Source organism: Ranitomeya imitator, chromosome 4 (assembly GCF_032444005.1).
Source record: "Ranitomeya imitator isolate aRanImi1 chromosome 4, aRanImi1.pri, whole genome shotgun sequence".
Classification (NCBI taxonomy): Eukaryota; Metazoa; Chordata; class Amphibia; order Anura; family Dendrobatidae; genus Ranitomeya; species Ranitomeya imitator.
This window is the reverse complement of record NC_091285.1, coordinates 37265433-37409611: the sequence shown is the minus strand read 5'-3', so window position 1 is coordinate 37409611 and position 144179 is coordinate 37265433. Positions and strand designations below refer to the sequence as shown.

Here is a 144179-nt window from a genome sequence, read left to right as displayed (position 1 = left end):
ATAATCAGCATTTGTGCAGCACTATATGGGGCAAATATTTCTATGGAGCATCTTATGGGGCCATGTGCAGCATTATACGAGGCAAATATTTCTATGGAGCATCCTATGGGGCCATAATCAGGATTTGTGCAGCATTATATGGGGCAAATGTCTGTATGGAGCATCTTATGGGGCCATAATCAGAATTTGTGCAGCATTATATGGGGCAAATGTCTGTATGGAGCATCTTATGGGGCCCATCCTAAACTGTATGGAGCATTATATGGGGCTCCTGATTCATTAAGGATATTCAAAAACACTTAACCTACTGACGTCTCAATTAATTTTACTTTTATTGGTTTCTGTTTTTATTTTTGACATTTACCGGTAGCTGCTGGATTTTCCACCCTAGGCTTATACTCGAGTCATTAAGTTTTCCCAGTTTTTTGTGGCAAAATTAGGGGGGTCGGCTTATACTCGGGTCGGCTTATACTCGAGTATATACGGCACCTTGAAATTGACAAAAATTGCAATTACACAATTGTTTTTTTGGGGGTGGGTTTACTTACCATGTTCACTGGCAATACGATTTTCCAGGTCAGTTTGAGTACCAAGATACCAAACATTTTTTTTTATTTAGGTGGTGAAATTTTTTTTGAAAATTTGTAAAAAAGTTTCTATGCTTTTGTTGCCACAAGTAATAACAGGTATAGGGGTCTTCAGCAGACCCCTAGAAGTTATAGCAACCCATCGGCGCCTAACGATCACGTCACAGATGTGCTGATGGTAGCACAGAGTGACACACTCCTTGCCGATGCATATTAAATACCACTGTCAGTGATTGACAGTGGCATTTAACAGATTAACAGCTGCAGACTCCACGTCGCTCGGTCTGCAGCTGTTAGATGATGGCTGAATAATTCAGCCATCATCGGCCAGGAAAGATGCGTGCCCGCATCAAAGTCAGGGAGACGGCATATGACGTACCAGGGCGTCATATGCTGGTGAGGAGTTAACTTCACCATAGCTGCAATACAAAACAGAATCTATAGACAATTGTTGCACCATTTCTCAAAGGAAGCAGCCATAAGGTCTTTTACCCCTTAAAGGAGTTGTCTACTTCTAGGACAACCCCCTTCTTAAACAAAATGTTATGCCCTGATAAAATAATAAAGCATATATTCACTTCCCATGCCGGCACCGATCCAGCGATGTCTGCCCTTGCGGTCCAGAGGCTGTGATGCGGTTTTGTGACACGTGATGCCTGGCACCCAATCAGCACTGATGTCACTGTCTCTGCCTTCGTATGATTTGAACATGAAGAGGAAGTGCAGGATCAGCTGCAGGCCGGACTTCCTCTTCATGTTCAGTTTGTCCAAAGGCGGAGACAGTGACGCCAGTGCTGACTGGGCGCCGGAATTCCGCCCCCTCCTCCCCGGGACTTTAGAATAGGCAGCGGATGCGGTGAAAAACTGCATCCGCTGCCCACGTTGTGGCTAATTTTCACAACGTACGTCGGTACATAGCGCCGACGCATTGTGACGGCCCCGTACCGACGCAAGTGTGAAAGTAGCCTTATTCAGACTAAAAAAATGCTAAGATATCTTTTTTTATATAAACTTTCTAGAGATTAAACTTTTTAAAAGTTTTGAGCAACAGTCAAATGACTTATTTCTGCCGGTCATCTTGTTTTAATTGATATCCAGAAACTTGTGAAACCCACCAGCAAAAATGCTTAAATTAAGGCATCAATATTATCCCATCAATGATTGGGATTCTCATTGGCCTCTATCCAACATAACACAATGCCCCTGTGATGTAGAAATCTTAGCCAAATCCTATCTTGGTTCAAAACTTTGTACAGGCATTAAGAAAACGTTATTATTATAGTAGTTAGTTATCATGATGAGGTTATTATAATAGTAGCTACAGCAGTTATAATGAGGTTATTATGGGGAAAGTCATGTAAGAAGAGGAGGATTTTGGTGTGGTATAATAACCATCTCATTACGATGTGTTGTGGGACTTATTTTAAGGGCAGTTAGCATCATCTGTAGAGCCGGGCTCTTAATTCCCGGCAGTGTGCACCATCCAATAACCACATATGCTCTCACTCATAGATCTTTACCAAAAGAAATTATATTTCATGTGATTAAAAGTTATTCCTTTCAGGAACATAATGCCTCTGAAAAGTATCTACTGGGAATGAGACGGCTCTCCATCGTGTTAAGAGATTTATAAAATTAATAGAAGCTACTTAACCTTAATGAGATGTTGGAGAAGTTCATGTGTTCTCCTCAGCAGGATGCAAGGAACAACGAGAGAGGAATTCTGCAGAAGTATTGTAGCATGTCAGGAAATAGTGAAAGTGCTTAAAAAGTCCAACTATACTTTCAGAAAACGTTTACCATTCCATTGAGACATGTGAGAAATTTTAATTCATGGGGATCTGGGATCTAAGACTAGCACAATTTGCTGACGCAACAGAGCAGAAGTACTCAATCAAGCATTGCTCTTCTCCGAAACTAAAGGCTGTCTCGGCCAAAAGTCTACGAGCCCATCTTCAGCCTTGGATGAGAGAACTTCTGCCCCTTCCTCTTCATGAGCAACCAGGCCCCCATTTTTCTCAATGACATGTCAAAATCTTTTTTTTTTCTTTTAAAGTACAGTTATACTTCTATCATGCTGAACAACTTTAGAAGACTCACCCCTTTTTGAAGAGGACCTGTCAATTGCCAAACATACACATTTTTTCCAGTGTAAATGCCGCTCCTTTTGTTCCACTAAGTTAGCCCACTTTTTCCTTGTTTGTAAATCTTGTGTTGTTAACCAAGAAAGCGTGGTCCTCAATTATTTCCTGTGGATACTTTGAGGACTGTGCGTGGAGCGCCCGCTAGGACCGTGGGGTACTCGGGTTGGGTCTGAAGGTTCATAAGGGGGTTGCACTGCAGCAGTGACTCGGTCCGTGGCCATGGGCGTCCAATAAAAGTCAATTAAAGGGGAGTAAAGTTTATAGGGAATTTGTTCATGACACCACCCATGGTGCTTGGCAATAGGAATATGACCGACGCTGCAGTTCAGGTCCACTGGGGCAGTTGGTGATGCAGCAAAGGTGTTACAGCTCTTCACGGGTAGAGCTAGGCCCTAAGGCAGTTAATGAGGAAAGGTCAATGATGGTGGATGTTGTGGTGCAGGGCAGGTGACGCAATAAATAATTCTGAGGACACAGCAGGGTACAGTTTCCACACTTTACTCACAGTTCTTATATGCAGTCCCCAGCCGGGGTGCCATGTCCTCTGGGTCAGTGGTCAACCAGCTCTCAGGTACTTTGGAGTATACTTTGCCAGAACCCCCTTCTTATGTTCCTTCTCTGGCCATCTCACTGTGCTCGCTCCCGCCTTTCATGCCCTGCACCTCACACACAGTGTCCCATGCCAGCAGCCTTGGATCCTGTCGGGCGACCTCCTGATGGTCCCCTTGATCCTACATGGCTGCCTTTGCAGCGAATATGTGCGTTTGTGTCTATGGCACATACAATTACCACAGCCTCCGGTTTGCTAGCTATGCCTTGTAGTTCTCCACTAGTCTGGGGCCGGTCCCTTAATGCCACCTGGTCCGTCTACCTGACTACAGTCAGCATGGATTCGGGCGCCACAGGTGGATTCTTCACTTCCCGTGCCCCTAGGATCCCTTCTTTTTTTCTCACTTCTCTCTGGTCTTGGGATGAGCTCCTCGCAGCTCCAGTTCCCTACACCAACTCCCTACTTACTCACGCCTCCCTGTAGTTTCCGTGACAACTCCTATAACTGTCACTCTCTCCACCCACACCTTCTACCTAGTCCCTCCCTGGCCTGGAGAGGTCTAGTGTTGGGTGCTAGTGTGTGAGTACTGGGTAGTGTTCCCTCCTTACCCGAGAGCGGAGTACCGTACCTCTGACTGAGGTGTAGTACCTCTGTGGCGCTCTATCAACAAAACCAGGTTTACGGGTAAGACAGGGACAAACATCAGGAACAGAGAGGAGCAGGGACAAAAGAAAAACAATGCCGGATTCAGGAGAACAGCTTAATTTACACCAGGTAAAGAAATTACATATTTATGGCAAGTGACAGGTCCTCCTTATGATCTAGTAGAAGACTCAATTTCATAATGGTACTACTATGTCTTACCTGGTGACATGGATTTAGATGAATGTTTTTTGTGCAATAAGGACAGATGATGTTAGCAAGATGGACAGGCTGAAGCAATGGAGGCTGTAATGGCTAGATGCAAACTGGAGTATTGGATCATGGAAGTCGGAAACTCAGTGAAGCGAGATCAGAGAAGAAGATTCGAGATAATAGTATGGTACAGTAAGTTTGTCATTGTAGCAGATCTGAGTAGATCAGGATACTCAGTTGAGTATTATAGTAGAGCCAAGTGACAAAGCAGTGCTAATCATGTTAGGAGACTCAGTTATAGTGGTGTAGTAGAACCCAGTGGGAAAGAAGAGCTGCGTCTATCAGAAATTCACTAGTAGTGATATAGAGGAGACCAGTGACATGATAGGGATGGGTATGTCAGGTGACTCAGTTGTAGACATGTAGCAGAGTCCAGTGGCATAGCAGAGCTGGGAGTCACTATAGGAAGATTAAGAGCTTGCAATCTCTTGAGCTGGCCTCAGGTCTAGGAAAATGACCACAGAGGTTACCATTGTAATCTAATGTTCAGAAGAACAGAAGAAGCTGGTCAGAGCAGGATACGGGTGGTGACGGCCAGCAATAGAGCATAGCCAATGAGTAACAGGTACATTTTAGAAGATCCACGCATGCTCTGTTATGTACTGTAGATGTGTCACAAGCTTCCCTGATTTTTTATAATGATGTAGTATCTACTGTGTTATATACATCAGGCATGGGTCGGGTCCATAGTATTATTGGCCGTGGCCATGCTTGGTGCCTAGTGGACTCATGCAGTGGTGGGCACATGGTGATGAATGTGTGAAGATGAATTAGGCTTTACTGTTCATTTGTTGCTGGATAGTTAGTAGCGCATCCCATGGTAGGAACGTGGAGAGGAGCAGGAGAATCAGCAGTGGTGTAAAACAGACGTACAGTTGTGCTCAAATGTTTACATACCCTGGCAGAATTTTTCTTTCTTGGTCTTTTTTCAGAGAATATGAATGATAACACCAAAACTTTTTCTCCACTCATGGTTAGTGGTTGGGAGAAGCCACTTATTGTCAAACTACTGTGTTTTCTCTTTCTAAATCATAATGACAACCCAAACATCCAAATGACCCTGATAAAATGTTCACATACCCTTGTGAGTTTGGCCTGATTACATGCACATAAGTTGACACAAATGGGTTTGAATGGCTACTAAAGGTAACATCCTCACCTGTGACCTGTTTGCTTGTAGTCAGTGTGTGTGCATAAAAGCTGAGTGAGTTTCCGGGATCCAGACAGACTCTTGCATCTTTCATCCAGCCACTGATGTTTCTGGATTGTGAGTCATGGGGAAAGCAAAAGAATTATCAACGGATCTATGGAAAAAGGTAGCTGAACTGTATAAAACAGGAAAGGGATGCAAAAATATATCCAAGGAATTGATAATGCCAGTCAGCAGTGTTCAAACTGTGATTAACAAATGGAAAATCAGGGGCTCTGTCAGGTAGACCAACAAAAATGTCGTCCACAATTGCCAGGAAAATTGTTCGGGATGCAAAGAAAAACCCACAAATAACATCAGCTGAAATACAGGACTCTCTGAAAACAAGCGGTGTGGCTGTTTCAAGATACCCTTCTAAGGGGGCTTAGAAGAAAACGGCCGAGTCGCCAGAAGAAAGCCATTATTGCACAAAGTATCTCACCTACAATATGCAAAACAGCATAGAGACAAGCCTCAAAACTTCTGGAACAAGGTACCGTAATTTGGAGTGATGACACCAAAATTTAACTTTTTGTCCACAACCATAAATGTTACATTTGGAGAGAGGTCAACAAGTCCTATGATGAAAGGAACACCATTCTTACTGTAAAGCACGGAGATGGATCACTGATGTTTTGGGGATGTGTGAGCTAAAAAGGCACAGGAAACCTGGTCGAAGTTGAAGGAAAGATGAATGCAGCAAGTTTTCAGCAAATACTGGAGGTAAATTTGCACTCCTCAGCCAGAAAGCTGTGCATGTTACGTCCTTCGATGTTCCAACATGACAACAATCCAAAACACAAAGCCAAGTTGGCCTGTCACTGGCTACAGCAGAACAAAGTGAAGGTTCTGAGGTGGCCATCTCAGTCTCCTGACCTCAATTTCATTGAGCCACTCTGGGGAGATCTCAAGCACGTAGTTCATGCTAGACAGCTCAGGAATTTACAGGAATTGGAGGCTTTTTGCCAAGAAGAGTGGGCAGCTTTACCATCTGAGAAAATAAAGAACCTCATCCACAACTACCGCAATAGACTTCAAGCTGTCATTGATATTAGAGGGGGCAATACACGGTATAAAGAAATGGGGTATGATCAGGGTCATTTGGATGTTTTGGGTTCTCATTATGATTTAAAAAGAGAAAACACAGTAGTTTGACAATAAATCGCTTCACCCAACCACTAACAAAAAGTGGAGAAAAAGTTTTGGTGTTATCATTCATATTCTCTGAAAAAAGGCCAAGAAAGCAAAAATTCTGCTGGGGTGTGTAAACTTTTGAGCACGATCGTATCTGATGTGACAGGTTCCCTTTAAAGTATCATAAATCATAGCACAATGCAGATTTTTGTGTAAAACAGTTCAACATCTTAAAGAATAAGGGGGAATGTATCAGCATTGAACATACTCAAAACATTAAAGGATTTGTCCAGGCTTGAGGTTCAAATCTGCAGTTATTCTGTTTGAATCATAGAATCATAGAATGGTAGAGTTGGAAGGGTCCTCCAGGGTCATCGTGTCCAACTTTTGAAGGTAGAGATGCCCGAGTCTCTAACCTCACTATACTCTTGTTAAACTCCTTGTCACCTACATCACCCCATGAGGCAAGGGACAGAAATGTAAGGTACACAAGAAACAAAAGACAAAACAGAAAATCTCTATCATATATTGACAAAATCCTCTGTCTTGTCATAACCACTTAGCTTTAGCACACAGCACAGGAAGACAAATCTTTCACTAGCAAGGACAAGAATGTCTGGACAGTTTTTATAATTTTTTATAGGAAGAGGTAATGACCAGATCAGAAGTGGTTGAAATGGAGTTGCATGTTTCTGGCCATCATAGAAAAGGTTGATAAGCTCTTCAACACCAGATGAAAGTAAATCTATTTAATGTGGGACACAAATCACACCATCTCTAAAGAAGAACTGTGATTCATTACCCGACATGACCGTCTAACTCAAGGTCTTCCAAGGGGACATGACTGCCTTGTGACAGTAGAGATGTTTTTCAAGTTCAGCTATCTCTTTATGATGACAACTTAAAGGGAATTAAAACTATAATTTTTAGGAAGCAACAGAGCTTAACAAAACTTTCCAGTATTTGACATACACACTGTTAGCATTTTGCTCTGCGGGCCAGTTCCAACAGTTGTCACATGACCGAGAGATTGCGATTTGCATACTTGTGGTCATGTGCTAACCGAGATTCTCATCTGTTTCTCCCACTATTCTTTTGAGAAATATTTCTTATACTTCTACAGGTAATAGAACAGCTAAAAGGGGGCAAAAACTTATTAGCTGAATTTAAAAAGTCATTCTACTTTTCCTAACCTCACCTGTATTACTCCCCATTATATTCACCTCTCATTTCCTATCAAGCAACATCCAATATAAAAATAACACAATAACCTGTTTTTCGCCCTTATGGTACTGAACTCGACAACCAATGTAAAAATAGAGGGGCATTTAAATATGTGTGTAGATCGTGTACAGAAAAATCTGAGTCAGGATGTTCCATTTTAGCTCCGTCTATTCCAGTGGGACAGAATTCCCTGCAGCCCTGTTCCTCCTTAATTACTTTCCTGCCATGTCTAGACCTCAGTTTTTTCACTTTTCATAATAAGGAGACTCTTGGGAGCGGCATGTCGAAAGACTGTGAGGCACAGAAGCGAGATTACATTTCTGCCAGTCACTCACTTTATGCTCTGGCAATGATTTTTTTTGATGCCTTATGGACATACAGTATGGACGCTCAATAATCAGTATGCAAAGTCTGTAGGTCTAGAACATAAAATACGAACCAAAATCAAAAATTACTGCAAAATCGTAAAATTAGTAGTAACCTTCATTACTGTTCCAGTGCTTCCTGGGTTCTCCTCCTGACTCTGTACTTCTTGCTTGCTCTGGATAGACATGTGACCACTACAGCCAATTACTGGCTCTATATTTCCTGCTTGCTCTGAATAGACATGTGACCACTACAGCCAATTACTGGCTCTGTACTTCCTGCTTGTTCTGGATAGACATGTGACCACTACAGCCAATTACTGGCTCTGTACTTCCTGCTTGCTCTGGATAGACATGTGACCACTACAGCCAATTACTGGCTCTGTACTTCCTGCTTGCTCTGGATAGACATGTGACCACTACAGCCAATTACTGGCTCTGTACTTCCTGCTTGTTCTGGATAGACATGTGACCACTACAGCCAATTACTGGCTCTGTACTTCCTGCTTGCTCTGAATAGACATGTGACCACTACAGCCAATTACTGGCTCTGTACTTCCTGCTTGCTCTGGATAGACATGTGACCACTACAGCCAATTACTGGCTCTGTACTTCCTGCTTGTTCTGGATAGACATGTGACCACTACAGCCAATTACTGGCTCTGTACTTCCTGCTTGTTCTGAATAGACATGTGACCACTACAGCCAATTACTGGCTCTGTACTTCCTGCTTGTTCTGGATAGACATGTGACCACTACAGCCAATTACTGGCTCTGTACTTCCTGCTTGCTCTGGATAGACATGTGACCACTACAGCCAATTACTGGCTCTGTACTTCCTGCTTGCTCTGGATAGACATGTGACCACTACAGCCAATTACTGGCTCTGTACTTCCTGCTTGATCTAGATAGACATGTGACCACTGCAGCCAATTAATGGCTCTGTACTTCCTGCTTGGTCTAGATAGACATGTGACTACTACAACCAATTAATGGCTCTGTGCTTCCTGCTTGCTCTGGATAGACATGTGACCACTACAGCCAATTACTGGCTCTATACTTCCTGCTTGCTCTGGATGGACATGTGACCACTACAGCCAATTAATGGCTCTGTACTTCCTGCTTGATCTAGATAGACATGTGACCACTACAACCAATTAATGGCTCTGTGCTTCCTGCTTGCTCTGGATAGACATGTGACCACTGCAGGCAATTACTGGCTCTATATTTCCTGCTTGCTCTGAATAGACATGTGACCACTACAGCCAATTACTGGCTCTGTACTTTCTGCTTGCTCTGGATAGACATGTGACCACTGCAGCCAATTACTGGCTCTATATTTCCTGCTTGCTCTGAATAGACAAGTGACCACTACAGCCAAATAATGGCTCTGTACTTCCTGCTTGATCTAGATAGACATGTGACCACTACAGCCAATTAATGGCTCTGTGCTTCCTGCTTGGTCCAGACAGATTTATGATTGCTGAAGTCACCGGCTGCCATGGCTAAAAATCTATCTAGGATGGAACAGGACTATCAGAGGACCTGAGAAGTATTGGAATAAAAATGGCAGAGAATGAGTAAAGTGATTACTATGCATTTTACAGTTTTACAAAATTCAAAAAGTTTTTCTGTCAGTAATTTAATAAGACTGGACCATCCATTTAAAGAGAACCTGTGAGTTGATTCAGCACAACTGCAGTCAGGTATATTTTTAGTTGAAACACTCTGATGTTTCAGATAAAATATAGTTTGAAGATCTGGCCCAGGACCATAGCCAGAGATGAAACAAGACTACCCCCAACCTGCTTCTCCATTGATCACCCCAGGTGATTGATTTGTCTCTCCTTATTTTCAGACCTATCAATCACCTCTAGGAGAAGGTTGGGAGAAGCCAAATCTTCTATATTTTCTTCTAAATGTTGGAGCGTTTCAGGGAAAAATATGCCTGGCTACAATTATGCAGCCAGACTTTAATTCATGGAGCCTATAGTTTGGGGAGCAGGAATCAGCTGAAAAGTTCCCTTTAAGTGTTGGGGCATCGGATTGTATTTTTAAGCTTTCTTTTCACCTGTCATAAGACAGTAATATTTTCATAGAAAAGGCTGGAGCTTTAGATCAGTTTATGGTAAGGCATCGAGTTGTGTGATTTCAATACTTTCCTGTGGGTGGAGTGAGGAACGGGGGATCAAGTTGACTTTGACTTTTTTCCCCATAAGGAAACATTACAGTTGTAACCTGTGATCTGTGATCTTACCACCTCAAGTCGACATGAATTTCGAGCCGACGTCATAGAATTATTTTGCTTTCACAACATAAGCAAGTTATCTGTACCATTTTAAAGAAGATCACATTTTCATGAGTAATTGATTAGCTCGAGGGCAGAGCATCAGAGCAGTTGTCCACTTTGGATGCTTCCTTTTGGTTAGAACTTAAAACGACCTCCTGACAATAAGGCTCCTTTCACACTAGCGTTGGAATCTCCCCGTCGCAATGCGTCGGGGAGAGATTCCGACGCTAGCGTTTGCTGCATTGCACAATGGAGGCAGCGGATGCATTTTTCCGGCGCATCTGCTGCCCCATTGTAAGGTGCGGGGAGGTGGGGGCGGAGTTCCGGCCGCGCATGCGCGGTTGGAAAAAGCGGTCCGTCGGGAGAAAAAAACGTTACATGAAGGGTTTTTTCCTCCCGACGGTCCGCCAAAGCACGACGCATCCGTTGCAAGATGGATGCGAAGTGTGCCAATCCGTCGCAAATGCGTCGTCAATAGAAGTCTATGGGGAAAAAACACATCCTGCTAGCACTTTTGCAGGATGCGTTTTTTCTGCAAAACGACGCATTGTGACGGATTTAAAAAAACGCTAGTGTGAAAGTAGCCTAAGATGTTCAAAAATTGTCTCCGTGCTGTTGGTCCTAGGGATCAAATGTAATCTGTAAAGATAAACAAATCATGATTAAAAATTGTGTCACACATTTTGGAATTCACTGAAACAAGTGAAGTCAAATATTTTGCAATTCACTTTGCATGGGTCATCTATGTTACGCTCGTGAGTCGCCCGCCAGGGCCGTGGGGTACTCGGTACCTGGTCTGGTACTTAAAGAGGATGTCACGGTGGCTACGACCCGGTCTGTGGTCCTGGGCGCCCAATTAAAAGGGGAAAGGTCTTTTAAGGGAGGTTGGTAATAAAGTGTGTGCTCGTGACGCCACCTGTGGTATTCGGTCAGTAGGGACCGACGCTGCTTAAAGGGGTCCTCTGGGGTGATGGTATGGCAGCTAGATGGTGTAACTTCCCACAGGTGAAGTATATCATCAGGGCTCCCAGTGTGTAGATGGAGGAATGGTGGATGCAGGCAAATAAACGGAGGACACAAGGTTGTAACGTCTTTACCTGGTTTACTGGTGGTAGCAGGCCACAGTCCAGGGTAAAAGGAACAAGTGATGATACAGTCCGGCCGGCCTGGAGGCAAAGGTGACTCCCTCTCCCAGGTGAGGTCTGTAAGCCTTTCTACTCGTGCTACTATGCGAGGTCCCTGCTACCTGTAGCTTGCTGGCAAAGTCCTCTCTCTCTTGTCCTGGGACAGTTACCCATATGATGGGCAGCGTGAGCCTTTTTATAGGGTCACTATCAGGACCCGGGCTCTTTAGGTACCACTTCACCTTCAGGTGTGGTGTGGGCAAATCACATACAGTTCTATGCCCTCCGATTCTGCCGTGTGTCCTGGAGTACAACAAGACCTTGGGCTCCCGGTGCCCGGTTTCTGCGCTCTGGCTCTGAGGGTGCCTGGTCACAGTTCCCCTCTGAGTCCCTTTCCTTCCTCTGTGCTCCTTCCCTCCAATGCTTCACTGCATTCAACCCCTTGGGTTTAATTCCTTTCCTGGAGCTGCAGCTCAGTCCTGGCTGCATGGCTCTGCTCTCTGCTCTCCCTCCTCACTGTCTGCTCCAGACTAAACTAACTCCTCCTCCAGACCAGAACACTTAAAGCCGGGGAAGCTCCCCTGAATCCGGGTCCTGAGCTCCCCCTTCGGGCCTGGATTTGGAATGTGTTGAATGTAGGTACTTAGCTGGTAAAGAGAATCCTCCTTGCCTCCAAGCATAATATTACCCTCCCTGAAGGGAAGGCAACATCCCTTTAACAACCGGTTACCTGGGGTGTTACAGTCTGTTAGTGCTAGCGTGGATCATGGACCCACTGTGTCACGACCACACTTACCCCTGAGTAATCTTCCCTGCAGTGCCACAACTGGGTACCTAATTATTGAGCAGTTTCCATTGATGGGGACAAGCAGGAAACCGCAGATGTGGACAAGCAGGGAACCGCAGCAGCGGGCAGGCAGGGAACCACAGATGAGAACAAGCAGGAAACCGCAGGTGGGGACAAGAAGTGAACCGTAGATGCGGAGAAGCAGGAAACCAACGGTATGAACAGGAGAGAAAGTGTTTGGTTCACGTGAAACACACCAGGTAAGGTTAGCACAGACAGGACCAAGTTCACACAAGACCAACACAAGGACAGGTACACACAGGACAGACAAGGCCAAGATTACGCAGGGTACAATAGAATAGAGTCTGGTTCAGACACTGCAAATGTTGAGATAGATATTGGTTCAAACACAGGAGGTTTAGTGCTAGGTATTGGTTCAAACGCTGCGGGTTTTAAAGATAGATACTGGTTCAGACATTGCAAGTCTAGTGATAGGTACTGGTTCAGTCACTACAGGTTAAGGGATAGGTACTGGCTCAGACACAGGAGGTTTAAAGATAGGTACTAGTATAGACACATCAGGTTTAGGGAAAGATCAAAATTTACATACAGACAGGTTCGGGGATAGGTACTAATTCAGACTAGCTGAGACACAGTTGCAGGTTCAGGACACAGTCCTGGGAACACGGACACAGGAACAGGCAAGATCAAATACTGATATTGGTTTCAGAGTACAGGCCTGGGCATACAGACCACGGTAAACAGTTTCAGGCAAAATCGAAACAGGACAGGACCTGGCAACTCAGTAGTTACACTCAAAGTGAAAGAGAATGTTGCTCAGGTACCTCCCAACATGCGAAGGTGCTTTAAGTACCAAGTGCTTCTCAGCAATAGGCTGGGGCACATTAGGAATGTGTGCACTGTCTCTTTAAAAATTAGTAAGTGCACGATCAGGTGCCTTAAGAAAACACAACAAGCAGAGGACCAGGAGCTCACTGCACACAGCAAGCAGAGGACAAGGAGCTCACTGCATGGCGTAGGGTGGTAAGCACGTTGGAGTCACTGCACGGAGGGGGATGGGAAGCCATGAAGGGACGCAGGCAGTGGTCTGTCCACGATCCGGACGTAGCAGCGGTTTGGACGCAGGTAAATCCGGTTTACCCCATTTTATACATTCTTTTGATTAAAGAAATTGACTTGCTGCAGTCCTGATCCGCAGGCGCACATGCACGCATAGAGGAAATAATTTTTCTAGAAATCTCAACCACTATGCTATCACAGCTGGCCACTGCGGTTTTGAGGCTACATAAATACGCAGCATCAAAACCACATAAATTCCTAATCGTGGGCCCATATCCTTACAATCTAAAGCGGCTGCTATCATTTTACACATTGTGAAAGATTGCATCATTTAGAAAAGTATCACATGCCATTGTGTGGGCTTCCCATAATGCTTTTCACCCTTCACAACACATGATGCATCACAGCCAATGAGAAGGGATCATCATTGCCTGTATGAAAGCAAAGGCAGGGAATGCAGTAGCCAGGTTGTGGTGAATCTGGAAAGTGAGAAGATGTCACAGCTTAGCCATAGAGATAGAAACCCATTAATCACTAAACAAATTCACAGTTTCCTATACAGTTTCAATTAAAATCTATTTGCCATAATTAAAATATCCTGGGAAAATTCAGCAAATCTGGTGCACTTGAATTTCAAAAGCTTTGCTCATCTCTAGTTATCTGTCAAGAGGGAAGGAACGGCATTCATAGTGTAAGCTTTTACGGAGCAGTGTTATAAAATGGCATGCTCACTTTTTAGCTGCTGCTGCCAAGCCTGCTGGGGAGGGGGCACAGCCTCATTTGCACATCTACAGTTAGGTCCATATATATTTGGACAGAGACAACATTTTTCTAATTTTGGTTATAGACATCACCACAATGAGTCTTAAACAAAACAATTCAGATGCAGTTGAAGTTCAGACTTTCAGCTTTCATTTGAGGGTATCTACATTAAAATTCGATGAAGGGTTTAGGAGTTTCAGCTCCTTAACATGTGCCACCCTGTTTTTAAAGGGACCAAAAGTTATTGGACAGATTCAATAATTTTAAATAAAATGCTCATTTTTAGTACTTGGATGAAAACCCTTTGTTGGCAATGACTGCCTGAAGTCTTGACCTCATGGACATCACCAGACGCTGTGTTTCCACCTTTTTGATGCTCAGCCAGGCCTTCACTGCGGTGGTTTTCAGTTGCTGTTTGTTCGTGGACCTTTCTGTCTGAAGTTTAGTCTTTAACAAGTGAAATGCTGCTCAATTGGGTTGTGATCAGGTGACTGACTTGGCCATTCAAGAATATTCCACTTCTTTGCTTTAATAAACTCCTGGGTTGCTTTGGCTTTATGTTTTGGGTCATTGTCCATCTGTAGTATGAAATGACGACCAATCAGTTTGGCTGCATTTGGCTGGATCTGAGCACACAGTATGGCGTCTCTGAATACCTCAGAATTCATTCGGCTGCTTCTGTCCTGTGTCACATCATCAATGAACACTAGTGACCCAGTGCCACTGGCAGCCATGCATGCCCAAGCCATCACACTGCCTCCGCCGTGTTTTACAGATGATGTGGTATGCTTTGGATCATGAGCTGTACCACGCCTTCGCCATACTTTTCTCTTTCCATCATTCTGGTAGAGGTTGATGTTGGTTTCATCTGTCCAAAGAATGTTCTTCCAGAACTGTGCTGGCTTTTTAGATGTTTTTTTAGCAAAGTCCAGTCTAGCCTTCATATTGTTGATGCTTATGAGTGGCTTGCACCGTGCAGTGAACCCTCTGTATTTACTTTCATGCAGTCTTCTCTTTATGGTAGATTTGGATATTGATACGCCGACCTCCTGGAGAGTGTTGTTCACTTGGTCGGCTGTTGTGAAGGGGTTTCTCTTGACCATGGAGATTATTCTGCGATCATCCACCACTGTTGTCTTCCGTGGGAGCCCAGGTCTTTTTGCATTGATGAGTTCACCAGTGCTTTCTTTCTTTCTCAGGATGTACCAAACTGTAGATTTTGCCACTCCTAATATTGTAGCAATTTCTCGGATGGGTTTTTTCTGTTTTCGCAGCTTAATGATGGCTTGTTTCACCTGCATGGAGAGCTCCTTTGACCACATGTTTACTTCACAGCAAAACCTTCCAAATGCAGCACCACACCTCAAATCAACTCCAGGCCTTTTATCTGTTTATTTGAGAATGACATAACGAAGGGATTGCCCACATCTGTCCATGAAATAGCCTTGGAGTCAATTGTCCAATTACTTTTGGCCCCTTTAAAAACAGGGTGGCACATGTTAAGGAGCTGAAACTCCTAAACCCTTCACCCAATTTTAATGTGGATACCCTCAAATCAAAGCTGAAAGTCTGAACTTCAACTGCATCTGAATTGTTTTGTTTAAAATTCATTGTGGTAATGTCTATAACCAAAATTAGAAAAATATTGTCTCTGTCCAAATATATATGGACCTAACTGTATATATATAATTGTCTAAGGGTTTTTCCATCTGTCTGTCCTGGAAATCCCGAGTCTCTGATTGGTCGAGGCCGCCAGGCCTCGACCAATCAGCGACGGGCACAGCGACGATGATGTCATAAAGGACGTAGAAATCCCACGTTTCTGATTCAGCGACGGGCACAGTCTGTCTGTCTGTCTGTCTGTCCTGGAAATCCCGCGTCTCTGATTGGTCGAGGCCGCCAGGCCTCGACCAATCAGCGACGGGCACAGCATGGCGACGATGATGTCATAAAGGTTGCCTCGACCAATCAGCGATGGGCAAAGTCTGCTGCGAATTCGCCTCGACCAATCAGCGACAGGCACTGTATCGACGTAGATGTCATAATGGTTGCCATGGCGACGATGATGGCATAAAGGTTGCCTCGACCAATCAGCGACGGGCACAGACTGCCGCGAATTCTGGAATCATCATTGTCCATATACTACAGGGACATGCATATTCTAGAATACCCGATGCGTTAGAATCGGGCCACAATCTAGTATATATATATATATATATATATATATATATATATATATAATGTCGAGGAGATAGCAGCGGATGGTGCGGCTGCGCTAGTGATGAAGAGTCTCGTAGACTGGTAGTAATTTAACACTACGAATTTCAGGGTCGAACTGACCCCTTATTCAGGTCTATTAAATTCTGGACACAAGCACCAAATGTGTAATTTTCCCTGCGGTGCCACCACTGGGAACTTAATTATTGAGCAATTTCCATTGAAAGTGTCTATGTAGTGTATGGACATGTTGAGTCCCCAGAAGAGAGATTTTTTTAGTAGCTGATCTCTGTTCTTCCTAGTAGATTTAATGGATGGATCTCCTCTATTAAAGAAGTTGTCCACTACTTGGACAACTTCTTGTCATACCACTCGCTTGGCCCTGATAAAACAATAAAGCCTATACTCACCTCCTGTGGCGGCGTCGTTCTTGTGGCGTCGGCACGTGTTCTCCCCAGAGCTCTCGTTCTGTGTTGCGACACTTGATGCCAGCATCCAATCAGCGCTGGCGTCATTGTCCCCGCCTTGACATGAAGAGGAAGTCCGGGATTGTGGAGGCCAGCCGCACGGCACAAGAGCCCTGGGGAGAGCGAACGCCGACACCGTTGGAATGGTGCCGACACGGGAGGTGAGTAGAGGTTTTATCATTTTATCAGGGCCAAACATTTTGATCAAGAAGTGGTTGTCCTAGTGGTGGACAACCCCGTTAAGTCTGAATTCTTTAATAAGTTATTTGTAAATGAGTTTTCTGAATAAGACAGCCCCTTATAACTTGACTGCAGTGCGTCGAATTTAGATTTCAGCAATTATCATATGTGAAATTTATTGGCAACATTGACTTTCTGCTCTAAGTACAACCAAAAATCAATGACTTATTTTAACGGACAATTGAATTTTTACATTTTTTAAATTTTTCCCATTTGGAAATACAGAGAAAAGGAATCAGGTTTGTAGAGATGTCACATGAGCCACAAAATGGGCACTACACGGGCTTGATGATACTACAATGAGGACTTTTGTTTGCCATCAGTGGTTACTAATGATGATTGGATTCTCAGGGGTCTCGGCTGTATTCCTTCCTCTCCGCACAGGTCGTTGAATGGTGATTTGTCCTCTAAATTCAATTTTCACTTCTTTGCACACTGACAAAGGTGACAAGGAAAACGTAATCACAAGGAGGCACTGAGCTGGGAATGAGATGAAATTATGCGGGGGGGTCAGATGGCATTGTGCCTGGCTTATATCAAGGATAATGATTATGATATTAAGTACCTTTTTGTTAACATCTTCCGGTCAGGATTCCATTTTAGTTGGCATGCACATGTCTGAGTGTACAATTATCATGTGTCTACTAGAGAAAGACAGCCAGATTTTTGCAAATAGTTGAATAATAAATATTTTTTTTATATTATTTATTTCACTAAATTTGTAAGCGATCCTTCAATTTTTACTTTTCAATTTCTAACTCAATTTTTAGTTTGAATTTTTTTCAAATTTTTATTTAGTTTCTGTGTATAAACACCTTAAGGGCACATATGGCATAAAGGCACAAAGGCTCCACGATTAACATTTGAAGATCCTACCCAACCTAGAAGAGGTGACAATTACTGTATGAGCGAATCTGTCAAAATTTGACGTTCACTAATATTTGGCCCTGATATTCAATTCTAATGTACATTCATATCATATGTACAATATTGTATTTTGAGGTCTCTCCATGCCTTTGATATCAAACATATGTAAAATAATAGAAATCGAAAGCAATGAACTGGAATATAAGTCGGTGCACTTGCAGCGTGTAGGCGCATGTTCACACAGGCCACTAAACAGTCAAAACCCCAGATAGAAACAAAATGAGCAAATGCCCTGCAGTAAATATTATAAATAGCAATGGGGCATGAAAATAATGTAGGGTACTTGGTTAACATAATTTTGATCAAAAAAAGTAAAAGCCATCCCATCAGGTCAAGGTGACCCTACTCGGGGCGGTCCTAACTTCTAGTATTTAAACCTTACCAAGTATCTAATGATGTAAGTGTGAATAAGGGTTGAAAACCAAGTATACTATATTGTTTTCATGCACTATGGCTATTAATTTACTTACTGTTTAGATGTAAAAAAATATATACTCAATCCAGTCACCATTATCACTTCGATCACTGATGCGGTCTTCATGGGCTATCTTTAAGGTCCTCACAACCTGACATATTTGGCATCTTCTATGCCCATGTCTTGCTCAGATTAGACAGCAAAGCTATGATGTTGCGGCTTTCTGGATTTGTGTGAATTGCAATGTGCAAAAAAATTTAGATTCTGGCAACTACATAATTTTCCGTAAAATTTGAGGCAAATTCTATTCACCTCAAAGAGATTTCCTCATCCCTATTGACCATACATGTAGCTTCCTTTACTTCCATATCTAATAGAGTTGCTTAACCGGGAACGTTTTTCCTTGTGAAGAGTGTCGAACTGGCGTCAGGAGACTTATAGGCCATGCAATGCTCCTCTGGGAATGTAAATATACAAATAGCCTCTTCAGAGCAGAAGAGGGCCGGAACCCTAGCACCACGTCTTGGATGTAACAATCCTAGAATTCAATATCAATCCCTTACCGGACCTTGCCACATGACTTATGATAAAATGCCAAACCAGAAACTCCATTTGCAGACACGTGTTGCTGGGTGATTGCCCCTTATCAATGCAAAGCAGGAGATCTGATTTGGGTATATGAGACGCCACTGGCTGAGACTCCAAGGATTGTTTCTCTTTGAATTGAAAGGAAACTTGTAGGACATGCAATGCTCCCCTGCACTTCCCACAAGGAGAAATATTCCCTTTTAAACCTGCAGCCAGAGGCCTCTCACGTAACCAAATCAGACGTTATGCTTTGCACTAATGAATGGCAAACACCGCGAAACACGTGTCTGCAAATGGAGTTTCTGGTTTGGTTTTTATCATAAGCCATATGGCAAGGCTCGATATGGGGTCGATATTGACTTTTAGGATTGCTACTTTTAATAGGGGGTACACGAGTACAAGTTCTCTTCCTCTCTGAAGGGGCTGTTTGTATAATAAAGTTGCTGGCTTGGCTTTCTCCAGCCATTGTCTGCAGCCAATTGCTTTATAGATTTTCATGATTCTGAAATATTTGAGGCAATTAATCCCATCATAGTCCTCAATGGATATTGCCAGATATCATATTGGAACTGAAATTATTAATTAATTTGCATCATCGTTTGATTTGTGATCAAACATGATAGTGTAAAGTGGTGGGGCGGTAGCTGTGGGGTGAGGTACTTGTCTGTTACGCCCCGGCATGCGACATAAAAGTGGGGGTCCATGCAGGCCTCATGTAACCGATGTTACTGGTTTGCCAAGACCAGATGTTTCACAATTCAATGAGGAAGACCACCATTCAAAAATTAACTTTTTATTGAAGGAGAACTTGGTAGGGAATATAGATATAAGAGATCGCGGGTGAACGTTCTCATTACAACGCTAAGCATTTTCCACTGTTTCCTTCCTTCGTTTCGCTATCTTCACTTTTCCTCTTTTACTCTACCTGTGCTCTGTTTCCACTGTTTCTAACTGCTTCACCAAAACCTGCTTAACAAGAGTCCTTTACTCGCCCGGTGGTTCCGCATCTTCTTTCCCCTTAGGGTGGCAGTATGACCAAACTTAGCTTCAAGCTTTGACGCTCTAGAACTCCTGCCCTGGACTTTCTACTCATTTCTTGAACTCAGTCCTTTCTAGGCCCATTAATTTCAAAAGTTATAAACTCTGAGCCTTTGTGCTAGGTTTCCTCTCCCAGGACCCATTTCCAAAAGGTCACTCTGTCTCTTATTCAATTCTGCTCCGGATCTCGCTATCTCTTTGCTTCAGTCTCCTCTCACTTAAGGATACCCAAAAATGCGGCACTGCTCACATGGTACCTTAGGTCCTCTTTCTTTGCACTCGAGGCCCTATCTGACTCTCTGACAGAAAATTGTCACTTTCCCAGCAACTCATCCCCTCCCACTCTGGGCTAGTCCAAAATATTAAAAAATACAGCTGAAAAAGGGGCAGCACCGCTTACCTGCTCAGGTCTCTGAACAAATACACTACAGGATGCAGCCAGCTCATGTAGCAAAGATGTTGGCAACACAGGTGCAAAATACTAAATAGGCAGCCAGCACTCTCTCAATGCATCCCAATGTGAACACCCCTGTATACAAGACCCAATGAGCTGGGCTTGGCTGCACCCTGAAAAATAAAGTGCACAAAATACATATAAATATGTGAGGTATTGGTTGATATTTTGGCCAAGATATGCAAGCTCGTAACCCAACGTCAAGGGTCCTCACGCTTGCGAGTCCTATCACTAATCTAGTAGCAAAGCCACAAAAGAGGACTGAAAATCCTCCAAAAATTAAAAAATACAGCTGAAAAAGGGACAGCACCGCTTACCTGCCCAGATGTTTGAACAAATGCGCTACAGGATGCAGCCAACCCATATAGCAAAGATGGTGGCAAGAAAGGTGCAAAATACTAAATAGACAGCCACTCACAGCCTACCAATTAATGGAGGGGGTGACTGCTTAGTATATGTTTGCACAATAAAGGCCTGTATAGGGCTCTGTTCACATGCAGGTAATGCATAGTGTCTGCTTCACAGCCCATTAGTCATGCCCTGGGCAGGTAAGCAGTGTTGCCCCTTTTGCAGCTGTATTTTTGAATTTTTGGAGGATCTTCTGTCCTCTTTTGTGGCTTTGCTACCAGTTTAGTCCCAAATATTAACTCACTCAGTCCCACTGGTCAAATTACACAAACTATACATCACAGCTCACATTGCATCACATAACATTTTACAACAATAAACATGTTTCTTTAAGTTGGAAATATGGGCAGCATGCTCATATCCTTACAACAGTAAAACCATAGTTCAGCAGATGCTATAGTTTTCGGCTTGGTCACTTATTTTAAAGGGAATCTGTCAGCAGGTTTTGCAATGTATTCCAGCTATGTATTATTTAATGGGCTGTTTGCTGCAGTTTTGAGCAAATCCTTTTTTTATCTGTTGTATATGCAGCAGTGGGCAGAATTCTGAGCAATGTATCACCCCATCCACACCCCTAATTCACAGATTCCTGTGTACACTGTGCATTGTCAGCAAGCTTCTAATCAGTGGTGGGGGTGAGGCTACACAGATTAGCTGGACTGTCAAGCACGTGAGACCTTGTCAGACAGTGATAATCTCCAGCTGATAAACCATTGATTGTATTGAAACTATGAAGGGGGCTCAGGGCCGGTGCTGTGGGTTGGTGCTGACTTCTCTTCACCTTGAAACCCCTCTTCTAAACAGGAACCTGTCATGTATCACTTGTTGTTCGGGAGTCCTTATTACCTCCCCATCCTTGGGACCAGATGCAACTGCATACATAAAAGGAGACAGTTTGTCCAGTTCAAAAGGTTCGGCTTTACTGTGTAATTCAGATACAGATGGTTGTTCCATACAGAATGAGACAAAATGGTCTTCCATTTGTCCAGTATACTATTAATTCTTGCCTCGTTCTGCCCGAGCTACCTACGTATCAACAGACTCTGTTGGTTCCTGGAGCTTCCTATCTGGCATTACAACGTCCCTGATGCCCACCATCTTCCCCTCTCGCTGTGACCCTAGCATCCTCTTCCACTTAAGGGAGAAAGAGCCATGGAATCTGATGCCTCTTCAAGGTCCTAGGCCTTGGATCAACCCGGGATCTGCACAAAACTTCAGATGTGTCCTCATGCTGTTTGGGATCCGCTGCCCTTGAACCTCAATGACACTGTCTAAGATTTCCTTACTTCTCCCTCTAACTAAGACGTTCTTCCACTTTTAATCTGATCTAACCACTCCCAACAAGTGGGCTATTCTAAACTGTTAATTATACCTTACCCAAACTACTGCTAACATATATCACTATTCCTTCTCAATGGTTTCCCTATGGACAGCCCTCCCCAATCCCCGGGCACGGCCTTAGAGTAAAACCTCCAGGAAACCAAGACACAATCCGGCCATAAGGATAAAATGCAGAGTTATGTAAAACACCAATAACAATAAAACATTATTTTACAATTCAACTCCATGTTGACTCGTTGGCTTCCTAAAGTTTCTGCTGTTGGCAACTCATCGAAGTTCGTTGTCCATAGTTTTAGTTGTACCGTCTCAATACTTGGCCGAGATTTGGTGCGATGGGAAGTCAAGAGTTGACTCGCTAAAATTCAGCTCGCAGCAAATGGGACTCTAATATTAAAGAACAAACCTGGAGGCTTGATAAAATATTAGAAAATGCAATTTTATTACGGAAAAATAACAATAAAGAAAAACAATGCCTCCAAGTTACAAAAATATTAAACAGTTGCCTTGAAAAGCCAGCTCAGCTCCATTCACCGGTCCCAGTGGATTAAGTTAGGCATCACTTCATTCCTACTTTAAGAGAAAAGGAAGCCTTAGGCAATGTCTTGGTAACTTAATGATCTAGGGACAGACAGGTCAGATGGATAACTTCAAGATCTTACAATTTATTGCACTAATGGAGTAGATGACAGCTTTCCTTTCTTCATCTTTCTATATATTTTTTTAGAATATTCTTCAATTGTTGACATGCATCTTTTAACAATGTCTGTAGGCCTTAGAGTTTATGGAAGGCAATAGGTGAAGAGCTCGAGGGTCTTATGGAAGAGTCAATTATTTTAATTTTCCTTCTTTTTCATGTTTGCTCACACATATAAGCTAATATGTGATAATTGCAATAATACAAGACTAAATTGTAGTAAGCACCTCTTGAAATATGAAAACCTAACAGAGAATCTAGATTCATGAAGATCTCTAGAGCTTTCCCATCCTCTCTTTTCTACCCCTGAAAGATCTCAGTAAAGCACACTTTTTAACTTCACAATATTAAAGTGTTCTCATCAGGGTAACATACTTTGAAAAGTCCCAGCCTAATCCGACAAAGTGGGTAGAGCATGGCGGGATGGGTAGTGGCAAAGCCAACTAGATAAAATTCTTCAAAGCTTACTGGAGTAACCTTTCTGGCAAGGTACAATGAATTGCCCACCAGCGATAAGAAGTGCCTAGTTCTTTGAGTGGCTTGTGCCTCTTAAAGGGAACCTGTCACCCCCAAAATCGAAGGTGAGCTAAGCCCACCAGCATCAGGGGCTTATCTACAGCATTCTGTAATGCTGTAGATAAGCCCCTGATGTATCCTGAAAGATGAGAAAAAGAGGTTAGATTATACTCACCCAGGGGCGGTCCCGGTCCGGTTCGGGTCCGATGGGTGTCGCGGTCCGGTCCGGGGCTTCCCATCTTCTTACGATGACATCCTCTTCTTGTATTCACGCTGCGGCTCCAGCGCAGGCGTACTTTGTCTGCCCTGTTGAGGGCAGAGCAAAGTACTGCACTGTGCAGGCGCTGGGCCTCTCTGACCTTTCCCAGCACCTGCGCACTAAGCATGAACCACTTTGAAAAATTTGCCATATTTTAAGACTATTTAGTCTAAGAACTAGGCAGTTTTGTGCCCCAATGTCTCCTCCCATCTTCACTTTTGCTTGATGGCATTCTATGACTCAGCCAAAGAGTTAAGCATCTGCCCGATTTGGCAAGGCTCATCACCTTCTCGTATGGCCACTGTTCTCTGCTCTGCTCTACATCGGGTTTTCAAGTGGCACGGTATGTTTCTTTGTGATCTGTCTATGCCTATGTAAGTCCCTCAAAGACACACACCTGTGGTAATTTTTCTGTGTCCTGTCTCCTTGTGGCCTCCAGTTCTTCTACTCCTTGTTTCCCAAGACCCTTACCTGCCTGCTGCATCAACGCCTTGGATCCGTGTGCCCACTAGAATCTAGTCTTAGAGGATCCACCAGTCAAGATGAGCGATATTGCACAAAGGTTCTCTGATACATATTTTCCTAGGACTATAGGGTCTCTCCACATTTTAGCAGTCTCGGTGGAAAACCCCAAATTCTTGGGAGGTTTAAAACATACAGATTAATCCAAACTACATATCTCTTACACAATTGGACCTTACAATGAAAAAACATTTTTAAACCAATTCTTAAGCAAAGCACCTTATCAATATTTCCTGATCATGTGTCCAAGTCATCTGGCTGGAAATCAAAGTTTTCTATCTCTAAACCACTGGCTTCACTAGGTAGGTGACAGCATGAGGATGAAGGGGCTTCACCTCAATGTGAACTTCTAGGATTCTCTTTCAGGGTCGTCTTCGTTGTGGGACGATCTTGAATTGCCTACTAGTGATGAGCGAGTATACTTGTTGCTCTGGTTTTCCCAAGTATGCTCGGGTGGTGTCCGAGTATTTGTGACTGCTCGGAGATTTTGTTTTTGTTGATGCAGCTGCATGATTTACCACTGCTAGCCAGCCTGAGTACATGTGGGGGTTGCCTGGTTGCTAGAGAATCCCCACATGTATTCAAACTGTCTAGCAGCCGCAAATCATGCAGCTGCAGTCAACAAAAACTAAATCTCTGAGCACTCACAAATACTCGGAGACCACCCGAGCGTACTCGGGAAAACCCGAGCAACGAGTATACTCGCTCATCCCTAATGCCAACATATACTTGGCTGTAACTTTTTGGGCTGTCTCACCTTTTTTACAACTCCGTCTTTTTGTGTGTAATAACTATTGTTGTGTGTATTCTTATTGAATATTTCTTGTTTTGTAAAATAGCTGCATTCGAAAATTAAAAACTTTAAAGAGATATTCTGGTCTATATAAATCATTATTTATATATCTGATAGATGATACTTGTTGGCTTTCTTTGTCCTCTTTTTCTCCAATGGTTCTCACCTGGCTGAAGAACCTCAGGCTGGAGGAGTTGAACCTCCTGGTCATTACTATAGGTGAGAACACCGCAACTAGCTGCTACACGGAACTCCTCCTGGCCCTGGTCTTGCTGCCAGTGAAGAACAGGTAGCAAAAGCATAGAGTAAAATAGCTACGAAGCATGTTTTCCTTTTTGCTTTGGAGGATGCATACATTTCATAACCAGCTCAGTGATTTCAATAGATACTGTAATGCTTAATTTCCCAGTGGAGGTGCTGCAAGAAAACTGAACGCTTGCTACCAAGTTTGCAAACAAATTGCAGTTGATTGGGAGACCCTTGAAATCAGCACTTGGTGAACAAACATAATTCCTTCAGCATAATTTAAAGCAGTGGCGGACACAAACGGAAGAGGGCCACTGTGCAAGAAAAGTATATGGGACCCTTTTTGTGTCTGTGACAGAAGTTTCTTGCTGGTTTGATGGTAGAAATCTGCCCCCTTACGGCCGGCGTCACACTCAGTGTAGGGAAATACGGTCTGTATTTTACAGGCGTAATACGCAGAAATGATCCCAAAACAGTGATCCGTATGTCATCCACAGGCAGGGTGTGGCTGCGTATTTTGCGCATGTAAACCTTCGTATGTAATCCGTATGGCATCCGTACGGCGAGATTTTCTCGCCGGCTTGCAAAATGGACATAGAATGGATCCATGGGCTCAAATATTTGAGAAAACATATATACAGTCTCTATATGTGAGACACATATATATGTATATATTTATATTTCATACAGCGCTAGATAGCAGAAAAGCCAGTAATTCAATTGCCGGCTTTTTCTATCTCCTTCCCAAACCCGACAGGATATCAGACATGGTTTACATACAGTAAACCATTTCATATCCCCTTTTTTGTACATATTCCTCACTACTAATGTTAGTAGTGTGTGTGCAAAATTTGGGGGCTCTAGCTGTTAAAATAAAGAGTTAATTCATGGAAAAAACTGGTGTGGGCTCCCGCGCAATTTTCTCCGCCAGAGTGGGAAAGCCAGTGACTGAGGGCAGATATTAATAGCCTAGAGAGGGACTATGGTTATTGGCCCCCCCAGGTAAAAACGTCTGCCCCCAGCCACCCCAGAAAAAGGCACATCTGTAAGATGCACCTATTCTGGCACTTAGCCTCTCTCTTCCCACTCCCCTGTAGCTGTGGGATATGGGGTAATAAAGGGTTAATGCCACCTTGCTAATGTAAGGTGACATTAAGCCTGGTTAATAATGGAAAGGTGTCAATAAGACACCTATCCATTATTAATCCAATAGTAGTGAAAGGTTAATAAAACACACACACATTAGGAAAAAGTATTTTATTGAAATAAAGACACAGGGTGTTGTAATAGTTTATTGTACTCTTAATCCAAATGACAACCCATGTTCTGTAAAAGAAAAAAATGAAAAAAGCAACAATATCCCATACCTTTCCGTTGCTCAAACACGTCCCACGCTGTAAATCCATCTGAAGGGGTTAAAAAAATTTACAGCCAGGAGCCTGCTAATGCAGCTGTGCTCCTGACTAAAATCTCGGGAATTAATTGAAAGCAGGGGAACGCAGCATCATAGACTTGCGGTGCTGCGCCCCCTGCTGGTATAAACTCATATGAACTCTAGCGTGGGAGCTTTTCTGAATATTTTTTCACGCTAGAGTTCATATGAGTTTATACCAGCAGGGGGGCGCAGCACTGCAAGTCTAGGTAGCTACATTCCCCTGCTTCCCATTCATTCCCCAGATTTTACAGCCAGGAGCACAGCTGCATTAGCAGGCTCCTGGCTGTAAAATTATTTAACCCCTTCAGATGGATTTACAACGTGGGACGTGACTGAGCGCCGGAAAGGTATGGGATATTGTTGCTTTTTTTTTTCTTTTACAGAACGAGGGTCGTCATTTGGATTAAGAGTATAATAAACTATTACAACACCCTGTGTCTTTATTTAAATAAAATACATTTTTCCTAATGTGTGTGTGTTTTATTAACCATTTACTACTATTGGATTAATAATGGATAGGTGTCTTATTGACATCTCTCCATTATTAACCAGGCTTAATGTCACCTTACAATTAACCACTTGTTACCCCATATGCCACTGCTACAGGGGAGTGGGAAGAGAGAGGCTAAGTGCCAGAATAGGCACATCTTACAGATGTGCCTTTTTTGTGGTGGCTGGGTGTTGTGAATTCTGTGGTCGAGCTCCCTCCTGTGGTCATGAGTGGTACTTCGGCTGGTTCTGTCTATGAGCTTCCTCTGGTGGATGTGAGTGGGGCTGCGGCTTCTGAGTTTCCTTCCTCAGGTGACGAGGTTAAGTCGTTAGGTGCTGCTCTATTTAACTCCACCTAGTTCTTTGTTCCTTGCTTCCAGTCAATGTTCCAGTATTGGTCTTGCTCTCTCCTGGATCGTCTTGTGGCCTGTCTGCCCTGCATAAGCTAAGTTCTGCTTGTGTTACTTTTGTTTGCTATTTTTTCTGTCCAGCTTGCTATATTGGTTTGTCTTGCTTGCTGGAAGCTCTGGGACGCAGAGGGAGCACCTCCGTACCGTTAGTCGGTGCGGAGGGTCTTTTTGCGCCCTCTGCGTGGTTGTTTGTAGGTTTTTGTGCTGACTGCAAAGCTATCTTTCCTATCCTCGGTCTATTCAGTAAGTCGGGCCTCACTTTGCTAAAATCTATTTCATCTCTGTGTTTGTATTTTCATCTTTACTCACTGTTAAGGACCGGCGGAACGCACCAAGTATAGATGATATGAAACTAGGTGCGTTCTCAGTCCGAGGTCCACCGTGCAGGTAAAGACCCTGCTGCTAGTAAGACGGACTATATGGCGGTACTAAGTACACACACATGGGTTAACTTCACCCTGCGTGAAGGAAGCGATCCTGTTGCGTCACAGGACCGCAGTACCGCACATAGAGCGCGAGCAAGAAGTCAGCGAACTCAACCCCTACTCAGGATTGAAGTCCGATTAGACACTTGCTGGCACAACACCGCAACTGGGTGTGTAAGGAAACTAATCAATAGAATATAAAGGCACGAGAGTGCGTGCGGTGCCGCACTGACGGACGCCACTAACCACCCAGGCTTGGGTAAGGAAAGCGCAGAGGAAGCGCACGGCGCCGTACTGGCGGACACAGCAACTGGACGCTGTGATGTGTGTTACGTGCAGATGGCTAGTCGGGCGCTAGATAGCTACCATCATCCGCGAGCAGTCAACAACACTAGGGAGGGATACTTAGGAGCTTTCATCCATCGACATACATCCATCTACACACACACATTATCAAGACAATACTAGCGCATGGCCGTGCGGTCATGCGCAGTTTATATAGTTGCAGCACAGGAAGCAGCTACTGAAGTTTTGCCCTTTCAGGACCTGCCAAGAGGACCAATGGGATGTGCTGCAGTGCCTGAGCATGTGACCTTCGATCTCCAATGGGAGATCTTGCCCTGGGCATGCTCAGTGTGTGCAAATAAGGACTTAGTCCCAGAGAAGCCCGCTCGCCGCAGATCAGTGCAGGGTACAACAGGAGAGCCAGAAAAGGCAGCAGTAACCCCATGCACAGAATCAGTCCCAGCAAGACGCTGGGAGCGGCGCCTCCGCTGAGCAGAGCCCACTGCGGCTGAAGCAGAATGGGAGACCGCAGCAGACACGGATCGAGATTCCCCCTGTGCAGCAGAGGAAACTCGACTCCTAACACTCACAGTCATTATATGTGGGGGGCTGCCTTTTTCTTTGGGGAATTTCTCTGAGGCAAGGTAGGCTTATTTTTCTATCTTCAGGGCTAGCTAGTTTCTCAGGCTGTGCCCGAGGCGCCTAGGTCTAGTCAGGAGCGCTCCACGGCTACCTCTAGTGTGGTGTGATAGGATTAGGGATTGCGGTCAGCAGAGTTCCCACGTCTCAGAGCTCGTCTTATGTTATTAGTAACTACCAGGTCACTTTGTGTGCTCTTAACCACCAGGTCCATTGTGTTTCTGAACCACCAGTTCATAACAGTACTGGAGGCCCAAAGTACTAATGCTTCTCAATAGAGGGAAAAGAGAAGTTCTGAGACCATTTCTTTTTCTCTGCACTGTGTTTTGTCTTTCTTTTCCCCTAGACATTTGGGTGGTTCAGGACACAGGTGTAGTGATGGACATTAAACGTCTGTTTTCTTGTGTGGATCATCTCGCTGCAAGAGTACAAAATATTCAAGACATTGTGGTTCAGAAATCTATGTTAGAACCTAGAATTCCTATTCCTGACTTATTTTCTGGAGATAGAGCTAAGTTTCTGAATTTCAAAAATAATTGCAAACTGTTTCTGGCTTTGAAACCCCGCTCCTCTGGTGACCCAGTTCAACAAGTTAAGATCATTATTTCTTTATTACGTGGTGACCCTCAAGACTGGGCATTTTCCCTTGCGCCAGGAGATCCTGCATTATGCGATATTGATGCGTTTTTTCTGGCGCTCGGATTGCTGTATGATGAACCTAGTTCAGTGGATCAGGCAGAGAAAAGTTTGCTGGCTCTGTGTCAGGGTCAGGATGAGGTAGAGATATATTGTCAGAAGTTTAGGAAGTGGTCTGTGCTCACTCAATGGAATGAATGTGCGCTGGCAGCAATTTTCAGAAAGGGTCTCTCTGAAGCCCTTAAGGATGTCATGGTGGGATTTCCTATGCCTGCTGGTCTGAATGAGTCTATGTCTTTGGCCATTCAGATCGATCGACGCTCACGTGAGCGTAAAAATGTGCACCATTTGGCGGTATTATCTGAGCATAAACCTGAGCCTATGCAATGTGATAGGACTTTGACCAGAGCTGAACGGCAAGAACACAGACGTCGGAATGGGCTGTGTTTTTATTGTGGTGACTCCACTCATGCTATCTCCGATTGTCCTAAGCGCACTAAGCGGTTTGCTAGGTCTGCCACCATTGGTACGGTACAGTCGAAATTTCTTTTGTCCGTTACTTTGATCTGCTCTTTGTCATCCTATTCTGTCATGGCATTTGTGGATTCAGGCGCTGCCCTGAATTTGATGGACTTGGACTTTGCTAGGCGCTGTGGGTTTTTCTTGGAGCCCTTGCAGTATCCTATTCCATTGAGAGGAATTGATGCTACGCCTTTGGCCAAGAATAAGCCTCAGTACTGGACCCAACTGACCATGTGCATGGCTCCTGCGCATCAGGAGGTTATTCGCTTTTTGGTGTTGCATAATCTGCATGATGTGGTCGTGTTGGGGTTGCCATGGCTACAAGTCCATAACCCAGTATTGGATTGGAAATCTATGTCTGTGTCCAGCTGGGGTTGTCAGGGGGTACATGGTGCTGTTCCAGTTCTGTCTATTTCATCATCCACCCCTTCTGAGGTCCCAGATTTTTTGTCGGATTACCGGGATGTATTTGATGAGCCCAAGTCCAGTGCCCTACCTCCGCATAGGGATTGCGATTGTGCTATCGATTTGATTCCTGGTAGTAAGTTTCCTAAGAGTCGACTGTTTAATTTGTCTGTACCTGAGCACGCCGCTATGCGGAGTTACGTAAAGGAATCCTTGGAGAAGGGTCATATTCGCCCGTCGTCGTCGCCATTGGGAGCAGGGTTCTTTTTTGTGGCCAAGAAGGATGGTTCGTTGAGACCTTGTATTGATTACCGCCTTCTAAATAAAATCACAGTCAAATTTCAGTACCCCTTGCCGCTGCTGTCTGATTTGTTTGCTCGGATTAAGGGGGCTAGTTGGTTCACCAAGATAGATCTTCGTGGTGCGTATAATCTTGTGCGTATTAAACAGGGCGATGAATGGAAAACAGCATTTTATACGCCCAAGGGCCATTTTGAGTACCTGGTTATGCCATTCGGGCTTTCCAATGCTCCATCAGTATTTCAGTCCTTTATGCATGACATCTTCCGAGAGTACCTGGATAAATTCCTGATTGTATACTTGGATGATATTTTGGTCTTCTCGGATGATTGGGAGTCTCACGTGAAGCAGGTTAGAATGGTGTTCCAGGTCCTGCGTGCGAATTCTTTGTTTGTGAAGGGGTCAAAGTGTCTCTTTGGTGTTCAGAAGGTTTCCTTTTGTGGGTTTCATTTTTTCCCCTTCTACTATCGAGATGGACCCTGTTAAAGTTCAGGCCATTTATGATTGGACTCAGCCGACATCTCTGAAGAGCCTGCAAAAGTTCCTGGGCTTTGCTAATTTTTATCGTCGCTTCATCAATAATTTTTCTAGTATTGCTAAACCGTTGACTGATTTGACCAAGAAGGGTGCTGATGTGGTCAATTGGTCTTCTGCTGCTGTAGAAGCTTTTCTGGAGTTGAAGCGTCGTTTTTCTTCTGCCCCTGTGTTGTGCCAGCCAGATGTTTCGCTCCCGTTCCAGGTCGAGGTTGATGCTTCTGAGATTGGAGCAGGGGCTGTTTTGTCGCAAAGAAGTTCTGATGGCTCGGTGATGAAACCATGTGCCTTCTTTTCCAGGAAGTTTTCGCCTGCTGAGCGTAATTATGATGTTGGCAATCGAGAGTTGTTGGCCATGAAGTGGGCATGCGAGGAGTGGCGTCATTGGCTTGAAGGAGCTAAGCATCGCGTGGTGGTCTTGACTGATCACAAGAACTTGACTTATCTCGAGTCTGCCAAACGGTTGAATCCTAGACAGGCTCGTTGGTCGCTGTTTTTCTCCCGTTTTGACTTTGTGGTTTCGTACCTTCCGGGCTCTAAGAATGTGAAGGCGGATGCCCTGTCTAGGAGTTTTGTGCCCGACTCTCCGGGTTTGCCTGAGCCGGCGGGTATTCTCAAAGAAGGGGTAATTTTGTCTGCCATCTCCCCTGATTTGCGGCGGGTGCTGCAAAAATTTCAGGCTAATAGACCTGACCATTGCCCAGCGGAGAAACTGTTTGTCCCTGATAAATGGACGAGTAGAGTTATCTCTGAGGTTCATTGTTCGGTGTTGGCTGGTCATCCTGGAATCCTTGGTACCAGAGATTTGGTGGCCGTCTCTGTCGCGGGATGTGCATTTGTTTGTGCAGTCCTGTGGGATTTGTGCTCGGGCTAAGCCCTGCTGTTCTCGTGCCAGTGGGTTGCTTTTGCCCTTGCCAGTCCCGAAGAGGCCCTGGACACATATCTCTATGGATTTTATTTCGGATCTCCCCGTCTCTCAAAAGATGTCGGTCATTTGGGTGGTTTGTGATCGCTTCTCTAAGATGGTCCATTTGGTACCCTTGTCTAAATTGCCTTCCTCCTCTGATTTGGTGCCATTGTTTTTCCAGCATGTGGTTCGTTTACATGGCATTCCGGAGAACATCGTTTCTGACAGAGGTTCCCAGTTTGTTTCGAGGTTTTGGCGAGCCTTTTGTGCTAGGATGGGCATTGATTTGTCTTTTTCCTCGGCTTTCCATCCTCAGACAAATGGCCAAACTGAACGAACCAATCAGACCTTGGAAACATATCTGAGATGTTTTGTTTCTGCTGATCAGGATGATTGGGTGTCCTTTTTGCCTTTGGCTGAGTTCGCCCTTAATAATCGGGCCAGCTCGGCTACTTTGGTTTCGCCGTTTTTCTGCAATTCTGGTTTCCATCCTCGTTTCTCTTCAGGGCAGGTTGAGTCTTCGGACTGTCCTGGTGTGGATACTGTGGTGGATAGGTTGCAGCAGATTTGGACTCATGTAGTGGACAATTTGACATTGTCCCAGGAGAAGGCTCAACGTTTCGCTAACCGTAGGCGCTGTGTGGGTCCCCGACTTCGTGTTGGGGATCTGGTTTGGTTATCTTCTCGTCATATTCCTATGAAAGTTTCCTCTCCTAAGTTTAAGCCTCGTTTCATTGGTTCGTATAGGATTTCTGAGGTTCTTAATCCTGTGTCTTTTCGTTTGACCCTTCCAGCTTCTTTTTCCATCCATAATGTATTCCATAGGTCATTGATGCGGAGATACGTGGCACCTGTGGTTCCATCCGTTGATCCTCCTGCCCCAGTTTTGGTTGAGGGGGAGTTGGAGTATATAGTGGAGAAGATTTTGGATTCTCGTATTTTGAGACGGAAACTCCAGTATCTGGTTAAGTGGAAGGGTTATGGTCAGGAAGATAATTCCTGGGTCTTTGCCTCTGATGTTCATGCTGCCGATCTGGTTCGTGCCTTTCATTTGGCTCATCCTGGTCGGCCTGGGGGCTCTGGTGAGGGTTCGGTGACCCCTCCTCAAGGGGGAGGTACTGTTGTGAATTCTGTGGTCGAGCTCCCTCCTGTGGTCATGAGTGGTACTTCGGCTGGTTCTGTCTATGAGCTTCCTCTGGTGGATGTGAGTGGGGCTGCAGCTTCTGAGTTTCCTTCCTCAGGTGACGAGGTTAAGTCGTTAGGTGCTGCTCTATTTAACTCCACCTAGTTCTTTGTTCCTTGCCTCCAGTCAATGTTCCAGTATTGGTCTTGCTCTCTCCTGGATCGTCTTGTGGCCTGTCTGCCCTGCATAAGCTAAGTTTTGCTTGTGTTACTTTTGTTTGCTATTTTTTCTGTCCAGCTTGCCATATTGGTTTGTCTTGCTTGCTGGAAGCTCTGGGACGCAGAGGCAGCACCTCCATACCGTTAGTCGGTGCGGAGGGTCTTTTTGCGCCCTCTGCATGGTTGTTTGTAGGTTTTTGTGCTGACTGCAAAGCTATCTTTCCTATCCTCGGTCTATTCAGTAAGTCGGGCCTCACTTTGCTAAAATCTATTTCATCTCTGTGTTTGTATTTTCATCTTTACTCACAGTCATTATATGTGGGGGGCTGCCTTTTTCTTTGGGGAATTTCTCTGAGGCAAGGTAGGCTTATTTTTCTATCTTCAGGGCTAGCTAGTTTCTCAGGCTGTGCCCGAGGCGCCTAGGTCTGGTCAGGAGCGCTCCACGGCTACCTCTAGTGTGGTGTGATAGGATTAGGGATTGCGGTCAGCAGAGTTCCCACGTTTTAGAGCTCGTCCTATGTTAGTAACTATGAGGTCACTTTGTGTCCTCTTAACCACCAGGTCCATTGTGTTTCTGAACCACCAGTTCATAACATCTGGGGGCAGATGTTTTTAGCTGGGGGGGGCAATAACCATGGTTCCTCTGTAGGCTATTAATATCTGCCCTCAGTCACTGGCTTTCCCACGCTGGCAGAGAAAATTGCACGGGAGCCCATGCCAGTTTTTTCTGTGAATTACCCCTTTATTTTAACAGTTAGAGCCCCCAAATTTTGGACACAGACTCTACTAACATTACTAGTGAGGAATATGCAAAAAAAGGGATATAAAATGGTTTACTGTATGTAAACCATGTCTCATATCCTGTCGGGTTTGATAAGGAGATAGCAAAAGCCGGTAATTGAATTACCGGCTTTTCTGTTATCTAGCGCTGTAATAAATATATATACAGTGGGGCAAAAAAGTATTTAGTCAGTCAGCAATAGTGCAAGTTCCACCACTTAAAAAGATGAGAGGCGTCTGTAATTTACATCATAGGTAGACCTCAACTATGGGAGACAAACTGAGAAAAAAAAATCCAGAAAATCACATTGTCTGTTTTTTTAACATTTTATTTGCATATTATGGTGGAAAATAAGTATTTGGTCAGAAACAAAATTTAATCTCAATACTTTGTAATATATCCTTTGTTGGCAATGACAGAGGTCAAACGTTTTCTGAAAGTCTTCGCAAGGTTGCCACACACTGTTGTTGGTATGTTGGCCCATTCCTCCATGCAGATCTCCTCTAGAGCAGTGATGTTTTTGGCTTTTCGCTTGGCACCACAGACTTTCAACTCCCTCCAAAGGTTTTCTATAGGGTTGAGATCTGGAGACTGGCTAGGCCACTCCAGGACCTTGAAATGCTTCTTATGAAGCCTCTCCTTCGTTGCCCTGGCGGTGTGCTTTGGATCATTGTCATGTTGAAAGACCCAGCCACGTTTCATCTTCAATGCCCTTGCTGATGGAAGGAGGTTTGCACTCAAAATCTCACGATACATGGCCCCATTCATTCTTTCATGTACCTGGATCAGTCGTCCTGGCCCCTCTGCAGAGAAACAGCCCCAATGCATGATGTTTCCACCACCATGCTTTACAGTAGGTATGGTGTTTGATGGATGCAACTCAGTATTCTTTTTCCTCCAAACACGACAAGTTGTGTTTCTACCAAACAGTTCCAGTTTGGTTTCATCAGACCATAGGACATTCTCCCAAAACTCCTCTGGATCATCCAAATGCTCTCTAGCAAACTTCAGACGGGCCCGGACATGTACTGGCTTAAGCAGTGGGACACGTCTGGCACTGCAGGATCTGAGTCCATGGTGGCGTAGTGTGTTACTTATGGTAGGCCTTGTTACATTGGTCCCAGCTCTCTGCAGTTCATTCACTAGGTCCCCCCGCATGGTTCTGGGATTTTTGCTCACCGTTCTTGTGATCATTCTGACCCCACGGGGTGGGATTTTGCGTGGAGCCCCAGATCGAGGGAGATTATCAGTGGTCTTGTATGTCTTCCATTTTCTAATTATTGCTCCCACTGTTGATTTCTTCACTCCAAGCTGGTTGGCTATTGCAGATTCAGTCTTCCCAGCCTGGTGCAGGGCTACAATTTTGTTTCTGGTGTCCTTTGACAGCTCTTTGGTCTTCACCATAGTGGAGTTTGGAGTCAGACTGTTTGAGGGTGTGCACAGGTGTCTTTTTATACTGATACCAAGTTTAAACAGGTGCCATTACTACAGGTAATGAGTGGAGGAAAGAGGAGACTCTTAAAGAAGAAGTTACAGGTCTGTGAGAGCCAGAAATCTTGATTGTTTGTTTCTGACCAAATACTTATTTTCCACCATAATATGCAAATAAAATGTTAAAAAAACAGACAATGTGATTTTCTGGATTTTTTTTTCTCAGTTTGTCTCCCATAGTTGAGGTCTACCTATGATGTAAATTACAGACGCCTCGCATCTTTTTAAGTGGTGGAACTTGCACTATTGCTGACTGACTAAATACTTTTTTGCCCCACTGTATATATATATATATATATATATATATAAATGACTCACTGACATATATCTATGTATACCTATACTATGTGTAGACATTTATTTGATGTATTCTATTCTAACCTGTCAGTGTGATTTTACTGTACACCGCACTGAATTGCCGGCTTTTCTATAGAACACCGCTGCGTATTTCACGCAAGTCACACTGCTGGTCCGTGTGTAATCCGTATTTTTCTCGCCCCCATAGACTTTCATTGGCATATTTTTTGTGCAATACGCTGACAAACGCACCATGCTGCGATTTTCTCAGCCCGTAAAATACGGCTGAGAAATATATGGCAGATACGAGCTGCCCCATAGAGAATCATTGGTCCATGTGCAATGTGTAGTTCTTGTGCCTCTCGTACGTCTGCAAAACTCTCTAGTGTGATGTCGGCCTACCTCTTGGACGTATGTTTGGCTGAAAGGTGATAGACATGTGAGAAGACGCACAGTTAAAGCCCAACAGAGTGTCTGCAAGAGAACACGGCCATCTGCTGGTTAAAGATGATAGAGAAAAGAATAGCAAAAATAATTAAATTGGCAGGAACTCAAGAGTGAAGTGCATGTTCCCTCAGGGGAGAGATTGGAAGAAACACCAGGTCAGGTGACAGCTGTAGCGCAGTTAATAAGTATAAAAAACCTGGGAGGGATGAAGAGGGGTAGATTCAGAGTCTGAACCTGTAACAGGATGTACCTTTGGTGCAGCGGAGTTGGCTTATAGCTGCCATTCTGAGTATCCAGATTTCGAGTAACCTAATGCAAGTGAAGGACTAAATAACCAGATCTGAGTGAAGGGCTCAGTAACCTAATGCGAGTGAAGGACCGAGTAACCAGATCCAAGTGAGGAACTGAGTGACCAAATCTGGTTGACCAAAGCCAGTGCCGAAAGAACAGAGCTGGAACATCAGAGCCGAGTGAGCTGAGCCAAAGCCTAGAGAGACAACCAGGCTGCAGAAGAAGGATGTTCGTGTGATACAAAAGAGACTGGGGCTTTGCTCCAGAAGACATAGGCGTCCAGCTTGTCAGGTGTGCAAAGTGACTCATCAATACAGGACTTGCAGCCTAACAGCGGAGTATCGTAAGTTACCATTAGGGCCTGTGTGATGGCCCGTATTGTTTAGGGAATGATTAAGTGACGGCTGTGAAAGATCTGATAGAACTGTATATAAGCCCCTAACTTGACCTGGAAAAACTGAAAAATAAGTTTTATTATACTCACCTGCGGTGTGGTCTGGTCCGGCGCGGTGGGTGTTGCTGGTCTCGGTCCGGCGCCTCCCATCTTTTTCTGATCGCTGTCCTCCTGCTTGCTTCTTGTGGATGACACTACCCTGCATCATCCACACAGACTCCCCAGCATCGCGCTCCTGTGCAGGCGTATTTCTCTGCCCTGGGGGGTTGGGAGCTTATATACAGCATTATAGAATGCTGTATATCAGCCCTGAAAGGTGATGGCCGTATCTTATATTGGCCAAACCTGGTGACAGGTTCCCTTTAAACAGCTTTTTACAAAAAAAATGGCTAAAACATATAATAGAAAACTATTAGTGATGAGCGAATATACTCGTTACTCATGATTTCCCGAGCATGCTCGGGTGTCCTCCGAGTATTTTTTAGTGCTCGATTTAGTTTTTCTTGCCGCAGCTGATTTACATCTGATAGCCAGCGTAAGTACATGTGGGGGTTGCCTGGTTGCTAGGGAATCCCCACATGTACTTATGCTGGCTAACAAATGTAAATCATTCAGCTGCCGGGATGAAAACGAAATCTCCGAGCACTAAAAAATACTCGGCGGAGCGTGCTCGGGAAACCCCAAGTAACAAGTATATTCGCTCATCACTAAAAACTCTATATCCCCGAGTTCAGTGCTTCCTCCTCTATCTTCTGCTTCCTCCAGATAGGAGACATAACAGAGTTGCTGTAAGGATGAAGGTTGTATTCAGACAGCTCCTTCCTTCCGCATTTACTTTTTGCATTTCTGTGATAGTTTACATTGATACAAGTTTTTTGGACAGCAGCGAAGAAACAGCCCCGTAAGACTTACTGACATTTGTGAGGTTCATGTACAGTTCCGGCTTCTCAGAGCTCTACCTCTAATTTCTATAACAGGTGAAATAATATGTGGAAAAATAAAGGCAAAACAGAGAATTTCCCAGTATCAGAACTGTGCTGCAAATGCCCATCTCTTATTTTTATCCTCTTAGTGCACTTGTACAGCCTAAGTTCACGACAAATAATAGGCCATTCTGACACAGATTTTTCAGAGTAAGTTGGGTCCATTTAATAATTCATGCCGTTTGTATTGTCGAGTGCGCACTGCTGGATGGAGCAGCTTCGCCGAAGGAGCCCGGACAGGTAAGGAGAACTTTTTTCTTTTTTTAAATTGCGAACGGCAATCCGGGGGGCCCGGGCCACAGTGGCGTAGGAAGGGTGGTGCGGGGGGGGGGGGGGGGGGGGCGGTCCGCCCTGGGCGGCACAATGCGGGGGGCGGCCGGCGCTGCAGGAGGAGAAAGAAAAAAAAAAGACGCCCCTTTAAATCTTCGGACGGCGCCGCCACGACCAGGCTCCCCCCACCCCCGGGCCCCCGCCCCCCGCTCTAATACTCACCTCTCCTGGTTCCTGCGGCAGCTGCAGCGTCCTCTGACTCTGCGATGTCTCAGAGCAGAGGGCGCGATGACGTCACTACTGTGCGCGCCGCTCAGCCTCTCTGTCCTGAGCGTCGCAGAGCCGGAGAGACGCTGACTGCACCGGACCTGCGCTAGGAACGGGAGAGGTGAGGATTTTACTTTTTTTTTTTTCTTTATGTCTGACTCTGTCTGGGGGCTGGGGCAATGCTGGACACACTGGGGCAATACTGGAGACCATGGGGCAGATTGCTGGACACACTGGGGCAATACATGAGACCATGGGGCAGATTGCTGGACACACTGGGGCAATACATGAGACCATGGGGCAGATTGCTGGACACACTGGGGCAATACATGAGACCATGGGGCAGATTGCTGGACACACTGGGGCAATACTGGAGACCATGGGGCAGATTGCTGGACACACTGGGGCAATACTGGAGACCATGGGGCAGAATGCTGGACACACTGGGGCAATACTGGAGACCATGGGGCAGAATGCTGGACACACTGGGGCAATACTGGAGACCATGGGGCAGAATGCTGGACACACTGGGGCAATACTGGAGACCATGGGGCAGATTGCTGGACACACTGGGGCAATACTGGAGACCCTGGGGCAGATTTCTGGACACATTGAGGCAATGCTGGAGACCCTGGGACAGACTTCTGGACACACTGGGGCAATGCTGGACACTGGGGCAGATTGCTGGACACACTGGGGGTAATATGCTGGACACACTGGGGCAATGCTGGACACTGGGGGGTAATATGCTGGACACACTGGGGGTAATATGCTGGACACACTGGGGCAGACTGCTGGACACACTGGGGCAATCCTGGACACTGGGGCAGATTGCTGGACACACTGGGGGCAGTGCTGGACATACTGGGGCAGATTGCTGGACACACTGGGGGTAATATGCTGGACACACTGGGGCAGATTGCTGGACAACATGGGGGTAATATGCTGGACACACTGGGGCAGATTGCTGGACACACTGGAGGCAGGACTTGAGGCATGGGCAGAATGTAGATACGGGGCATGATTGGAGACACGGGGCAGGATTGGATCATGGGGCAGGACGGATACGATGGAGGCTGGTGGGGCAGGATGGGGAGATCATATGGGGTAGAATGGATACTCATGAGGGCAGGATGCGAGAACATATGGCTGGAGCCAGGAATGAGATAAACGGGGCCAGGGTGGGGAATAGTGTTACCATAGGGGCTAATTAGGGGATATTATTACTGCAGTGATGTATTTATTTTATTTTTTGAGTATACTGTTTTAAATGGGGGGCAGGCCTGTTACTGTGCAGAGTGACACTATATCACCTTTTTTCCTTCATGTGATGTAATGTAGAAGTTGTGAAAAATTAAGTAATGTGTTCTGCAAGCGGAGCTCGAGATAACTGTGTTATTTCCTGCAGAAACGAGTCCTGGCTGGAAGGAATGATGGCGGTCTGTGCTGGATGAAAGATGAAGGACTTCACCTAGAGACGTCACTGGTGAGTCAGTGTTACCTATACACTGACACTATACACTGTATACTATATAGACGTCCTGTGTATAATGTCACCAGTGATCTCTGTATTACCTCTACACAGACACTGCATACTAAGTACAGATCTCCTGTGAATACTGGCACTTATGGTGATAGTATTGTGTTTTGTTTTTTTTATTACTGATCAGTATTGTAGTATTCAGTCACTATGTGGTGGTAATATGTGGTCTGGAAATGGTGTTGTGGTATTTGTCCCTTGTATGTAGTATTATTCGGTCACTATGTGGCCTGGTCATGATGTGGTGGTATTAAGTCACAGGTTTGGCATGTGGGGGTGACACCATTAGGCCCAGTTTACATAGTTACATAGTTACATAGTTATTAAGGTTGAAGGAAGACTATATGTCCATCTAGTTCAACCCATAGCCTAACCTAACATGCCCTAACATGTTGATCCAGAGGAAGGCAAAAAAAACCCCATGTGCAAAGAGTAAGCTCCACATTGGGGAAAAAAATTCCTTCCCGACTCCACATACGGCAATCAGACTAGTTCCCTGGATCAACGCCCTATCAAGGAATCTAGTGTATATACCCTGTAACATTATACTTTTCCAGAAAGGTATCCAGTCCCCTCTTAAATTTAAGTAATGAATCACTCATTACAACATCATATGGCAGAGAGTTCCATAGTCTCACTGCTCTTACAGTAAAGAATCCGCGTCTGTTATTATGCTTAAACCTTTTTTCCTCCAACCGCAGAGGATGCCCCCTTGTCCCTGTTTCAGGTCTATGATTAAAAAGATCATCAGAAAGGTCTTTGTACTGTCCCCTCATATATTTATACATTAGAATAAGATCACCCCTTAGTCTTCATTTTTCCAAACTAAATAGCCCCAAGTGTAATAACCTATCTTGGTATTGCAGACCCCCCAGTCCTCTATTAACCTTGGTCGCTCTTCTCTGCACCCGCTCCAGTTCAGCTATGTCTTTCTTATACACCGGAGACCAGAATTGTGCACAGTATTCTAAGTGTGGTCGAACTAGTGACTTGTATAGAGGTAAAATTATATTCTCCTCATGAGCATCTATGCCTCTTTTAATGCATCCCATTATTTTATTTGCCTTTGTAGCAGCTGCCTGACACTGGCCCCTGAATATGAGTTTGTCATCCACCCATACACCCAGGTCTTTTTCATTGACGGTTTTGCCCAGAGTTTTAGAATTAAGCACATAATTATACATCTTATTACTTCTACCCAAGTGCATGACCTTACATTTATCCCCATTAAAGCTCATTTGCCATTTATCAGCCCAAGCTTCTAGTTTACATAAATCATCCTGTAATATAAAATTGTCCTCCTCTGTATTGATTACCCTGCAGAGTTTAGTGTCATCTGCAAATATTGAAATTCTACTCTGAATGCCCCCTACAAGGTCATTAATAAATATGTTAAAAAGAAGAGGGCCCAATACGGACCCCTGTGGTACCCCACTGCTAACCGCTACCCAGTCCGAGTGTGCTCCATTAATAACCACCCTTTGTTTCCTATCCCTGAGCCAGCTCTCAACCCACTTGCACATATTTTCCCCTATCCCCATTATTCTCATTTTATGTATCAACCTTTTGTGTGGCACCGTATCAAAAGCTTTTGAAAAGTCCATATACACTACGTCCACTGGGTTCCCTTGGTCCAATCCGGAACTTACCTCTTCATAGAAACTGATCAAATTAGTCTGACATGACCGGTCCCTAGTAAACCCGTGCTGATACTGGGTCATGAGGTTATTCCTCTTCAGATACTCCAGTATAGCGTCCCTTATAATGCCCTCCAGGATTTTACCCACAGTAAAGGTTAAGTTTACTGGCCTATAGTTTCCGAGTTCAGTTTTTGTTCCCTTTTTGAATATTGGCACCACATTTGCTATACGCCAGTCCTGTGGTACAGACCCTGTTATTATGGAGTCTTTAAAGATTAAAAATAATGGTCTATCAATGACTGTACTTAATTCCTGCAGTACTCGAGGGTGTATCCCATCCGGGCCCGGAGATTTCTCAATTTTAGTGATTTTTAGACGCCGCCGCACTTCCTGCTGGGTTAAGCAGGTGACATTTAATTGGGAATTTTTATCACTAGACATTTTGTCTGCCATGGGATTTTCTTGTGTAAATACTGATGAAAAAAAGTCATTTAGCATATTGGCTTTTTCCTCATCCTCATCCACCATCTCACCCAGACTATTTTTAAGGGGGCCAACACTATCATTTTTTAGTTTCTTACTATTTATGTAGTTAAAGAATATTTTAGGATTATTTTTACTCTCTCTGGCAATGAGTCTCTCTGTCTCAAAACAGGAAAACCATTTTTGGTAACCTTTGTGTGTATTGAGCCGGGGGAGGGGGGGGGGGGGGGCGCCAAACTCGGGAACAGCTCCGGGCGGCAAAAGCTCTAGCTACGCCTCTGCCGGGCCAGTATGCTGGACACTGGTGGCAGAGATGCTGGACACACTGGGGGCAATATGCTGGACACACTGAGGGCAATATGCTTGAGACACTGGGGCAGAATGCTGGACACTCTGGGGGCAATATGCTGGACACACTGAGGGCAATATGCTGGACACACTGGGGGCAATATGCTGGACACACTGGGGGCAATATGCTGGACACACTGGGGGCAATATGCTCGACACACTGGGGGCAATATGCTGGACACACTGGGGGCAATATGTTCGACACACACTGGGGGCAATATGCTGGACACACTGGGGGCAATATGCTGGACACACTGGGGGCAACATGCTTGACACACTGGGGACAGAATGCTGGACACACTCGGGGCAATATGCTGGAGACACTGGAGCAGATTGCTGGACACACTAGGGGCAATATGCTGGAGACACTGGGGCAGATTGCTGGACACATTGGGGCAGGATGCTGGACACACTGGGGGCAATATGCTGGAGACACTGGGGCAGATTGCTGGACACACTGGGGGCAATAAGCTGGACACACTGGGGGCAGAAATGCTGGACACACTGGGGGCAGAGATGCTGGACACTGGGGGCAGAGATGCTGGACACTGGGGGCAGAGATGCTGGACACTGGGGGAAGAGATGCTGGACACTGGGGGCAGAGATGCTGGACACTGGGGGCAGAGATGCTGGACACTGGGGCAGAGATGCTGGACATTGGGGGCAGGATGCTGGACACATTGGGGGCAGAGATGCTGGACACTGGGGGCAGAGATGCTGGACACACTGGGGGCAGGACTGGAGACAGACGGGGCAGGATTGGAGACATGGGCAGAATGTAGATACGGGGAATGATTGGAGACACGGGGCAGGATTGGAGACAGATCGTGCAGGATCATGGGGCAGGATGGATACGATGGAGACTGATGGGGCAGGATGGGAAGATCATATGGGGTAGGATGGAGAGATCATATGGGGCAGAATGGATACTCATGAGGGCAGGATGGGAGAACATATGGCTGGGGCCAGGAATGAGATATACGCGGGCCAGGATGGGGGATATAATAATTACCATAGGGGCTAATTAAGGGATATTATTACTGCAGTGATGTATTTATTTTATTTTTCGAGTATACTGTTTTAAATGGGGGGGGGGCGGTCCTGTTACTGTGTAGAGTGACACTATGTTGCCTCTTTTTCTTCATGTGGTGTAATGTAGAAGTTGGGAAAAATTAAGTAATGTGTTCTGCAAGCGGAGCTCGAGATAACTGTATTAACTGCAGAGACGAGTCCTGGCTGGATGAAGTGATGGCGGTCTGTGCTGGATAAAAGAGGAAAGGACTTCACCTAGAGACGTCACTGGTGAGTCAGTGTTACCTATACACTGACACTATACACTGTATACTATATATATAGGTCCTGTGTACAATGTCACCGGTGATCACTGTATTACCTCTACACAGACACTGCATACTAAGTACAGATCTCTTGTGAATACTGTTGTTTTTTTTGTTTGTTTTTTTTTCTTCCTATCTGAAGGGTAAATTGACTAGATCAATGGATGTTTGACAGGTTATAGTTTCACACAGCAAATATTTATCTGGAATAATCTGGTTCTGGTATATAATGACCCCGTCTCCTATCACATGACCCCGTCACATGGTCGGGGGGCCCACAGTGTCTGAACAGCCCGTGGCCCTGGCTACCCTTAATCTACCCCAGGCTACAGGCAACAAAGACATTTTTACCAAATATTACCAATACCAGAATTGATTTGTGGATCTTCTGTGGGGGGTGAGTGTAAGGGGTTGTCCAGGTTTGTGTCTGCAGAATTGTGAATTCTCACAGTGCGCTGTCAGGATTCTTCGGCAACGGGGAGACCAGGTGGTCATGTGACCCCTGCCGGCGCCTGCTGGTCATGTGACCCCTGCCCGCTCCGGCTGGTCATGCAGGGGAATCATGACAGTGAGCACATCACCCACTCATGATTCTGTAGTCACATAGAAGGACTGCGGACTTTTCAGCCTGGACAACCCCTTTAATTACAGTAAGTGTATATAGGACATTACTATTCTAGAATTTTTTCCCAATCCTGTTTTTTTTTAACACTTTCTTTTGCAGGTGTCAGAAACAGAGGCATAACCTGTATTTCATAAAGGGGCCGTCTGCCATGTTTTTGTCACGATGCAGAAATAGGAAAACAGGAGATGAGGAATCTGGGCCCCTGAACTGAAGCCCTGTCTATCCTTAACTTGGGGGTACCCTTGAAGGTAGGGAGGCCCAAGTCACCGACCTGTCCCTGTCTCCTGTTAAACCCTGAACTAAACCCCCAACCCCCACCCCAGGAGGTGAACAGTGAACACAGCACCACAAAGCAAATAAACAGGAATAAACAATATGAGAGTGAGGGGAACACGATACTAAAAGGTGAATGCACAAACTACAAAGTAACAAAGAAACAATAACACCACACCTAGCTTTCTCTGCTGCAATGCACCGCACAGCAGAGTAATGCACCGCACAGGTACCGTCACATTTAGCGACGCTGCAGCGATCTAGACAACGATCCCGATCGCTGCAGCGTCGCTGTGTGGTCGCTGGAGAGCTGTCACACAGACAGCTCTCCAGCGACCAACTATGCGAAGTCCCCTGGTAACCAGGGTAAACATCGGGTTACTAAGCGCAGGGCCACGCTTAGTAACCCGATGTTTACCCTGGTTACCAGCGTAAACGTAAAAAAAAAAAAACACTACATACTTACATTCCGGTGTCTGTCCCCCGGCGCTGTGCTTCTCTGCACTGACTGTGAGCGCCGGCCGGAAAGCACAGCGGTGACGTCACCGCTGTGCTCTGCTTTCCGGCCGGCGCTTACACAGTGCAGAGAAGCACAGCGCCGGGGGACAGACACCGGAATGTAAGTATGTAGTGTTTTTTTTTTTTACGTTTACGCTGGTAACCAGGGTAAACATTGGGTTACTAAGCGCGGCCCTGCGCTTAGTAACCCAATGTTTACCCTGGTTATCAGTAAAGACATCGCTGAATCGGCATCACACACGCCGATTCAGCGATGTCTGCGGGAGATCCAGCGACGAAATAAATTTCTGGACTTTCTGCTCCGACCAACGATGTCACAGCAGGATCCAGATCGCTGCTGCCTGTCAAACACAACGATATCGCTATCCAGGACGCTGCAACATCACGGATCGCTAGCGATATCATTGTTAAGTTGGTAAGTGTGAAGGTACCTTAAGGCACCAGGAATAAGTATACAGCTGTAGAACAACAGCACTCAGCAAGCTCCTATTCCAGCAAGGTTGGTATCCAAAGTACCTGTATAACCAACAGTCAGCTGATGCACCAGGTGACCTTATAAAGGATGGTGCAATGCAATGCAATAACACCAGCGGCCACCAGGGGGGGGGGGGAAACTGCATTAACCCCCAATGACCAGAAAGGAAAAAAGGTTTAAATCAGAGGGAAACCAGATCTGCCACAGATCCAAACATGGATCGTGACAGTTTTATTCTCTATTAAACGCCCCAGCATTGTCCAAAAATAATATAAATTATATATAGTCACCTGCGGATCCCCTTTCATGGTGCAACTCAGGTGCGCCGCAGGTCTCTGAACCTTTTCTGATATGGATATTATGTGAACACTAGAAGGGGGATGTTCAAGAGCAGGGAGGACACTGAGGAGCTGTAAACCATGCTATGAGCTTGGATATAGTTTAAAAGGTTATTCCCCTAAAAAATCTAATTATTCCCATATGGAGACATGGGAGGTTGTCAGGCGATCCGGTTCGCTAGCTGAAACCGCATGGACCAGGGATCATCACACCAAATGCCTGCTCTCCTTTTAACGTGGGCATAACGCGGTTAATTAAAATACAATGCTGTGTCTCCACAACCCCAGTTATTGGATAGGGGATAATTTGCTTATTGCTGGGTCCGAACACCAGACCTTCTACTGAGCCCTTGTCTTGAATTAAGTGGAGATGTTTGTGAAGGAAATATATAATCGTAAAGGAAACTATAATATCAGTAAAATAACTAGTTAAAGAAGTTTTCCACTACTTGGTCAACTTCTTCTCATACCCCTTGCTTGGCCCCCAGAAAATAATAAAGCTTATACTCTCATCCCGTGCTTACGCCGTTCCCACGATGTTGGCACTCCATCTCCTGATGCTCCTCTTGCGGTTGTTGTGAAATGTGACGCCGGTGCCCAATGAGTGCTGGCGTCACTGTCCCCGCTTCCTGTCAAATTGAGCATGAAGAGGAAGTCAGAGATCAGCTGCAGTCCGGATTTCTTGTTTGATCTGTCCGAAGGTGGGGACAATGATGCCAGCACTGATTGGGCGCCGTCATCACGTGTCGCAACAACGCACTTTAGCCCCGGGACCACAAGTGCTGACACTGCTGGAACGGCGCCGGCATGGGAGGTGAGTATAGGTTTTATCATTTTTTATGGTCAATCATTTGAATCAAGAAGGGGTTGTCTTAGTGGACAACTCCTTTAAGGCTGCATCCAAATGACTCCACACAAAGGATATAACATCTTCCCATTCTTATTTCAGGTATATAGAACCACAGTGGGTTCTCCTGGAAGAATACTGGGAGGTGTTAAACTTAGCTCCTGGATCCTGAGCTTCAAAGGGGTTAGCAAATGGTTTGTAACTAGACAGAAGATTTCCTCTTGACTGTACAAAGAGGAAGGGGAAGACACAGGATATTTGAAATGCCACAACTTACCCCATCATCCATTCACAAACAGCAATATTTAAATGGGCCAATCCGGGTCATGCTGGAAATATGATCCTATGCTCAGGACTATAAAAATCTGGGTGGCACAAAAATAAGTTGTTCACATGTGGGTGCTGTGTATGCTGATGTGATCCATAACTCATTTCTCCTTCCCTCAAGGAAACAGAAGATATCTGTAGGCCGAAACGTTTAGATATTTCTGTTCTTTCTCCCTTTTTGTTTTATAACTATTTTGCATCATTTTCTCGCTTTATTTTTACCCTTTTTATATCTTTTATTGTAAGCACTGTATATTTTTTTTATTAAAGTTTAAAATCTTTAATAAGTTTGATCCTTATGTGTTTTAAAGAATCCATAGACTTTCAGAGACTGTGTGACCTTTTGATTGTCAGACAGCGCTCTCTGGAGTTATGACATGAGTTATAGTAGATAAATAGATAAAATTGCAGTTTTAATGTCGACGTGTTTCAGAGTCCACTGTCCTTCCTCAGGACACCTATACAAAAATAGTGATTTATGCTCACTTTATAGCCTAACACAGAGGTTAAGAGTTGGATTGAATGAGAGGAGATAAAAACTCTTGCAGGTGCACCCTACGTGCTGTATAAAATAAAGACATAAGGAGACCAATCATTGATATTAAACATATTTTATTAAAAAAAATGTTTACCTCTACCTAAGACCAATGATCCAGAAGAAGGCAAAAAACCTGGACACGTTCAGCCAATTTGTGTTACAGGGAAAAAATTCCTTCTTGACCCCGAGAAAAGGCGATCAGTTCGAGAACCCTGGACCAAGGCCATACTACAACTAACTAACTGACATATATACATACAGCAATAATATTCAATATGGAGACTCGTTTCTGGATAGAAGATCTTCTTTGTCCTGGTAACATGCATCACCTCTCTTCGTCAGATCGGACTCTGGAGCTCATAGCTTGACTATGTTCATCTCTCCTGTAAAAAAACAGAACACTACCCACACACAGAACACTACCCCCCCATAGAACACTACATCCCCACACAGAACACTACCTCCCTACAAACACCACCCCTTAATATACAAAAAATATACAAAGAACAATCTCGTGGCTCTCTTTAGATTCTTCAATCTTCCTTCCAGGATCCAGATTCTCTCCCTGGTAAGAAAGAAATAATAATATGAGGGGAAGTATTGGCATAAAACCTGTATAAAAGCATCATAAATATATTGTACTTTATGCCAGATAAACAAGCCCCCTTTTCTCTGCAGTTTTAAGCTTAGACGTAGACACTTAAAAATGGTGTACTAAATTTGATTTTAAAAAAAATGTTGTAAATGCAGTTATATATAAGTTAAATAAATAGTACAATAAAATTGTAAAAAAACTAAATAATTAGAAAGTAAATAAATAAATGTATTTTCCCCAATGTATGTACACCAATCTCTGTCCCATGTGGGGGAATAATGGTACATTTTTTGCCCCAATAATCTTAAATTAATGTGACAGAACCACCAACAACAATCTGTACTATCTACAGATACCACTTGAAGTGCTACTGACCAAAATAGCGACAGTGGTGTCTCCATCCGAGGTGCGATCTTTGTGCTGAGCTCTCTGTTGTCCCCAGAACTCTCAGTGTCCAACATTCTGCTGTGTGACCTCACAAAGAACCTTCATCACCCAAGTCTAGAGATTCTACCAGCAAGGACTGAAGAAATTTAGAACCTTACAGCCACAATCTGTAGACTTGGAGGGTCCATGTTGGCACTAAGGTAACTAAATTATATCCCTGTAAGATTTCTTTATTTACCTGCATCCTCAATCCAGGATCTTCCGCTCTTCTCATGTCCATCTCCTGAAACAAGAACCCGTGTTCTCGATCCTGGATCCTCCGCTCTCCTCGCCTTCATCTCCTGAAATGAGAGTCTGTGTCCTCGATCCTGGATCCTCCGCTCACGTCGTCTTTATCTTCTGAAATGAGCCTTTGCCCCTAGAACACCTGTTTGTATAGATCCACAGTCATTGTGACATCATGCGGTGAGGTGACAATGGCCTCCTGTATTTGATGATGTCACATATGACCATGAGTGATATCTCCACAGGTGTTAATTAATATTGATAACAAGTAGTAATAATATGGCAGATCACATTGGTTACCATCAAGGCTGGAGGAGCTGGGCGTTTAAGGAAAAGTTCTCAAAAGTAAAATACATTTAAAACAAGAACATTGAGTGTTTCTTTGCTGGTGATACATCTAGCAATGCACAAATGACATGTAAGAGTATTACCGTATATACTCGAATATAAGCCGAGATTTTCAGCCAATTTTTTTGGGTTGAAAGTCCCCCTCTCGGCTTATACTCGAGTCACACCCAGGGATCGGCAGGGGAGGGGGAGCGGGGGCTGTCTAATTATACTCACCTGTTCCTGGCGCGGTCCCTGCAGATCCCTGGCTTCCCGGCACCCCAGCTTCTTCCTATACTGAGCGGTCACATGGTACCGCTCATTACAGTAATGAATATTCTGCTCCACCTCCCATAAGGCTGGAGCCGCATATTCTTTACTGTAATGAGCGGTAACGGTGATCGCTCAGTACAGGAAGAAGCTGCCGGTGCCAGGGAACAGACGTGCAGGGACCGCACCAGGAGCAGGTGAGTGTAACGGGGAGGGGAGCGCTGCGCGATATTCACCTGCTCCTCGTTCCGGCGCCGCTCCGTCTTCAGCTATGACGCTCAGGTCAGAGGGCGTGGTCAGTGCAGAAAAGGCTGAAGATGGAGCGGCGCCGGAGCGAAGTCAGATGAATATTGAAAGTGTCGGGGGCCTGAGCGACGGAGAGGTGAGTATGTGATTTTTTTTTTTATCACAGCAACAGCAAATGGGGCAAGTGTCTGTATGGAGCATCTATGGGCCATAATGTTTGTGCAGCACTATATGGGGAAAGTGTCTGTATGGAGCATCTTATGGGGCCATAATCGACGTTTATGCAGCATTATATTGGGCAAATGTGTCTATGGAGCATCTTATGGGGCCATTATTAACCTTTATGCAGGATTATATGGGGCATATTTTAATATGGAGCATCTTATGGGGCCCACCATGAACTGTATGGAGCATTATATGAGGCTCCTGATTCAATAAGGATATTCAAAAACACTTAACCTACTGATGTCTCAATTAATTTTACTTTTATTGGTACCTATTTTTACTTTTGACATTTACCGTTAGCTGCTGCATTTTTCACCCTAGGCTTATACTCGAGTCAATAAGTTTTCCCAGTTTTTTGTGGCAAAATTAGGGGGGTCGGCTTATACTCGGGTCGGCTTATACTTGAGTATATACGGTAATCATTGTCTATGAAAGAAACCATTTCCATTGTTTCACATTTTCAGATTTTGTAGGTGCAGGAACTATGGACATACCAGGTTTTGTGGTACTTCAACTCACAGCATTGTCAGTTTAGAGCACAGGCTAAATATAAAATTGCTTTTTATTTATTTTTTTCATGAAGTTCACCGAGCGTTATAAGTGGTAAGACAGCTTTATCTTTTATGATAGTACAATTACAGTGATACCAGATTAATATAGGATTTTTTAATGTTTTCCTACTTTTGCACACTAAAATCGATTTTTTCAAAAAAAATTTGTGGTGCATAATATTTGTTTAACATTTGTTATTCATATATTTAGAACTCAGGATGAATAAACATCAGCATTGCAGGAATTGTTTTTATTTATTTATTTATTTATTTTTCATGCTATCCACTGTTTGGTAGAAGAGACACGACTGCTTTATTTTGCAGGTCAGTATGATTGTGGTGATACCAGATTTATTTAGGTTTTTATATTTTGCTAATTTGAAAAACTTAACCCCTTCACACCGCAGCCCTTTTTCGGTTTTGCAGTTCTGTTTTTCGCTCCCCTTCTTCCCAGAGCCATAACTTTTTTATTTTTCCGTCGATATGCATTTTACTGTAATGTTGCGGCGACCAAAAAAACATAATTCTAGGGTTTTGACTTTTCTTCTCGCTGTTATCCTATCGAATTAATTCTTTTTATATCTTGATAGATAGATTCTGAACCCGTTTTATTTTGAATGGGGCGAATGAGGGGTGATTTAAAATTTTATATATATTTTTTTTTTTTTTATATATTTTTAAAAACATTTTTCGACTTCTCACTTGCTTCAATAGTCTCCATGGGAGACTAGAAGCTATGATAATCCGATCACTTCTGCTGCACACAGATAATGATCAGATCACCTGTATGTAGCAGAAATGCACACTTACTATGAACGCCGACTGCTGGGCGGCGCTCATAGCAATCCCTCAATGACAACCACAGGGGTCTCCTGCAGACCACGGGTTGTCATGTCCATCCATTGGCAGCCCGCTGTCATGTGACATGGGCGCCGATGGGCTGGATTAGTGACTCGCTTCTGGTGTGATCACATTAAATGCTGATGTCAGAGATTGACTACGACAGCAGCATTTAACATGTTAACAGCAGCAGGTGGATCACGATTCCACCCGCGGCTGTTAGAGGCACATGTCAGCTGTTCATAACAGCTGACATGTGTCAGGAAAAATGTGGGCCCAGCGCCGCAGCCCTCATCAAAGGGAGAGACATGACTTGCGCTGTATATGTATGGCGCATGTCGTGAAGGGGTTATAAGTAAACATTTTTTTGCAAAAAATAATTTGTTTTTCAGCTTTGTATTCTAAACTTTTTATGTTTCCTCCAACAGAGCTGTACGAGGCTTTCTTTTTATGGGACACAATGATGTTTCCAGTGATACCATACTCTTTCCATATACATATATTTGATTCTTTTTTGCTCTCTTTTTTTCTGTGTTGATATCACGAAAAAGTTAAATTTTTGTCAGTTTTTTTATGGTATTTACAACACAAAATAAATAAAGTAAAAGATTCAGATCTCTTGTTGTTACAAACGAGGCGATACCAATTTTGTATATGATTTTTTTTGTTATTTCTGTCTTTATATAAACATTTTTTCCACATTTGATGATGTCTGTAAAGCCCTGGGAAAATCAATGGCGCTATATAAGCAAGTAAAATAAATAAATACACATTTTTCCATGATGTTTTCCCGTTTAGTTTTTTTTAAATTTGTTATAAATTTTATTGATTTTTTTCATAGTCCCACTGCAATACTACTTCAGTACTGCTGTACTGCAGATCGCTGTTACACTGACACTTTGCCTGTTAGACCCTGCTTATGGCATAGCCTAACAGGCCACCATAGCTAGCACCCCACAATCAGGTGCCCATGGGGTTAAAGAGCGAGCTTCCTCCCAGTGTTAACCATGTAGATGCTGCTGTTGCTATTGACATATGGCTGATGCATTTTCACCTTTCAAGAAAATTGTGCTAAAAGGAAAAAAAGTTGCAATGGTGGTCATTAAAGGGGAGCCAAGAACGAAAAATAATATGTTGATTAAACTTATTAGTGTACATTTATTATGATGTCAGGCCTGGTGTGTCGATTTCACAGCCGATCCCAATTCACTTCAGGATTTATCAGGACATAGAAAGAAAAATTCCCCGCTGTTGGCATGTGACCATGTGCTCTGTAAAAGGGCAGAGACAGACTGCCGTATAACTCGTGCGAGGATGGCATCGTAAACCTAGTACTGGCTATCTGCTTTTCTGACCTGAGCTTGACAGTTGCATAGAAATACATCACGCTGTCATGCTCAGGTCAGCAGAAATGCAGGGCCAGTGCGTGCAGTGCACCTTGGGCCCACCAAAGAAAATCATTCTTGGGGCCCACTATGTAGCTACATAGAAATAAATACAAGACCACCAATTGTGTGGTAAAGCACGCTAATTTTAGGGTATAAGGTAGTACACGTCTTAATTATGTAGCAGGGGTTGGGGTAGCCCCCTCATAGAATGTAAAGTAGCCCCCTCATAGAATATAATGCAGCCAACTCATAGAATATAAAAGAGCCCCCTCATAGGGTACAATGCAGCCCCCTCATAGTATATAAAGTAGCCCCCTCATATAGTATAATAGTGGTTGGGTGAAGCCATTTATCGTCAAACTACTGTGTTTTCTCTGTTTAAATCATAATGACAACACAAAACATCCAAATGACCCTGATCAAAAGTTCACATACCCCATTTCTTAATACCGTGACTTGCCCCCTCTAACATCAATGACAGCTTGAAGTCTTTTGTGGTAGTTGTGGATGAGGTTCTTTATTTTCTCAGATGGTAATGCTGCCCACTCTCTAGCTCCTGTAAACTCCTGGGCTGTCTAGCATGAACTGTGCAAATTGCCTCTTCTGAGAAAAAGAGGACTTAAACTCTATAGCGCCACCTATTGGAAGTAGCGATCCTACAAGTCACAATCAACTCTTTAACGAGTCGTGCAACACGACTCGTTAAAGAGTTGATTGTGACTTGTAGGATCGCTACTTCCAATAGGTGGCGCTATAGAGTTTAAGTCCTCTTTTTCTCAGAAGAGGCAATTTGCATATTTAATTTCCCAGAGGAGCGTTGCATAGCGAATAAGCCTCCTTACCTTGACAAGCCAGAGATGGTATGTCACTCTCCACAAGGAGAAACGATACCCCTTAGCATGAACTGAGCGCTTGAGATCTCCAGAGAGGCTCATTGATACTGAGGTCAAGAGACTGAGATGGCCACTCCCGAACCTTCACTTTGTTTTGCTGTAGCCAATGACAGGTCAACTGGGACTTGTGTTTTGGATTGTTGTCATGTTGGAACGTCCAAGTATGTCACATGCGCAGCTTCCGGGCTGATGATTGCAAATTTACCTCCAGTATTTGCTGATAACGTTCTACATTCATCTTTCCTTCAACTTTGACCAAGTTTCATGTGGCTTTGTAGCTCACACATCCCCAACACATCAGTGATCGACCTCCGTGCTTCACAGTAGGAATAGTGTTCTGTTATGATACGGTGGTCTAGGAGCAACATGGAACGAGCTCTGAAGGAAGTGGTAACTGTACTGACCGCAGTCCCTAAGCTCAACACAACACTAGAAGTAGCCGTGGAATGCTCCTAACTCTCCCTAGGCATCTCGTCACAGCTTAAGAGCTAACTACCCCTAAAGATAGAAGCAGGAAAGCTATCTTGCCTCAGAGAAAATTCCCAAAGGATAGATTAGCCCCCCACAAATAATGACTGTGAGTGGAGAGGGAAAAGACATACACAGAATGAAACCAGGATGAGCACAGGAGGCCAGTCTAACTAAATAGATAGGACAGGATGGAATACTGTGCGGTCAGTATAAAACACTACAAAAATCCACGCAGAGTTTACAAAAAAATCTCCACACCTGACTAAAGGTGTGGAGGGCAAATCTGCCTCCCAGAACTTCCAGCAAGACAGAATTAATTCACACTGATAAGCTGGACAAACATACAGTTAGGGCCAGAAATATTTGGACAGTGACACAATTTTCGCGAGTTGGGCTCTGCATGCCACCACATTGGATTTGAAATGAAACCTCTACAACAGAATTCAAGTGCAGATTGTAACGTTTAATTTGAAGGGTTGAACAAAAATATCTGATAGAAAATGTAGGAATTGTACACATTTCTTTACAAACACTCCACATTTTAGGAGGTCAAAAGTAATTGGACAAATAAACATAACCCAAACAAAATATTTTTATTTTCAATATTTTGTTGCAAATCCTTTGGAGGCAATCACTGCCTTAAGTCTGGAACCCATGGACATCACCAAACGCTGGGTTACCTCCTTCTTAATGCTTTGCCAGGCCTTTACAGCTGCAGCCTTCAGGTCTTGCTTGTTTGTGGGTCTTTCCGTCTTAAGTCTGGATTTGAGCAAGTGAAATGCATGCTCAATTGGGTTTAGATCTGGAGATTGACTTGGCCATTGCAGAATGTTCCACTTTTTGACACTCATGAACTCCTGGGTAGCTTTGGCTGTATGCTTGGGGTCATTGTCCATCTGTACTATGAAGCGCCGTCCAATCAACTTTGCAGCATTTGGCTGAATCTGGGCTGAAAGTATATCCCGGTACACTTCAGAATTCATCCGGCTACTCTTGTCTGCTCTTATGTCATCAATAAACACAAGTGACCCAGTGCCATTGAAAGCCATGCATGCCCATGCCATCACGTTGCCTCCACCATGTTTTACAGAGGATCTGGTGTGCCTTGGATCATGTGCCGTTCCCTTTCTTCTCCAAACTTTTTTCTTCCCATCATTCTGGTACAGGTTGATCTTTGTCTCATCTGTCCATAGAATACTTTTCCAGAACTGAGCTGGCTTCTTGAGGTGTTTTTCTGCAAATGTAATTCTGGCCTGTCTATTTTTGGTATTGATGAATAGTTTGCATCTAGATGTGAACCCTTTGTATTTACTGTCATGGAGTCTTCTCTTTACTGTTGACTTAGAGACAGATACACCTACTTCACTGAGAGTGTTCTGGACTTCAGTTGATGTTGTGAACGGGTTCTTCTTCACCAAATTAAGTATGCGGCGATCATCCACCACTGTTGTCATCCGTGGACGCCCAGGCCTTTTTGAGTTCCCAAGCTCACCAGTCAATTCCTTTTTTCTCAGAATGTACCCAACTGTTGATTTTGCTACTCCAAGCATGTCTGCTATCTCTCTGATGGATTTTTTCTTTTTTTTCAGCCTCAGGATGTTCTGCTTCACCTCAATTGAGAGTTCCTTTGACCGCATGTTGTCTGCTCACAGCAACAGCTTCCAAATGCAAAACCACACACCTGAAATCCACCCCTGACCTTTTAACTACTTCATTGATTACAGGTTAACGAGGGAGACGCCTTCAGAGTTAATTGCAGCCCTTAGAGTCCATTGTCCAATTACTTTTGGTCCCTTGAAAAAGAGGACACTATGCATTACAGAGCTATGATTCCTAAACCCTTTCTCCGATTTGGATGTGGAAACTATCATATTGCAGCTGGGAGTGTGCACTTTCAGCCCATATTATATATATAATTGTATTTCTGAACATGTTTTTGTAAACAGCTAAAATAACAAAACTTGTGTCACTGTCCAAATATTTCTGGCCCTAACTGTAGAAAGCACAGAATGGATAAGTCCACAATCTATGGACAGAAAAGGGCAAGCAAAAACTTAGCTTAGCTGAACTGGTCAGGATAACAGGGAACTCCAAAGAGATGTGAATCAAACCAGGAACCATTTACAAGTGGCACTGGCTGAAGATAGAGCCAGACTTAAATAGCCGAGCAGAAGAGACAATAAGTGGAGGCAGCTGATGACAGCTAACTCCAAGCTGTCAAAAGTGCCACTTACAACCACCGGAGGGAGCTCAAGAGCGGAATTCACAACAGTACCCCCCTCTTGAGGAGGGGTCACCGAACCCTCACCAGAGCCCCCAGGTCGATCAGGATGAGGCAAGTGAAAAGCATGAACCAAATCAGTGGCATGGACATCGGAGGCAACAACCCAAGAAATATCCTCCTTGCCATAACCCTTCCACTTGACAAGATACTGAAGCCTCCCCCTCGAAAAACGAGAATCCAAAATCTTCTCAACCTCATATTTCAACTCTTCCTCAAACAACACCGAGGCAGGAGGGTCAACCGAGGGAACAACGGGCACCACATATCTCCGCAACAAAGATCTATGGAAAACATTATGAATGGCAAAAGAGGCAGGAAGAGCCAAACGAAAAGACACCGGATTAATAATTTCAGAAATTTTATAAGGACCAATAAACCGAGGCTTAAACTTAGGAGAAGAAACCTTCATAGGAACATGACGAGAAGACAACCAAACCAAATCCCCCACACGAAGCCGGGGACCAACACACCGACGGCGGTTGGCAAAACGTTGAGCCCTTTCCTGAGACAACGTCAAATTGTCCACCACATGAGTCCAAATCTGCTGCAGCCTGTCCACCACAGAATCAACACCAGGACAATCAGAAGGCTCAACCTGCCCAGAAGAAAAACGAGGATGAAAACCAAAATTGCAAAAGAAAGGTGAAACCAAAGTAGCCGAACTAGCCCGATTATTAAGGGCAAACTCGGCCAACGGCAAGAAAGACAAACAATCATCCTGATCAGCAGACACAAAGCATCTCAAATAGGTCTCCAAGGTCTGATTAGTTCGCTCAGTTTGGCGATTAGTCTGAGGATGAAACGCCGAAGAAAAAGACAAATCAATGCCCATCCTAGCACAAAAGGCCCGCCAAAATCTAGAGACCAACTGAGAACCTCTGTCAGACACAATATTCTCCGGAATGCCATGCAAACGGACCACATGCTGAAAAAACAATGGAACCAGATCTGAGGAGGAAGGCAACTTAGGCAAAGGTACCAGATGGACCATTTTAGAGAACCGGTCACAAACAACCCAGATAACTGACATCTTTTGGGAAACAGGAAGATCCGAAATAAAATCCATGGAAATATGCGTCCAGGGCCTCTCAGGGACCGGCAAAGGCAAAAGCAACTCACTAGCACGGGAACAGCAAGGCTTGGCCCGGGCGCAAGTCCCACAGGACTGCACAAAAGCACGCACATCGCGCGACAAGGAAGGCCACCAAAAGGACCTAGCAACCAAATCTCTGGTACCAAAAATCCCAGGATGACCAGCCAACACTGAACAATGAACCTCAGAAATTACCTTACTTGTCCATCTATCAGGAACAAACAGCTTCCCCACTGGACAGCGGTCAGGCCTATCAGCCTGAAATTCCTGAAGCACCCGCTGCAAATCAGGGGAGATAGCAGAAAGAATCACCCCCTCCTTAAGAATGCCAACCGGCTCAAGGACTCCAGGAGAATCAGGTGAAAAACTCCTAGAAAGGGCATTAGCCTTAACATTCTTAGATCCCGGAAGATACGAGACCACAAAATCAACACGGGAGAAAAACAGGGACCATCGAGCCTGTCTAGGATTCAGCCGCTTGGCCGACTCGAGGTAAATCAGATTCTTATGATCGGTCAGGACCACAACGCGGTGCTTAGCTCCCTCAAGCCAATGTTGCCACTCCTCAAACGCCCACTTCATAGCCAACAACTCCCGATTGCTGACATCATAATTGCGTTCTGCAGGCGAAAACTTTCTGGAAAAAAAAGCACACGGTTTCATCAAAGAACCATCAGACTCCCTCTGAGACAAAACGGCCCCTGCCCCAATATCAGAAGCGTCAACCTCAACCTGAAAAGGAAGAGAAACATCCGGTTGACGCAACACAGGGGCAGAAGTAAATCGGCGTTTAAGCTCCTGAAAGGCCTCAACAGCCTCAGAGGACCAATTCGTCACATCAGCGCCTTTCTTCGTCAAATCAGTAAGGGGCTTAACCACACTGGAAAAGTTGGCAATGAAACGGCAATAGAAATTAGCAAAACCCAAAAATTTTTGAAGACCCTTCACAGATGTGGGTTGGATCCAGTCATGAATAGCTTGGACCTTAACAGGATCCATTTCTATAGACGAGGGAGAAAAAATAAAACCCAAAAAAGAGACCTTCTGAACTCCGAATAGGCACTTAGACCCCTTCACAAATAAAGCATTATCATGAAGGATCTGGAACACCATCCTGACCTGCTTCACATGAGACTCTCAATCATCGGAAAAAATCAAAATATCATCCAAATATACGACCATGAATTTATCAAGATAATTGCGGAAAATATCATGCATGAAAGACTGGAACACAGATGGAGCATTAGAGAGCCCAAATGGCATCACAAGGTATTCAAAATGGCCTTCGGGCGTATTAAATGCAGTTTTCCATTCGTCACCCTGTTTAATACGAACAAGATTATATGCCCCTCGGAGGTCAATCTTAGTAAACCAACTAACCCCCTTAATCTGAGCAAACAAATCAGTAAGCAAAGGCAAGGGGTATTGGAATTTGACCGTGATCTTATTAAGAAGACGATAATCAATACAGGGTCTCAAGGAGCCATCCTTCTTAGCAACAAAAAAGAAAGCTGCTCCCAATGGTGACGAAGAGGGCTGAATATGCCCTTTCTCCAAAGATTCCTTAACATAGCTCCGCATGGCGGCATGCTCTGGCACAGACAGATTGAATAGTCGGCCGTTAGGGAACTTACAACCAGGAATCAAGTTAATAGCACAATCACAGTCCCTGTGCGGAGGAAGGGAACTGGACTTGGGCTCATCAAATACATCCTGGAAATCCGACAAAAACTCAGGGACCTCAGAAGAGGGGGAAGAGGAAATTGACATCAAAGGGACGTCACTATGTACTCCTCGACAACCCCAACTAGTCACCGACATAATTTTCCAATCCAGCACCGGATTATGTTCCTGTAACCATGGAAATCCCAGTACAACAACATCATGTAGGTTATGCAACACCAGAAAACGGCAATCTTCCTGATGTGCAGGAGCCATGTACATAGTCATCTGTGTCCAGGTTTATCCTTGGCCAAGGGTGTAGCATCAATGCCCCTCAAAGGAATAGGTCTCTGAAAAGGCTGCAAGGAAAAACCACAGCGCCTGGTGAATTCTAAGTCCATTAAGTTCAGGGCAGCGCCTGAATCTACAAATGCCATGACAGAAAAGGACGACAATGAGCAAATCAGGGTCACAGATAAGAGAAATTTAGGCTGTATAGTACTAATGGTAACAGACCTAGCGACTCTCTTAGTACGCTTAGGGCAATCAGAGATAACATGAGCCGAATCACCACAGTAAAAACACAGCCTATTCTGACGTCTGAATTCCTGCCGTTCTATTCTAGTCAAAATCCTATCACATTGCATAGGTTCAGGACTTTGCTCAGAGGATACTGCCATATGGTGCACAGCTTTGCGATCGTGCAGACGCCAATCAATCTGGATGGCTAGAGACATAGATTCGCTCAAACCAGCAGGCGTAGGTAAGCCCACCATAACATCTTTAAGGGTTTCAGAAAGACCTTTTCTGAAAATAGCAGCCAGAGCCTCTTCATTCCATTTAGTGAGCACAGACCATTTTCTAAATTTCTGGCAATATAACTCTACCGCTACCTGACCTTGACACAAGGCCAACAGGGTTTTTTCCGCATGATCCACAGAATTAGGTTCGTCATACAATAATCCGAGTGCTTGAAAAAATGCATCTACATTCAATAATGCCGGATCCCCTGTTTCAAGAGAAAAAGCCCAGTCTTGAGGGTCACCACGCAGCAATGATATGATGATTTTTACTTGCTGAATGGGATCACCAGAAGAACGGGGTTTCAAAGCAAAAAACAATTTGCAGTTATCTTTAAAGTTCAAAAACTTGGATCTGTCCCCAAAAAACAAATCAGGAGTAGGAATTCTGGGCTCTAAAGCCGGAGTCTGGACAACATAGTCCTGGATACTCTGTACTCTTGCAGCAAGTTGATCCACACGAGAACACAAACCCTGAACATCCATGCCAAAGCATATATCCTGAACCACCCAGATATCAAGAGGAAAAGAAAAAAAAAAAAAGACAAACTAGAGCACAGAAAAAAAAATGGTTCAGAACTTTCTTTTTCTTCTTTTGAGATGCATTTAATTCATTTTTGGCCACTTGTACTGTTATGATACGGTGGTCTAGGAGCAACATGGAACGAGCTCTGAAGGAAGTGGTAACTGTACTGACCGCAGTCCCTAAGCTCAACACAACTCTAGAAGTAGCCATGGAATGCTCCTAACTCTCCTTAGGCATCTCGTCACAGCCTAAGAGCTAACTACCCCTAAAGATAGAAGCAGGAAAGCTATCTTGCCTCAGAGAAAATTCCCAAAGGATAGATTAGCCCCCCACAAATAATGACTGTGAGTGGAGAGGGAAAAGACATACACAGAATGAAACCAGGATGAGCACAGGAGGCCAGTCTAACTAAATAGATAGGACAGGATGGAATACTGTGCAGTCAGTATAAAACACTACAAAAATCCACGCAGAGTTTACAAACAAATCTCCACACCTGACTAAAGGTGTGGAGGGCAAATCTGCCTCCCAGAGCTTCCAGCAAGACAGAATTAATTCACACTGATAAGCTGGACAAACATAGAAAGCACAGAATGGATAAGTCCACAATCTATGGACAGAAAAAGGCAAGCAAAAACTTAGCTTAGCTGAACTGGTCAGGATAACAGGAAACTCCAAAGAGATGTGAATCCAACCAGGAACCATTTACAAGTGGCACTGGCTGAAGATAGAGCCAGACTTAAATAGCCGAGCAGAAGAGACAATAAGTGGAGGCAGCTGATGACAGCTAACTCCAAGGAGCAGCCATACCACTAGAAACCACAAGAGGGAGCCCAAGAGCAGAACTCACAAAAGTGCCACTTACAACCACCGGAGGGAGCTCAAGAGCGGAATTCACAACAGTGTTCCTTTCATCATAGGCCTTGTTGACCTCTCTTTAAATGTAACGTTTATGGTTGTGGCCAAAAGTTCAATTTTGGTCTCATCACTCCAAATTACCTTGTTCCAGAAGTTTTGAGGCTTGTCTCTGTGCTGTTTTGCGTATTGTAGGTGAGATACTTTGTGGCATTTGCTCAGTAATGGCTTCCTTCTGGCGACTCGACTATGCAGCCAATTTTTCTTCAAGTGCCTCCTTATTGTGTATCTTGAAACAGCCACACCAATAGTTTTCAGAGAGTCCTGTATTTCAGCTGATGTTATTTGTGGGTTTTTCTTTGCATCCCGAACAATTTTCCTGGCAGTGGTGGAGGACATTTTTGTTGGTCTACCTGACCGTGGTTTTGTTTTTACAGAGCCCCTAATTTTCCACTTGTTAATCACAGTTTGAACACTGCTGACTGGCATTATCAATTCCTTGGATATCTTTTTGCATTCCTTTCCTGTTTTATACAGTTCAACTACCTTGTCCCGTAAATCCAATGACAATTCTTTTGCTTTCTCTACGACTCACAATTCAGAAACATCAGTGGCTGGATGACAGATGCAAGAGTCTGTCTGGATCCCAGAAACTCACTCAGCTTTCATGCACACACACTGATTACAAGCAAACAGGTCACAGGTGAGGATGTTACCTTTAGTAGCCATTCAAACCCATTTGTGTCAACTTCTGTGCATGTTATCAGGCCAAAATTACCAGGGTATGTGAACTTTTGATCAGGGTCATTTGGATGTTTTGGGTTGGCATTATGATTTAGAAAGAGAAAACACAGTAGTTTGACAATAAATGGCTTCACCCAACCACTAACCATGAGTGGAGAAAAAGTTTTAGTGTTATGATTCATATTCTCTGAAAAAGGCCAAGAAAGCAAAAATTCTGCCGGGGTATGTAAACTTTTCAGCACAACTGTACATCTATTATCTATCTTCTGTCTATCTATTATCTATCCTTCTATCTATATTTGTATTATCTATCTATCTATCTATCTATCTATCTATCTATCTATCTATCTATCTATCTATCTATCTATCTATCTATTATCTATCTATCTATCTATCTATTATCTATCTATCATCTATCATATATCTATCTATCATCTATCATCTATCTATTATCTATCTATCGTTCTATTATCTATCTATTATCTATCTATCTATCTATCATCTATCTAAAAATCCAGAAAAATTGGAGGCAGCACACCATTTGTAGTGAAAAGGAGCTATTTAATCAGCCTAGAAGGCAACATTTCGGTCCCAACAGGAACCTTTCTCAAGCCTGTTGGGACCACAACGTTGCCTCCTGGGCTGACTAAATAGCTCCTTTTTACTACAAACGGTGTGCTGCCTCCAATTTTTCTGGATTTTTACAATTGAGGTTTGGTATGTGCCTGGGGGGCTTTGCACCCGGACTCTTTCTTTGTGCTGCTTTAATTTTCTTCTTCTTTCTATCTATCTATCTATCTATCTATCTATCTATCTATCTATCTATCTATCTATCTATCTATCTATCTATCTATCTATCTATCTATCTATATTTCTATTATCTATCATCTATCTATTATCTATCTATCATCTATCTATCTATCTATCTATCTATCTATCTATCTATCTATCTATCTATCTATCTATCTATCTATCATATTTGTTAATTAATTTCCATACTTAAAGAATAATAATAATAAATAAAATAATATGATTCCAAGTTATGAGTAAATCTTACCCCCCACATTTTTTATATCTTGGCGTTTGCTATTTTTCTAGAAAACACACTGCACAGTGTACTTGTTATTCCCTGTAAAACTTTGGTCCGGGGAATGATTTTTTTTTACTATTATTATATATTCTGTTACCGGATGAGATTTGCGCAGCACAATCCTCGTGTGCGGCATGCAAATAGTGTAATATTTGCTCCTCTTTTGTAATGTTGTTGGCTCTAGACAATCATATTAGGTTGTTCAGTGTATAGATATATGGCCGTTTTCCCCGGGGGAATAATTTTTCGTCCTTCGATCACATGGTCATATATTATACATGATGCTGCTTCGCAGTCTCTTCCTCTCTCTGTTTTCCGTATTTCCCTGTCTTCGCTCATTCCCCCTCTCTCTCCCTCTCTCTCCCTCAGTCCTTTCCCTTTACGATGTCCATAAAAATGTACCTGCATTGCAGTATGAAAGAAGGGAGACGGCACAAATCTGCCTGTAGCGATACCAGGTGCGCTCACATATAATGGGAAATCACGCTAATATGGGGCTAGGGAATCAACCGGTGGGATCATTAGTGTGCATGTGATGAAGTACTGACAGTCATGACTTATTGCTTTAATACGGGATCTATAGCTTAACCTGCCACACGAGTACACGTGTAGCAGAGTCAATGTCATTAAAACGGAAATTCAGAATATGGCATTCGCTATCTACATCGGCCACATGGAAATCAGGTGAGGGAAATATTGTAAAATGTGTCCCCCAGGAGGTTCTCAAGGTCAGATCAACAGCGTGTAGCCTATGCGCCACTATAAAAAGAGTTTGCCGTGACAAAACAGACCATTAAAGGTGGTCGTTAGCTTTAGAGAACACATTTTCTTTGCCATATAAAGACATTTTGAGCTGATAGAGGAGGCAATCATGGCCGTCAGCTTGGAAATAATTCTAGAGTCCTTCATGAGGATTTGAGCTGTGGTCTAGCGGACACCATGGCTGCCGGATTATCACCGAGAACCTCCGACTACATGCAACATTCCCGATGCCTATTCATATTAGTAGACCTCCCTGATGTTATGCATACATTGCGTAGCAACGTAATGACATCCCGCACCCTACTAATCTGAATAAGCACAGATTAGTTCGCAGTGCTCTGATCCAGAAGTCGTGGACTACCGGCCAAGATCCACCAAATCTTTTTACTCAACACTAACATCTACCAACATGTAACAATTCAATTAGTATGTAATAATTACAAAATGAAGATCAGGACTGATAGCCTTTGGGTATTAGTAGCCATAGTCCCTTTATCAGTTACTATAACATGAAATAGTTGATTTGATTGGGTTAATAAAATGGATACTATATGCATATATCACTTACATGTAACCTTTATCATCCCTTACGAATGTGCCTGTTTGCCTATGTTTCTGTGTCTACTGTTTTCACCCTTGTTACTATTCGTAATCCTGTCCATAGAGGTTGTACTGCAATATTAACTGTTACCACTAGACAGCTCTGTTGTAGTAGAGACCAGAGGCTATAAAGAAGCTGGTAGCAGGAAGTCAGGAATGTGTGGCTGAAGCCACATATGCTGCCGGTGAAACTTGTGGAACCAAGAGGCTCTAGGCTTTTGTGAGCAGTTCTGGTTTGGTGACCTGTTTCTTTCCAACCTGTGTAGTCAACTGATGTAGTGGAGGGATCACCCCCTCTGCTACAGGGGCCAGTCTGCAAGTTGTTCTTAATAGTTGTGTATGGTTGTCCTGTAGCTTTACTGCTGGTGGCTTGGAGAAGTTCTTGTCATTATTCCACCACTCACTGTGGCCATGCATGACTCAGTTTTGTGGATGGGATAAATCAGCTGCCCAATCAAGTACAAGTGTGTACCGGGCTATCCACATGTAAATTAAGGATTGCCCAGCAGTCCAATCAATCGAGACCAGCTTAGTTTCATCCAGGTGTCACCCTCTCTGGGTGATTAACTGGTTAATTAGCTAGCTAACAATGGTCAGACCATTGGCAGTCATAGCTTTGCTCTGTGGTGTTAGTTCTTTGTGCTATATGTTCTGCTGTTCTGTTCTTTGTTGCATGATCTCGGACTTTGCCTTTTGACTATTCATTTGTATTGCCCCTTTGCCTTTGACATACTCTGATCTTTGTTGCCTGACCATGGACTTTGCCTTTTGACTATTCGTTTGCCTTCCACTTTGCCTTTGACATACTCTGATCTTTGTTGCCTGACCTTGGACTTTGCCTTTTGACTATTCGTTTAACTTCCCCTTTGCCTTTGACATACACTCCTGGCATTTGAACCTGTGCAGCGCCCCCACAGGGGAAATGAAACAGAGGAAACTATTCGGTCTTTAGGAGACAGAAAGAAAGACAGAGTCTCTGCTTATATCTGGATTTTGCTATGCCCGACTTACCCAATGACACCTAATGGATCATACTGACTTAAAATGAGGTATCCTATGCTTCCAATATGTTTTATGTTTTGACAATAAAAACAGACCTGCATATTCTATGTAATAATGAGTTTTGAAGCCCACTCCCCAAATCAGAAACTAAAGCAGTATGATCTTTGGCTCCGTTCTTCTTCCTTAATTCTGTAAGACATCAGAACAGCAGAAGAACGGAGATGTTCAGCATAATTAGACTTCATGTTCATTGTCAAGGGGGTTAAAATGTTCTTTAGTACAACATAATTGTCTCCTTAGCATTAGATAAAAGTATACGTTCCGAAAACACAGTCAACTTTGCCTAAGTCAAATAATCTAAGAATCATTTTTTCCGACATAATGAAATTTTTATAAAATAATGACGCCATATGGGACCTGTTAGGAAACAGTGTAATAAATTTCCTTGATTTTCAGCAGGTGCAGACGAAGGATTGGGGGGTGCACGACATTTGTTATATCTCATAAAACACTAGGGAGAATTTTGCACATCAGAAAATATTTGGCTTGTTCTCCACTCCCACGCATTACAAGATAAATTGCCATTCCATTTGCCATCTGCATTAATCCGAAACATTATTAAAACCAAGGTTGAGGAGGACAAGAGCAGCGCTTCTGGCAAAGCCCAGCATAAAGCTAAACAAACACGTTCACGTACGGTCAACTCACGCACCTGCAAATTTACGAAATATGGACCTTCACCTGGGAAATAACATCCAAGAAACATATAAATATGGGGGATAATACAAATTAATCATTAATAGGGTGGTCCTACAGCTATGATGTTATGTCGACAGTGCGCATCACCCTTGTAGCCCATCACTGAGCTTGCCACCGCTAACCTCTTTGATTAGCTGCAGCGGTCATATGCACTGTTGATGTGACATCACCATTGCAGCCAACACACTGAGCTCAGAGCAAAGGATGAATGCCATTCCTGATCCAAAAGAGAGTGAGTTCCTTCTGTATTTATTATTTTAAGTAATTTATAGCATTTAGGGTCCACCTTCCTGAAAGTGGACAACTTGAAAATGTGCTCCTTTCTACTGTTCATGCAGATTCCACCTGTCAAACGTGCCTGTATCACGCCACCGGAAATAGAGATATGGTCACGCCTGTATGCTTTTGATGTGCCATAAATGTCCAAGATAGGAATACTCCTTGGAAATCACAATTTGGCATCACAGCTGTTAGGATCGTGAAAGAAAAGCTTCTTTCTATGCCAACCCAAAAAAATGGGAAAAGGGTGAAACTCTGTCAAAGGAGCGCCGAAAGGAAACTCTGACAGCAGAATGGGGTCTAAGCCACAATGCGTTTCAACTGAAGTACCGTCTTCATCAGGTGGACATGTCCTGATGAAGGGCTACCTATCCAGCGCTCCTTAAGAATCTGCCCTTTACTTACTTTGTTTTACATTAACCAAAAAAAAAAATGGCTGTCTCATGAGCTTATTTCCCCCTCGACTTGTCACCACTATTACAATGTCATGGAGTGAATAGTCCCCTTTAGCCATGAGGGTTCTCAAATAATAATAATCAGGGCTGTAGGGAATTTCTAATTTGGTGCCATCGCCCTTTAAATGATCAAAAGAATACATATTTTTGTAAAGTATCTTTGTATGGGTCTGGGTATGGGGAATATAAAGTAGATAAAGGGGTTATCTGGGACTATTTATTTTTTTACTATGGGCATAAGCACTAACAGGCAGGCACTTGCTACCGGCCTGCCTGCCCTGCTTGGCACCAATCTTCACCAGCACAGAGCAATCACAGACTGCTCCTGCTGGCGATTCAGCAGCTTCCGCTCTGCTCCGTTGACAGAGGGCGTGACAGCCGATGTCATTTTGATTGACAGCCAGTTGTGGGAAGCCTGCTGTCAATCAGTATGACGCCAGCAGTCACGCACCATGGACAGAGCAGACCTTAAGAAGAGCTGCTCTGTTGACAAGGAGCAGCTGAATCCCTGGCAGGAGCAGTCAATGATTGCTCTGTTATGGTGACAGGTAAAACAGACAGGTATGTAGCAACTAACTGCTTATTGGTTTTTAGGCCTATAGTTAAAAAAAATAGTCCTGGATAAACCCAAGTGGGTTTGACCTAACAAGGTTGTCGAAAGACCAGAATCCCATTGGGGTTTCTGCAACCCATACATGGAGCTTCATTGCTTAGAGTGGAAAGCAAAGAGCAGCTTTTGCTTTAGTGTATCATGCCCATCATGGAATAACATGGTTGGCCATTTATTTTAATGACCAGCATGCATTCCCAGATTTACATTATTTCCAATTTATGGTTATATTTATTAACCCTTGGAAATAATAGCTGGCCAATTCTGAAGCCAAAACTCTTGATGACTCTTGAGACATGCACATTAGTAGTAACATATCCTTCTTCACCTTTCAACATTACCCGGCTCATCAATAAGATGTATGTAGGCATCATCATTGGGGTCCATGCCATAAAGCTCCTTCAAAAGTATTCTCTGGGTGTTCTTCTTCACATCAATCATACTCATTGGACAAAGTGAATTCAATCGGTCAACCCAACAAATGTAGAATTCTGGCTCAAATTTTGCCAAAAAGCAGCCATGCACCCCACACCAGATTAATTATGGGTCTCAGACACTTTTAATGATACTTTTAAAAAAAGAATGTGACTATAACGAGTCGTAAAATACCCATGAAGTTGGTGTAAATTTATAAGGAAGAGAAAAGTGTCTAAAGTGTTTGACATTATGCGTCAAATTTATCACAAAGCGTGTGCCGCCATGATGAATTTAGCGCAGGTTCTGTTTGCCTCATTCATTATTATGCTGTCTAAATTGAGGGCAGTAATAATAGATCTCTCCATCGCTCAGTGAAGGAAACTTGTCAGTGATAACTTGCCACTAATTACATCCAATCACAGTGCAGGTGTCATTTCTTGCTTCTGACTTCCAACATTTTCAAGAATTAAAAAAAAAATGAGGTGGAAGCTGAAAATATGATAAAACTAATAAAATAGGAATTATTTATCTATTAAATCTCATGCTGATATAGAGCCACTGCTCCTATAGTCCTAGCTGGCACTGCAAGGATGACAGGGCTAAAACTAGAAGTTTGCATTCATGCCATGTGCACGCACCCACTGCGTGCCTTGAGGATTCTCCGGTTCTAGTGTGGCGCCCGTGTCTCTAGCACCACAAATTGCCAGCTATAGTGAGGGCTTAGTTCTCATCTGTTAATTGCACCTACACATTTCACCCGATCCCCTACTGGAAGATTGTGCAGTTTATCTTAAACCAGGAAGTGTGCAGGATCCCTCAGAGGGGAGGAGGTGCTTCTGAGAGGTTGCAGTGTACCTAGCAGTGAAGATGTAGGCTATGTGCACACGTTGCAGATTTGCCTGTGGAATTTCCTGTGCAGATTCTGAATTTCTCGGCAGAAAACGCAGGTCAGAATCTGCTCCTTTTTTTGGTCTGTGCACACGTTGCAGATTTTTGTGCGGATTTCTTCCTTTTTTTTTTACCCCTGCGATTTCTATTATGGAATGGGTGCAGAAACGCAGCAGAACGGCACAAAAGAAGTGACATGCTCCTTTTTTGAATCTGCTGCGCTTTCTGTGCAGATTTTTCCGCACCATCAGCACAGCATTTTTTTTTGGCCATTGATTTACATTGTACTGTAAATCACTTGCAGATCTGCAGCGTTTCTGCGCGGGGAAAAAAAAGCTGCAGTTCTGCAGGGAATCTGCAACGTGTGCACATAGCCGTAGGGAGAAGAAGCAAGATGGAGGACCACAGGCAGAAGAGATGTAGGGAGAAGTAGCAAGATGGAGGACCACAGGCAGAAGAGATGTAGGGAGAAGAAGCAAGATGGAGGACCACAGGCAGAAGAGATGTAGGGAGAAGAAGCAAGATGGAGGACCACAGGCAGAAGAGATGTAGGGAGAAGAAGCAAGATGGAGGACCACAGGCAGAAGAGATGTAGGGAGAAGAAGCAAGATGGAGGACCACAGGCAGAAGAGATGTAGGGAGAAGAAGCAAGATGGAGGACCACAGGCAGAAGAGATGTAGGGAGAAGTAGCAAGATGGAGGACCACAGGCAGAAGAGAAGAGATGTAGGGGAAAGTAGCAAGACGGAGGTTTACAGGCAGAAAAAGAGAAGTGTGATCTCTCTGTCAGGACAAACTGCAAGAGGCAGGTTATCAATCCCTAGGGAACAGAGACTTTCAGGGTCAGTGCTAAACTGAAAGACTGCTTAGATGTCATGTAATGAGCAGTGGTGTTGTGTTATTGCCCAGGAGTTCAGCAGTGCATAGAATCAGGGACACTGTTGCAAGAGAGGGTATTTTTCACAGGATTCGAGCTGCCAACTAACTGGAAGGGATCACGGATCCAGTAACTGTTTACCTTGGATCCAAAGAATCGTTTAGCATAGGTATAATTAGCAGCTTTAAGGCTACACTATTTCACAGCAGAGAAACTGGACTCTCACCATTCAGGTCTGACCATAAACCCTGTATGTCAATTGTATGGAAGCTTCTGGAACTGTTTGCAGAACTTCAGTAAAAGTTACCAACTGATCATTATTACCCTGTCTAACGCTGATTATTCTCTGCTGCACCATTCCTGCTCCAACTCCCATGGGAGCCAGCCCTAGTTGGGAAGGGGGTAATCATCTGGCACTGTCCATCACCACCTAACTCCCAGGGACCTTCATCAGTGCCCAGCCATACCAGGCTGAACGTACCAACTGGTGTCAAAAACCATTTTATTATTTTATTATGAACCCCAACAATTGACAAAGATTGGCGCACACCTCTGTTCGGACCATACCAGCACTTGGAACCGCCACGCAACGGTACAGTGACCGCAGCGGCCCTGCCGGGGCGGCACGCTGGCACTGGACGAGGAGGTGGCGTGACCGCATGAATGTGCTAGGCAAATATATCTGGTCAAGTGCCGACTAGACTGTATTCAACATGTTTCAATGCAAGTGTATTGAGCAATACAGTCTAGTCTGAATGTGGCGGGAAGTATGCAAATCACATACTTACGGTAACACGATAGCTCGTTTGCGATGCCAGCACAGAAGAATCCCCACAGTGTGCAGGGCATGACATGTGAGGACTCATAAGTCTGCAGTCATATAAAGTGCCTGTAGACATGTAGTATTAGACCAAACAAGCTCTTTAATGTCCATCACTTACATGACCACTGCAGCCAATCACTGGATCAGCAGTCACATGCTGCCTATGTCAGCATGCAACTGATCGGCATGACATCTTTGCTGCTAGACCATCGGGAACCACTGGAGCGGTGGAGCTTGAGCATTAGGATTGAATAGGTAAGTAATGCTTATTTTATTTTTTTAACCCATTGCTAGCTATACTGTTTTTGACAAATTCTGGACATCCTCTTGAAAATCTCACTTGTCCATATTTAAAGAGGATGTCTATTTTAGTTAACAGTTCAGCTCAAACTTTCGCCTAAAAGCAGGAACAAAGGTTGTCCTGCTGCTGCCACCATACTGAAATCCCTACAGTGCACCCAGAGGGGATATGAGGTACTGCAAGGACCCATTGAAATGAACTCTTTGCCAGTCCTCCAGAGGAAGATAAAGTATTTTCAACTACTATACTTTCAGGTCTATATAGGGTACAGGACAGGGTTTTCAGAACTGGGTTTAATAGACCAAACATCCCATTTAGAGAACTTGAGAAATGATGCATCGTTGTCAATAATGATCATATAGAATTGACAAATGTAGATCCTAGAGGTGTCTGTCTAGTCACATGCCTCCTATTGATGCACCAACTTTAAAAGCAACAGGGTCTTTTTCTTTTTTTTGGAAACTGCCTCACTTCATGGGTTGCATCTGCTACTGACGCAAATTAGACCAAGCTGCAGTACCAAAAACAACCTATGAGCAAGAGTGGCGCTATTTTATTGTAAAAACAACCTTGTTTAAAATTCTAATAAACCCATTTATTTTTACACTTGTGAAATAAATGCAAGGTTACCTAAGAATTCGATCATACGCGGCGCAGTTACCACTTTCTTATCTTAATATATACAAATGTGATTTTCCCCGGCATAAACAATTTTCATCCACGTAATGTTTTATGGGCGCCGTGATACATTGATGAGATTTTCTCTACCTTTTGCAGAGAAATGTGTTCCTACCACTGTGTTATATATTATCTAATTATCTCGCATAGACTGTTGTGCTGCGCTGGAAAATGTATATTAGTTATGAATAAATGATGCTGGAAAATAATAATCTCCTCATCGCTATACAGGGACAAAAAATGTGAAACTTGCGCAACAACTTGTTTCTGCATTCTGAAATTCGCCAACTTTCCAGAAACGCGACTCTACAGCTGAACTTTCATCAAATATTAACTCAGAGCCGTTTGTTAAGAAGGAGCTTATGCACACAAAAAAAGAAAAACAAGAAAAGCTTTGTTGCATGAGTTGTGTAGAATATGAAAAAATCCCCTCTCTATTAGAGTAAATGGAGGTGAGCTGCAATACCATGCACAACCTGTAGACAGGTGTGGCGCTGTTTTTGCAACAATCGGCCTTGTTTTTATTTTTAGTATTTTTTAAAATAATTTATTATCAATTTTTCATTAATTTATATTTATATTGGAGGCAACTAGGGATGAGCACAACTTTCAAAATTCATTTTAGGCATATTTACTCGAAATGGCCTGCAGATTCCATTCAGTCCAATTAAAATTGAATCCGAGTCGAACCTGACCCCTTCAATTTTTTTTCATCCTATAAGGTCTGTCTCGATGCTGAAGCATGATAAATATAAAGTAGGGAAGGTCTTCAAGATACTAAAGCCATCATACTCACCTGTCTTAGATAAGGTCCTCATTAGTCCTTCTACCACTGCTCTCCTCCCGATCCTCCTATCGATTCGCATTGATTGGATTGATCTTCGGTCCACTGACTAAGCCTCACGTGGTCACATTACTGTCCCATGTCATTGACCACATGCTGGCGGCAGCAGCGCGCGCATCGTGACAGCTTCGCTGGATGCCGGCGGGTGAGTATATAACTATTTTTTATTTTAATTATTTTTTTAACAAGGATATGGTGCCCACACTGCTATATACTACGTGGGCTGTGTTATATGCTGCGTCACTATATACTACGTGGCCAGTGTTATATACTGTGTTGGCTGTGTTATATACTGCGTGGACTGTGTTATATACTATGTGGGCTGTGTTATATACTGCGTGGGCTGTGCTATATATTACGTGGGCTGTGTTATATACTGCGTGGCTGCTATATACTACGTGGGCAGTGTTATATACTACGTGGGCAGTGTTATTTACTATGTGGGCAGTGTTATATACTGCGTGGGCTGTGTTATATACTGCGTGGGCTGTGTTATATACTGCGTGGGCTGTGTTATATACTGCATGGCTGCTATATACTATGTGGGCAGTATTATATATTGCGTGGCCACTGTTATGTACTGCATGGCCACTGTTATATACTTTGTGGGCTGTGTTATATACTGCATGGCCTGTGTTATATACTGCGTGGCCTGTGTTATATACTGCGTGGCCTGTGTTATATACTGCGTGGGCTGTGTTATATACTGTGTGGGCTGTGTTATATACTACGTGGCCTGTGCTATATACTATACATACATACAAACATACATATTCTAGAATACCCGATGCGTTAGAATCGGGCCACCATCTAGTAAGCCATATTCTACTATTCATCTTCTATACTAGGTCGTACTACTGAGATGATAACGTGCCCCCTTCTAATATCTGTCAATTTTTGAGCTGTCACCAGGACTTTATGTGGATTCAGATCTCCATCTTCATCAATCTTTACATCCTAACTATCTCGATTATCAAAAAAACCCTATTCCGGGTTATTCATGTACTCTATGGGTTATAGACTTTCTATCAGCCTAGACACCAAATTACTGTCCTTTCTGATAAGAGATGAAAAGAGCCAAAGGGCACATAGATCAGCCAAGTTTCTGTCTATTTCTTCTAATGATTTTTGTGTCTCATTATCAAGACCCCCAACAATTAACAAAAAAAGCTTCGTCATTTCCGAAGGTTTTTTAAGGTATTGGCAATGTATATGAACACCGATGTAGATGGAAATTGGAAGTTTCTTTTGGCTGATCTTTTTTATACCACAAATCAAAACCTTTTGCTTCAGTTGCTTCAAGTATGATATTTCTCTTAAAGAAACCAATAAATATAAAGTTCAAACATATCTATAGGTCTCCTCCCATCTGCCCGCTGTTGGGCCAGTATACTTTTTAAAGGGAATCTAATAGGGGCATTACAAGTGAGAGATATGTAGATCAGAAAGAGCCGACTGTCATACATTACATGTCTCATACTGGTAACACCCCCTTTCATATAAAATAAGCTCTGGAGGCAGATTCTTAGAGAGATCTATGTATGGCCCATAGATTTTAAGAGCTCACTTACATATTAGAAAAATATGGATTTTGCTGGATTAAGACATCAGATCACAGATATGAAGGTATCATTTTATTCAACTTTCCATGACCTACATATCCATATAGACAGCTTAGGAGGGTTGATCCTACTAACAGTTTCTCTTTAAACTGTACTCTCCTATACATTTGGCAACAGCAAAAAAGGATACCTTACATTATTTTTCTATTTGGAGTCCATAGGCAACATGGACCAATGCCGAAGTCTATTTTTGAGCTTCAGTCAGAGATACAATTAGCTCCAGAAACATTTGGACAGTGACAGAAGTTTTGGCATTTTAACTGTTTACAAAAACATATTCAAGATACAGTCATATAATCAATATGGGCTTAAAGTACAGTATCTCAGCTTTAATTTGATGGTATTCACATTTCAATTGGAGTAAGGGTTTTGGAACTTTAATATGGTTTTAAGCTCTTTAATATGTAGCTGCCTCTTTCTAAAGGGTCCAAAAGTAAATGGTCAACTATCTCAAACGCTTTTAATAGGCTGCATGGGCTATTTCCTCATTAATCCATCATCAATTAAGCAGGTAAATGGTCTGGAGCTGACTCCTGGTGTGGTATTTGCAATTGGGAGCTGTTGCTGTGAACCCACAACATGCAGTCAAAGGAGTTCTCGATGGAAGATAAAGTTCGGGAAAAACATTTTTGGACAGATGAAACTAAGCTCAACCTGTACCAGAATGATTCAAAGAAGAAATATGGAAAAGGCTCGGAATGACTTATGATCCAAACCACACCACATCCTGGTAGTGTAATGTCATGAGTATGCATGGCTTCCAATGGCGCTGGGTCAGTAGTGTTTATTGATGATGTGATTGAAGACAGTAGCAGCCAGATGAATTCTGAAGTGTACGGAGCTGGAGTCATTGATCTCCTGGAGGTGATCTTTAGGAAAATGTCTGCAATGCAAGGAAGGAGCAGAGTCCCTGCTGCTCACATTGATCTCACGGCAGTGGTGTTCAGGAAAATGGTGTCAGCACATGCACAGATTTTGATCTCATCTCAATGATGAGCTGAGATCTCAATCTGCGCATACACCACCTCCACCATTTCCCTGAAGCCCACCACCACAAAATAAATATGCGTAGCGGGAACCTTGCTCCTGCTACGTACTGCCAACATTTTCCTGAAGCCAACTTCCGGGAGATCAATGGCTCCTGCCTCACACCGTTGGGACACCCCTTCCTCAGAATCCTAGGGCCTGCAGCATCGCCCCACTCATGCCGCCGCTGGCTTCCTGCAACGGTGACCTGGCTCCTGCCTCCTGTGACCCCGCTCCACTGCCACCTTTCCTGTAAACTAAATTCAGACAATAAGATGGACCACCATTTTCACATTAAAAATTATTTTTTTCCTATTTGCCTCCTCTAAATTTGGGGTGCATCTTATGGTATGGTGCGTCTTATAGTCCGAAAAATACGGTACTTGTGAACCCCTGAAATGAGGAGGCTTTGTACAAAAATAGTTACAATTCCTAAAAGTTTTCACAGGTAAAAATAGTGACCTGCAGAGCTGAAATCAAAAAGATTTGTCACTGTCCAAATATTTCTGGACCTAACTGTATGTCAAGAAATCTTCCTGGCATCACTTCCAACAGAAGACTTGTACACTATGTGCACTTATCCTTACCAATGACTGCTGACCTAGCTCTCTATTTAGCAGTTATGTACATATTAGAGTTGAGCAAACAATGTTGCAGGACTCTGGTCCAGCAACAGGATTGCCAAAAATTCCAAGACAGTATGGAAAAATAGGGCACTTTTTTGCCCTATGCATAAAAGTTCTTTTTAAGGTATCTGTGATTTTATTGACGTTGATGAAACTTGTACAGATATTTTTGACTGTTGTAAACACAAGCTTTTCAGATGGGTAAAACTTTTTTAAAACGCAGTACAACCTGTCCTCTACCATCTTGAGCGCGCTGAGTTAGTTGAACACTACTTCTCTTTAATGTGCCAGTTTGGCAGGCACAGCAAAGTTAAATTGCTCAGCATTTTCTTTACGAAATCTGGCTTGCTCTTCTACTACATGCTACATTTTGAATTGACAAAAACTATTTTTCTGCTCTCATTTGCATTTCACCGCTCCACTGAACGCGCTGAACAGTCTCCTGAACAGGTGATTCTGTTATCATACAAAGAAGAGCCGCTTCCTCACCATGGCTTCCAAGAAGAGAATGTCGCCAGCGTGAATCCTACAGTAGTGAAAAGTAATGCGCAATAACGAATTTATGAATTTAGGTCTTGTATAACAAATATAGTGATAATGCTACTAGAAATAATAATTATGATCTACTCATAGGGTATTCCCATCATAAAAAGTTATAACTTGAGAATCAATGGAGGTCCAACTTCTGGGACCCCCACCAACCACAAGAACAGGCTCTAAAATGCCCTTCGAATGGAGCAGCATCTGCGCATGTGCACCACTGTTTCCTTCTTTATTTTAGGGAGTGTACGAAAAAAAAAAAAAACGCAATACTCCGCTATATCTTCGTTATATCTCCCACAGTACCATAACGAATGGAAGGAGTGGTGTGCGCATGCTTCAAAAGGGCATTGCAGAGCCCCGACCTCAGAATCAGTTGGTGTCCCAAGAATCAGACCTTTATAGATCACTAAATTATCATATATCCTTTACATACTGCAGTTGATAACTTTTAATGTAGGGAATAACCCCTTAAAACGCTCCATTTAAAATTGTCATGAAGGTCAAACTGGTAGACCCCATTAAATGGAGTTTTGTGCGTTGGAAAAACCCCGGTTTGCTCCCATTAGGAGGTCTTTCTACATTATTCCTATCCAATGAAGAGTGAATATTTAGAAACTACTTACTCTCCACTGAGGTTTGGAACTACTTTTATGCCCCCTTAGCATGTTCTACTTTTTGCCTTTGCAATATTATGATGTCTGAAAATAAATTTGGAGTTATGGCTTATGCTCATTGTAATAATATGTCATGTCAAGTGGGGTACAACATCAGACTTGGCATTACCCACTAAACGTAGCAGGATTTTGTTGCTCAAGTTAAACTCAATACAGAGACTTTGGATTCCTTCAGTTTTTACTCCAGAGTAAATGTTGACCAGTGAAATACCAAAGAAGCTGGGTGAGAACCAGAGAAGGACAGAATCATTGCAGATACCAATATTTGGGTAGAGTAGCCAAGGCAGACCCTAGGAAGTCAGACAGAACACTAGGCATAGAAAAGTCAAGCAATCCAAAGGTCAAACAAATGAGGGCATCCATGGATTAATCAGGAGAATAGTCGGGAGGTTGCTGGGTCAGAACATAGAATAGCGACCTAACATTACATTGGGCAATATCCAAAAGTATTCCACAACTGGCACCGAGTAAAGAACTAAGGGTATTTCATTAGGGCACCAGGATGGCCAGTGGCCACCAGACCCATCCCCTGTGTTACACATCTGTCCCATGTATCCCGGTCCATGCTTCCTTCCCCTGGGTCCGCTGCTCCTGTTGAGATCCAAGTCGGATTTTGTAAGTTGCCCAGCGTGGATCAACGACATCATCTCCCCAGACCCATTTAATGCACATTGACACACCCACCTGTGTCTTGGGATTAAGTTTCTAAGACTCCTAGTCCTACGTTAGGTTTGCTCCACCATTTGTGCTGTTTATGTTTTGTGTTGGTGTTTGTGTTTATTCCTGCTTGGTTTCACTGCAACCGCCCTGCGGATCCTGGATTCCTGATGGTCCTTTACAGTCCTCGCTGCCCACTTGCCTTCCTGTTCACCGCATTGACACCCCGGGGTCGATATGCCATCCCGACCCAGGGGCTTAGATGAGCCGATTCGCCTGGTAAGCCTTGACACCTTGATTGGTCTACTGACTGGCTTTTTTAATTGGCTGGTCAGCCAGATCACCTCATTTGGCTTACTCCGAATTTCAATTAACTGTGTCACCGATACGGAATCATGGGCACATGACAAAGAAGAGCAGCACAGCAATGAAAACAGGTGAGTTTGTAAAAGGCAGTATGTAAAAAATAATACCGCACACAATGCTCTGTAGCCATATGGCATCTTAGAGAAAAGAAAGGTTCAATGTTACATCAGATGCCTCATTACAGAGAAATTGCTACTAGGGGAAAATACATTGGTAGTGCAATGTCATATGGAGGCACCATAAGGACGCACATGGTTTATCTATGGCTGCATAACTTTAGGGTCATACAGGCTCCATACAGTACATATGCTCCGCTAAGGGCACAAGACCTAAGTCTTAGCCAAGAATTATGGAATTCTTGTTGTTAGATAGAACTAGAACATCAGCAACTTCTCTTTTCAATGTCATGATACAATAAAAAAGCCATTTAATTCAATAGTGATATGTTACTCAGTGCCGTGTAGAAGATAAATAGCATTTTGGTCACATATGTATTCAGAAATGTTCTCATTTAACAGATACGTACATAAGAGAAGACAATGTCTCTGGGAGCCTATGCACTAGAACCCTATTTATAATGTAATGACGTAGGCACAGTACCGGGCTGAGTTGTAATACCGGAACAACCTATGAACAGTAATGGCACTAATTAAAAAAAAATATATATATATTTTGTCCAAAGGTCCATTCCAACCCATTTTGACATTATATGAGCCTATGGTAACAAGCTTAGCTTTAAGAAGCAGTTCCATTTCATAATGTGATGTTATATCACTGGGTTATACCATCACTCTATTTCATCTGACCTCCAGGACCCAACAAACCTGAGAATGATGGGGTCATGGAGCTGCTAGATGGAGGTCCCAGAGGTCAGACCACCTGATTTAAGGTGATGGCACATTCAAGTGATATCTGTATTAATGATCTATCAGCACCATGTATGAAACATGTACAATAGAACGTGTCTTAAAGAAGCACTCCTCCTCTTCCTCCTTTCAACGTTTTTCTCCTCTTAATATATTGCAGTCATCATCATGTTATACAGCACTGTGTACTTACAATTGCTCATTTTGCCTTTCTACAGAGTTACTTCTTCTCTTTCCTCTGCTCTATGTAGAAACAGGAAGTCTCTTTTCTCTGCATAAATTACTACCCTCTTCAACTTCTGACCTCCCCCTGCCATAGACTTTTGCAGTGACTCATGAATCATGCAGGGAAAATTGACCTCCTGTTTCTACCTAGAACTTAGAAGGATTCAGCTACTCAGTTTTTAATCACATAGACCGAATAGAAAAGAGAATAATTACTGGGTAGAAAGGGAAAATGAGCAATTGTAAGTACACAGCGTTATATAATATGATGACTGCTAATCATAAAGAGGATAAAAGTTTTGATTGGAGGAATGCTTCTTTAAAAGAGAAGCTCAACTTTTTCTTAGAATTGAGATGATAAAACTTATCGTGATAATTGAATCTCAAAAAGTGATAGCTTAACACTAGAATATGCCATCAGTATATTTTGGACAAAAGCGGAGCCTCTCTTTTGCATCTGATCCTGTGATGGAACCTTTTTATAGCTCCCGCTCTGTCCTTGGTGCTGATAGACACATATTTAACATTAAAATATTCGCTGTCTCCAAAGAATAGGAACACGACTTCATAAAACATTTATAAAAGTCTACAACATAGGAAAGCTGGATCTCTGTGAGTCAGAATATCGAAACTTTTGTGCGGTTTAGGAGCTGGGCATCCAATGGTTCCTGAAACAAAATAATTTTATCAGTCATTAGAGAATCATAACTTAAAAGGAACCTGCCGTGTCTCCACAAATGACCTACATAGGGTTATTCCGCTCTCTGGCCACCTTACTGAAAGCATGACTAGTGGGAGAAAATGAACTTTACTGCTCCCGAGAATCACTGGCTTGCAATCTTATTGGTACTTGTAACGTCACCTTTTATTTAAATTAAGCTCTGGAGGCAGATTCTCGCAGAGATCTATGTCCGGCCCATAGATCCTAACAGCTCATTTACATATTAACAAAAACATGGATTTCTCATGAATAAGACATTGGATCGCAGATATCAGGGTATCATTTTATTCAAATTTCTAAGACCTGCCTGTCTACATAGATGGTTTAGGAAAGTTGATCCTACTGACAGTTTCCCATTACAGTATCTGCTGGCTTCTTTTATCTTTATAAAACCTGATTTGGTGTATAGCTGGCATATAACAAATACTATGATATATTGTCGAATTGTGAATTCTAATACCTGTACTGATTATTTTTTTTTATCATGGTCTGTGATCTTAGATTTAGATGATATACAAAGTGAATCAGGGATGGACACCTCAAACCCCTTTGGTACAGCCCAATCTGCCATTGACTTAAAGGAGTTGTCCATTTCTGGAAACCCCTTCTTAAATAGTAATATGTCCCTGGTAAAAAAAAAAAAAATACAAATATACTTCCCTCTTGGATTGCCATCATTACAGATATGTTGATGCTGGGCCTACCTGTGGTTATATATCATTGCTAGGTCCCGAGACCGCTGCAGCCAATCAGTGCAGCCTTCACAGTGCCATCAGGTGGAATTGTTCCCTTTGAGGAAAGATGAGGGCTATAGCCTATCAGCTATCAGGAGACACAGGGCTGATAATGCTGGTACATGAGGGATGTGATTTTTTTTATTTTATATTATGTACTTTATCTACTTTAAGAAAGGGTTTCTCTGTAGTTGACACCCTTTTTTTCCATAATCTTTATTAACACAATTTGTTATGCACATTCGACATATACTTTGGAAAAACCTGTCGACGTATAAAGTACTGTGAAGAAGTTTTCGACTGGAGTAGAAAAATGAAGATCTGTGGTCAGTTCTCCAAGATATTTGAAAAAACCTCCAACCGAGTTCCTTTAAAAGCTGAGTGTAAGTAAAAGTTCACTTAGAAGAATTCATGCTTTGTTGCTATTTTATTCGTTCGCTTTGCATTTTGTTATTTGATAAAGATAAACTGTTAACACTTGTATTTTTTAAAGCATTTTTAGTTTGCATCATTTTTTCACACCTGAAGAAGAAAAATGCATGACATCAACATGTTGGCAATTGTAAAAAAAGATGTACCAACCAAAAAAGTGCCAATACTCATATATGAAGTATGTAGGCATGCCAGTTCAGTTGTTTTGTTAGGGATTTGTGACTCTGGCTGGTCCAGCAACTATGGGGTTAAATTCTGCTAGTTTTTTCGGCAGTCAGTCCTGGGTTGGGCTAGTTGCTATCTAAACCCCTGAGAATCAGTTCCCATTGAAAGTCAATAGCTCTGCTATCATGGTACATCCCTCTGTGCTCTTGCGTTTTGTCCTGATTATTCCCTTCTTTGACCTCGTCTTGACTTGACTAGCCACTTGCTTTACGATTTTGTCCCTGACATTATCTCTTGGCTTTGACCCTGCATGGTGATCTTTCCTGCCACTGGTTCGCTCCTCCAGTTGACAGCCCTTCTGAGGAAGCAATTCAGTGGACCCCATTCTAAGACCTGATCCCTTTACAGAGGTTAATAGGTGAAGGTCGAGGTTCCTCTGGGATCTGCTAGATGGAGTGGCTTGTGCCTTTTTGACCTGTAGCCTCTAGAAGCCATTACTTTTTTTTAATTTATACAGTCCCTAACATACAGTGAATACCACAGGTTTTTCAACCTGCAGCCAGTCAATAGCTCTGCTAACCCAGTATATCTCTCTGTGCTCTTGTGTTTTGTCCTGATTATTCCATTCTTTGACGTTGGCTTGACTTTCAACTACTCGCCTAGTTTACAATTTTGTCCCTGACGTTATCTCTTGGCTTTGACCCTGCACTGCGATCCTTCCTGCCACTGGTTCTCTCCTCCAGTTGACAGCCCTTCTGTGGAAGCAATTCAGTGGACCCCATTCTAGGACCCGATCCCTTTACAGGGGATTAAAGGTGAAGGTCAGGGTTCCTCTGGGATTTGCCGCCAGACGGAGTGGCTTGTGCCTTTTGACCTGTGGCCTCTAGAAGCCATTTTTTTTAAAATTTATACAGTCCCTAACATACAGTGAATACCACAGGTTTTTCAACCTGCAGCCAGTCAATAGCTCTGCTATCCCAGTATATCTCTCTGTGCTTTTGTGTTTTGTCCTGATTATTCCCTCCTTTGACCTTGGATTGACTTTCAACTACTCGCCTAGTTTACAATTTTGTCCCTGACGTTATCTCTTGGCTTTGACCCTGCACTGTGATCCTTCCTGCCACTGGTTCTCTCCTCCAGTTGACAGCCCTTCTGTGGAAGCAATTCAGTGGACCCCATTCTAAGACCCAATCCCTTTACAGGGGATTAGAGGTGAAGGTCGGGGTTCCTCTGGGATCTGCTAGATGGAGTGGCTTGTGCCAAGTCTTTGTGAAGTAGCCTTTTTGAGCCTGTGGCCTTCGACAGACATGATTTTTTTAAATATTTATACAGTGAATACCGCAGGACTTCTCCTGTTCATTGACAATGGCCATGGATATGTTTTTTAACCTGTATACGTCTTTATACAGGGATGTACTTGAACATGCATACATAATGGCTATCCCAAAAGCAATTTGAAAAGAGCCTACATGTTCTTATGACAGAAATCAATGAGTAGTGCCAAAGGGTTTGATCGTTCTGTAGGGTCCTTCATTGAGGACGTCACCAAAGTCACCAGAGTGTTCTGAAGTCACCAAATCTTACCCTTCAAATATTAGTTCTTTATTGCTCTAAATTGAATTTTATTAATACTGTTGTACTAATTTATATTCATTTTTCATATTTGCCTTGGTACTTAATAAAAAGTCAATTTGTTTCATGAATGTAAAACAAGAATTTCTTCTAAATAAACAAGGAAAGACTAATGATATGAGAAGTCGGAGCTCCCACTTCTGGAATCATTAATTCCTATGCAAGAACTGATGACCGGTGGACACGTTTCTTAGAAAACACATAAGGAATCAATAACAGCAGAAGCATTGAATACTGCAGAATTGATTTTTCATTTCCCTCTTAGAACCCTCGCTCAGCAGTCATCAATTATTTTTCCGTGCCGTGCTGCATTTACAAATGTAAACTGCAAAGAAAATGGAAGATATCAGGGTGTAGTTGCCAATCTGCCGATGATATATTCTCTTTTAGGCCACATTAACGAGTGGAACTATCAGTGGAAAAGTATAATAAAAACACGTCACCACTTCTGAATTTTTCACCCGCTCTTGGTTTTGGCTTATAAATACTGAGGTAAAATACTGACCAAATACTGAACGTGTGAACGTGGTCTTAGTGTGGAAATAATTCTTAATAGAAGCGAATCTTTAGAAATTCGAATTAGCCAGTTTAGCTAGATTTTCCCAGGAAACTTGATATGCATTAAAATGATTCGCTATGATTAGAAAATAATCTAAAGCTTTCAATAGTCCTGAAAAATATATGATAATATTCACTTTTCCTTGCATAGTAATCTTCTTCATACTAATCTTCACTATCACCATTCTTCGCTTCCTCTTCCCATTTCTATGGCTAAGCTGTGAGCTCTGATGTCCTCTCACTATCCAGATTCACCAAAAATTGGCTGCTGTATTCCCTACTTTGCTTTTTATACAGGCTATGATAGTTCCACCTAACTGGCTGTGCTATATAATACGATGTGATAGCTGCAGGACATTATTGGAAAGGCCACCCAAATCATGAGAGCCTTCTATGACTGATGCAGTCTTCTGCAATGTGCCAAATGGTGGCGGCTTTTGTAAATGACTCACACAAAGCAAATAGCTAATTGTTTAAATTCCTCAGGTTCAGGGAGTTCTTAAAAATTTGTTACAAATTAGTTTCTTATCAAATTGATTTGTTCATCTCCAATGATTAGTGCTTGCAGAATTTCCTTAGATTTAGGGCATTGTTGACTGTCAGGTTGCAGTTCAGCTGCTGATTGGTGCTTGACTTGTTGCCCGTACTTTCGGCTGAGAAAAAGGTAGAGACTTGCATCCTTCATTGTTTTTCACATAGCTGATGTTGAGTTCTTGCAGGGTTAAATGCTTGTAAACTTAAAAGACCACAGAATTGTGATGGACCTTAACCAGAGCTGTAGCTATGAGCTCAGCACTGGGGTGAAAACACAACTGAGTAGACCCTCTAACCCAGGTAACTAGGTTCACAACTATGTTGATGTGGGTAGCCAGCCCCTGCTAAGAACTGAATTACACTGTAACTTTAAGAGACAATGTTCCCCTCTGATTTGCGTGCACTTGGACTAGTTGTTCCCCTCTGCAGATTGCTGTGTGTTGATTTGAGCAGGAAGGGTCTGGATCCGGTAGTGGAGAGAGAGAGAGATTAGCGCCTGTGGCGGGAAGACGGACCAGTAGTCCAAACACTGAGAGACCATTCAAAATGAATCAGTGGCTATAAGGGAGAACATAGTGCCTGGTTACCACAGTGTGGGCTAGCAAGACTGTGTCAGAAGGAAAGGGTCGCATAGTACAGCTGAGCTAGTTTTCCTCAAGTGTCTGTAACCTAGAGATAAAGAAAACAATGCTGTGGGACCTATGACCCCTCTGCATTGAAAGTGAAATGAGACTGGCCCAGACCTGGAAGAAGAGGGAACAATTAACCTTTACTTTTACTGTTTAAAGAGAATGTGTTATCAAAAAAATACTTATTGTTTTGAATCCAATTTTTATGCTAGCTGTATTTTTTTTAATTAATATACTGTATATCTTTATATCTATATTAAAAATCAATACTCTTGAAATTTTGACTTTGGTCTCAAGTCTTAATATTAGACTGATATTTCCCATTGAGCACATGTATATTAACAGGAACAGACTGACTCAGAATTACTTCTTGAATTCTTCTGAAGTTTTTAAAGGATTAGTTATTCTCTATGTGACTACTGATTTCTGAATTGTAACAGCTTGCGAGGTGCATGTTGTCTCGATCGCCTGTATTGCCGATGCGAGCGAGTGGTCACGTAACTACATGCATGCAATTTACATACAAGCGGTCACATGTCGACTAGATGCGGTCGGCTTCTCTGTATTCACTCCTATTGAGAGAAGCCGGACTAGACGACACACGACCACATATATGCAAATTGCATACTTGCAGTAATATGACTGCTCACTTGTATCGGCAATACCGGGAAATGTTGGGCTTGCCCCCTATGGTCTCCTATTGCAAGCAGACCAAAGGGGGGAGGCTTCTGCTGCAGCTACTTGCCTTTGATTTAGAGTCTGATCTGAAATTTGTGAGATAGAGAAATGGATATTATCCAAATAATAATTTTTTTTTAAATTTGCATTTCCTATTTTTTCTTTTTTCAATAAACGTTTTGTCTATGATGCATTTAAAATCAAAGGATTAAGAACTAATGGCCAAAGCTGACAATTTACATTAATATAATGTTATTATCTGCACGGGTTACAGGTTATAATAAGCGTACACAAGATAAAATAAATCAATAATGGTAAACTGAGCCAATATGGATGATGGTTAGATAGGACATTTGTATGTGACCTTGTCTGATTTAACATCATCTCTGTACCTCAGGCCTGGCCCATAAATTGCCAGTGATTGCCCCTAATCATTTCATCTCAACCTCTGCTGATAAATGTAATGTGCTGGTGGTTATATGACTCTGGTGCTAAATTGATGTATGGAGAGATTCAGCTCTGGCCATGGTAGATAGTTAAATAGCATATTTCTTACGAAGGGAGAAAAGCCAAAAATTCAGCTAGGAGGATGTGTGCACCTTATAAATCATGCAGGGGTACGATAGTCTGGTTAAACGATTGACTGCTATGTATATATGTACTGGTGATGTTAGATTGTCAGTAATTATCAGAAAATGACTTATTTAAATTAGCTTTTTTTGTGTTAAATTTCTTTTATTTTATTAATTTTTGGCAATTTGTAATTGTTCATATCCCAATCTGTATTAAAAAAAAAAATAGAATTATTTCCATGTTCACACAGGCCACTGTGTTCCTTTAGACTATATCTTCCTGTTGTTTCAGGACTTTTACATGTACATTAGCAGCAATCCTATCTTTTGTATAGAAGCATCTAATGAGTGTGTTAAATGGGGGAGGAGAAGCAGGATCAGCTGTGACATCGGCTACTGTGATTGGTGGATGCTGTGTTATCAGCAGCGTACATGCTTTTGAGCAAAGAATGGGTTCAACTTGTGCTTCCAAATGTGGGTCTGTCGTCTGTCCTGAAGAAGAAGTTTGGTGTAAATTCGAAATGCGTTGACAATAAATCCCATTTGTACTTGATCAAATTTCTGGCTCCATTCGTCTACAACTCTCCATTCAACACAATAATCAATTCAAGAGTCAACTTTCAGGCTCATATGAACAATGGCCTATGTCTCCTGATCTACTGAAAATAAACGTCTGTCATAATTAAAATTAAATGCTGTGTCGTTACACCCTTCCTTCCTCAAAAGCATTCATCTTCCTTCCTGTGGGCCTGCAGCAGCCATTTTTCAAGCGACATCTGTGATTGTGGATGCACAACCCAAACCAGGTGAACAATTTTTCATCTTTCATCACAATTTCAACCCAGATAACCCAGATAAGAGCCTACTGCACTATTGTCTTCCCAGTTTTTCATACTGCATCAGCATTTCACAGAGGTCTTACCTTTTCATTGCAATCCTGCCTCTGCTGATAAAGAACCTGCTGAAAAACTGTTCCTGAAAGGACAAAAATTATAAGTCTAAAAAAAAATTTTTTTCAATAAAGATCTTGATATAAAAAAAATTACGACGTAAAAAAAAAATGAAGGTAATGCAAAAAAATAATTGAAACTAAAGGTCATTTTCTGATGATGTTTCCCTTTTGGCTGTGTAGTTTAGAATCTTTCCAGCATTAATCTTGTCTGCCTTGTTCAGTTCATAGATCCACTTTCCCTGGTGGCTAAAAGTGGTATTGCAAGTTATGCTCTACTATGGCAACTTATGTCAACTTTGACGATAACTGCACTATTGTTTTTGGTGAAATCAACATATGTCTGAATCCTGGGACATTTTTATCTAAGGACGTTGAAATGTCTTTATATACACCTAAGCTCTGCTGAATGTATCTCCAGGCTTTCAGTACAGTTACGAGTACAAGACGATCTATTATTTGCATAGAGTGACTCAGCCAGTGATTCATCCGTGATCAGCTGGTAATTGGGACTTGGCCTTATTTTAATGAAGGTGTTCTCCTTGAAAGATTCCTATCGTGAGATCAGGGTAAGTCAATGTGTCTTGATTAGAGGCGTTTTCCATTTTGGACCCCCGAACTAGTCCCCCGATAAAACTTATTGGAGAAGCTATCATCATCACAAGGACCAAAAGCCAGTCCTCATTTCACCATTGCAGGTACAATCTCAACCAATTACTTCACTTCAATAAACATAATGATTACTGTCATTGATTTTCATTAATGGTTGGATTTTGTTTTTATGGCCACCACAAGTTTACGGGGTGTGAAATGGGTTGTATTCTTGGGGTTATGACCTCACCTAGAGAGTGGATGGGACATGGCGGAACTATAATGAGCTAGATCACAACCAATAAAATGTCTATTCTCTATATAGCATACACAATTTTATAAATGTGTTAAGTAAAAAGTGGCTTTAGGTCAGATATTGGTTAAAAATGGAATTTTTTAACCCCTTAAGCCCCATGGGTGGTTTGCACGTTAGTGACCGGGCCAATTTTTACAATTCTGACCACTGTCCCTTTATGAGGTTATAACTCTGGAACGCTTCAACGGATCCAAGTGATTCTGACATTGTTTTCTCGGGACATATTGTACTTCATGATAGTGGTAAAATTTATTTGATATTACCTGCATTTATTTGTGAAAAAACGGAAATTTGGCGAAAATTTTGAAAATTTCGCAATTTTCCAACTTTGAATTTTTATGCAATTAAATCACAGAGATATGTCACACAAAATACTTAATAAGTAACATTTCCCACATGTCTACTTTACATCAGCACAATTTTGGAACCAACATTTTTTTTGTTAGGGAGTTATAAGGGTTAAAAGTTGACCAGCAATTTCTCATTTTTACAACACCATTTTTTTTTAGCGACCACATCTCATTTGAAGTCATTTTGAGGGGTCTATATGATAGAAAATACCCAAGTGTGACACCATTCTAAAAACTGCACCCCTCAAGGTGCTCAAAACCATATTCAAGAAGTTTATTAACCCTTCTGGTGCTTCACAATTTTTAAATAAAAATGAACATTTAACTTTTTTTCACAAAAAATTTACTTCAGCTCCAATTTGTTTTATTTTACCAAGGGTAACAGGAGAAAATGGACCCCAAAAGTTGTTGTACAATTTGTCCTGAGCACGCCGATACCCCATGTGTGGGGGTAAACCACTGTTTGGGCGCATGAGAGAGCTCGGAAGCGAAGGAGCGCCATTTGACTTTTCAATGCAAAATTGACTGGAATTGAGATGGGATGCCATGTTGCGTTTGGGTAGCCCCTGATGTGCCTAAACATTGAAACACCAAGTGACACCATTTTGGAAAGTAGACCCCCTAAGGAACTTATCTAGAGGTGTGGTGAGCACTTTGACCCACCAAGTGCTTCACAGAAGTTTATAATGCAGAACCGTAAAAATAAAAAATCATATTTTTTCACAAAAATTATCTTTTCGCCCCCAATTTTTTATTTTCCCAAGGGTAAGAGAAGAAATTGGACCCCAAAAGTTGTTGTACAATTTGTCCTGAGTACGCTGATACCCCATATGTGGGGATAAACCACTGATTGGGCGCATGGGAGACCTCGGAAGGGAAGGAGCGCCGTTTGACTTTTCAATGCAAAATTGACAGGAATTGAGATGGGACGCCATGTTGCGTTTGGAGAGCCACTGATGTGCCTAAACATTGAAACCCCCCACAAGTGACACCATTTTGGAAAGTAGACCCCCTAAGGAACCTATCTAGAGGTGTGGTGAGCACTTTGACCCACCAAGTGCGTCACAGAAGTTTATAATGTAGAACCGTAAAAATAAAAAATCATATTTTTTCACAAAAATTATCTTTTCACCCCCAATTTTTTATTTTCCCAAGGGTAAGAGAAGAAATTGGACCCCAAAAGTTGTTGTACAATTTGTCCTGAGTACGCTGATACCCCATATGTGGGGGTAAACCACTGTTTGGGCGCATGGGAGAGCTCGGAAGGGAAGTAGCGCCATTTGACTTTTCAATGCAAAATTGACAGGAATTGAGATGGGACCCCATGTTGCGTTTGGAGAGCCACTGATAAGCCTAAACATTGAAACCCCCCACAAGTGACACCATTTTGGAAAGTAGACCCCCTAAGGAACCTATCTAGAGGTGTGGTGAGCACTTTGACCCACCAAGTGCGTCACAGAAGTTTATAATGTAGAACCGTAAAAATAAAAAATCATATTTTTTCACAAAAATTATCTTTTCACCCCCAATTTTTTATTTTCCCAAGGGTAAGAGAAGAAATTGGACCCCAAAAGTTGTTGTACAATTTGTCCTGAGTACGCTGATACCCCATATGTGGGGGTAAACCACTGTTTGAGCGCATGGGAGAGCTCGGAAGGGAAGTAGCGCCATTTGACTTTTCAATGCAAAATTGACAGGAATTGAGATGGGACCCCATGTTGCGTTTGGAGAGCCACTGATGTGCCTAAACATTGAAACCCCCCACAAGTGACACCATTTTGGAAAGTAGACCCCCTAAGGAACCTATCTAGAGGTGTGGTGAGCACTTTGACCCACCAAGTGCGTCACAGAAGTTTATAATGTAGAACCGTAAAAATAAAAAATCATATTTTTTCACAAAAATTATCTTTTCACCCCCAATTTTTTATTTTCCCAAGGGTAAGAGAAGAAATTGGACCCCAAAAGTTGTTGTACAATTTGTCCTGAGTACGCTGATACCCCATATGTGGGGGTAAACCACTGTTTGAGCGCATGGGAGAGCTCGGAAGGGAAGTAGCGCCATTTGACTTTTCAATGCAAAATTGACAGGAATTGAGATGGGACCCCATGTTGCGTTTGGAGAGCCACTGATGTGCCTAAACATTGAAACCCCCCACAAGTGACACCATTTTGGAAAGTAGACCCCCTAAGGAACTTATCTAGATGTGTTTTGAGCGCTTTGACCCACCAAGGACTTCACAGAAGTTTATAATGCAGAGCCGTAAAAATAAAACAAAAATTTTTTCCCACAAAAATTATTTTTTTAGCCCCCAGATTTGTATTTTCCCGAGGGTAGCAGGAGAAATTGGACCCCAAAAGTTGTTGTCCAATTTGTCTTGAGTGCGCTGATACCCCATATGTGGGGGGGAACCACCGTTTGGACGCATGGAAGGGCTCGGAAGGGAAGGAGCGCCATTTTGAATGCAGACTTAGATGGAATGGTCTGCAGGCGTCACATTGCGTTTGCAGAGCCCCTAATGTATCTAAACAGTAGAAACCCCCCACAAGTGACACCATGTTGGAAAGTAGACCCCCTAAGGAACTTATCTAGGTGTGTGGTGAGCGCTTTGACCCACCAAGGGCTTCACAGAAGTTTATAATGCAGAGCCGTAAAAATAAAACAAACATTTTTTCCCACAAAAATTATTTTTCGGCCCCCAGTTTTGTATTTTCCCGAGGGTAACAGGAGAAATTGGACCCCAAAAGTTGTTGTCCAATTTGTCCTGAGTGCGCTGATACCCCATATGTGGGGGGAACCACCGTTTGGATGCATGGGAGGGCTCGGAAGGGAAGGAGCACCATTTGGAATGCAGACTTAGATGGAATGGTCTGCAGGCGTCACATTGCGTTTGCAGAGCCCCTAATGTACCTAAACAGTAGAAGCCCCCCACAAGTGACCCCATTTTGTAAACTAGACCCCCCAAGGAACTTATCTAGATGTGTTGTAAGAACTTTGAACCCCCAAGTGTTTCACTACAGTTTATAACGCAGAGCCGTGAAAATAAAAAAATCTTTTTTTTTTTCCACAAAAAGTATTTTTTAGCCCCCAGTTTTGTATTTTCCCAAGGGTAACAGGAGAAATTGGACCCCAAAGGTTGTTGTCCTATTTGTCCTGAGTACGCTGATACCCCATATGTTGGGGTAAACCCCTGTTTGGGCACACGGGAGAGCTCGGAAGGGAAGGAGCACTGTTTTACTTTTTCAACGCAGAATTGGCTGGAATTGAGATCGGACGCCATGTCGCGTTTGGAGAGCCCCTGATGTGCCTAAACAGTGGAAACCCCCCAATTATAACTGAAACCCTAATCCAAACACACCCCTAACCCTAATCCCAACAGTAACCCTAACCACACCTCTAACCCTGACACACCCCTAACCCCAATCCCAACCCTATTCCCAACCGTAAATCTAATCTAAACCCTAACCGTAACTTTAGCCCCAACCCTAACCCTAACTTTAGCCCCAACCCTAACGGTAGCCTTAACCCTAGCCCCAACCCTAACCCTAACCCTGGCCCTAACCCTAGCCCTAACCCTAGCCCTAACCCTAGCCCTAACCCTAGCCCAACCCTAACCCTAACCCTAGACCTAACCCTAACCCTAGCCCTAACCCTAGCCCCAACCCTAACCCTAGCCCTAACCCTAGCCCTAATGGGAAAATGGAAATAAATACATTTTTTTTATTTTTCCCTAACTAAGGGGGTGATGAAGGGGGGTTTGATTTACTTTTATAGCGGGTTTTTTAGCGGATTTTTATGATTGGCAGCTGTCACACACTGAAAGAAGCTTTTTATTGCAAAAAATTTTTTTTGCGTTACCACATTTTGAGAGCTATAAATTTTCCATATTTTGGTCCACAGAGTCATGTGAGGTCTTGTTTTTTGCGGGACGAGTTGACGTTTTTATTGGTAACATTTTTGGGCACGTCACATTTTTTGATCGCTTTTTATTCCGATTTTTGTGAGGCAGAATGACCAAAAACCAGCTATTCATGAATTTCTTTTGGGGGAGGCGTTTATACCGTTCCGTGTTTGGTAAAATTGATAATGCAGTTTTATTCTTTGGGTCAGTACGATTACAGCGATACCTCATTTATATTTTTTTATGTTCCGGGCCTGGAAGAAGCAGGGAGGGAGGTAAGATCACATCGCGTTGCTGCGGGGGGCTCAGGGAAGCCCGCAGGGAGCCCCCTCCCTGCGGGAAGCTTCCCTATACCGCCGGCACATCGCGATCATCTTTGATCGCGGTGTGCCGGGGGTTAATGTGCCGGGAGCGGTCCGTGACCGCTCCTGGCACATAGTGCCGGATGTCAGCTGCGATAGGCAGCTGACACCCGGCCGTGATCGGCCGCGCTCCCCCCGTGAGCGCGGCCGATCGCATATGACATACTATCCCATCACTGGGAATTAATTCCCAGGGCACCTCGACGGGATAGTACGTCATATGGGATTAAGGGGTTAATGGCTCGAAAAACTCCTGCTAATGTGTCCCTTACCAAAATGGTAGAAAGTCGAATCACTCTAGGGGGGTTTTTTTGGTGATAGGAAATAACACATTGATTCCTGTCTCAAAGACACTTTCAGGACCTACGATAGCACAAGACCCCTGAGGAACAAGTAATGCAGACTGGAATAAGAAGTTGATGATTCTCTGCCATGCAGCATTATAAAAATACTAATTTTTCAGGTTTACGACTGCTGAGGAATGGGGCTTAACTTAGGTATGGACACCTATGGATGGCAAAGCAGCTTCATACAGGAGATCAACTAGACAGATAGCTGCTCATGTGTGTTTCTCTGCGCTGGGAATTGCTGGACATATATTTTTTATTTTGTTTTTGGAGTTTTTTTACACTTAGTGAAAAAAGGTCAAAAATCTAAAAATTCCTAATCTCGAACCAAAGACCTTTAATACATCAGAAAATAATCAAACCTGCACAAAACTCCTAATAAATTAGTATGGATTTATCATTAGATAAACGCACAGGGAAGGAAAAACATATTTCACAGTATTAATGACTCATAAAAGGTGACCTTTAAAATGAAGAACATAATGACAAAACTGAAAAGTCAATAGCGGAGAATAGACTAAAATAGACCGTCTGTAAAAAAAATAAAATAAAACAGTTTACGTGGTGTACTAAATTAGAGGATTAAGAAATGAAAATAATGTTTAAAACAGCTGTACCCTATGAGGATGATGGTCTTCCTCGGGAACCTGGGCCGCCTGTTTGAACATTGTTGTGTTGATGGCATTATCCTATAGGTCTCTTGCTGCCATTGTGTGTATATAGATATATATTTGTGCATGTTTGTCTCTCATATTTCAGGATTGTGGAATAGCCACATCTGTCTGAGATGGTTTAGTGAGTCCTGAATTGAGCAGGGGGTTGGACACGATGACCCTGGAGGTCCCTTCCAACTCTAACATTCTATGACTCTATGATTCCATGGCAAGTCCACATGTGGCGCCCAAATAGGATGTCATAAGTTAAGGCCAAGGGATAATGAGGAAAACAGTTGTATAGTAGCCCAATTGCAACCACTGACTACTAAGTTACTAGTGCTTTATTGTCCTTTCCTGGTTTTGTAAGGACTGTGACTGCGCCATTCAAGCATATGAATATGCTTTGATCTAAACCATTCCATTGTAGTTCTGGCAGGATGTTTAGGGTCGTTGTCCTGCTGGAAGGTGAACCTATGCCCCATTCTCAAGTGTTTTGCAACCTTTAACAGGTTTTCCTCCAGAATTGCCCTGTATTTAGCTCCATCCATCTTCCCATCAACCCTGACCAGCTTCCCTGTCCCTGCTGAAAAAAAGTACCCCCACAGCATGATGCTGCCACTACCATGTTTGGCAGTGGGTATGCTGTAATGTGTAGTGTTAGTTTTCCATGACATGTAGCAGACAAGGTTTATAACATTAGTTGACTTAAAGGAGCACACCAGACAAAACTGAATCAAAGGTGGAGATTTACTATTGTTAGTCTCCGCAACTGTGGTGCAAAATGGGCCAAATTGTGGAACATTTTGATGCAATTAGTTTTCAAACTATATATTATCTATTTGAAACATTGCTTCCGCCTACATTGACATGGCTGTATCTTCATGGGGTGGGAGTGGCTAATCTAGGAAGAGGTGTGACTTTAAATGCAAAGATGTTCGCCAAGATTTTGGTGCAACAATTTTGGCCAAGAGAATGTCAACCAAGAGGTAGTTAGACAGACAAGTCTAAAGATGCATCCACCACCAGTGTGGACCGATGAGATAAATTTGGCATGCTATTAGAACACACAGTCTAAGTTCATAAATTTGACCCATGAGGTTATGCACAACTTCGTGGTTTGTCCTTGAATCCTGTGTGTCATGCAACATCCTCTCTGTAGAAGACAGTTCAATAAATGGAGATGATCTCCTTAAAAGGGAGTTTTAACAGAGGACAATCAGAATGAGGATTAATCTCCCGATATCTTCCCTCACGTAATCTCCGGCTCTCCTTCTGTCCTTCACACTTATTTGCTCCCCACCCAACCGCCTCCAAGACTTCTCCCGAATATCCCCCATCCTCTGGAATTCCACGCCTCAACACGTCCGACTATCAACCACACTCAGATCCTTCAGACGGAACCTGAAAACCCACCTCTTCAGGAAAGCTTACAGCCTGCACTGACACCGCTGCCTTCTCACCACTACCGGAGCTACCGCCTCACCAACACCGGAGCTCCTGCAACCCCCGACCTACTGTCTCCTCCCCTACCATCCTGTAGAATGTAAGCCCGCAAGGGCAGGGTCCTCGCCCCTCTGTATCAGTCTGTAATTGTTAGTTTTCTTACTGTAATTTGTATGTAACCCCTTCTCATGTACAGCACCATGGAATCAATGGTGCTATATAAATAAATAATAATAATAATAATAATAATAATGAGGAAGTAAAAGCAGGTGATACAACATTCTCAACACCCCCTTGATAAGGATCATAAAAATTTGCATTAAATAAATTGGAATACTCGGGGGTGGGAGGGAAGTGGGAGTAAAATAAGAGCAATAACTGTCTACTTTTGACCCGGACCATTATTGGAAATCCCCAAACCATTATCCATCCTGCAGAAAACTTTACACCAAGCACTATACATTTTTGTAGATAGTGTTTTCTAACACCCACAAAACTCACATTCATCCAAGAAGCTGTCAAATTGTATTTAGCGGCCCAAATCACTAGAAGCCTCAGTAGCTTTTCTATGTGTGTCCTTCTTTTTTCTTCTTTTAGCTGCTCCCATCTCCATAGACTTCTACAGGAAGCAGGTGTTATTTGATCCTTCACTGAAGACAGAACTGTAGACAGATTTGGAAAGTTTTAGAGCGTGAATTATTACTTTAGGGAAAGAAGTGATTGATAAGTGGGTGAAGAGGCATCAGTTCCTATTCTAGAGAACAGGAGCTGATCTGCAGTACCAGGCAGTGGCTGTTACATTTTGAACGCAGCTGTTCAGCTCAGTTCCATTTCATTCTTACATTGACCAACAAAGAAACTAGTAACAGTAATGGGAAGGGTTGCCAGGTGACAGACCTTTACTGATCTGATTACCTATCTCAAGGATAGGTCATTTGTATAGGTCGAAACATTGCACGGTATCTTTTCTCCCTTTTGCAGGATCAATTAAATATCAAATTAGGCATAATCCACTCTGTTCATCTATTTCTGTACTGAGGTGTCCTTGATAGATGGAACAATGTGTGAACAGGGTCAACTGCTGATTGCTATAATTAAGCCACCCCCCCTTCTGTGTCACAGCCAATGGATGGTAATGGTGAATAGACTTGATAAAAATCGAAATCACTCCAAATCCCCTAATTCTACAATGTGTATGATTCTCTTGTCTCTTCATCAAATACTAATCTTCTTCACTGCGGTGCTGTCACACACTATCTGTACAGATTGTTCTGCGTTTTATGGCATTCCCAATGTATCTCTATGACGAAGCTGGGACGTTTTCTCACTATCCAGATTTACCACAAAATGGCTACTGCATTTCCTGCCTCTGCTTTTATACAGGCTACGATAATCCTTCATGTGATGTAATAGCTGTAAGGCATTATGGGAAAGACTGCCAGAGGTCATGTGATAATGTGATACTTTTTTTGATTAATTTAATCTCCTGCAATATGTAATATCATAGCTACCATTTTAGGCGATTCATACAAAACAAAATCGCAAAACGTTCAGAGAAATACTAGAAATTGGACACAAATTTTGATTTGCTCATCTCGAAAAAATCTCAGATTTCAAGTTTTGCCGAAAATGAAGTTTTCGAGAATGAACTGTGTAGGATATCGGAAAATTTTATGTAAAATGTCAGGGATGAGACAAGAATGACCAGTGCATCTGATATGTTTCTGTGATGCTCAGGGGGAGCTTTTGTAGCGGTTCGGTTGTCTCCATTTGGCAGAGGTTGTCTCCATCCTGTAGAGTCAGCCGTTATCTGTTCTTCTTCAGCATGATTTCTGTTGCACTATGCCATGGGATGATTGATGATTGACAGGTAATGATCCTTCCCCACATGAGCTCCTCTCCCTCCGTTGAAGTCAGAAACATTTCCTCCTACAGCAGATGGATCACTGGGGATCAGGGAATCCTCGGGATGTTGGAGAAGCTCTTTATATTTCACAGCTTCACCTACTCAGCAGGGCATGAAGTTCCCCAGCCAAAAATCTGCAGACCGAAGCTTGACGTGACAGTGCCCAGATGGCACCTGAATTAGAGGGACATAGAACTGCTAGACAAAGCAGAAAGCAGTTAGAGAGAGGGAAAGGATGAGAACAGCTCCGGGAACATAATCTATTGTTCTTCTCCTAAGCATACAACTTTTCCTTAACCTTATCACTACCAGACAAGCTTACACAAGCGTAGTTCAATGAGGATTCGTTGATCTTAAAGAGGTTGTCCCAACTTATCCACAGGCCTGGGAGATAATTTGCTGATTGCTAAGACCCCCTCCTGATCTCGGGCTCTGGGCGGTCTTGTTAGAATGGAATGATGACCAACCTTGCATGGCCACCACCTTTCCATTCATAGTCTAAGGGTCAAGTGTTGAAATCTGGCAATAGTAATGGAGCACACTTTAATGGAACGATGGAGCACATGTCAAAGTACCGGTCAGTAGTGGTCCCAATGACGGACGGGACCACCATTGATCAGAAAAATATCCCCTATCCTGTGGATATGTGATGACTTGCTAAGTTGGGACAACTCATTTAACATTTCTACAAATGTATAATAAACTTAAAGGTGCGCCGATTTAACGATATCAGTGCTGGCTCCGACATCTTACAACTTATGTCCTGCTTGTACTCAAAACAGGACAGTGCTTTCGGTGCCATCTCATCATCAGTGCTGTGTTTGAAGGGGCTGGCTGACTGGCTTATTTCAATAGCTAAGCCAGACACCTTCTACATCATAACCAATATATAAACAAAGAAGGGGGCTGGCTTATCTGATGAAATGAGCCCACCATCAAACCACCTTTTACACACATCTCTGATGGTGTGCTATTCTATGTCGAGCACTTACCGGTAGACCTGTCAGCAGGAGTTCGCTTCAGATCGGGGCATCTTTGAAAATGGATGCGCAATATTGCAGTGTGTAGTATACCTTGTTGTTTTAAACAGGTTGTCCACTCTATGTGACGGCAGACTTATGAATCCTCACAGGATGTACATTGCACGCTGTCAGGATTCTCTGGTGCTGTAAACTGGTGATTTACATACTTCTGTCCACATTCCAATTAGAAATATCCAACCCTGATCAATTGACTTGTATTAACCCCTCTGTGACCTTAGACGTACTATCCCGTCGAGGTGCCCTGGGCTTATCTGACCCTGGACGGGATAGTACGTCATAGCCGATCGGCCGCGCTCACGGGGGGAGCGCGGCCGATCGCGGCCGGGTGTCAGCTGCTTATCGCAGCTGACATCCGGCACTATGTGCCAGGAGCGGTCACGGACCGCCCCCGGCACATTAACCCCTGGCACACCGCGATCAAAGATGATCGCGATGTGCCGGCGGTACAGGGAAGCACCGCGCAGGGAGGGGGCTCCCTGCGGGCTTCCCTGAGCCCCCCGCAGCAACGCGATGTGATCGCGTTGCTGCGAGGGTCTCCTCACCTCCCTCCCTGCTCGAGCCCCGGATCCAAGATGGCCGCGGATCCGGGTCCTGCAGGGAGGGAGGTGGCTTCACAGAGCCTGCTCAGAGCAGGCACTGTGAAGCAGCCTGCACTCCTATCAGATCAGTGATCTGACAGAGTGCTGTGCAAACTGTCAGATCACTGATCTGTGATGTCCCCCCCTGGGACAAAGTAAAAAAGTAAAAAAAAAAATTTCCAAATGTGTAAAAAAAATAAAAAAAAATATTCCAAAATAATGAAAAAAAAAAAAAAATATTATTCCCATAAATACATTTCTTCATCTAAATAAAAAAAAAAAACCAATAAAAGTACACATATTTAGTATCGCCGCGTCCGTAACGGCCCGACCTATAAAACTGGCCCACTAGTTAACCCCTTCAGTAAACACCGTAAGAAAAAAAAAAAAAAAACGAGGCAAAAAACAACGCTTTATTATCATACCGCCGAACAAAAAGTGGAATAACACGCGATCAAAAGGACAGATATAAATAACCATGGTACCGCTGAAAGCGTCATATTGTCCCGCAAAAAAAGAGCCGCCATACAGCATCATCAGCAAAAAAATAAAAAAGTTATAGTCCTGAGAATAAAGCGATGCAAAAATAATTATTTTTTCTGTAAAATAGTTTTTATCGTATAAAAGCACCAAACCATAAAAAAATGATATAAATGAGGTATCGCTGTAATCGTACTGACCCGAAGAATAAAACTGATTTATCAATTTTACCAAACGCGGAACGGTATAAACGCCTCCCCCAATAGAAATTCATGAATAGCTGGCTTTTGGTCATTCTTCCTCACAAAAATCGGAATAAAAAGCGATAAAAAAATGTCACGTGCCCAAAAATGTTTTCAATAAAAACGTCAACTCGTCCCGCAAAAAACAAGACCTCACATGACTCTGTGGACCAAAATATGGAAAAATTATAGCTCTCAAAATGTGGTATTGCAAAAAATATTTTTTGCAATAAAAAGGGTCTTTCAGTGTGTGACGGCTGCCAATCATAAAAATCCGCTAAAAAACTCGCTATAAAAGTAAATCAAACCCCCCTTCATCACCCCCTTAGTTAGGGAAAAATAAAAAAAAATGTATTTATTTCCATTTTCCCATTAGGGCTAGGGTTAGGGCTAGGGTTAGGGCTAGGGCTAGGGTTAGGGCTAGGGTTAGGGCTAGGGTTAGGGCTAGGGTTAGGGTTAGGGCTAGGGTTAGGGCTAGGGTTAGGGCTAGGGTTAGGGCTAGGGCTAGGGTTAGGGCTAGGGTTAGGGCTAGGGTTAGGGCTAGGGTTAGGGTTAGGGCTAGGGTTAGGGCTAGGATTAGGGTTAGGGTTAGGGTTGGGGCTACAGTTAGGGTTGGGGCTAAAGTTAGGGTTAGGGTTTAGATTACATTTACAGTTGGGAATAGGGTTGGGATTAGGGTTAGGGGTGTGTCAGGGTTAGAGGTGTGGTTAGGGTTACCGTTGGAATTAGGGTTAGGGGTGTGTTTAGATTAGGGTTTCAGTTATAATTGGGGGGTTTCCACTGTTTCGGCACATCAGGGGCTCTCCAAACACGACATGGCGTCCGATCTCAATTCCAGCCAATTCTGCGTTGAAAAAGTAAAACAGTGCTCCTTCCCTTCCGAGCTCTCCTGTGTGCCCAAACAGGGGTTTACCCCAACATATGGGGTATCAGCGTACTCAGGACAAATTGGACAACAACTTTTGTGGACCAATTTCTCCTGTTACCCTTGGGAAAATACAAAACTGGGGGCTAAAAAATAATTTTTGTGGGAAAACAAAAAGATTTTTTATTTTCACGGCTCTGCGTTATAAACTGTAGTGAAACACTTGGGGGTTCAAAGTTCTCACAACACATCTAGATAAGTTCATTGAGGGGTCTAGTTTCCAATATGGGGTCACTTGTGGGGGGTTTCTACTGTTTAGGTACATTAGGGGCTCTGCAAACGCAATGTGACGCCTGCAGACCAATCCATCTAAGTCTGCATTCCAAATGATGCTCCTTCCCTTCCGAGCCCTCCCATGCGCCCAAACGGTGGTTCCCCCCCACATATCGGGTATCAGCGTACTCAGGACAAATTGGACAACAACTTTTGTGGACCAATTTCTCCTGTTACCCTTGGGAAAATACAAAACTGGGGGCTAAAAAATAATTTTTGTGGGAAAACAAAAAGATTTTTTATTTTCACGGCTCTGCGTTATAAACTGTAGTGAAACACTTGGGGGTTCAAAGTTCTCACAACACATCTAGATAAGTTCATTGAGGGGTCTAGTTTCCAATATGGGGTCACTTGTGGGGGGTTTCTACTGTTTAGGTACATTAGGGGCTCTGCAAACGCAATGTGACGCCTGCAGACCAATCCATCTAAGTCTGCATTCCAAATGATGCTCCTTCCCTTCCGAGCCCTCCCATGCGCCCAAACGGTGGTTCCCCCCCACATATCGGGTATCAGCGTACTCAGGACAAATTGGACAACAACATTTAGGGTCCAATTTCTCCTGCTAACCTTGGAAAAATACAAAACTGGGGGCTAAAATATAATTTTTGTGGAAAAAAAAATATTTTTTATTTGCATGGCTCTGCGTTATAAACTGTAGTGAAATACTTGGGGGTTCAAAGCTCTCACAACACATCAAGATGAGTTCCTTAGGGGGTCTACTTTCCAAAATGGTGTCACTTGTGGGGGGTTTCTACTGTTTAGGTACATTAGGGGCTCTGCAAACGCAATGTGACGCCTGCAGACCATTCCATCTAAGTCTGCATTCCAAATGGCGCTCCTTCCCTTCCGAACCCTCCCATGCGCCCAAACGGTGGTTCCCCCCCACATATGGGGTATCAGCGTACTCAGGACAAATTGGACAACAACTTTTGTGGTCCAATTTCTCCTCTTACCCTAGGGAAAATACAAAACTGGGGGCTAAAAAATAATTTTTGTGGGAAAAAAATTTTGTTTTATTTTTATGGCTCTGCATTATAAACTTCTGTGAAGCCCTTGGTGGGTCAAAGTGCTCACCACACATCCAGATAAGTTCCTTAGGGGGTCTACTTTCCAAAATGGTGTCACTTGTGGGGGGTTTCAATGTTTAGGCACATCAGTGGCTCTCCAAACGCAACATGGCGTCCCATCTCAATTCCTGTCAATTTTGCATTGAAAAGTCAAACGGCGCTCCTTCCCTTCCGAGCTCTCCCATGCGCCCAAACAGTGGTTTACTGCCACATATGGGGTATCAGCGTACTCGGGACAAATTGGACAACAACTTTTGAGGTCCAATTTCTTCTCTTACCCTTGGAAAAATAAAAAATTGGGGGCAAAAATATAATTTTTGTGAAAAAATATGATTTTTTATTTTTACGGTTCTGCATTATAAACTTCTGTGAAGCACTTGGTGGGTCAAAGTGCTCACCACACCTCTAGATAAGTTCCTTAGGGGGTCTACTTTCCAAAATGGTGTCACTTGTGGGGGGTTTCAATGTTTAGGCACATCAGTGGCTCTCCAAACGCAACATGGCGTCCCATCTCAATTCCTGTCAATTTTGCATTGAAAAGTCAAACGGCGCTCCTTCCCTTCCGAGCTCTCCCATGCGCCCAAACAGTGGTTTACTGCCACATATGGGGTATCAGCGTACTCGGGACAAATTGGACAACAACTTTTGAGGTCCAATTTCTTCTCTTACCCTTGGAAAAATAAAAAATTGGGGGCAAAAATATAATTTTTGTGAAAAAATATGATTTTTTATTTTTACGGTTCTGCATTATAAACTTCTGTGAAGCACTTGGTGGGTCAAAGTGCTCACCACACCTCTAGATAAGTTCCTTAGGGGGTCTACTTTCCAAAATGGTGTCACTTGTGGGGGGTTTCAATGTTTAGGCACATCAGTGGCTCTCCAAACGCAACATGGCGTCCCATCTCAATTTCTGTCAATTTTGCATTGAAAAGTCAAACTGCGCTCCTTCCCTTCCGAGCTCTCCCATGCGCCCAAACAGTGGTTTACTGCCACATATGGGGTATCAGCGTACTCAGGACAAATTGGACAACAACTTTTGAGGTCCAATTTCTTCTCTTACCCTTGGAAAAATAAAAAATTGGGGGCAAAAATATAATTTTTGTGAAAAAATATGATTTTTTATTTTTACGGTTCTGCATTATAAACTTCTGTGAAGCACTTGGTGGGTCAAAGTGCTCACCACACATCCAGATAAGTTCCTTAGGGGGTCTACTTTCCAAAATGGTGTCACTTGTGGGGGGTTTCAATGTTTAGGCACATCAGTGGCTCTCCAAACGCAACATGGCGTCCCATCTCAATTCCTGTCAAGTTTGCATTGAAAAGTCAAATAGCGCTCCTTCCCTTCCGAGCTCTCCCATGCGCCCAAACAGTGGTTTACTGCCACATATGGGGTATCAGCGTACTCAGGACAAATTGGACAACAACTTTTTGGGTCCAATTTCTCCTGTTACCCTTGGTAAAATAAAACAAATTGGAGCTGAAGTAAATTTTTTGTGTAAAAAAGTTAAATGTTCATTTTTATTTAAACATTCCAAAAATTCCTATTAAACACCTGAAGGGTTAATAAACTTCTTGAATGTGGTTTTGAGCACCTTGAGGGGTGCAGTTTTTAGAATGGTGTCACACTTGGGCATTTTCTATCATATAGACCCCTCAAAATGACTTCAAATGAGACGTGGTCCCTAAAAAAAAATGGTGTTGTAAAAATGAGAAATTGCTGGTCAACTTTTAACCCTTATAACTCCCTAACAAAAAAAAAAATTGGTTCCAAAATTATGCTGATGTAAAGGAGACATGTGGGAAATGTTACTTATTAAGTATTTTGTGTGACATATCTCTGTGATTTAATTGCATAAAAATTCAAAGTTTGAAAATTGCGAAATTTTCAAAATTTTCGCCAAATTTCCGTTTTTTTCACAAATAAACGCAGGTACTATCAAAGAAATTTTACCACTATCATGAAGTACAATATGTCACGAGAAAACAATGTCAGAATCACCAGGATCCGTTGAAGCGTTTCGGAGTTATAACCTCATAAAGGGACAGTGGTCAGAATTGTAAAAATTGGCCTGGTCATTAACGTGCAAACCACCCTTGGGGGTAAAGGGGTTAAGCAGAGTCGTGCAAATCGCATTCTTGCAGTCACTTGCCTACACACTCCCGGCACCAGAGAATCCTAACAGCGCGCACACTGCGCTGTTCACACAGGTAATATACAGATGATCAAGTTTTTAAATACATCAGATAGGGATTGCATACATTAGTTAGGACTGCTCTGATAAGGGTATAAGGGGATAAGGGTATACCGTGAAGTTTGGTAGAGCAGCTTAGTATACATTTTTTGCAAAAAACGTATCAACCAAATACCCTGTTTTTTAGCACTTGCAGATTACTGCAACATTTTTTTCAAACTGAGTGTTTTTGGTTTTACTATTCTCTTTTGTGTCTTCAGGTTTCTTGGTGGTGTGTGAACATGATCCTACAGACTTGTTCACTGTGCAAGTAGCCCATGTGTTCCTGTTTCCACACTGCACACTGTGAAGATTCACAAACGAACTACAAGTCTGGACATCCCCTTTAAGCAGTCTATTTTTTTTCACTAGGCAACGCTTTTAAGGCCATATTGGTGTAATTATCACATATAATTTGGCAGTTGGCAATTTACTTACTAAACTTATTTTTGCCCATAGGCCTTAGAAATATTGTGCTTGCCTACACCCAGATGAAATAAAGTGCACTACTGTATTTAACAAGGAGGAGACAATGAACACATGGAAAATCATCTCCCCAAATACATTAAAACTGAAATATATTACTTATGCTGAAAGGTGGGAACATGACAAATAAAGTGGCTGAGGTTATTTAATTTGTATAATTTTACCTACACTTGCAGACTGACCTCTCTTGCACCTGCACTTTATATAATTTTGCCTACAGGAGAGAACTGACCTCTCTTGAACCTGCAGTTTTTTAGAGCCGTATCCTACCTGTCCTTTATGTAGACCATGGAGCGGTAAGCTATAAGTGTAGGTGTCATGATCCGTCATAGGTTTTTTGTCCTGTCTGCCCTTTTTCCAGGCGGATCATGTCATGGGTTAACTTTGCTCTGCCTCGTTCTGGGTTCAGGTTTGCTATTTAGCTCCGATGTATCCTGCTGACAGTGTCAGCTATAGTTCTGCCTTCGGTGTATGTACCTGACTCTGGAAGATCTTGATTTGTCCTCTTGTGATCCCTGACTTGCCCCATGTCTCCCTCTGTCTGTCCTTTCCCAGTGCTTCCCTGCAGGTACGGACTGGGGCTGAAATTCAGCCTTGGCATTTGAAATCACACAGGCCCATGTTGTCCCCGTCCCCATGAACCAGACGGGATATATTACTAATATTTACCTGGATGGAGGAAAGTAAGATTCACTACAAGACCAATATTCTAATGATACCTGTGGCTGCTGGGGTAAGTGACTGAGTCAGCGACTTTGTGCTCCATCACAATGCTTAACAGTATGGATATCTTTAGAACACTGATTCTGTTAACAACATTGCAGACAAGGCAGCCCACAACCAGACCGGCTCTTCTGGCATTTGCCAGAATTGCCAAATGGCCAGTCCGGCCCTGCTTCCCTGTTAGTTGGTTTGATTCTCTGGTTTTTGACTCGGCTTGTATTTGGACTCGCTTCTGCCTTCTGTCTTTGTCTTTTCCGCTTTTGACCATTGCTGAACCCCTGGCTTGTTCCTGACCACGTGTACTGCTGCACCTTCTGGTACTTCTGCTTCTGACTGTTTTTGACTCGGCTTGTCTGACCACTCTCTCGCCACTTGTTAGCACCTGTGCTGCTGCTCTGTGTCTGCAGCCTAACTTCCCTCACAAGCTCCCCCTGGTGGAGGTTGCGCTATACTGCACTGCAGCAGAATGACTGCTTTAGCAGAATGTAAATAGGTTGCCTTGTCATTGACAGATGGGTTCATATCACTTAATCGAAATTAGTCAAGCTACCTCCCCTCTCACAACATTCCCTGATGAAGCAAGATAGTGAAATGCGCATCGGAGTGATGCTGATCCCGCATCAGGTCATACCATGCAACTGCGTCAGTATAAATTGATTATCCTGGGTATTATTTAATTTTACTTTAGCTATTTTCTGAATTATCTAACTTTTGCCACTGCTGTGGAATTGTGTCACATTAAATTTTATTATAATATTTTTTTAATTAGTGGTGTATTATCATAATGTTTTCGTATGCATTTGAATATTTATGCCTGGGAATAATTAATTATTAATACATGGTTACATTAATTGTCATTGTTTATTTCCCAATTATTTACAATGTATATTTTATTATTACTCGATCCCTTTGTGTAGTGAATCATGCATAACTTATCATATGTAGTATTAGTGATCATTTACGATATATTATTCTTTTAATCATGTTACCCTCTGTATCAATGACATCTTTTGGGCCTGTTTACATTTGCACTTGTTTTTAACCTTTTCTTATTGTGTTTCATGATGTTTATTTTGCAGCCCTATTTTGCTTAATAAAAGCAATTGTAATTGTTCTGTCTTTTTTGGGTGTTTTTTTTTTTTATTTTTTACATGTTTTGTATAAGCCCTTATTAACTATACAGTATATGTGGATGATTGATGCATTTTCTTTTAAATTGGGGTCCCATATAAGGAAATAGCCTTGTCATTGTCAGATGGGCTCACACAATTTAATTAAATTGTGTGAGCCCATCTGCCAATGACAAAATTTAATGAAAATATTCATTAAAAGTCTTAAATGAATAAAAAGCAGAAATGCAGATAAAAATGTATGTATTCAATGTTCAATTTTATTGTGCCTCTAAAATAATCTATAATTTGCCGAAGAAGCTACAAATTACATGGACATAGACCAAAATTCTCATTTTTAACTCCACTTAAGATGAAATCCAAGCCAGCGATTGACCAGGAAGTCTTGTCTGGCCACACGTATTCTACACAATGGCTAAAAGAAAAATGAAGCATTTCATAGTGGCCTATAAAGAGTTTTTCTTCACGACTTTGATATTGATGTCTTATCCTTAGCCCTGGTAACCAGCTGACTGTTATGGTGATCCAGGGAATTATTCCCTTTTTCGGGAGCCCTCAAACAATCCCTGGAGAGTTAGCCAGTATGGCTTAAAGGGGCTGAATAGTCCAGGGAACCCTGGGTTCCCTTGTGTACCAGAAGCAGCTCTAGGAATCACATAGTGGCTGTACCAGGTACTGCAGCTGTCTTTAGCGCCAACTCAAACTCATTCAGGTGAGTGGAATGGGACTGGGCAGCAGTACCAGGTACAGACACTACAGAATGTGTCCGATACACAATAAAGGGAAGGCGGGGGCCTTTTCAACCAGCTCATCAGGGGTGAAGCTGGGAGTTGACCTACCAGTCAGTCTATACAATTCTGAACATACATCCTTAGCGGCATCATCATCTTGTGACGCCAATGGAGATAGTCCTGGAGCTGGGGTGGACTACCAGGGGTAAGTATAGCTTCACTACGCCACTAGGGGAGCTCACAGTGTAAAAGTTGATGTCTTGGATCATCTGATTGTTGAGACAACAGATTGCCTGCAGGGTCAGGTGACTGGTGGAGATGAATGATATCACCTCTTATGATCCAGCGGAGAGGTAGGAGTATCAGTGCTGGATTGGGAAATGGGTGGGATTTTGTTGCTGAATATGGCTTTCTACAGTAAAGATTTAAAGACGACCCTGGAAAACCCTTTAACCCCTTTCTGCCATTAGACGTACTATTGCATCCATGTGGGGTGGGCTTTACTTCCCAAGGACGCAATAGTACGTCATATGCGATCGGCAGCGCTCACGGGGGGAGCGCCGCCGATCGCGGCCGGGTGTCAGCTGTTTATCGCAGCTGACATCCGGCACTATGTGCCAGGAGCGGTCACGGACCGCCCCCGGCACATTAACCCCCGGCACACCGCGATCAAAGATGATCGCGATGTGCCGGCGGTACAGGGAAGCACCGCGCAGGGAGGGGGCTCCCTGCGGGCTTCCCTGAGCCCCCCGCAGCAACGCGATGTGATCGCGTTGCTGCGAGGGTCTCACCTCCCTCCCTGCTCCCTCCAGCCCCGGATCCAAGATGGCCGCGGATCCGGGTCCTGCAGGGAGGGAGGTGGCTTCACAGAGCCTGCTCAGAGCAGGCACTGTGAAGCAGCCTGCACTCCTATCAGATCAGTGATCTGACAGAGTGCTGTGCAAACTGTCAGATCACTGATCTGTGATGTCCCCCCTTGGGACAAAGTAAAAAAGTTAAAAAAAAAAATTTCAAATGTGTAAAAAAAAATAAAAAAAAATATTCCAAAATAATGAAAAAAAAAATAAAAATATTATTCCCATAAATACATTTCTTTATCTAAATAATAAAAAAAAACCAATAAAAGTACACATATTTAGTATCGCCGCGTCCGTAACAGCCCGACCTATAAAACTGGCCCACTAGTTAACCCCTTCAGTAAACACCGTAAGAAAAAAAAAAAAAACGAGGCAAAAAACAACGCTTTATTATCATACCGCCGAACAAAAAGTGGAATAACACGCGATCAAAAAGACAGATATAACTAACCATGGTACCGCTGAAAACGTCATCTTGTCCCGCAAAAAACGAGCCACCATACAGCATCATCAGCAAAAAAATAAAAAAGTTATAGTCCTGAGAATAAAGCGATGCAAAAATAATTATTTTTTCTATAAAATAGTTTTTATCGTATAAAAGCGCCAAAACATAAAAAAATGATATAAATGAGGTGTCGCTGTAATCGTACTGACCCGAAGAATAAAACTGCTTCATCAATTTTACCAAACGCGGAACGGTATAAACGCCTCCCCCAAAAGAAATTCATGAACAGCTGGTTTTTGGTCATTCTGCCTCACAAAAATCGGAATAAAAAGCGATCAAAAAATGTCACGTGCCCGAAAATGTTACCAATAAAAACATCAACTCGTCCCGCAAAAAACAAGACCTCACATGACTCTGTGGACCAAAATATAGAAAAATTATAGCTCTCAAAATGTGGTAACGCAAAAAATATTTTTTGCAATAAAAAGCGTCTTTCAGTGTGTGACGGCTGCCAATCATAAAAATCCGCTAAAAAACCCGCTATAAAAGTAAATCAAACCCCCCTTCATCACCCCCTTAGTTAGGGAAAAATTAAAAAAATGTATTTATTTCCATTTTCCCATTAGGGCTAGGGTTAGAGTTAGGGCTAGGGTTAGGGCTAGGGTTAGGGCTAGGGTTAGGGCTAGGGTTAGGGTTAGGGTTAGGGCTAGGGTTAGGGCTAGGGTTAGGGCTAGGGTTAGGGTTAGGGTTAGGGCTAGGGTTAGGGTTAGGGCTAGGGTTAGGGCTAGGGTTAGGGTTAGGGCTAGGGTTAGGGCTAGGGTTAGGGCTAGGGTTAGGGTTAGGGCTAGGGTTAGGGGTAGGGTTAGGGCTAGGGTTAGGATTAGGGTTAGGGCTAGGGTTAGGGCTAGGGCTACAGTTTGGGTTGGGGCTAAAGTTACAGTTAGGGTTTAGATTACATTTACGGTTGGGAATAGGGTTGGGATTAGGGTTAGGGGTGTGTCAGGGGTAGAGGTGTGGTTAGGGTTACTGTTGGGATTAGGGTTAGGGATGTGTTTGGATTAGGGTTTCAGTTATAATTGGGGGGGTTTCCACTGTTTAGGCACATCAGGCGCTCTCCAAACGCGACATGGCGTCCGATCTCAATTCCAGCCAATTCTGCGTTGAAAAAGTAAAACAGTGCTTCTTCCCTTCCGAGCTCTCCCGTGTGCCCAAACAGGGGTTTACCCCAACATATGGGGTATCAGCGTACTCAGGACAAATAGGACAACAACTTTTGGGGTCCAATTTCTCCTGCTACCCTTGGGAAAATACAAAACTCGGGGCTAAAACATATTTTTTGTGGGAAAAAAAAAGATTTTTTATTTTCACGGCTCTGCGTTATAAACTGTAGTGAAACACTTGGGGGTTCAAAGTTCTCACAACACATCTAGATTAGTTCCCTGGGGGGTCTAGTTTCCAATATGGGGTCACTTGTGGGGGGTTTCTACTGTTTAGCTACATTAGGGGTTCTGCAAACGCAATGTGACGTCTGCAGACCATTCCATCTAAGTCTGCATTCCAAATGGCGCTCCTTCCCTTCCGAGCTCTGCCATGCGCTCAAACGTTGGTTCCCCCAACATACGGGTTATCAGCGTACTCAGGACAAATTGGACAACAACTTTTGGGGTCGAATTTCTCCTCTTACCCTCGGGAAAATACAAAACTGGGGGCTAAAAAATAATTTTGGGGGGAAAGATTTTTTTTTTTAATTTTCACGGCTCTGCGTTACAAACTGTAGTGAAACACTTGGGGGTTCAAAGCTATCACAACACATCTAGATGAGTTCCTTAGGGGGTCTAGTTTCCAAAATGGTGTCACTTGTGGGAGGTTTCTACTGTTTAGGTACATTAGGGGCTCTGCAAATGCAATGTGACACCTGCAGACCATTCCATCTAAGTCCTCATTCCAAATGGAGCTCCTTCCCTTCCGAGCCTTCCCATGCGCCCAAACAGTGGTTCCCCCCCACATATGGGGTATCAGCGCACTCAGGACAAATTGGACAACAAATTGTGGGGTCGAATTTCTCCTGTTACCCTCGGGAAAATACAAAACTGGGGGCTAAAAAATAATTTTTGTGGGAAAAAATTTTTGTTTTATTTTTACGGCTCTCCATTATAAACTTCTGTGAAGCCCTTGGTGGGTCAAAGCGCTCAGCACACATCTAGATAAGTTCCTTAGGGGGTCTACTTTCCAAAATGGTGTCACTTGTGGGGGGTTTCTACTGTTTAGGTACATTAGGGGCTCTGCAAACGCAATGTGACACCTGCAGACCATTCCATCTAAGTCTGCATTCAAATGGCACTCCTTCCCTTCTGAGCCCTCCCATGTGCCCAAACAGTGGTTCCCCCCACATATGGTGTATCATCGCACTCAGGACAAATTGGGCAACAAATTTTGGGGTCCAATTTCTCCTGTTACCCTCAGGAAAATACAAAACTGGGGGCTAAAAAAATAATTTTTGTGGGAAAAAAATTTTGTTTTATTTTTACGGCTCTGCATTATAAACTTCTGTGAAGCACTTGGTGGGTCAAAGTGCTCACCACACCTCTAGATAAGTTCCTTAGGGGGTCTACTTTCCAAAATGGTGTCATTTGTGGGGGGTTTCAATGTTTAGGCACATCAGTGGCTCTTCAAACGCAACATGGCGTCCCATCTCAATTCCTGTCAATTTTGCTTTGAAAAGTCAAACGGCGCTCCTTCCCTTCCGAGCTCTCCCATCCACCCAAACAGTGGTTTACCCCCACATATGGGGTATCAGCGTACTCAGGACAAATTGTACAACAACTTTTGGGGTCCAATTTCTTCTCTTACCCTTGGGAAAATAAAAAATTGGGGCAAAAAGATAATTTTTGTGAAAAAATATGATTTTTTATTTTTACGGTTCTACATTATAAACTTCTGTGAAGCACTTGGTGGGTCAAACTGCTCACCACACCTCTAGATAAGTTCCTTAGGGGGTCTACTTTCCAAAATGGTGTCACTTGTGGGGGGTTTCAATGTTTAGGCACATCAGTGGCTCTTCAAACGCAACATGACGTCCCATCTCAATTCCTGTCAATTTTGCATTGAAAAGTCAAACGGCGCTCCTTCCCTTCCGAGCTCTCCCATCCGCCCAAACAGTGGTTTACCCCCACATATGGGCTATCAGCGTACTCAGGACAAATTGTACAACAACTTTTGGGGTCCAATTTCTTCTCTTACCCTTGGGAAAATAAAAAATTGGGGGCGAAAAGATAATTTTTGTGAAAAAATATGATTTTTTATTTTTACGGTTCTACATTATAAACTTCTGTGAAGCACTTGTTGGGTCAAAGTGGTCACCACACCTCTAGATAAGTTCCTTAGGGGGTCTACTTTCCAAAATGGTGTCACTTGTGGGGGGTTTCAATGTTTAGCCACATCAGGGGCTCTCCAAACGAAACATGGCGTCCCATCTCAATTCCAGTCAATTTTGCATTGAAAAGTCAAATGGCACTCCTTCGCTTCCGAGCTCTGCCATGCGTCCAAACAGTGGTTTACCCCCACATGTGGGGTATTGGCATACTCAGGACAAATTGTACAACAATGTTTGGGGTCCATTTTCTCCTGTTACCCTTGGTAAAATAAAACAAATTGGAGCTGAATTAAATTTTTTGTGAAAAAAAGTTAAATGTTCATTTTTATTTAAACATTCAAAAAATTCCTGTGAAGCACCAGAAGGGTTAATAAACTTCTTGAATATGGTTTTGAGCACCTTGAGGGGTGTAGTTTTTAGAATGGTGTCACACTTGGGTATTTTCTATCATATAGACCCCTCAAAATGACTTCAAATGAGATGTGGTCCCTAAAATAAAATGGTGTTGTAGAAATGAGAAATTGCTGGTCAACTTTTAACCCTTATAACTCCCTAACAAAAAAAAATTTTGGTTCCAAAATTGTGCTGATGTAAAGTAGACATGTGGGAAATGTTACTTATTAAGTATTTTGTGTGACATATCTCTGTGATTTAATTGCATAAAAATTCAAAGTTGGAAAATTGCGAAATTTTCATAATTTTCGCCAAATTTCCGTTTTTTTCACAAATAAATGCAGGTACTATCAAATAATTTTTACCATTGTCATGAAGTACAATATGTCACGAGAAAACAATGTCAGAATCACCAGGATCCATTGAAGCGTTCCAGAGTTATAACCTCATAAAGGGACAGTGGTCAGAATTGTAAAAATTGGCCCGGTCATTAACGTGCAAACCACCCTTGGGGGTAAAGGGGTTAAGACTGGTATATAAAATGTCAGCAGCATTCATAAATCACCCCTGTCATGCCCTAACAGCAGACAGCACTGGCGTTCTTTCTAGGTTCCCCCAGTCCACCATTGTGTTACCCCAACCCCATTTATTCACCGACTTTAGCACGACTCGAGACACCTGCTTAGCGCTTAAATCCGATCTTATTAGAATAAGCGCCCCCATAAAAAGCGGGATTAAGAAATTTCTTTAAAATAAAATTGCAGTGCAAGGGTTAAAGCCGCGTCTGATGCCACGAGTCTGCTTGTCATGATAGCAACGTCTGGAAGCCTTTCATTCTCCGGCACAATGTCCCCGTGCTTGCTGTGTTGTGTCCCTCAGCCGAGCGCTTTGTGCTGCATTACTACTCAGTATTCCAGTCATCTTGGAATGGGGCGAAGCGAGCCGGTGCTGCAGCAGACGGGGATCACATAAACCCCCTCCCTAGGGCTGAACCACCCTGCGTTAGGTTACTTCTGTCTTCTCCTTATGCCAACACCTGACCCTAAGGAGAAAAAAACTAAAACGGTTCTGTATAATTCCATCTGTCCTGCTCTTCATCTTCCCATACTTGGCAGCATTACGCTACTAGATTGCGCAGAAACTCGCCGCCCCCTCAATGGTCATACGTATGGGGCACTTCGTACTTCTGTCACCAGTGATACATCACTAGCACCCTATGGTGGCCCTTTGCCCTTGACCAGAGTCTCTTCACTCTAGGGACTCTCCAGATGTCCCCGTAACTTACGACGATTGCCCTACTTAACCCTATGGTTCCAGCTTTAGCGTTTTTCTTTGTTTCTACGTTCTGATCAGTGTTATCTTCTCTATGTATCGCTGCTATCTCATCTTTTGTCTGAGTCGTGCCTTCTGGCCTCTCCCTCCCTCCTTTCCTCTGATGTCATAATGGTTGCATGCAACAGCACCAACGTCTGCAATCCCCCCCCGTCCCTCCTCATCATCAATATCCAAAGCACATTATATATTCAGACGGAGTCGCGTTTTTTGTCTGATTTGGTCTATTAGGGACTGCGGCCAAGTGAAACAGCAGACTGGCTTACCGACACACAGCGCTCTGGTACTTTGCTTCAGTCCTGACCTGCAGCATACCCTGCTGTTGCAAGACTGACCCCCCTCGGCATATGGCTGTCAATCAAATCAATATTACGCCCTGAAAACTGGAGGGGGGTTTAATCTTTTAACTCAAGGAGCTGTCAGGCTGCCAATGCATGCGTAATTGACGACGGATTCAGGAAACAAAGGGTTAAAAACGAGCAACACATTCTACAGAGTCGCATTTAACCCTACGGGCGATGACCTAAGGCATGCAGCTTCATGAAAACACATGGGGCGGCATAAAATAGGCCTTTGTAAATGATTTCCACAGTCGTGTTTTTTTAGGAAATAAAGGAAGCAATAAAAAGTTAATTTAATGAATATTATATTAAGTATATTTAACTATTTTCTCTTTTGATGGTCCAGGACATATTCCGCTGATGATTTTGCAAATTGAAACTTTTTGGACTGTGGAAATGGAATAAAGTTTTAATTATAAGTAAACAAATAAATAAAAATAAACCACTGATGAGAGTGCAGAGAATCGAAAAATATGGTTAAAAGCTATTATAACCATTCAGAATCTGTTAAGGACCATGGTGTCCTGTAGTTATCAGAGCAGTAACTATTATTGATACACCCATCCCCTGTAATGGGGTACTATATGGTTTCCAAATAATACAGTCTAGTGCTGCTGCCGGCGCCCCTGCATGGTGTCCCCTTCTCCCTCCATGCAGGGACACCAGCTTACTCACTGCCCCAGCCCTCCAGTGTTGTCCCTATGTACTCCCTGTCTGTTCCCGTGTACGCCAACTGTGTCTCAGCTGTGTTCCCCTGTTCTTAAAGGGCTAGTGTGCGCACATGGTAAATGCCTCTGTCTAACAGCTGAGAGGCATTTACTAATGTGTTCATCTTCAAGGTGTCTCCCAACCAATGGCTGGGAGGTATCTTGTATAAAAGGCACCCTCCCCAATAGGGAGATGCCTGAGCAACTCCTATAGTTACGGTTAGGGGGTTTGGTCTGTGCAAATGTACGTGGCCCAGTCCCCTGTCCCTAGTCTGTTAAAAATGTTCTTGCATCCTGTGTCCTGTTAGTCCAGTATAGGATGCCCTTGTCACCTGTTTGGCGTGTCTGTATCTTGAAACCGCATCCGCAGTAGCTGTACCCTGTGGCTGCATATGAGGTACCAGAACTGTTACCTGGCCCTACTGGCTGTCCTGTCTCCATAATCTGTACTTCCCAGTAGATATCCTGCCCTGTCTTGGAATTTGGATTAACGACTTAGACCCTTGGGGTCAGCTGCTACTGCTGGACGTCACCCTGTAGTGTCCCCTGGCAGCTACCTGCCACAAAACCCTGAACTCACCACTATAAGCTACAGTTAACACCAAGGTAGCTGCTTAATTGTGTCCCTCCAGGGTAGGTCCGCTCTGTGTCACAGTGGATCCACAAACCATGTGCGCCACCTTCGGGCGTAACACAGTCATACATTGCTTCTATAAAACTTTCAAAATCAATAAATGAGAAAACGCATGTATGTCTTATGTATCTGCCTTAAAGGTTTGAGTACTAAGTGTAGGATCAGGTCGCAAGGTTTGGGTACCCAGGCCATTGAGTGAGTGTCGTCCACTTCAATGTGGACAGAAGTCCCTTTATGGCTGTACAGGATACGCATCTGATGGCGGAATGACTTGTTTAAGACACATAATAACAGTAGACATCTTCCATTTACATAAACTATTGCTGTCAATGTTCATCAAAAGGCAACCCCCAAGTTTTATGCATTAGCATGCCATCCTTTGCACAGGCTCTACTCCTTCCTGCGTGCTTCTACTGTCCAGTAATATGCATCTGGACACTTGGGGGCATAGACTTGTGGATAGTACATTTAGCTCTCAGGAAATTTGCCAACAATTTTAGGCAACCTGGAACACTCTGCACTTTGGATCTTTCAGTGATCGCCTGGCTGTGCAAAAATGGAAACCACGGAAAAACTTGGCGCCAACCACTCTGTTTACCAGATCCCAGGGGTTGCTCTGGCCGTCACCCTTTAACGCTTGTACAGGAATCTAGGTTTACAAAAGAGCATCAGAGTCAGCTGCTGGTCATTGGTGCAAGCTGGCAGGAAGAATGGTCCATTAGCCAGGTCTGAACAAGGAGGTCAATGCAGTTACAAAATTGTAAGGCAAGAGAGAAGTCAAAAAATGAGCTGATGTCAAAATCAGGAATGTCTACTGACACATGGAAGTTCACAGAAGCTAGTCAAGTTATAACTGTCAGGGGACAACAGGATCTCAGGAGCTTAAATAGCTTTTGAACACCCTGCAGTGTGCACACACTGGCAGAAGTTAACTCTTGATCTCCCAGCTAGACAGAAACACAATTCCCAAGGGACATCGAACTAGAGTTGTCGTCTTGCATACCCTAAGACATGAGTACAACAGGTGTCACCCTCTCTCCTTTTATGGACCCTATCAGGCATTCTATGAGAGTTGGCAAGCATAACGTAAGCCATTTTATTGGCTTAGACACTAGATTTATATGCTTGGACCAGTTGAACTAAGTATGATATTTTCATAATGTCCAGCAGAATATAAAATTCAGGAGCAACTTGGTCCAGTGTAAAGCCCCCCTTTAATTTTGACAATGCTGGAATTTTGTACAGGTGAAGAATATAGTTCCTGTCCACGCTACATGGGTGAAATGGGCATCAATTTTTCAAGGTATAAACATTTACCACCTTATTACGTTTCCTATACTTGAACATGAGCCTCAGGACGAAAACGCAAATCTCTCCTTTTTTTTTGTAATTCTCACCTGTGTTCTGATATTTGTGTGAAAAAAATGTCTTAAGTCACAAGCTTAGTTCTAAAGCTAAAAATAGGCTCAGAATGCCACAAAAAGAAATAGGGATATATGATTAATATACTGACAAACTGCAGTGAGAAATGAGTCAGGACTCAGGAGTGGTCCACTCTCGGCACCGGCACAAAGAGCCTTTCCACACAGAAAGTATTTATACATAAATGGAATAAGTGTGTGTATAAATAGAGCATAAAGGGTGATTTGACACAATGCTGTTTCTATGCCTGAATGCCTCAAACTCTCATTCAAGAAGTAATGTTGGGTGGGTTTCTCTCACAACTGGAGTTCCGAATCTCTATAGACTTTTATAAGGGTAAATTCACTGTCAAACTCAGATGCAACTTCAAAATGGTGCATGTGTGTGGAGACACAGGGGTCAGTGGGGACTCTCATCCGCTGGTCTGAGATTGCATTGGCCAGGCCTCATCCCGCTGAACACCCGCTCTCCTTTCCGGTGGGCATAATACTACTCAGACAACACAGAGTGAGGGTAAAAACAGTGTCTCAATATTTTATTGAACCGCCAACAGACAATAACATATAGAACATTCCCAGCAAAATACCCACGATGGTCCTAAATTACAGATTCTCACCCTTCCGCTGACTCGCTGGAAATAGAGCATCTGTGACTTCGGGACACTCAGGGCAAATTACCCGCACCTGTGGCACACTACTGCTTTTGTCCGGCACCCACAGAAAGGAAGTAATGACAAGCTTAGGAAGCTGACAGTCCATTGAGGCACGTGTCCAGGTGACTGAAGGGTCACAATCTAGCTTTTCAGAACGTCTCCATGGGGCCAGGTGAGCGGTGGGTCCCAAGCCTGGCTTCCCCAAATATATCCATGGGGCTAGGTGATCAGAGGATCCCAATCCTTGCTTCCCCAAATGTCTCCATGGGGCCAGGTGACAAGTGGGTCCAAATCCTGGCTTCCCCAAATGTATCCATGGGTTCAGTGATGGTCAATGGAGCAGATCTGTATTCTTCCAGCTAGGGCCATGGTCCTTTAGCTGGCATCCTCCAGAATGTCAAATCTGTGTCCTTCTTGATGAAGCTACGGTGTCCTGGCAGCTGTCCTGTAGAGTGATCATAGCTGTGGTTTTATAAAATTTACTCCCCTTGATCGAGCCATGGTGTCCTCTTGGCAGCTATCCTGTAGAGTATTCCTGGCTGTGGTTTTGTAAAGAGTTTTCTCTTGCAGAAGGATAGAAAATCCTTTTTTATACACAGATCACATGGTTCAGGTCATCATCCACAGGCCAGGGGGGAGGTGTGATGAGTTTAACTCTCATTGTTTGAGCATTTAAGCAATCTGCATAGTTCTTCCTTCTATGTTTTGCAGGTCAACAAACTAGCTGGACTTTTTCAATAGGTAATCAACATATTAGCGAACATCCATTGTTCAATTACCCTATGTTTTTGCCCCCAAAGATAGCAGACAATAAGGTGCAGCGAACAACAACTCAAGAGTCAACATTCAAACAATAGCCTAGGTTGCCTGGCCTACTAAAAATAGACATCTGGATAATTAAGATTAAATGCTGTGTTGTCACAATGTGATATGGTCAAAGTGTCCATGTGGCCATGAGACCTAAGAAAACAGATGTATAAAATAAAGTTCATGTGAAGAAGTACCAAGATTCTTCAAGAGGACCTGTCATTATGTCACATGTGGCCAGTTCTTGCTTATATTATTCCTGCATTATCCCTGAGTTGTTGTTTTTTTAAATCCACTATACAGTTCAAGAGATAGGGACTTTATTTTGTTCTAATTTTTATAATGTTCACCAAGTGGGTGTGGCTCACAGGTTATTTTACTCTTCCTTATAACTCTGGTGAGAGATGTCCCCTTGGTAAAGAGAATAAATATAATCTGGAAAAAAGTCTCATCGTATGGCAGAGGAAATAGTGAAAGAGCAAACGCTGAAGGAGTGGAATCCTATTTAATCTACCACAGGTTAGGTATGAACTTGCTGGTCACTGAAGCCAAGTCAGGACTGTCCATCTGCCTTCAGTGACCAGCTTGAGTGACAAAGGCTTCAGATCTATCATAGTTCTTTAGCCTCATTTGCATATCCAATCAATTTAAACCCTGACAGAATTGCATTTTTTTCCCCATTTCATTACACTGTAGTTTTTGTTTTCTCATCTTTCAGTATATTGAATGGTGGCGGTCAATCAAAACCACAATTTGGCCCACAAAAAAACAAGTCGCCATACAGCTATGTAGATGGAAAAAAAGAAGTTATAGCTCTTAGAAGAAGGGAATGGAAAAAAAGCGAAAAAATTAAAATTGGCTGTGGAGGGAAAGGGTTAAAGGGAATATACAGGTTAATAGCATTAAGAAGGTCTTCACCCCTTTACTTAAAGTGCAGCATGTGGGAGAAAATTAACTTTATTGCTCCTGAGATCCACTGGCTTGAGCTGTGGCTGTTTGCATGCCCTGGCGCTTTGACTAATAGCTGGCTCTTTAGTGCAGTGGAGGGAGTGGCTTGGGTCTCATAAATTAACTCCATAGCATAGAATGTAATTTGTGTGCATACTTGCCCAGGCTTTGTTGGTCAGTTCCCTTGGTAACGAGCTATAAACTATGTAAGACAAAAGCTCTCATTGCAGAAAAATGCATGAAGATAGATAAAGCAAGTCAATTGCAAACTTGCTTATTTTCATGCTTTCTAACTACACCAGTTTCATAAAATGAGATTAACCCTTAAAACGCCCTGATGTTTAAAAAGGCCTAGAGAATAATAACAGTGTTCCCAGATTGATTCTATACCCCATCACAGTTTTTAGCCATTTTTAGAGGGACTGCTTCCTCTAGTAACACTGGAGCAAAATTCAGACAAGTTAATAGTTTGGCAAAAGAATTGGTGTCTACCGCTGACACTTATAGAGAATTCCTCCTTCCACCTAACTTGGTGGAGTACTTACCGGTACCTACTGCTATTTTACACAGTTTCTATGTCTGCTTGATTATGGGATAAAATCTTCCCAAACAGCCCTACAAATTTGATCTTCCTCAGCTGTCTCGATTTAGTCCATCTCCAGAGCACCATATTTCGATAATAGGCCCAACAGGTTTTCTGTATCAGAGTTGTCAAGAAGAGGACCAGTTCACTTCATATGCCTAGTCTATAGGACACAGGTATATGGCATACACAAGTTCTGGTACCAACTAAATTCTATGTAATGTTTTATTTCCCCTCCTCAGAAAAGCCTCAGCACCACATCGTTGCGACTCTGTGTTCTTAGATGTCATTGCAACACCTATGTCAATTCATATTTCAAACTGATTAAAAATTGGCAGCCAGGACATTACTTCCTACCATCATTCAGCTGATCCTAACCAGGTGGTCCTTATTGCTTATCTCAACCTAAGGTCTAACGCCTGGCCAAGGGATAACCATGACTGTGTCAAAAGACCTACCGTAAGAACAAATGAGCATACGTGCAAACACTGCACATTACAATAAAATAATTTGCACAATCCTCCAAAATGCAGTGCATAATATCATCGCAATTTTTTTTTCTATTTTTTTTTTTGTAGTAGAAAAATATTGTGTCTTCTCTGCATGACTGAAGATATATTTTAATCCAATTCATTTCAAAGACAGCAGCGATGCCAACATTGATAAAGTAGATGCTGCTCACATAACTGGGAACCTTGCCTTACTCCAACACCTGCTCTTATTTTACATAAAACCATGAAATGATGTTACTAAGGAAAGTACAAAGGGCCAGTGGCGTAACTAGAGTCCGATGGGCCCGAGAGCAAGATTTGGTCCAGGTCCCCCCCATTCTGGTATGTATTTATAAAGTATACAGTGACATGCAATATTTTGTGCACCACTGGTCAAAATTACTGTTATTGTGAACAGCTAAATAACTTGAAGTTGAAATGATCTCTAAAAGGCATAAAGTTAAAAAAAAACACATTACCTTTGTATTTTAGGAAAATATATATACGGGTATATTGTCATTTTTTACATTCTAAAAATTGCAAAAAGGAAGATGGGCCAATTCAAAACTTTTGCCACCTTTGGAGATTTGTGTGCTCAAATAACTTTAACGAAGGTTTCAGACTTTAATTAGCCTGTTAGGGTTATGTTTTGTTCACTATCATTGTTAGGAAAGGCCAGGTGATGCACAGACACATCCAGTTGAAGTTTCTGCTGGCGTCAGCAGACCGCTAATCCACATGGACCCCACCTGCATGGGCCTGGTCACGATCTCTGCGACAGCGGTCGTTACACCCCTGACAAAGGCTATGGGTTTCTACTGATATCACTGCCTGTGTTTTCATGGATAGTTCCTTAATAAAGGTCTATAAAGGTAAAGCACATTTCATTACTGATGCTGGAAGACTAAAATAAAACCTTGGTAAAAAAAAAAAAAGAAGGACATTATCTCCAAAATAAGAGGGCCTTGAAGTAAAGATACAAGCTTCACTTATTTTGAGTGAGGGCACCTTTTTATCAGCGACCACTGAATATTTATGTCAAATTCTTCAGTACGAAATACTCAGCTAATGTATTCCTTGTTTTCTGAAAGAAAGTCCAATGCAGTGAAAGCTTTTGAGAAGACCACCTTTTCAAGAACATCCTAATGAAGACCAGAGTTTTCTGTGACAATTTTTTTTTAATCCCCTTATGTGAGATGTATTGACTTTTTAAGAAGACTACCCATATACAGTTAGGTCCATATATATTTGGACAGAGACAACATTTTTCTAATTTTGGTTATAGACATTAGCACAATGAATTTTAAACAAAACAATTCAGATGCAGTTGAAGTTTAGACTTTCAGCTTTCATCTGAGGGTATCCACATTAAAATTGGATGAAGGGTTTAGGAGTTTCAGCTCCTTAACATGTGCCACCCTGTTTTTAAAGGGACCGAAAGTAATTGGACAGATTCAATAATCTTAAATAAAATGTACCTTTTTAGTACTTGGTTGAAAACCCTTTGTTTGCAATGACTGCCTGAAGTCTTGAGCTCATGGACATCACCAGACGCTGTGTTTCCTCCTTTTTGATGCTCTGCCAGGCCTTCACTGCGGTGGTTTTCAGTTGCTGTTTGTTTGTGGGCCTTTCTGTCTGAAGTTTAGTCTTTAACAAGTGAAATGCATGCTCAATTAGGTTGAGATCAGGTGACTGACTTGGCCATTCAAAAATATTCCACTTCTTTGCTTTAATAAACTCCTGGGTTGCTTTGGCTTTATGTTTTGGGTCATTGTCCATCTGTAGTATGAAAGGACGACCAATCAGTTTGGCTGCATTTGGCTGGATCTGAGCACACAGTATGGCTCTGAATACCTCAGAATTCATTTGGCTGCTTCTGTCCTGTGTCACATCATCAATAAACACTAGTGACCCAGTGCCACTGGCAGCCATGCATGCCCAAGCCATCACACTGCCTCCGCCGTGTTTTACAGATGATGTGGTATGCTTTGGATCATGAGATGTACCACGCCTTCGCCATACTTTTCTCTTTCCATCATTCTGGTAGAGGTTGATGTTGGTTTCATCTGTCCAAAGAATGTTCTCCCAGAACTGTGCTGGCTTTTTTAGATGTTTTTTAGCATAGTCCAGTCTAACCTTTTTATTCTTGAATCTTGTGAGTGTCTTGCACCGTGCAGTGAACCCTCTGTATTTACTTTCATGCAGTCTTCTCTTTATGGTAGATTTGGATATTGATACGCCGACCTCCTGGAGAGTGTTGTTCACTTGGTTGGCTGTTGTGAAGGGGTTTCTCTTCACAATGGAGATTATTCTGCGATCATCCACCACTGTTGTCTTCCGTGGGCGCCCAGGTCTTTTTGCATTGATGAGTTCACCAGTGCTTTCTTTCTTTCTCAGGATGTACCAAACTGTAGATTTTGCCACTCCTAATATTGTAGCAATTTCTCGGATGGGTTTTTTCTGTTTTCACAGCTTAAGGATGACTTGTGTCACCTGCATGGAGAGCTCCTTTGACTGCATATTTACTTCACAGCAAAACCTTCCAAATGCAAGCACCACACCTCAAATCAACTCCAGGCCTTTTATCTGCTTAATTGAGAATGACATAACGAAGGGATTGCCCACACCTGTCCATGAAATAGCCTTGGAGTCAATTGTCCAATTACTTTTGGTCCCTTTAAAAACAGGGTGGCACATGTTAAGGAGGTGAAACTCTTAAACCCTTCATCCAATTTGAATGTGGATACCCTCAAATGAAAGCTGAAAGTCTGATCTTCAACTGCATCTGAATTGTTTTGTTTAAAATTCATTGTGGCAATGTCTATAACCAAAATTAGAAAAATGTTGTCTATGTCCAAATATATATGGCCCTAACTGTATAAAATATAAAACTGCCATGCAGTGTCCAAATAATCTTACCATACAATGTTGAACAGTCTACAGTATGCTAAAGTTCATGGCTGTCCAGGACAGTAAATGGGTTAATTATGACCCATTTAAAGTGCAAAAGGTGTAGAAATTTAGTGATATGGTTTAGTTGGTGGAATGGATCCAATGAGCCAGGTGGATACAAAGTGGATCCATTGGTCAGGGTGAACACACACAGAACAAGGGTGATAGTACTACAGTGAGGACCTGACTTTGCTAGACAGAAAGCAAGTAAATAGAGCAGGACAGACTAGAAGCCAGAGAGCCAGGAGGGTAGACAAACATGGGAGAGCAGATAAAGTGTTAAACCGAAGGTCTAAACCAGGATGTAGATGCTGGTTGAACAGTTTCTAAATAACAGTTTGTAATGCTTACAGCAGACGATGGGTTAATCAGCAGGTCTGATAAGCAGTAGAAACACAGGAGTTTGAAAGGCGATTGCAGCTGAAAAAACTGGATGATGGAATACTTCAAGTCAAATGGTAAATTAACACAACACTGAATACACAGTCAGACACCAATTGTGTGTCAAAGTCGACCTTTGAAGCCCTTGGGCAATGATATCCGAGAGGTATGCCAAGGCATTTGTGAAATTCGATGTGGAAGTAGCGATCATGCTATTATAGAATTTTGGATATTTAGATGAGGAAGACCTGTGAAAACTCAGACTTCAAGGTTTAAAGGCAGATTTAAGGGACTCAGAAAGAGGATAGGAGGGATTCAATGACTGGATGTCCTTGAGGACTGAAATGTCCATGAAGAATGGGAAATCTTGAAAAATTAGATTCTCAATCACAATCGATAACAATCTCTAAAAAAGGGAAGAATAGGAAGCATTTAAGGAAACCAGGATGCATGAACACAAAACTTAAACACATGCTAAAAAGTAGGAAAGAAATGTTTCTCAAATGGAAAGAGGGAGGCATATCTAAAGAAGAATATAATGCTGTTTGCAGAACCTTTGGGCACGCATCGGATTAGTTAAAGCCGATAATGAAATAAGGCTTGCAAGAGATGTCAAAAGCAATAAGAAAGGATTTTGGGGATATGTCAAAAGTAAAAGAAAAGTCATAGATGCTATAGGAGTTTTACAGAATGAAAATGGTAGAGTGATAAAAAATTATGTTGAGAAGACCGAACTTTTAAATTTGTATTTTCCATCCATGTTCTCTCAGAAAGTAAATGTAACATCAACTGACCTTCACTGTACTAAGGGTACCGTCACACTATACGATTTACCTACGATCACGACCAGCGATACGACCTGGCCGTGATTGTTGGTAAGTCGTAGTGTGGTCACTGGAGAGTTATCACACAGACAGCTCTCCAGCGACCAACGATGCCGAGGTCCCCGGGTAACCAGGGTAAACATCGGGTTACTAAGCGCAGGACCGCGCTTAGTAACCCGATGTTTACCCTGGTTACCAGCGTAAAAACAAACAAACAGCACATACTTACATTCCGGTGTCTGTCCCTTGCCGTCTGCTTCCCGCACTCACTGACTGCCGGCCATAAAGTGAAAGCACAGCACAGCAGTGAAGTCACCGCTGTGCTGTGCTTTCACTTTACGGCCAGCAGTCAGTGAGTGTGGGAAGCAGACGGCAAGGGACCTGACGGACACCGGAATGTAAGTATGTGCTTACATTTACGCTGGTAACCAGGGTAAACATCGGGTTACTAAGCGCTGTCCTGCGCTTAGTAATTCGATGTTTACCCTGGTTACAAGCGAATGCATCGCTAGATCGGTGTCACACACACCGATCTAGCGATGACAGCGGGAGATCCAGCGACGAAAGAAAGTTCCAAACGATCTGCTACGACGTACGATTCTCAGCAGGATCCCTGATCGCTGCTGCGTGTCAGACACAGCGATATCGTAACGATATCGCTGGAACGTCACGAATCGTACCGTCGTAGCGATCGAAATGGCACTGTGTGACGGTACCCTAAGAATCCACACTATCTATAAACAGAAAGATAGTGAGGAAATACTTACTAACATAAATGAATTCAAGTTTCCTAATCCAGATGAATTAAATCCATAGGGTTCTGAAGCAGAAAGCAGAGGAAATTATTTAACCACTCTCTATAATCTTTGAAAATTCTTGGAGAACAGGATAAGTCCCAGAAGACTGGAGAAGACCAAATATCCCTATCTTCAAAATTGGAAGGTGGTGGACCCAGGGAACTATAGGCCTGTGAGCCTTACTTCTATACTAGGAAAGATCTTTGAACAAATTATTAAACAACATGTATGCAAGTACCTGGATGAGAATGAAGTGATTAACCAGACTTAGCATGGGTTTGTAACTAATAAGTCATGTCAGACTAACTTACTTTATAACAGAATCACTGACTGGGTGGATCAGGGAGGCGCGGTAGATATAGTATATCCTGAATTCAGCAACTCATTTGAAAAAGTATCTCACACAATCCTTATTGAAAAAATGACCAGCTATGGAATGGACAATGCAAGTGTTAGGTGGATTCATAACTTTTAGTGATTGGACTCAAAGAGTGGTCATAAATGGTTGCACATCCAGTTGGAAAAATGTTTCAAGTGGGGTACCACAGAGCTCTGTCCTGGGCCATGTGTTGCTCAACATCTTTATCAATTATTTAAATGAAGGAATTGAAGGTAAACTGATTATATTTGCTGATGACACAAAGCTAGGAGGGATAGCTAATACTACAGATGAATCGCTGAATAGGAGGATTTGTGGGTTATGATCCGCGCTGCCAGCTCGTCCAGAACAGACAAAATGTACAATTGAACAGTGGTTTATTCTACGCATTTCAGAGTGCATATGACTCCTTCTTCAGGATATTACCACAAAAAATGAAAAAATCATATACAGAATGAGAGAAATAGAACTAAGCAATAGCACTTGTGGAAAAGATTTGGGCATAATAATGGATCACAGACTGAACATGAGTTAACAGTGTGATGCAGCAGCAAAGCAGAAAATAGGCAAACGCAATTCTGAGTTGCATTAACAGAAGCATACAGTCTAGATCACGCGAAGTCATTATTGCCCTCTACTCCTCTTTGGTCAGACCTCATCTGGAATACTGTGTCCAGTTCTGGGTAACACAATATAAAAATTGGAGCAGAGAAGAGCGACCCAGAATGGTGACTGGTCTGCAAACAATGTCCTATGAGGAACTGTTAGAGAATTTAGGAATGTTTAGATTGCAAAAGAGAAGACTGAGAGGAGACTTAATAGCTGTCTACAAATATTTCAAGGGCTATAATAGTGTAGAGGGATCAGTTTTATTCTCATTTACACAAAGAACACTAGAAGTGATGGGAATAAACTGAAATGGAGAAGATACAGATTAGATATTAGAAAAAAAACTTTTTGACAGTGAGTTTTCCTTCAATGGAAGTCTTCAAACAGAGGTGGACAGACATCTGTCTGAGATGGTTTAGTGAATTCTAAATTGAGCAGGGGGTTGGACCAGATTAGGCTACTTTCACACATCAGGTTTTATGCATCAGGCACAATCCAGCGAATGTTGGAAAAACTGGATCCGGCGCAGATTGTGAAAAACTGATGCGACAGATCCGGCTAGATTATTGGATAAAAAAAATTTTGGATCATTCTCATTTAAAAAAAAAATGGAATCCATCATTTTCCAGATCCGGCACCTTCTGGCTCCCATAGACTTCCATTCTAGCAAACAGCCGGCGCTTCCGGCTTTTTCGCCGGAGACAAAAAATGTTGCAATAGACGTTTTTTCAAGAAACCGGAAACAGCAGGATCCAGCAAAAAAATGGACAAAACGCAAGGTCATTAGATGCAATCCGGCACTAATACAAGTCTATGGGAAAAAAAAAACGGATCCGGCGGCAACATTCGCCGGTTCCGGTTTTTTTAAAAATTAGCTGGATTGAGCCTGACGTTGAAAACCTGATGTGTGAAAGTAGTCTAAGTTAAAGGGTGGCTGCCACAGAGGAAGAATATATAACTCTTTACATGCTCCTTTTCAGATTGGTTCTGGGGTCCATTCCAAGAGAAGATCTCAAACTAATGTCTGCCCTGAGAAATTGTCCAGTTTACCACATACTAAAATGACTCTAGTTGGTATTTATAGACATTCATATACAAAGTGCAATAAAATCCTCATTACATCGAGTTTTGATAGCAATGGTCTGCCTAGGAAGACTAGCCTTCAAGCAAATATCATTTGCAATGGCAATGTGTCTTTTTTATGTCTGACTAACAGGATATTAGACATACTGTTCATCAGATAGCTGCATGTCAACTCCCTGGAGTCCTCGTAAGATTTGGTCATTACATGAGTCAGTGATGTGCCTATTAGCTAATGAACTGATATGCTACATTCTGATTATACCGGAACGCATTATGGTTGTACCCACTGTGTGTAAGTGGTGGTGCAGACATCTTCATTTAAGCTAAAAGGTTGAAAAATTCGGACCTCATATTAGATATCCAGTCAACTCGGCTCTCTTCAGATTCCCCATGAGGTGACACACTCATCAGGTTCTTTATCATATTCCTTGATAGTCATTGGAATATATTGAAACCAGTGAAAGGCTTACTCTGACTAAAGCTGGATTCACGCATCCATATTTATCAGGCCGAGTACAGACTGCGATGCGTGGACCTGTCACTGGTTTCCTGAAGAAAAAAAATATCCAGCTAAGGGAGCTTAGCCTCCAGAAACGCGTTGAGATTCTTACCCATATGGTTTGTGCTGAAGTTTGTATCCTCCATGTTTAACCCCTTTACCCCAAAGGGTGGTTTGCACGTTAATGACCAGGCCAATTTTTACAATTCTGACCACTGTCCCTTTATGAGGTTATAACTCTGGAACGCTTCAATGCATCCTAGTGATTCTGACAATGTTTTCTCGTGACATATTGTACTTCATGACAATGGTAAAAATTATTTGATAGTACCTGCGTTTATTTGTGAAAAAAACGGAAATTTGGCGAAAATTATGAAAATTTCGCAATTTTCCAACTTTGAATTTTTATGCAATTAAATCACAGAGATATGTCACACAAAATACTTAATAAGTAACATTTCCCACATGTCTACTTTACATCAGCACAATTTTGGAACCAAAATTTTTTTTTGTTAGGGAGTTATAAGGGTTAAAAGTTGACCAGCAATTTCTCATTTCTACAACACCATTTTATTTTAGGGACCACATCTCATTTGAAGTCATTTTGAGGGGTCTATATGATAGAAAATACCCAAGTGTGACACCATTCTAAAAACTACACCCCTCAAGGTGCTCAAAACCATATTCAAGAAGTTTATTAACCCTTCTGGTGCTTCACAGGAATTTTTTGAATGTTTAAATAAAAATGAACATTTAACTTTTTTTCACAAAAAATGTAATTCAGCTCCAATTTGTTTTATTTTACCAAGGGTAACAGGAGAAAATGGACCCCAAACATTGTTGTACAATTTGTCCTGAGTATGCCAATACCCCACATGTGGGGGTAAACCACTGTTTGGGCGCATGGCAGAGCTCGGAAGCGAAGGAGTGCCATTTGACTTTTCAATGCAAAATTGACTGGAATTGAGATGGGACGCCATGTTTCGTTTAGAGAGCCCCTGATGTGGCTAAACATTGAAACCCCCCACAAGTGACACCATTTTGGAAAGTAGACCCCCTAAGGAACTTATCTAGAGGTGTGGTGAGCACTTTGACCCACCAAGTGCTTCACAGAAGTTTATAATGTAGAACCATAAAAATAAAAAATCATATTTTTTCACAAAAATTATCTTTTTGCCCCCAATTTTTTATTTTCCCAAGGGTAAGATAAGAAATTGGACCCCAAAAGTTGTTGTACAATTTGTCCTAGGTACGCGGATACCCCATATGTGGGGGTAAACCACTGTTTGGGTGGATGGGAGAGCTCGGAAGGGAAGGAGCGCCGTTTGACTTTTCAAAGCAAAATTGACAGGAATTGAGATGGGACGCCATGTTGCGTTTGAAGAGCCACTGATGTGCCTAAACATTGAAACCCCCCACAAATGACACCATTTTGGAAAGTAGACCCCCTAAGGAACTTATCTAGAGGTGTGGTGAGCACTTTGACCCACCAAGTGCTTCACAGAAGTTTATAATGCAGAGCCGTAAAAATAAAACAAAATTTTTTTCCCACAAAAATTATTTTTTTAGCCCCCAGTTTTGTATTTTCCTGAGGGTAACAGGAGAAATTGGACCCCAAAATTTGTTGCCCAACTTGTCCTGAGTGCGATGATACACCATATGTGGGGGGAACCACTGTTTGGGCACATGGGAGGGCTCAGAAGGGAAGGAGTGCCATTTGTATGCAGACTTAGATGGAATGGTCTGCAGGTGTCACATTGCGTTTGCAGAGCCCCTAATGTACCTAAACAGTAGAAACCCCCCACAAGTGACACCATTTTGAAAAGTAGACCCCCTTAGGAACTTATCTAGATGTGTGCTGAGTGCTTTGACCCACCAAGGGCTTCACAGAAGTTTATAATGGAGAGCCGTAAAAATAAAACAAAAATTTTTTCCCACAAAAATTATTTTTTAGCCCCCAGTTTTGTATTTTTCCGAGGGTAAAAGGAGAAATTCGACCCCACAATTTGTTGTCCAATTTGTCCTGAGTGCGCTGATACCCCATATGTGGGGGGGAACCACTGTTTGGGCGCATGGGAGGGCTCGGAAGGGAAGGAGCTCCATTTGGAATGAGGACTTAGATGGAATGGTCTGCAGGTGTCACATTGCATTTGCAGAGCCCCTAATGTACCTAAACAGTAGAAACCTCCCACAAGTGACACCATTTTGGAAACTAGACCCCCTAAGGAACTCATCTAGATGTGTTGTGATAGCTTTGAACCCCCAAGTGTTTCACTACAGTTTGTAACGCAGAGCCGTGAAAATTAAAAAAAAAAATCTTTCCCCCCAAAATTATTTTTTAGCCCCCAGTTTTGTATTTTCCCGAGGGTAAGAGGAGAAATTCGACCCCAAATGTTGTTGTCCAATTTGTCCTGAGTACGCTGATACCCCGTATGTTGGGGGAAACCAACGTTTGAGCGCATGGCAGAGCTCGGAAGGGAAGGAGCGCCATTTGGAATGCAGACTTAGATGGAATGGTCTGCAGACGTCACATTGCGTTTGCAGAACCCCTAATGTACCTAAACAGTAGAAACCCCCCACAAGTGACCCCATATTGGAAACTAGACCCCCCAGGGAACTAATCTAGATGTGTTGTGAGAACTTTGAACCCCCAAGTGTTTCACTACAGTTTATAACGCAGAGCCGTGAAAATAAAAAATCTTTTTTTTTCCCACAAAAAATATGTTTTAGCCCCGAGTTTTGTATTTTCCCAAGGGTAGCAGGAGAAATTGGACCCCAAAAGTTGTTGTCCTATTTGTCCTGAGTACGCTGATACCCCATATGTTGGGGTAAACCCCTGTTTGGGCACACGGGAGAGCTCGGAAGGGAAGAAGCACTGTTTTACTTTTTCAACGCAGAATTGGCTGGAATTGAGATCGGACGCCATGTCGCGTTTGGAGAGCCCCTGATGTGCCTAAACAGTGGAAACCCCCCAATTATAACTGAAACCCTAATCCAAACACATCCCTAACCCTAATCCCAACAGTAACCCTAACCACACCTCTAACCCTGACACACCCCTAACCCTAATCCCAACCCTATTCCCAACCGTAAATGTAATCTAAACCCTAACTGTAACTTTAGCCCCAACCCAAACTGTAGCCCTAGCCCTAACCCTAGCCCTAACCCTAGCCCTAACCCTAACCCTAGCCCTAGCCCTAACCCTAGCCCTAACCCTAACCCTAGCCCTAACCCTAGCCCTAACCCTAACCCTAGCCCTAACCCTAGCCCTAACCCTAGCCCTAACCCTAACCCTAGCCCTAACCCTAGCCCTAACCCTAGCCCTAGCCCTAACCCTAGCCCTAACCCTAGCCCTAACCCTAGCCCTAACCCTAGCCCTAACCCTAGCCCTAACTCTAACCCTAGCCCTAATGGGAAAATGGAAATAAATACATTTTTTTAATTTTTCCCTAACTAAGGGGGTGATGAAGGGGGGTTTGATTTACTTTTATAGCGGGTTTTTTAGCGGATTTTTATGATTGGCAGCCGTCACACACTGAAAGACGCTTTTTATTGCAAAAAATATTTTTTGCGTTACCACATTTTGAGAGCTATAATTTTTCTATATTCTGGTCCACAGAGTCATGTGAGGTCTTGGTTTTTGCGGGACGAGTTGATGTTTTTATTGGTAACATTTTCGGGCACGTGACATTTTTTGATCGCTTTTTATTCCGATTTTTGTGAGGCAGAATGACCAAAAACCAGCTATTCATGAATTTCTTTTGGGGGAGGCGTTTATACCGTTCCGCGTTTGGTAAAATTGATGAAGCAGTTTTATTCTTCGGGTCAGTACGATTACAGCGACACCTCATTTATATCATTTTTTTATGTTTTGGCGCTTTTATACGATAAAAACTATTTTATAGAAAAAATAATTATTTTTGCATCGCTTTATTCTCAGTACTATAACTTTTTTATTTTTTTGCTGATGATGCTGTATGGCAGCTCTTTTTTTGCGGGACAATATGACGCTTTCAGCGGTACCATGGTTAGTTATATCTGTCTTTTTGATCGCGTGTTATTCCACTTTTTGTTCGGCGGTATGATTATCAAGCGTTGTTTTTTGCCTCGTTTTTTTTTTTTTTTTCTTACGGTGTTTACTGAAGGGGTTAACTAGTGGGCCAGTTTTATAGGTCGGGCCGTTACGGACGCGGCGATACTAAATATGTGTACTTTTATTGTTTTTTTTTTATTATTTAGATAAAGAAATGTATTTATGGGAATAATATTTTTATTTTTTTTTCATTATTTTGGAATATTTTTTTTTATTTTTTTTTACACATTTGAAATTTTTTTTTTTTACTTTTTTACTTTGTCCCAGGGGGGGACATCACAGATCAGTGATCTGACAGTTTGCACAGCACTCTGTCAGATCACTGATCTGATAGGAGTGCAGGCTGCTTCACAGTGCCTGCTCTGAGCAGGCTCTGTGAAGCCACCTCCCTCCCTGCAGGACCCGGATCCGCGGCCATCTTGGATCCGGGGCTGGAGGGAGCAGGGAGGGAGGTGAGACCCTCGCAGCAACGCGATCACATCGCGTTGCTGCGGGGGGCTCAGGGAAGCCCGCAGGGAGCCCACTCCCTGCGCGGTGCTTCCCTGTACCGCCGGCACATCGCGATCATCTTTGATCGCGGTGTGCCAGGGGTTAATGTGCCGGGGGCGGTCCGTGACCGCTCCTGGCACATAGTGCCGGATGTCAGCTGCGATAAACAGCTGACACCCGGCCGCGATCGGCGGCGCTCCCCCCGTGAGCGCTGCCGATCGCATATGACGTACTATTGCGTCCTTGGGAAGTAAAGCCCACCCCACATGGACGCAATAGTACGTCTAATGGCAGAAAGGGGTTAAGTTTGTGACTAAAGAAACTTTTTTTCACGGATTCGGTGAAGCCGGACATTTTTTTTCTTTTGGATTCTACACGCCTGGACACAGCGGGTCCGTGCTCCCGAAACTCAGCTTACGCATCACGGGTGAGCTGGTTTATATTCCTTCTCTTCACTGTTTTCCTGACCCTACCTTGTTCAGGTCAACTTAATAAAATACCTCAGAGGCAGAGTACACATGTAGACAGTAGTAAAAATAGTGTACAGTTTGTGATGGAAAAAGGTACCGTCACCACCACATGTGTACTTTGGACAAAAAATGGGACACATCGGCAAATGAATGATAAGGACAGAAGAAAAAAACAAATTCAAGAGCCCAGATTATATGAAACATATTATAACTTTATTTATATTACAGACATAATCAGGTACGGTAGGTAGGAGTAGGGACAAATATCTGGGGAAAAAATGGACACACCACAAGAGACAAGGCGAGAAGATGTAGTAAAAGTATATAAATAATAACAGCAAGATATAGATGTCATGCAATAAATAGTAAAGTGCCCATAAGCAAAGTTGCAGTCATACAGCCTGATAATATCAGTGTACTACGGGTGCATCTCACAAAATCAGAATATCATCAAAAAGGTAATTTATTTCAGTTCTTCAATACAAAAAGTTAAACTCATATATCATATAGAGTCATTACAAACAGAGTGATGTATTTCACGTGTTTATTTCTGTTAATGTTGATGATTATGGCTTACAGCCAATGAAAACCCAAAAGTCATTATCTCAGTAAATTAGAATACTTTATAACACCAGCTTGAAAAAATGATTTTAAAATCTGAAATGTTCCCCTACTGAAATGTATGTTCAGTAAATGCACTCAATACTTGGTCGGGGCTCCTTTGGCATCAATTACTGCATCAATACGGCGCAGCATGGAGGCGATCAGCTTGTGGCACTGCTGAGGGGTTATGGAAGCCCAGGTTGCTTTGATAGCAGCCTTCAGCTCGTCTGCATTGTTGGGTCTGGTGTCTCTCATCTTCCTCTTTACAATACTCCATAGATTCTCTATGGGGTTAAGGTCAGGCGAGTTTGCTGCCAATCAAGCTCAGTGATAATGTTGTTTTTAAACCAGGTATTGGTACTTTTGGCAGTGTGGACAGGTGCCAAGTCCTGCTGGAGAATAAAATAGTTCTCACCTTATTGATACTTACGTTTTGCACTAGGGCACTTTACTAAATGTTTGATATATCCACAAACGGTCAGCAAGGTATACTTAGGAGTGTTGTGAATACATATTTAATGAAATGGTTTTATTATCCAATAAGATATGGCAAACTATGGAGCCATTTAGATTTGGGCTTTTTTCATAATTAACCATGAGTAGGTAGTGGACTTATGCCTGTTCTCATGACATGAGGCATCCTTTTATTATTGTTGTTGAATTAGTGTATGAACTTTTGAAAATAATACAAATATTGATTATTTTATACATTCCTTTTCCTTCCATTACTATGGAGGTTTTTTTTGAAGCACTGTGATATCGGAGTGTGACCTGAGTGTGTTTAAAGACTAATATGTATACATTTCAATTTAAGGTGTACTTTTTATAGGCCTCACTCTCTCTGATGTGAGAAACTCCATTTCCAACCCATGTGGGTATACCACTAGGATTAAGGAAGTCTCACTCTCCACCTGTCCCAGACTCCTTGCATTGGGAATCTCTGATCAGACCCAGACTTGATCTAAGACATCTGCTGCCCCTGTAGTTGGGATCTCAATACTTTGCTGCTGTCTCTGGTGAGGTCACTATCTTCCAGATGCAAACTCTCTTATCCAAGGAGATCACATAACTCCAACAGCAACTAGTACATCCATGGCTCAGCCTCTCCAGTCACACTTCCACATTTCACTTCAGCTTTGTATAGCCTGCACTTTCTCAACAACTCCATTGATTCCTACAAATCTCTATCTCTTTGGTCTTTTCTTTTACTGCATCCTATGGAGGACCCAAACCATCCCCAATTTGGTTGGGCGATGTATGAGTGCCAACCAAACCTCTGTCCAAGTCCTACTCTGGGCGCCAAATGCTTGCTTTAAAAACCAGCCCATCCTCCTGGTGTGTTGCATCCACACAATCTACTTTAAAGGAGGCACTCCAGTTTTAAAGAGGGGCATGTCCTGTGCCCTGGGCATGGTTCATAGCCATGCAGCCATTTTATTTAGGGTTGCCAACACCAAATCGAGCCATAGACAAAGAGTAACTCAGAACTTAATTAATAATCTTTATTAATAATAAATAATCTTTATTTTTATATAGCGCTAACATATTCCGCAGCGCTTTACAGACATTATCATCGCTGTCCCCAATGGGGCTCACAATCTAAATTCCCTATCAGTATGTCTTTGGAATGTGGGAGGAAACCGGAGAACCCGGAGGAAACCCATGCAAACACGGAGAGAACATACAAACTCTTTGCAGATGTTGTCCTTGGTGGGATTTGAACCCAGGACTCCAGCGCTGCAGGGCTGCTGTGCTAACCACTGCGCCACCGTGCGTTGTCCATTGACCACAAGAAACCAAGATTGGGAATGATCAATTAAAAAGCTTTGTTTTCATTGATCATTCCCAATCTTGGTCTCTGGTGGTCAATGGAACAAATGGAGGTCTGAGTTACTGTTTGTCTATGGCTCGATTTGCTGTTGGTTACCCGAAAATAAAAATGGTGAAAATCCATAAATGGTGGCTGTGGCCTTCCATTCTTGGTCAAATATGGCGAGTGCTGGTGACTTTTCTACTGTTTTCTCTTGTCCTCTCCCCCACCAACTTAACAAAACAGAGCAAAAACTGTTTGCCTTGCACATAAATCTTATCTCTATAGAAGAAAAGCCCACTCTTGACTCTGAAGATCTACATTATATAATTCACAGAAGACACAGAACATGCCCTGTAGGGTTAAGTAAGGGATTTCCAAATGACATAATCTGTAGGCAGTTGTTTGCAGATCAGATTAGCTATTTTGCTGCCAAAAGGTTTCCGTAATCCCTTAGCGAAGCATGTGGTGCGCTGCAGGGGTTAAGCAGCTCTCTGCCACTTTCTATTTCAAAGATCATGTTCCGGCAATTATTTAGATGACATTTATTAAACATCAGCGAGCTCCAGGCACCTCCATTAGGGATCACAGTATTGGAATAAAAAAAAAAAAAAGTTGTGCTTCCAGCTAGAAATAGCCATCAGTAATCAGTCTCATTTCACGTACCCTTTTGAAAAACGAACAAATGAACGAAATAAATGAAACACAAAAGGAATCTGAATGAGTCGGATGGCGCGCGTCAGCAGTTCTACTCCAATGGGCACGACTAGCGTTTGGCAGCTGCAAATAATATCCCACCCACAAACAGCTCCATTAGGAACGTTCTGTGTTGTCAAACATTATAACCAGGAGCTGAGCTCGGGAAAATTATGAGGAATTCATCAGAAAGCAGATGACACGTTCTCTGTATTACAATAATAGATCATGAGCGAAAAGAGGAAAAAAAAAAGGAGGATGTATTTCCAGTTTCACGGATTCGATCCTATATCAAATAGAAACTTGGGAGCGGTTCTTAAAGAGGTTTTCCAGTAAAAAACAAAAATATATATATATATAATAAAAAAATAATTGTGCTTAACAGAGTTGTGTAACGATTGTCAGATATCACAACCGATATGTGGCAGCTTCAATTCCTGTTTTGATCTACATCAGCATACAGACCAGTGCTGTGTGAAGGGGCTGGCTTAGCTATTAAAATGAACAGCTGGCCTTCCCCCTTCGCACACCGCCATATGCAAACACAGGAAATTCATTCCTGTTTTGAGTACAGGACCACAAGTAAAGCTGTTAAACCCCAAGGGGAATACTTAATGGGTATCTGTCGCCGGGTTTCTGCTACCTAATGTGAGAGCAGCATGATGTAGAGACAGAGACCCTTATTCTAGTGATCTGTCACTTACTTGGCTGCTTGCTTTACTTTTTTATAAAATCATTGTTTTATCAACAAGAGATTATCACTAGAGGACTAGTAAGCCTGCTGCCAGGTAGTCCAACTGCGCCCCCACCACTGATTGGTTGCTTTCTGCTCATGCAAAGTGTGCACAGAAAGCTGCCAATCAGAGGTGTGGGCGGGGCCTATCCACAGCTCAGCATTTAGAGAACTGCTAGATCTGCGAAAACAGTTTTTAGTTAAAAGTGCTGCAACAAGTAAAGTGATACATCGCTGTGATCAGGGTCTTTTCTGCTGTCTGATGGGGGATCAAAATATTTCTTAGAATGTCTATATTCCCGTAGGAATGTTTAAACTCTGCCAACTAGCCTGATTAGAAGCTCCTCAGCGTCCCTCCTCCCTGTTGCTGCTGAGATCTCACACTGCTCAGTACAAGCTGCAGCTGTTAATCAAGCTGGGTGGATGCTGAATACACTAGGACTCATGAGCTTTCTCACTGTAAAACAGGACTCACAAAAGGTTCTGCCTAATATCAGGATTATACAGCCTTTCTCATTTCAAAATAAGTACACCAGCCTCATCAGTTCTAATATATCTATTTAATAATGTTTGCAGTTTGTATTTTCAAATATGGTCACGGATCTACTTTAAATGAATTTTCTAAATATTAATCACGTACCATAAGCGGGGGGAGTCCAGGAATATTGATATATGGATAAAGTCCCCGACTTCGGAATAAATTAATACTCCTTCTGCTGGAAACGTGTAATATCTGGCTGATTGTATTTTTTATATCTTGTGTTTTTATACTGTAGATTGGGTGGGTCTGTAGGTCCACCTCTAAAATTAAAGAAAACAGTTGCAAACCCTTTGTAACGTGGTGTCATGTGTAATAGCAGCCAGGGGACTGCAGAATTTTAATTAAAATTGATAGCTGAATGCACTTGATAAAAACATCTGTTTTCGTTGCAAAATCATTTACAGCAGCGTCAAACTTAAATCCCTCTGTCATTTCAAAAGCTTCAGCATTAATTATGTAGCGTTACATATAATGAAGAGCTGCTGGAGAGAAGGCAAGCCTTTCATTAGTAGCAGTTAGGGGCAATACCTAAAGCTCTTTGAAAAACAGCGGAATATAAAAACTCACCTTCAGGCCTACCAAGGGTTAAAAGGGTTGCCCAGGTGTAGGTATCTGATAGATTATCAATAGCAGATCGGTAGGGTCCGACACCCAGTGCCCCCCACCAATCAGGTTGCCCAGGTGTAGGTATCTGATAGATCATCAATAGCAGATCAGTAGGGTCCGACACCCAGTGCTCCCCACCAATCAGGTTGCCCAGGTGTAGGTATCTGATAGATCATCAATAGCAGATCGGTAGGGTCCGACACCCAGTGCCCCCCACCAATCAGGTTGCCCAGGTGTAGGTATCTGATAGATCATCAATAGCAGATCGGTAGGGTCCGACACCCAGTGCCCCCCACCAATCAGGTTGCCCAGGTGTAGGTATCTGATAGATCATCAATAGCAGATCAGTAGGGTCCGACACCCAGTGCCCCCCACCAATCAGGTTGCCCAGGTGTAGGTATCTGATAGATCATCAATAGCAGATCGGTAGGGTCCGACACCCAGTGCCCCCCACCAATCAGGTTGCCCAGGTGTAGGTATCTGATAGATCATCAATAGCAGATCGGTAGGGTCCGACACCCAGTGCCCCCCACCAATCAGGTTGCCCAGGTGTAGGTATCTGATAGATCATCAATAGCAGATCGGTAGGGTCCGACACCCAGTGCCCCCCACCAATCAGGTTGCCCAGGTGTAGGTATCTGATAGATCATCAATAGCAGATCAGTAGGGTCCGACACCCAGTGCCCCCCACCAATCAGGTTGCCCAGGTGTAGGTATCTGATAGATCATCAATAGCAGATCGGTAGGGTCCGACACCCAGTGCCCCCCACCAATCAGGTTGCCCAGGTGTAGGTATCTGATAGATCATCAATAGCAGATCGGTAGGGTCCGACACCCAGTGCCCCCCACCAATCAGGTTGCCCAGGTGTAGGTATCTGATAGATCTTCAGTAGCAGATCGGTAGGGTCCGACACCCAGTGCTCCCCACCAATCAGGTTGCCCAGGTGTAGGTATCTGATAGATCATCAATAGCAGATCGGTAGGGTCCGACACCCAGTGCCCCCCACCAATCAGGTTGCCCAGGTGTAGGTATCTGATAGATCATCAATAGCAGATCGGTAGGGTCCGACACCCAGTGCCCCCCACAATCAGGTTGCCCAGGTGTAGGTATCTGATAGATCATCAATAGCAGATAGGTAGGGTCCGACACCCAGTGCCTCCCACCAATCAGGTTGCCCAGGTGTAGGTATCTGATAGATCATCAATAGCAGATCGGTGGGGTCAGACACCCAGTGCTCCCCACCAATGAGGTTGCCCAGGTGTAGGTATCTGATAGATCATCAATAGCAAATCGGTAGGGCCCGACACCCAGTGCCCCCTACCAATCAGGTTGCCCAGGTGTAGGTATCTGATAGATCATAAATAGCAGATCGGTAGGGTCCGACACCCAGCGCCTCCCACCAAACAGCTGTTTTTTGCGCCGGTGGATGTAAACACTTTGAACGAAGCTGTTAAATGCAACACCATTCAAAGTGTAACATCTGCTGCCGGGTACAGCAGTACAGATTCAACTCAAAAGAATAGGAGTTATGTTATAGTTGCCAGCAGGTTCCCGGGCAGGGTTCTTAGGTCGCACGCGCTCTCGCTCCCGGTCTCTTAAAGAGACAGTGTGCATTTTCCAAATGTTGCCTCTAACCAATGGCGTGTGTTTGTCTATTATTTCTAGCCCTTCCACCATAGGGAGGGCGCTGGAGCAACAAGTATCTGCTGTTGCTAACTTCCGGTTCCTGTTATCTTGCGCTTCTGTTTCTGAAGTATCTGCAAGGAACTCCGCTTATTCTGTCTGTCTCCACAGATCTTTTGCTACCAGTTACCCGGCTATTCTGGACTGCATCCGCAGTATCTACGCTGGACCCGTCTAGTCCTGCCAGTCCGCCAGCCTCACTTCCAGACCACGCCAGGACTCTCGGTGCCGGCTTCTACACCCGGTATCCTCCAGTCAACTGCGGGTATTGCAGGCATTCCATTCTGTCCCTGTTCGAGGGGACTTACTACGGGTGTCTGGGGCTCACGCAGTAACGCCCCCTTCGGAGCCCCTCGGACTGTGGTCTAGTGGTTCCACATCAAACCTTAATAAATACGAATGTGAACTTCTACATCTGTGCCTCCATTTCCATTCGTTACAGTTAGCAACTAACTGACTGTTTTATTCACCGACAGCTCCTGCTGGCGATCCACCTGCTCCATGCCAACAGAGCAACTCTTCCAGGCTGCTCTGTCAATGGGACATGATTGTCGACATCATGCTGATTAGATCAAATACCTGGAGAAGCAAAAAAATGCAAAATAGGGTCTTACCCGGTAACCAAGTGGTATAGAATATTGAAGGTGCGCTCACCTGATAGGGTACTCCTATAGAAGCATGTAAAAGCTGCTGCAGGAAAACCAATGAGATACGACGCAAAAGATGATAAGTTAGTTGGTTCGTAGACCGCGCTGCCGAAGGTCTAAAAGTGTGGTCATACACAATGTTGAAGCATGAATGTTGTTTATTTCATCAAGGTGTTTCAAGGTTTCCAAACCTCTTCATCAGGAAAAGAACACAATGATCATTGTGTTAGGCAGCAGGGAGCCGGCTGTCAATCAACATGATGTCGATTGTCACACCCTGTGAACAGAGCAGAGTGGAAGAGAAGTCGCTCCTCTGTCAATGTGAAGTCAGCGGAAGCCTCAGAATCAGAGTCAGTGACAATTCTGTGCCTACAAACATTAGCGCTGGGCACAACAAGTAGGTAGTTAAATATTAATGTAGTCCTTGATAAACCATTTAAGGAAGCGCTTCACTAAGTCTCTGCATTTACCATGAAGAGGGTGGAGGAGTAATTCAAGTATATTAGTAAGCCATATATATAATCTAGTCTTTTAAAATCACTTTTTTTGGGAGGTTGGGATTGGCAACCACTTTAGTAATATTTTATGTTTTAGGAAAAAAATATGTGAAATACCTAGAGCTTGTGCGTATCGGTTTGCATGGCCTGGTCCATTGGCCACGTCAATTTTTTATGGCTGCTTCCCGGAAAACCCAAAGAACCACAGCCTACCTCTTCTTTTTATAAGCCAACCTGGCAAGACATGCCTTGTGAAACTATGTCTTATGGCTGATTAAAAGAAGATCCGCGGATGTCGGAAGGTTGATGCTAGTTTTCAGGACTCTGGTCAAGTGGCCACAGATTACTGACTCAGCCGCTGGGTCCTGCAAATCGAACCAAAGACGTTCCAGGGATGTCATTTTATTGGGACATTCAACCCATTTCAGGCACAGGCAGGACATCTTTTGAGTATTTAGGTTGTTGCTGTTCATACTGTCATATTGAACCACCACTGTATACTCATTCCTGCTGCATTGGCTCCTCCATATACTACAACTCTGCTATTCCAGTCATCATTGCTCCAGCATTAGTACATATGTCACTGCTGATACAACACTGCTATTCTGGTCATCATTGTTTTAGCCTTTCTACATCAGTCATCGCTGTTCTAGCTCAGCTTCATCAACCTCCACTGTTCCACCTTCATACACCAGGTCATCATCTCCTCTACAGCTCAATTCATCTTCAACACCTCATCACCTAGTCACTACCATCCTGCTGCACCAGAGCCACCTTTCCATGTTGCTCAAGAACTACTCATGAGTCATGACGACCAGGGTCTTTAAGGATCAGAGGAGGCATAATGACTGTGTCAGAAGAATTCTCATTTGACCAATAGCTATTGTATTTTTCCAAGCCTTCCTATAGACATGCATGCTGAAGGTAAGGGCTAAAGTTAGATCTGTAGGGAAAACTCAACCAGTAGAAACCATAGACAAAGTTAGAAAGCACATGCTTAAATCTAACATTCTTGTGCTGACTTATCTTAGTAGGTTGTTCACCAATGTCACTGAGATGGTGGGCTTGGCCAACATTTATCTAATGTGTATAGACAGCTAAGAACAAGTATTGTAAGGTTAAGTTTTCTATACATACCAAGGTTGACTTGAATTTCATTTTTTAATCACATTTAAATTACATTTTCATAAATGAAAACCTACAGAATATTTTTCTTCACCCGGAGGCACATCTCAAGACATTTTTGATAAAAATTCTGAAATTTGCTGTTCTGTAGGCATCCGACTGATAAGATCTTCACCAATTGTGAGAAAGGGTCTCTGAAACGTGCCATTGCAATGGTGGGGTGGCCTCTTGACAGTCTCAGGTGGTTTCATAGACAACGAATAGAGGGTTTGAGTATGCACAGCCACCTCTAAATTCTGATGGGACATTTCAGGGTTCCATTCTCATTATTGATGAGGATTCCGATCCTGTAAATGGGTGAAAACTTGTGATCCTGGGAATAACCCTTTAAAAGGGTATTCCCAAGTTGTCTCTTGAGGAGCTCAGAGCCATCCAGTCTCTTTACAGTCTCTTTATTGCCTGGTTTCTGGGGGCGGGAAGGCAGCACTTCTCCTTGAGTGACAGCTAATGTAAACAGAGGTGCAGTATTAGTAGAACTATAAATATCAGCACTATTTCTGCTGTAACACATTCAGCTGTCAGTGGTTTCTTCTAGTGTCTACACAGCTAGCAATACATTTGAACATGGAAAGTGAGAGCCATGATTTCAAGAACTGCTCTGGGACAAATCGATGTTCTAGGCTGGTGATTTTGACAGAGTTTTTGACAGCAGCTTGTCAAGATGGAGGTGAGAAGCTAACTGATGTACAGAAATCAATGGGCTGGTGTGAGGTGGCTAGGACGTTAGGAGTTAACTTATCTCCTGGAAATTGTGCACATACATCCAGGGTCTGGGAAGGCACTTATGGCCGAGCTCCATGCAAACCAGCTGTACACTATGAAAGATAAAAGCTCTCATTACAGAAGAATGACAGCATATACAAAAAGCAAGTGTTAGGGGTCGAGTTCCTGCTTCTGCACAGGGGGAATCTCGGGCCATCTCCGCTGCGGTCTCCTATTCTTCTCCTGCCGCAGTGGAGCCTGCTCAGCAGAGACGTCAGTCCCAGCGTCTCGCTCAGTCTGATTCTGTACAAAGAGTTACTGCTGCTTTTCCTGCTTCTGCCATTGAAGTCAGTGCTGGGCAGCGGCGAGCAGACGCTTCTGGGACTAAGTCCTGCTTTTCTCGTTCTGAGCATGCCCAGAGTAAGATCTCTCAGTGGAGATCGCGGGTCACATGTTCAGATACTGCAGCTAAAGCCATTGGTCCTTCAGGAAGGTCCTGTAGGTGCTCATGCTCTGTGGCAGCCTCTCATTGGTCCTTCTAGGAAGGTCCTGTATGCGCTGCAACTATTTAAGGCTTGCATGGCCGCACGGCCATGCGCTAGTATCTTTCTATGTTATATGCTTTGTGCCGGTGTGGTCATGTAAGTTTGTGTTCAGGGACCCGGCTGAAATAAGCCCCTAGAATGCTGGCACCTCCGGCGAGGAGATTGTGTGTGTATGTATTCAGGGACCTGGCTGAAATAAGCCCCTAGAATGCTGGCACCTCCGGCGAGGAGTTTTGTGTGCATGCATGACCACTGACTGCTCTCAGTTGGGTAGTTAGCCTATGCCTCTGTGAAGTCTAACAGGGCGCAGTGCTTTGCTTTCACGGCTACTCTGTGAAATAACAGAGCTAGTTCATAACGCCATAGAGTTCCGCCGTTTGCTAGGAGCAGGTTCTCCTGCACGGTGGACCCCGGGCTGCGAACGCATCAATTACAATAAAATATCTATATTTACTCGGTGCGTTCCGCTAGCCCTAACAGAATACTAGCGTCAGGGTCTGGCTAGTAAATGGCGGACATTCAGCAATCCTTGCGGTATATCCAGCAGCTGGTGGGTAGGTTGGCGGCTCTCGAGGGCACAACCTCAGCTGTGGATGTTACCGCAGTTGCTGTACAGGCTGCTAGCGTGGCTGCAGCAACCTTGTCCACTGCCACCCCTGTTCCGACATTATCTCGCCTCCCTCTGCCAGAAAAATTTTCTGGAGATTGTAAATCTTGTAGGGGATTCGTGAGTCAGTGCTCTATTTACCTCGAGCTCCTGGCTGCACATTTTCCCACAGAGCGGGCAAAGGTGGGATTTATTGTGTCTCTCTTGTCGGACAGGGCGTTGGAATGGGCTACGCCGCTGTGGGAGCGTGGCGATCATGTGGTGCAGAGTGCTCCGCTGTTCATGAGCACTCTGAACCAGGTCTTTTTAGGACCTCGAGTCACCCATGACACGGCGCTCCAACTGCTGGCATTAACTCAGAGTTTGTCCTTGGTCAGCCATTTTGCCGTCCACTTCCGTACCTTAGCGTCTGAGCTGGAGTGGTCAGATAAAGCCCTTATCCCCATATTTTGGAGGGAGCTGACTGATCACGTGAAGGACGCTCTGGCTACTAGGGAGATTCCTGTCACACTGGAGGAGTTAATAGCTGTCTCCACTCGTATTGACCTCCGTTTTAACGAGCGGAGGTTAGAGCGAGCCCAGTGTAGGCAGAGGTTTCGGCTGGCTCCCACCTTCGCCAAACCTCTGGAATCTCCGGTCCTGGTTCCTGAGTCACATGAGGCCATGGAAGTGTCAGGAGCGGGATCTAAGTCCCGGACCGATTGTGCACACAAGGTCTGTCATGTTTGCCAGCAGTCAGGACATCTTGCCACCAGACGTCCCCAGCGGTCGAGGAAACGTCAACGTCTAGTGGTAGTAGGTGGAGGTACACTAGACACGGCAACGTTTGCCTC

At 43.1% G+C, this 144179-nt stretch overlaps 1 long non-coding RNA gene across 1 annotated transcript; it reads right to left on the bottom strand.

Moving 5' to 3' along the window:
* Nucleotides 1-48212: 48212 nt before the first annotated feature.
* On the bottom strand, nt 48213-113667 carry LOC138673926 (uncharacterized). The gene is made up of 4 exons (XR_011320373.1): nt 113596-113667; nt 87124-87176; nt 49336-49524; nt 48213-48680 (listed from the first exon to the last, which is right to left on the bottom strand). It is a non-coding gene; the product is annotated as an uncharacterized lncRNA (long non-coding RNA).
* Nucleotides 113668-144179: the final 30512 nt, after the last annotated feature.